This window comes from Mercurialis annua, linkage group LG2, assembly GCF_937616625.2.
Source record: "Mercurialis annua linkage group LG2, ddMerAnnu1.2, whole genome shotgun sequence".
Lineage (NCBI taxonomy): Eukaryota > Viridiplantae > Streptophyta > Magnoliopsida > Malpighiales > Euphorbiaceae > Mercurialis > Mercurialis annua.
This window is the reverse complement of record NC_065571.1, coordinates 56,834,735-56,964,769: the sequence shown is the minus strand read 5'-3', so window position 1 is coordinate 56,964,769 and position 130,035 is coordinate 56,834,735. Positions and strand designations below refer to the sequence as shown.

At 31.2% G+C, this 130,035-nt stretch overlaps 11 protein-coding genes across 20 annotated transcripts; 5 read left to right on the top strand and 6 right to left on the bottom strand.

Annotated features, from left to right (window-relative positions):
* The first annotated feature begins 1,261 nt into the window (after positions 1-1,261).
* On the top strand, positions 1,262-9,983 carry LOC126669536 (uncharacterized). Of its 3 annotated transcripts, XM_050363025.2 has the most exons (8): positions 1,267-1,418; positions 1,582-1,658; positions 1,756-2,795; positions 5,060-5,120; positions 5,214-5,332; positions 8,007-8,097; positions 9,041-9,088; positions 9,700-9,983. In XM_050363025.2, exons 2-8 carry the CDS (start codon positions 1,611-1,613, stop codon positions 9,805-9,807), a joined length of 1,515 nt encoding a protein of 504 aa, XP_050218982.1. In that variant the 5' UTR covers positions 1,267-1,418; positions 1,582-1,610; the 3' UTR covers positions 9,808-9,983. The 3 variants fall into 3 exon arrangements, with proteins under 3 accessions (XP_055960501.1, XP_050218983.1, XP_050218982.1); XM_056104526.1 differs by lacking the exons at positions 5,060-5,120; positions 5,214-5,332 and having other exon boundaries at positions 1,262-1,418; XM_050363026.2 differs by lacking the exons at positions 9,041-9,088; positions 9,700-9,983 and having other exon boundaries at positions 1,263-1,418; positions 5,214-5,342.
* A 6,464-nt stretch (positions 9,984-16,447) lies between these two features.
* Positions 16,448-22,367, top strand: LOC126667638 (subtilisin-like protease SBT2.5). 3 transcript variants are annotated; one of them, XM_050360650.1, is made up of 11 exons: positions 16,448-16,642; positions 16,977-17,205; positions 17,666-17,810; positions 17,902-18,296; positions 18,721-18,816; positions 18,908-18,980; positions 19,199-19,484; positions 19,559-19,884; positions 20,329-20,596; positions 21,162-21,443; positions 21,798-22,367. In XM_050360650.1, exons 2-11 carry the CDS (start codon positions 17,021-17,023, stop codon positions 22,202-22,204), a joined length of 2,463 nt encoding a protein of 820 aa, XP_050216607.1. In that variant the 5' UTR covers positions 16,448-16,642; positions 16,977-17,020; the 3' UTR covers positions 22,205-22,367. The 3 variants fall into 3 exon arrangements, with proteins under 3 accessions (XP_050216607.1, XP_050216609.1, XP_050216610.1); XM_050360652.2 differs by having other exon boundaries at positions 16,974-17,205; XM_050360653.2 differs by lacking the exon at positions 16,448-16,642 and adding an exon at positions 16,767-16,857.
* Positions 22,368-22,615: 248 nt separating this feature from the next.
* On the bottom strand, positions 22,616-24,536 carry LOC126667639 (uncharacterized). Its single transcript, XM_050360654.2, has 3 exons — positions 24,358-24,536; positions 23,501-23,701; positions 22,616-22,867 (listed from the first exon to the last, which is right to left on the bottom strand). The coding sequence occupies exons 1-3, from the start codon at positions 24,466-24,468 to the stop codon at positions 22,832-22,834; spliced, it is 348 nt and encodes a 115-aa protein (XP_050216611.1). The 5' UTR covers positions 24,469-24,536; the 3' UTR covers positions 22,616-22,831.
* Positions 24,537-25,971: 1,435 nt separating this feature from the next.
* Positions 25,972-42,977, top strand: LOC126667644 (DNA ligase 4). The gene is made up of 27 exons (XM_050360661.2): positions 25,972-26,411; positions 26,547-26,638; positions 26,926-27,011; positions 27,102-27,238; positions 27,867-27,941; positions 29,104-29,195; positions 30,993-31,064; positions 31,327-31,406; positions 31,515-31,552; positions 31,638-31,644; positions 31,777-31,932; positions 32,747-32,822; positions 33,480-33,604; positions 33,698-33,732; positions 34,012-34,070; positions 34,914-34,997; positions 35,896-35,991; positions 36,080-36,128; positions 36,332-36,419; positions 36,526-36,729; positions 37,187-37,312; positions 37,425-37,524; positions 37,633-37,738; positions 38,736-38,872; positions 39,065-39,226; positions 40,555-40,710; positions 42,076-42,977. Exons 1-27 carry the CDS (start codon positions 26,079-26,081, stop codon positions 42,812-42,814), a joined length of 3,510 nt encoding a protein of 1,169 aa, XP_050216618.1. The 5' UTR covers positions 25,972-26,078; the 3' UTR covers positions 42,815-42,977.
* Positions 42,978-43,584: 607 nt separating this feature from the next.
* On the bottom strand, positions 43,585-46,250 carry LOC126670106 (uncharacterized). The gene is made up of 2 exons (XM_050363763.2): positions 45,246-46,250; positions 43,585-43,950 (listed from the first exon to the last, which is right to left on the bottom strand). The coding sequence occupies exons 1-2, from the start codon at positions 46,167-46,169 to the stop codon at positions 43,792-43,794; spliced, it is 1,083 nt and encodes a 360-aa protein (XP_050219720.1). The 5' UTR covers positions 46,170-46,250; the 3' UTR covers positions 43,585-43,791.
* Positions 46,251-49,532: 3,282 nt separating this feature from the next.
* LOC126670590 (transcription factor bHLH35) lies at positions 49,533-54,265 on the bottom strand. Of its 2 annotated transcripts, none has more exons than XM_050364357.2 (5): positions 54,058-54,265; positions 53,806-53,965; positions 53,487-53,723; positions 52,793-52,963; positions 49,533-49,666 (listed from the first exon to the last, which is right to left on the bottom strand). In XM_050364357.2, exons 1-5 carry the CDS (start codon positions 54,252-54,254, stop codon positions 49,574-49,576), a joined length of 858 nt encoding a protein of 285 aa, XP_050220314.1. In that variant the 5' UTR covers positions 54,255-54,265; the 3' UTR covers positions 49,533-49,573. The 2 variants fall into 2 exon arrangements, with proteins under 2 accessions (XP_050220314.1, XP_050220315.1); XM_050364358.2 differs by having other exon boundaries at positions 49,533-49,663.
* Positions 54,266-65,140: 10,875 nt separating this feature from the next.
* Positions 65,141-73,467, bottom strand: LOC126669651 (uncharacterized). Its single transcript, XM_050363174.2, has 14 exons — positions 73,361-73,467; positions 72,898-73,276; positions 72,525-72,602; positions 71,705-71,862; positions 71,125-71,200; positions 70,138-70,205; positions 69,755-69,974; positions 68,710-68,844; positions 68,473-68,579; positions 68,300-68,353; positions 67,974-68,057; positions 66,686-66,849; positions 66,017-66,166; positions 65,141-65,585 (listed from the first exon to the last, which is right to left on the bottom strand). Exons 2-13 carry the CDS (start codon positions 73,205-73,207, stop codon positions 66,019-66,021), a joined length of 1,602 nt encoding a protein of 533 aa, XP_050219131.1. The 5' UTR covers positions 73,208-73,276; positions 73,361-73,467; the 3' UTR covers positions 65,141-65,585; positions 66,017-66,018.
* Positions 73,468-74,265: 798 nt separating this feature from the next.
* On the bottom strand, positions 74,266-79,732 carry LOC126669309 (probable inactive purple acid phosphatase 28). Of its 3 annotated transcripts, none has more exons than XR_008790085.1 (4): positions 79,329-79,732; positions 78,483-78,892; positions 76,627-78,012; positions 74,266-74,939 (listed from the first exon to the last, which is right to left on the bottom strand). XR_008790085.1 is itself a non-coding variant. In XM_050362751.2 (4 exons), the coding sequence occupies exons 1-3, from the start codon at positions 79,654-79,656 to the stop codon at positions 77,554-77,556; spliced, it is 1,197 nt and encodes a 398-aa protein (XP_050218708.1). In that variant the 5' UTR covers positions 79,657-79,732; the 3' UTR covers positions 76,206-76,783; positions 77,536-77,553. The 3 variants fall into 3 exon arrangements, 2 of the variants coding, with proteins under 2 accessions (XP_050218708.1, XP_055960500.1); XM_050362751.2 differs by lacking the exon at positions 74,266-74,939 and having other exon boundaries at positions 76,206-76,783; positions 77,536-78,012; XM_056104525.1 differs by lacking the exon at positions 74,266-74,939 and having other exon boundaries at positions 76,206-78,012.
* A 1,463-nt stretch (positions 79,733-81,195) lies between these two features.
* LOC126669026 (mannosyl-oligosaccharide 1,2-alpha-mannosidase MNS1-like) lies at positions 81,196-88,897 on the top strand. 2 transcript variants are annotated; one of them, XM_050362303.2, is made up of 13 exons: positions 81,211-81,478; positions 81,551-81,754; positions 82,291-82,403; positions 82,621-82,686; positions 82,799-82,970; positions 83,421-83,510; positions 83,712-83,836; positions 84,210-84,275; positions 85,157-85,265; positions 85,345-85,431; positions 86,903-86,983; positions 87,072-87,242; positions 88,337-88,897. In XM_050362303.2, the coding sequence occupies exons 1-13, from the start codon at positions 81,326-81,328 to the stop codon at positions 88,571-88,573; spliced, it is 1,674 nt and encodes a 557-aa protein (XP_050218260.1). In that variant the 5' UTR covers positions 81,211-81,325; the 3' UTR covers positions 88,574-88,897. The 2 variants fall into 2 exon arrangements, 1 of the variants encoding a protein (XP_050218260.1); XR_007638409.2 differs by lacking the exons at positions 87,072-87,242; positions 88,337-88,897 and adding an exon at positions 86,456-86,624 and having other exon boundaries at positions 81,196-81,478; positions 86,903-86,985.
* Positions 88,898-105,803: 16,906 nt separating this feature from the next.
* LOC126669417 (protein SMAX1-LIKE 4-like) lies at positions 105,804-110,515 on the top strand. The gene is made up of 3 exons (XM_050362877.1): positions 105,804-107,367; positions 108,731-108,950; positions 109,036-110,515. The coding sequence occupies exons 1-3, from the start codon at positions 106,040-106,042 to the stop codon at positions 110,431-110,433; spliced, it is 2,946 nt and encodes a 981-aa protein (XP_050218834.1). The 5' UTR covers positions 105,804-106,039; the 3' UTR covers positions 110,434-110,515.
* Positions 110,516-114,408: 3,893 nt separating this feature from the next.
* LOC126667723 (protein TRANSPARENT TESTA 9-like) lies at positions 114,409-129,492 on the bottom strand. 2 transcript variants are annotated; one of them, XM_050360776.2, is made up of 21 exons: positions 129,200-129,492; positions 127,764-127,815; positions 127,576-127,652; positions 127,361-127,494; positions 127,149-127,245; positions 126,983-127,040; positions 125,919-126,027; positions 125,721-125,844; positions 125,449-125,635; positions 124,979-125,307; positions 124,046-124,134; positions 123,896-123,966; positions 120,957-121,067; positions 119,496-119,561; positions 119,190-119,327; positions 117,830-117,935; positions 117,666-117,737; positions 117,488-117,546; positions 115,691-115,850; positions 115,244-115,410; positions 114,409-115,073 (listed from the first exon to the last, which is right to left on the bottom strand). In XM_050360776.2, exons 1-21 carry the CDS (start codon positions 129,250-129,252, stop codon positions 114,750-114,752), a joined length of 2,583 nt encoding a protein of 860 aa, XP_050216733.1. In that variant the 5' UTR covers positions 129,253-129,492; the 3' UTR covers positions 114,409-114,749. The 2 variants fall into 2 exon arrangements, with proteins under 2 accessions (XP_050216733.1, XP_050216734.1); XM_050360777.2 differs by having other exon boundaries at positions 114,930-115,125.
* Between the last annotated feature and the right edge of the window lie 543 nt (positions 129,493-130,035).

The window sequence follows — 130,035 nt, the reverse complement described above, 5'->3', positions numbered from 1 at the left end:
ATAAGAATGAAGAAAATAAGTACCAAAGGACATATTACTAACATGATTATATGGGGGCACATATAGAGTGAAAATAGATAGAGTAGTGTGTTCATAGTTTAAGGATCATCCGAATCGAAAAAAATACCAATAAATAAGCTTGTTTACGAATAAAAAACCATAAAAGTTATGAGTGTTTGTCGATTTAAGGATTATGCATAACCGTATAATGTCATGTGATAAATCATGATATGTGGATCGGTGACATGGAACTATCTCAACCTTCGATATATGTTAACGCGATCAATTTAAAATGAACAGTTTAGATGTTATTGGTTTACATGAATTTCATATTATTAAATTGTTATAAATAGTAGATGTTAGTATTGATGTTAGTTATGTTAAATATGAATATAAATGTTGATCTTTTTTTTGAATTTTTACTTCTTTTCTATGAATCCCTTCTTATCTCAGTTTTTATTGTTCTCATAATTCTATAGCATCATATAACATTAAATTGTAAATTCAGAAGTGAGTTGAGAATCTCATATCGTCCAAAAGAGATTTACCATACTATAAAATAACTTGCATACATGAACTATTATTTAATAAATTTTTGGTTAAAAAATGCGGATGTAGGCACCGAAAAAAATTATTCCGACGTCCATATTAGCATTTTGTACAACGACCCAATAATAGATTAGTCATGTGAAATATTTAATAATAAAAAATAAACAATAATTAATTTTTTTTATCGAGTATATTCATTGACTTGTTGGAAAATGACATGGCGCACCAGATGTATTAGATAAAACACTAGTCTAACATGAAAAATTATACAATACAACCGTTACGCCATGTCATTCGTGCAACAAACCGATAATACATTAGTCATGTTGAATTTATATTGATTAAAAAAATAAATAATAATTAAAAAATTCTTTATCGTTATTACTCAGTGGCCATGTTTGGTTCATGGAATAGAATAACATGGAATAGAATAGTTATTCCATAAAAAATGGAATAACCATTTTTCAGTTTTTAAGAGGAGTGTTTATTCCACAAAATCATGGAATAGCAATTCTTTGGAATACTTATTCTATGAACCAAAGCAAAGACTTGCTATTCTATACAGAATAGTTATTTCATTCCGCATCTATTCCACGAACCAAGCATGGCCAGTGACTTGTTAAAAATGACATGGCGCAACGATTATATGAGATAAACATAGGTCGACATTAAGTTTGTGTTAAAAAATAAAAAGAGTAAGTTAAAAAATAAAGGAAAAAAGAAAATAAAAAAAAATATTTCTCGTCCGTCCAACTCCACCACACCAGAGCATTCTCGTGCTGTTCCTCCTCCTCCTCCTCCAGATATTAGGGTTTCTGACGGAAATTCGGATACTTCTCCGTCCTGCTCGCCTGATTCCATCTTCTTAGGTATTACAATTTTATTATTTTGAATTCTTTTTTTTTAATTCATTGTATTGGTCTATACAGTTATAATTTTGAAAATAATTAAGGGCTAATGTGTTAGGTCAATATGTTGCCCAGTTTTCATTATGTATACTGAAATTTTCATAAATGTATATTGATTCTGCAGTAAAATGATTGGGTTTTGCTGCCAATTGAATGTTTGAATCTTGGATTGGATACATATTGTCGAAAACAATTACGCAGGTGAAATGTTTTATGGAGTTTTCTATTTGGTTCAATTGAATTTTGTATTCTTTAGGTTTGTGATTGGAATTGGATGTCTCATATTGAAATTTGGCAGATGTGTCGAAAATGTCATGCATTCTCTCATATCGGTTTTGGTGAGGAAAAGAACGATGATTATTCATGCCCGTCGAGTTTTGTAACGAGTCTTCAGCTATCAACAGTCGGTACAATGCCTGAAAGTTCGGGAATAAATTTTGTATATAGTCGAAGGAGACGAGGAAATACTGGTTCTAAAGCTGTTTATTCAGCACATGCCCTTGCGAGGGAAAAGAGAAGCGGAGAGGAGTGTGTCTCTGTTGTCAGTTCTTATGCTCCTTCAGTTAAGGATCAGCGTGTGGTTTCTCAAGGTCGGCATATTGTTGAGGACCCTGTAATTCCTTTAATACCACAGAAAGTTGAGTCTCGTATCTTCAAATCGGAGTCTATTAATGGATGTTTACTGGTAGAAGAACGGGTTTTCGATCAAGCTTCTAAAAATACTAGGCAGAAAATAATTGAGGTTGAAAGTATAAATGACAGTTGCTCATCATCAAGGTCAGATGTGGAACTTGCTTCAACTTCTATGCATACTGAAGTGGAAGATACTAGCGAGTGCTCCTCATCTAGTGCAATGGTTATAGAGGCTTTGGGAGAAGATTTATCAGAAAAGGATTTATGTGTCTTTACACATGGCCGCCAGGGAGTTTGGCCTGGTCGGACACATGGTTCAGTTGCAGTTAATTGTGATAGTGGTGCTACCAGAAACTGTAGGCCCTGCAAAATTTGTGCACGGCCTGAGTCTCCAATTAAAATGCTAATTTGTGATAATTGTGAGGAGGCATTTCATTTATTCTGCTGTAATCCCCGTGTCAAGAAAATACCACAAGATGAATGGTATTGTCATTCTTGTTCAAAGAAGCGTAAAATTCTTGTAGACACAATTTCTAGAAGATTTTCAAATATGGTTGGTGAAAATGGAAGATTTGGAAGTTCTTGTACAGGTGAATCTAATCCTATAGCATTGATGTTAAGTGATGCTGGGCCATATACAACTGGTGTTCGAATTGGAAAAGGTTTTCAAGCAGAAGTTCCGGACTGGTCAGGTTCAATCATAAAGTATGTGTTTCTTTAATCCCCATAGACCCATATTTTTTTAAAGCAATAGATCAACTATCATTCACTGCACAAGATACCAAGAATCTGGACTTGCAAATCTTCTATGAGGTTCATACTGATAGTTATAGGAGGTCCTTATCTGCTCCCCATTATATTGCTTGAGAGCCAATTAGTTTCTTGAAAGTCTTTGTGTGCAATTCCTTTCTTTTGTGACATTCTTTTATCATGTTGCTATGATCATTTAGGGGGGAGAAGTACTACTGATTGAGTAGAATAGTAGATTATAAATTTAATTCCGGACTGGTCAGGGGCAATCACTCCTTTGTTCCTCTGTGCACTTTAGTTGCGAAGGACACTGGTAGCTCGCTAATGCGAACGAAGCATGTCTTTCTGTATGCCATTTAGAGATCTTTTGGCATTTTATTATAGCTACTATCAAAGGAAACATAATTTTGAATTTCTTAATCCAAATTAATAAAATTGGTTTTTAGGTACATTTATGATGTCTAGACTCTAGCAATTGAATCTTAAAACCTTAATGCTCAAAAGCAATTAGAAATTGCTGTTGGGAAGGCATCTGTGATGATACGTTTTGATAGCAGTTGGAAACACGGTGATAATAGTTCTTTAGTATGCTAAATTGAGTTTTAGACTCTCTCCTAGGATGTTTATATGACAATGTGCAATGTCATTTTTAAGTTTTAGTTGATACCTAGTATGCGTGTTGAGAGGAAAGAAGCATCAAAATTATGCCTATATTGCTGGTAAAAACCTTCTGGAGCACAATTTATTTTGTTTGTTGGAAGCTGAGATGTATTGTTTTATTGGATGCTTGTTGCATTTTCCTTTTCCTTTTCCATGTATTAAGCATTTATGTGTGTGATTTTATGTGCTGATTTAAGAACAATGAAGCTTGTAATTATAATTGGTAAGAATAAGATAATAAAAGCTAAGGGAACACGAGACTAGCAAATCGAATGGAGCCTAGGGTTGGATGATTCTGTTGATGCTACATAAGTATAGTTGGATATATATTCTTGGAATACAGTTACAATGTAAGCGGCTTTGGAGTTTGGAGAGGCTTGAAATTGTAGCTCTGCTGGTTCTCCCCGAAATGCTTTGAGGTGTAACAATTGACTTCAAAAGATACATAAAATAACTTTTAATTGGTTGATAATTATATCAAGCAGAAAATCTTTTAGCCACTTACATTAAGCTCAAACTTTCTTCTTGCATGCATGCTCTTCCAACTAACATACACATATAGACTTAGCTAACATATAGATATAGATTTTATAGTCTGTACAAATAATTCTTTGTAGATGGATCAGCTGATTCTTGCTTGAGCCAGATGATGTGTGATCATAGGTAAGCTGCTTTACCTACTATGGCTCTGCATTATGCTTCTTTATATTAGTAAATTATCTCTCTATGAGGTGAAATTATGATAAGAAAGCAATGGAGTGAGATATCTATATTAGGTCAAAGACATAAGCCAAGTTGAGGCCCTTCACCGAGATGTCAAGTGATCTGATTAGACACGTGCCTTGTTTGTAATTGTTTGAAAGAATTTGGACCAGTAGAGTTATGGAACTTCTTGAGGAAATCTAAAGCTTACTAAGATTGGGATACTTTGTGAAAGATAAGCATTTGTTATGTTTGACTATTTTGGACCTTAAAGTATTTATAAGCCCAAGCTCCTTACTATTAGAACTTAGAAGGAGGATTTTGGCAACTAGATGGGCTTTGGAGTAAATTATTTCATGGAGTGACTCCTTTTAGTTATTGTAAAATCAGAAACGAATTTAAGCCATGTTCTCTCTTAAAGCAGATATCATAATGAGGTTATTTGATGTATGACCATGTGCACAGTGAGGTAGATTACCTCAGTACGACTCACTTAAATTGGTGTTATTGTTTAAAATTTGGGGTCAGAGTCTGCCTCTTGCAAGGGACCTACACTACTCGGGTGGGGATTAGTCTTAATGTGGAAGGCTTAAGATGTCATCTTATAGTTGAGACCGTTCAGGAAACCTCATGGACCCTGTACCCAAAAACAATTGGTGTTATTTATGAATCTCATCTCCAGTAGTATGCTCTTAACATGCTTTTTGGTGCTTTTTAAAATGAAGCTTCTACCGTTTATGTCCCTTTTAGAGTATTTCATATATTAGATCATAGAATTGGACATAAGCTACGTTGTACTTTTCACATTTTCATCTGCAATTTACCATCTTATGATTAGTTTCCTCAATTTGGTGTAGTGATACAGATTTAATGGGCGAGGCTTTAGAATTGGATTCATCAGATCTTGTTAATTCAACTGTAAGGCCGCAACTGTGTTTTAATATGTATTATCTGTTTCTCTACAACGGAAGACTTTAGGGTCTAAAGTGAACTAAATTTCTTTTTTTGTAGGAGTTTGAGCCCTATAAGACACCTATTTTTAGCTCTATTGGTAATTGGCTTCAATGTAGAGAGGTTGTAGATGGCGCAGAAGACACTGCTAATGGAAGTATATGTGGAAAGTGGCGCAGGTAAAATCAAGTAATAATTTTCTCTTGTATATATTTTCTTTTGGGTATATGATAAATATGCATCTAATACAAATCTGTAGAAGTTGCATATATTATTGTTAGAATGTCCTAACATTGCTGGTAAGATGACTATGCAAACAAATATATATGTATAAATGTTTTGGAACATGCTTCCATAAATCCTGCATGCTGCACGTAAGTTTCTGACTCGTTACTCTCTATTATTTCTAATAAGTTTTCATATTTTATAGGTAGTAACAACTATATCCACGATACAAGCATAATGCTGTTAGGATCTATTTTTATTGAGCTATGGTTGAATTTTTTATGCTAATATGGCTTGGCTAGTTAGTTGATAATTGTTAGAGATAGTAACAATACTATCATTGGAGTCTCAGCTAATAGATGATTTGGTTAGATGACATGATACTAGAACCTCTATAATCCATAGATCGAGTGTTCGATTTTTTGACAACTCCCATTTGATTAATTAAAATGTATAAGGTAAAGTGGGTTTGTGCTTCACGCTTCAAGTCCAATGAGCATTCTCGTGCAGGTGTGTGTTAGAGATAATAATAATACATGTTGGAGTCTCACCTAATGGTTTGAACTTTTAGGTGAATTGATTGATTGACAATAAAAATATGAACTGTTGTTTCTTGGAGCTGAATTAGAGTTCTATAGCTCTATTCAAGCTCTGAACAATTTGGTGGATTCAGACAAATTTTGGTGGAATCTTATAAAGTAAATTAATATTATAAAATTGCTGCGTAATCATCCAGGTAGCATAAAGTTTTGTGGGAATGCAGTGTTATACATTTTTCTAGAATGAATCTTATCATGGTATGTTTGCTAGCAGTTATGGATCATATGATAAGATTTACAAAATTGCATGGATTATATGGACTTGCATTTTTTGCTTACGATTAGTTGTTTATGAGATTTTTAATCAGGGTTTGGAATAACAAAATTAGAATAATCAAACTGAACTGGGTTTGTTGTCCACAAGTTTTTGTACAAAACTAGCAAGTTTGATTTCTTTTAAATAAGCTCAACTTTAACGTAAATTGACACTGAAATTACTCAAATGAAACTTTATCTTGCACATTAACAGATATAGTTCAAAAATTGCTAGTTAAAGAAAAGTCTTAGGGCGTATATCTTGTTTTGTTCAATGAAATCCAAAAGCTATTTATCATGCTGGTTTTGCAAATCAGAAAAATGTTCTCCTTTTCCTTATCACTGTCTTTAATTTATTTTTTTCTAAGAAACTGAATTGTCAACTCATCCATTATCAACTGCTGATCCATTCCATTACTGTAATGTCAATCTATTGTCTCACATTTCTCTCCATTGTCTACGTCTTCTGCCGAACATGTAATTGAAATACTTATCTGTGGCATCGATAACATGTTTTAGGCCAGGAAAGGGTTCATTTGAGAGGAGCATCGATCTGTGGGGTCCTTGTAGCCCGGGAGGTGTGGAAAGGGGGTTCCTGGAGGTTGAAGTGATGAAACATTTATTAGATCTGATACACATTTTTTGGTTCCTTGGAACATCTATTATGGGCATGTTGACAACGTTGATGATTCTAAAATCGTAGAAATGACATGGAGAAAATGGAATTGCACTTCTAAGTTATCATTGAAAACTATTGAGGTTTTGAATAGAACTTGAGAAGCCCTTTTCTTTTCTTGATGTGTCTTTGTGGGGCTTTGTATGTATGATTGTCATGTGTGAAGCACGAGAATAGAGTCACCATGCAGAATGAATATGGGATGCCTATTATACATCTATACTGGAAGTCACAATAATTTAGCTAGGAAAATGTACAAGCTTCCAAGCTACGAAAACTTCTCCGTTTGTTTACAAATTTCACATCTTAATCATCCATATATGCTTTAGAACTACATGCCCTGTGGAGACAATTTCATTTAATTTGATATGACTTTTGAGTTGGGGTATAGATATATTTTGCTTACAGATTAAGGTGTCTGCCTCTCGTGTTTTAACTTTTCTCAGTGGTGTGAAGTGCCAAATTGTTATACCAAATGTAGGTGACTATTTTACATGTGTAATTTAGGGTAAAATATAGAGTTGATCACCCTGAATGCTTACATGTAGTTGACTTTAAGGATCAAGTAACAACTTCCTTAAATTAAAACATCGAGAGACCTGCCTTTTAGAGTTTCGATACACACTTGTATTTTAGTCAGATTTCCTTTTATGACCTTGCAAGAAACATACATAAGGCCTTGTTTAGTACTGTAATGCTTATCATCTACTTTTCAGTCGATAATAAATGCCACTGCTGCGGTTTTGCTTCAGAAATTGTGTTACAATTCAACCTTTAGGCTGATGCCTAGAACCTTTTACGTCTTTCCCTTGTTTTCTTTGCTTTCGAGTCTGATTGTTTGCAATCAATGAAATCTGTTTCTTCATTCCTCTCTTTTACCCTCCAACTGCAATTATCAAGTATTAACGTATCTTTTGTTTGTGTAGTTTACATAGCATTCCCTGATTAAAATTCCAATCTAATTAACAATTCCTCTTGATGTCGTATCTCAGTGATCTTTGCTTTTGTATTGGTGTGCATGTGAGATGAAATTTTCCACTCTTGGAAGCGCCTTTTGTTTACTATGGCTAGAGTTTTGACTTTGGTCTTTTTTAACAGGGCTCCTCTATTTGAAGTCCAAACTGATGATTGGGATTGCTTCTGCTCTGTTCTTTGGGACCCATTTCATGCTGATTGTGCTGTGCCTCAGGTGAAAGCTCGCAGACTTTGAAGCTCTCCATCTTTAAATGCTTGACCTTCTATGGATAGAAAATAATTCTGTTAGGGGTGACCACGATTCGGTCAAAACCGATCAGTCGACCAAATTGAACCAATTTAATCAGACTGAATTGTTCTACTAGCATTTTGATTAGACTTCAGTTTCTGCAAAAAACATTTGGTTGAGACTGAAGTGGCTGAATAATAAATATATATAAGATATGTTGAAAATAGCCAAAGTTCAGTACTTGGTTAAATGGTATAAAATCTTTCTTCTTATTTAAAATGTCATGGTTTAGATTCCTGGGGTGTATATATATCATTTTTGGTCAATTTTTATACTATTTATAGTTTTTGAAAAAATAATAATTGAGTAATAGTCTTATTGATATTTTGAACATCCATTGGTTTTAACTAAAGTGACCGAACCAAAAAGGGTACGATTTTCTTTCCAAGAAAAACCTATCAGTTAAGGGTGAGAGTGTGTTGAATGACCAAAATAACTGCTGCTTACTGCTAAGTCTGGCTGATATTTTGCTGGTAGTCTACACAATACATATCGTGGTTCTACCGATGGACTTGTGCGGGTGCTTTGTTGCAAGTATTTGTTTCTTATTCTTGGAAGAAGTTGTGCTGAACTTCATTTGTTAATTAAAGCCAAAAACATTTATCACTCGACTTCATGCATGAGTTAAAAGTTATATGTCGGCATCTCTAGCTAACTGAAAATTCTCAGTTTTGATTGCTCTTGCTAACAAAATTACTCGGGTTGATGTTCCTTTGACAAGTCTACTGCAGAACTGTGTAATCTATTTCTTTTTGAACTGCTTAATCTAGTTCAGTAACCATCTCATTATACAATTTCTTATTCCATGTAATGATGATATGTGCTTTATATGTCGATAACCAAGTTTTCTTCTGTGCATTTGCTGTAGGAGCTGGACACAGATCAAGTTGTGAAGCAATTGAAGTATATTCAGATGGTATGATACAGATTGTTTTTGCTTTATCGTTGTTTTCATCATTTGTAATTACAGAAGCTGTTTAGCATGAGTGCATTTGCATAAATGGTGTCGCTTGCAGAGTCTTTTCGAGTCATCAAGTCCCCAGATGAACAGGGAGTAAATTAATGTAAGGGTAAATTAATATCACATCCGAGTAGGTCAAAATTATTATTTATTCCTGAATCTTTGATATTTTAATGTCATTTAACTGAAACTCTTATGAGAGGGATTTCATTTATACATAATACCTAAAAGTTGGTGGTAAATCGTTAAATTTATAATATTTAGGTAGAAAATAGTAATTTGACCTAATATGAGGGGTGCTAGTAACTATCCCCTAATGCAAGCATCAACCTTGTGTAAATTTGGTTCTCTTCTTGTATGCTCTGTAGCAAGAGATATCAAATCTCATCGTTGATCGCTTGAATAAATTACTATGTTCATTCGAGTAGACTTGCAATTTTCCGTGAGTGTTTGGCGTATTAACATGTCAATTGTTAACATATCGAGTTTGTTTTTTTGGATCAAAGATGCACTTGTATTTTTCATTTTTCATTGGTATGGTTAATTTGAAATTTTATGTTATGCAGCTGAAGCCTCGATTATCTACTAGGCGACGGAAATTGGATCAGAAGACGAATGACAACGATTCACGGGAGAATTTAGAGAATGAGAGAAATGTAAGAACTCGGCAATGAGTAGTGAATAGCGATTTTGTTAAAATTGTTCATACGGCTCGCCTTTTGTAAATTGTTATAGAAATCAATAGCCATGAATTCTGGATTCAGATAACTGATTATGGAATGTAATGAAATTTGATGGATAGAGTAGAATCAGAGTATGATACGTTCTTGAGTGAGATTCATTTACACAATCCTTTGCTTTAATTTTATTTTTTCTTTAAAAATTATCCGATTTGAAATATTTGCATAATTTATGGAGAATTTTCAGCCAATTGAATTCTATCACAATGATGGTGTAATGCATTCATCAGACCATCATCGTTGGATGAACAATTTAGCCTCTTTATGTATTGTAGGTATGCGCATGATTTCTGGTTTCAATCACATAGTTTTCTATACGAGCAATTTTTTTAAAAAATATTTTTATAATAGAGGTAGTTATTTAAATTTAGAATTTGAGGTTTTCTTTAGTTTAAAAAAGATTAGTGGAAATGGTTCGGTTTTGTAAATAGCTAAATATGTGATAGGGAAATACAAAACTTTCCACCACATTAATTAGAATTAAAATAAAAATATAGTGAAAATGATTATACTTTCAGGTCACATGTGTTGTACAATAAAATAGACAAAATTTGGTGGGGGCACGGCAGCCATCATCACATGATCATATACTATTTCAGTAACTTCCAAAGTCCCTCATCAAATATATTCTTATAATTAATCTAATTTATTTCTATTAATTTATTTCTATCATTCTCGAATACACCGGTAACCAGAAGTAATTCATATATAGCTCCAAATTTATTTTATAATCACTGATATTGAAGAAAAGGTGTTTGCATAAAATTAAAAGTTAATGTTATAAAAATTCACTAATTTTATATGTTTTCTTAATTTAATCACGTTTTTTTAAATTTCTCATAAAAATATACTAACTTTCATTTTTTTCAAAACTCGTTAGAACTGTGTATGAATTTGGAAAAAAATGAAAGCTGGTGTATTTTTATGAGAAGTTGTAAAGAACGTGATTAAATTGAGAAAACGTGTAAAATTGGTGAAGTTTTATGACATTATCCGTAAAATTAATATATGTAAAAAATCTCATAAAAAAATAGACACCGCTTAACTCAATTTAATTTTTTTATTTTTTTCTCTTAAAGTAAAAGTACAAGTGGGAATATGAGCTAAATTTAGTAAAATAAATTGGCTTGGTAAACTATAATTACATGTTTCTCTTTTTCTTTTATAATAGGTTTGTAAGCATGATTTAGTTTCTTTTTGGTCAATTATTTGTAAAGCACATTATAACATTTAAACGCGTAAACTTTCCTTTATCACCTTTTTGCTAGTTCTTCAATAAAATAAGGCCTAAAGGACATAAAAAAAGTCCAAACATTTGTTAATTTTATATTGTTCATGTCAAACCTTCTATTTTTCTCAATTAACGTCCAATTTGAAGGATGTTATTCAATTATAGACAAGTTCTCTCAATTATATCAAATGGGTTTGATTTTTCTCATGAAATAGTCATTCAATTATTGCATTTTCTCGTATTTTTGGATTAATATATTTTAAGGTTTCTGAATTTTACATTTTTAGTTTATTTGTTTCCTGAATTTCTATTTGAGCTTATTTGATTCCTGAACTTCTATTTAGTCTTATCTGCTCCCTGAATTGTATTTCTTTTACTTCCTCGGATCCTCAAATAGATGGAAATTCAGGAATCAGATGAACTAAAAAATATAAAATTCATGGACCAAATAAGACGAAATAAAAGTTTAAGAACCGAATAAACTAAAAACGTAAAATTGAGGACCAAATAAGACCAAATAAAAATTTAAGGACTAGATAAACTAAAAATGTAAAATCCAGAGATCTTAAAATGTGTTAATCCTATATTCTTTTTATTCAATTGAATAAATTTGTATTTAATATACCACCATTCAATGCCCGAAATGAGAGCAAAATCATGTTAAATTTATTCACTTAAGAAAAATTAACTAAACTTAAAATAAAATCCTTCAAAAGAAACGATAATTGATAAAATTAAAATATTTGATTAGAATCTATAAAAGCCTCAAAATATATTTATTATGCGGCAATTTTTTACTTAGTTCGAGTCTTTCACAAACACAGTTAACAGTGTTTCATTGTTTCTCAAGTATAAAATTTATTCATATGAGAGTGATCCATGATAAATTTCATATATTATAATTTTTAGGCAAATTATTCTGACCATGTCATTTATGGACTAAACTACTAAATTTTACTATATCATAAAATAATGGTTTTAAAATTACTTATTACAGTTGAGAAAAAAAATTTATCGCGTTTTGAGACATCCGTTTCAAGATCTTGAAAGAATTTTAGCCAACTCATATACCTCTTGAGATAAAGTTCATTACTATTAAATGTTGTATCAATGTAGACGAAGAAAATTTGTATAAAAGAGGACTAATCTATTTTGAGGTCCCTCGACTTTACATTTTCAATTTATTTGGTCCTTAAACCTCCATTTGAACTTATTTAGTCCCTGAACTTTATATTATTTTAGTTTATATGGTCCATGAACTTTCATCCATTTAAGGATCCAAGGAAGCAAAAAAATCAAAATACAGGGATCAAATAAGACCAAATGAAAGTTGAGGGACCAAATAAACTAAAAATATAAAATTCAAGGATCAAAAATGAAAATTCAGGGACCAGATAAACTAAAAGCATGAAATTTAGAAAGCTTAAACTGGGTTAATTCTAAAAAAAAATCTTACAATAAGTATCAATGAGTAATTATTAATAATTAATCTTTCGACTTTCTGATACTGAAAAATGCTACTGTCCAAACTGTTTTTTTTTTCATTTATATGTTTTAAATTATAAAAGTTTTTTGAATTGTAATTATAACTTATATTTATCAATTGTTAGAAATATAGGTTAATTTAGACAAGTATCATTAATTAAAATTATTTATTTATTATATGTTAATTATTTTTAAAATTTTAACATTGATTATCTGAGATACTGCAATAAATATCTAAATAATTAATTTAAAAAGTCATATCCTTATTAAGTTATTATTTTCTTGGGCAGGAAGTAATAAATTATTAGTACAATTTATATAGGATTAAACATAAAATTACTTTTTCATACCTTAAAAGATACATTTCTGATATATTTTTGATACGCTTTCGATGTGGAAATTTACAAAGCAAAATTTTCTAGACATTTAGTGAAAAAAATTAGATGCTAAATGAAAACTTTTTGAAAAGTGCATTTTTAATTATTTTTTTTACTGTTTTAAAGATTTTTTTTGTAATTTTTTCATTTATAAATGTTTATATTCATTAAATGTTTTGATTAAATTTCTCAAAAAATGTTTTGACTAAAACATTAAAAAATATCAATAATCTTTCACTTAATACTTAAAAACTCGTTCATTATTAATTGCTTTTTAGCATTGTGATTAAAAGATTTTATGCTTGATCCTCTCCACGGAAGAATAATGTTTTGAATTCTTAATTAAAAATGTATATGGTCCATAACAAACAAACAAATGCTAATTGAAGCAAAAAAAAATAGTTTTTAAATCTAAAAGCTTGTTTTGCATGCGCCAATCAAGGCAATCTAATCATATGATGAGTTTTCAATACGAGTCCTTTTTCTAGATTTGATTCGGCAATCACAAACATAGACATTTATTTAGATTTCAATGACAATTATTTGCAAAACGCAAATGAGTTGATAAGACGTTTTTCGGATTTAAATAAAATCACAGATCTAAAGCCTATTTATATATACATCCGTTTAAAACTTAAAATTAGAGTTTTACCTCTCATAAGAGACATATTCGACTCGAATAGAAAATAGTTTGAAATCGAAAAGTTTATAGATGTCATCTCATAGTTAAACTTATTTCGGAACACCTCATATACTAATATCAAAAAAATGACAATTAAATGGTGTTTTATTTTAATTTTCTAATTCAAATATATATATTAAAAAAAAATATAACAAGTAATAAATAATTTTAATAAAAATTACCTATATCTATATAAACATTTGACTAAAATTAACTTAATTATCTAAAACAAATTAAGAGGTATTGGAAAAATAAATCCCAACATTTCATGTCGGTAGTGATCTAATCCTAATGCTCAAAATGTCATAAAACAAATTCTAATATTTTTCTTTTGAAAAATGTCTAAATTTGTAAATATTTTGCTAAATTAATCCTTATTAAAACTTGTCCAACATTAATTATTATGATTTTAATTTGTATTATTATATTCTTTTAATAAATCAATGAGGCATGTATGTGAAAAAATAGCAATAAATATTTTTTTGATATTTAAAATGACAAGTATTATGCCCCCTCCCTCCCCCCCAAAATAAAAAAACCCGATAATTATTTCAAAATAGAGAGTACAGTATAGTATAGTATAAATTATAAAAAAAAAAATTAAATAATGTATTGTTTTTAAAATCTCTTTAGAGTAACATGGTATACATAAATAAATAATTATGAAAATACTCCCTCCTTCCCACTCTAATTGACAAAATAACTAAATTACAATAACCAATACAAACTAATAAATGACATAGATAGTTACTTATATACCCCTTTATTGATAATGGAGCTAATTAATGCTATTAGTATATTAGTTAAATTCTCATTAAATATTCACCATTTTCCCGTAAAAAGTTTAAATTTAAATGAGGTTAAAGATGGAAAGTTAAAGGAAAAAATTATAGTTATGTTAGTTTTGTCAATTAGAATAGGACACCAAAAACTCCATATTTTGTTAATTAGAGTGGAACGGAGGGAGTATAATCATCTGAATAAAATATACTAATAAAGAAGAAGTACATCACTACTCTGGTCCACTATATTTGGTTCCCTGTCTCATGTCTGTTACACTTCCTCCATTAAATTTTTCATATTTTATTTTTGATAAAAGGTACACAGAAACACAATATTTCTTAAGAAGGAATGAATATCACCCAATAAAAATTATTGGACATATTTCACCATGTATTTTTTTTGTTGAAACAATTAAGCTCACACTTTTATCTGCTTTAGTTTTAAAGTAAAAAGTATTTATTTTTTGGACAATTATGTCCATAAATTGATAAAGACATATATATCAGTCATAACAAAAGCTAATAGATATTATATAATTATTTAAATTTATATACTTATTTAAATATATAAATATCTTTAGTTAATCATATTATATATATTATTTAAAATATTAATATATATCAAAATATTATATGTATGTATGTATACTTTTAAAATTATAATATCTATTAAGAATTATTTTAAAAAATATCATAACTTTATATATAACCCGTTTTTAGTATACATTATTATTACATTAATAATTATTTTAATAGAAATATAAAATATTTTATTATATATATATGATCAATTTCTTAATCTATAATATTTTTATTAAATCTTAGTATTTCTATCCATATATATAATAATTTAGTATATATATTAAAAAAATTTAAAATTTCAAAATTTGATAATTTATAATTAACATGATTGATTAATATATATTTTTAAATTTAAATATATATATATATATATATATATATATATATTAAAATTATAATGGTTATATGCATTTATTACGGTGTGGGTATAATTATTGAAAGAAATATAAAGTTAAAATATGTTTATTCTTTTAAAGAGTGATATTTGTTCTTTTTTAAAAATATCTTGTACATTTTGCTTTAAAATGATAATAGATATATAACTTCGTTTATGTGTGAAATTAATTGTCTAAAAGAATAAGTATAAGGTGGAATAGGTTCAATTTATTTTACAGGATGACTCTTGCTCCTTCCTCAAAATGTCATGGTTTCTTTGAACCTTTTGCCTTTTTTTTTATTATCAATAATCATACCAATCTTATTACAAAAGATTACTAATATTATTACAAAAAAACTAGTAGTAGTAATAAACAATTAAGGCTTAATTCCTTAAAAAACCCCCACCTTGCACTTTTTCTTCGTTTATACCCTGACCTTGTAAAAACACCATTTGTACCCAATTTTGGATTTTTATGTTTCATCTCTACCCAAAAGCATTAAATTGTACTTTTTTTATTTGGAAAAGAGTTTAAAACATACTTTTTTCTATTTTAAAATATACAAATAAATCCTTAAACTTAAAAAATAATCAAATACATCCAAATAATTAATTAATTTTTTTAATTTGATAAAATAATAAAAAATTAAAAAAATTATTATTATTTTTAATTTTTTTTGTCGGAAATATTTTTAAAAAAGTTGAAAAAATTAAAAAAAATTCGAAATATTTTTTAAAAAAACTAAAAAAAATTATTATTATTTTTAATTTTTTGAAAAAGATGGTATTTTTGTACTATTAATAACATTAATATCTAATTCGTATATAAGTTAAAAATGAAGGATTGTTTTAAACTTTTTTTCAAATGAAAAGAGTACAATTTAATGCTTTTGGGTAGAGATGAAACATAAAAACTCAAAATTGGGTACAAATGGTGTTTTTACAAGGTCAGGGTATAAACGAAAAAAAAATGCAAGGTGGGGGTTTTTTTAAGAAATTAAGCCAACAATTAAAGAACCCTAACAACCCTCCCACACTTCACTTAAATTCTCCACTAAATCAACAGTCAAAACCAAAAAATAAAATAAAAACTATCACTTTCCTTTTATTACTCACTATCAAATAAATACTATGTCTTGTTCTTGATCTCCATCACACACTCACACACCTACACACTATGCTTACTTAATCTTCTTCTTCATTACCACATTATCTCAATGCATTGACTTGCTTTCATTTTCTTGATCCCATTCTGTAAGTGCAAATTTATAACTACCCTTTTCTTGGTTTCTTGATTTGTAATCTTTTCTTTTTTGGTTTTTTTTACTAAAGTAAACTGTATTTGCATTCATTTATTCTTTGCTTGGTTGGTGGCTAATTAATACATGTGACTGCCTTTTTCTTTTTCTAAGTTAACTATAGCTTAAATCTAAGTACTTGCATTTTAATCTTGATCTCTCTATGTCAAAGTGAGATTCTTTTAACTTATTGTTTTGTGTAATCAATTATAAATCTTGAAGTGTTAATATTTAGTTTGCTATGATTATAGAAAAAAGCTGATTACTTTGCTGGTTTTTTGATGGATTAGATCTTGTGGGCTGGCTGGAAGTGGATAAAAGAAACTGATAAGTGATGAAGATGGTAGTTTTTAACTGGTTAGTTCAATTGAGTTTGCTGGCCTTATTGGCTACTTTGAAAGCTGAGATTTATATAGTGACAATGGAAGGAGATCCTGTAATAAGTTATAGAGGAGGTGTTCCTGGCTTCGAAGCTACTGCTGTAGATTCGGATGAGGATGAGAAGATTGACACCACTAGGTAAATTTTAATTTACTTTTTTTACTGATCATTGCTTAGCTGAATGTATAGAGATATATACTTGCATTGTCTGTTCCGTTTTTGGTGAAATTGACAGTTCATCTATGTAGCACGGACACAGGGAAATGGGACACTTGGAATGGGTAGGGCGAAACAGTGTTATTTTAAGGTTTCCTATGTGAAAAATGAAATCTTGTGTCCGAAATGTTTCAGAAACGGGATACCTTGATTGAATGAAGTGTCCGTGCTATCTAGCAGTTCATTGTAGCTAAGTAGTTCTATGTTTATGTTATTCTTGTGGTGCTAAAAATTGTCATCTTTTTTGTTTATTTTTCAATTATTGTTCGCTGGCATGTTCTCTCCGCGCATATCTTTCTTTGTTTGATTGTGGGTGAATTTGAGTAATTAAATTGCTTAATGGTGTTTGTTCTTATTATGCTTTCTCGGACCTACATTTCAGTCAATTGGTCACATCCTATGCTGAGCATCTTGAGCAGACACACGACATGCTTCTTGGCTCATTGTTTGAACATGGAAGTTATAAAAAAGTCTACAGCTATAGACATCTTATAAATGGTTTTGCAGTTCATGTATCTCCTGAACAGGTGAAATTTTAGTTGTTCTCTGTGGTCTTATCACGTTGTAGTTCTCTTAGTTTGGTTGATACTATCTTACATTATTCCCACATATTAGTAGGCAGAAACACTAAGGCGTGCCTCTGGTGTAAAATTTGTGGAGAGAGATTGGAAGGTGAGGAGACTTACAACACACACTCCACAGTTTCTGGGATTACCAACTGGAGTATGGCCAACAGGAGGTGGCTTTGACAGGGCGGGAGAGGATATTGTGATTGGATTTGTTGACTCCGGAATTTTTCCTCATCATCCGAGCTTTGCATCACATCTCAGCGATCCATACGGGCCTCTTCCCAAATACAGAGGAAAATGTGAAGTTGACCCCGATACCAAGAGAAAATTTTGCAACGGAAAGATTATTGGAGCTCAGCATTTTGCTGAAGCTGCTATTGCAGCTGGTGCATTCAACCCTTCCATTGATTTTGCTTCACCCTTGGATGGTGATGGACATGGAAGGTCAGGTTCTATACCCACTGCCAGTTTCAGTGCACAAACCTGTTCTACCCTTCAATTATTTTTTATCTTATTTTTAATTCTGACACAAATGTTGATGCGTCCTAGTGTTGCATGACATCAGCAGAAACTTTAACTCGTCTATCCTGCCTTTATTGGAAAAATTTGAGGCGGAATTAAGGCAGCACTGATTAAGAAAAAGAAAAACTAAATGCATATAGTTTATCATATGTTGGCATAAATAATTTACAAATGTACCATCCAAAGCAAATATACACAAGTATATTGTTACTTGAGATATAAAGATGAAAGTTTTGTCTCCTTTGTATAAGAAATTAGATTTTAGAGTGAAGCACTTCTAATAGACTTCAAGACGTCATCTGCCTGACTCTCATACCCTTTCTCTTGTCTTTCTATTTGTTACCAGCCATACAGCTGCTATAGCAGCTGGAAATAATGGAATTCCTGTGAGAATGCATGGCTATGAGTTTGGTAAAGCGAGTGGGATGGCTCCTCGTGCCAGGTGAGGATAATATGTTTCACTAGTTTTATCCAATTTGAAATGATTAACACTTCATGTATTTGACATGGCAAGTGATATTATTCTCTCTCAGGATTGCAGTGTACAAGGCACTCTACAGGCTTTTTGGAGGCTTCGTTGCTGATGTAGTAGCTGCCATTGATCAGGTGCGCCTAACATAAAAAAAATGGAGAATTTCCATAATTGCTAGACTTCATGTTCTTGTTTCCATTACAACTAACAATCTATCTACTAGAATTTGTCTCTTCATTGTTGTTGTCTTAGTTAATAGTTTATTAGTAACCTACATCTTTCTCATCCTTAATGTCAAATGGGTTTGCAAATGTTCTTATATTTTGTTACTTTAATTTTTGTCTTGTAACAGGCAGTTCATGATGGAGTGGATATGCTCAGCCTCTCAGTGGGTCCTAATAGTCCTCAAGCAACTACCAAGACAACATTTCTTAACCCCTTTGATGCTACCCTTCTTGCAGCTGTCAAAGCGGGTGTATTTGTTGCACAAGCAGCTGGTAATGGAGGTCCTTTCCCTAAAACCTTGATTTCTTATAGTCCCTGGATAACATCTGTAGCTGCCGCAATTGATGATCGGAGATATAAGAACCATCTGACTCTGGGAAATGGGAAAATCTTGGCTGGACTGGGTTTATCACGTAAGTTTTGCGTACTTTTATGTGTCACACTTTGGAAAGAGATGTTGGTTAATGAAATTCAACTTTAAATGCAGCCTCTACCCATCCAAATGGAACATATACCTTGGTTTCAGCAAATGATGTGTTGCTAGATTCTTCTGTGATGAAGTACAGTCCTTCAGACTGCCAGAGACCTGAAGTGTTGAACAAAAACTTGGTTGAGGGGAATATACTTCTTTGTGGTTATTCCTTCAATTTTGTTGTTGGTACTGCATCAATCAAGAAGGTTTCAGAAACAGCCAAGAGTCTTGGTGCTGTTGGCTTTGTTCTTGCTGTGGAAAATGTTTCTCCAGGAACAAAGTTTGATCCCGTCCCTTCTGCTATTCCTGGGATTCTCATCACGGATGTCAAGAAATCCATGGTATTCTTCTTGAATCCTCATCTCTTTATCTTCCAAAGTTCATAGTATTTTTTTTCATAATATACTTGTAAATCATGATCAAATTTTTTGAAATTGTTAATTTGATAGTTTAGATTGTCTCATAATTTTTGGGTTTCTTAGTTTGCAGAGTGACTTTAGTCTATTATATTATTACTCTAAAATGGCTGATGATTATTGTCATGCCTAAACTTTGGTTAACTGGTAGATAAAACGTTAACACTTTTGCTTTTTATGCTATGTTTCACATTTACTTCCGTACTTCTTGGATATTGTTTTGCAAATTTACATTAGGTTTTTGATAAATGCAGTACTTTAGCACTGCTGAGTTTGTTCTTTAATCTTGCTCTAACTGACTACATATGGTTTTTGATTGCTGATTCTTATACCTTACGATTTGGTTCTTGGGAATCACTGTTATTTCAGGATCTTATAGACTATTACAACATTTCCACACCAAGAGATTGGACCGGACGTGTGACGAAATTCAATGGTAAAGGGAGCATTGGCGATGGCTTGATGCCTATACTCCATAAATCAGCACCACAGGTGGCATTATTCTCTGCTCGAGGGCCCAACATTAGAGATTTCAGCTTCCAAGATGCAGATCTTCTTAAACCGGATATCTTGGCTCCTGGTTCTCTTATTTGGGCTGCTTGGTCTCCAAATGGAACGGATGAGGCAAATTATGTTGGTACATACACTATAAATCCAGTCTGTATTTATGTGTTTTAACCCTTTAGCTTATTTAAAAATTGCCGGTTCAAAAGTGGAAAAATGGAAGAGACTTTAAGGCCTTTGAGAAGGAAATGGTGATAGGATGGGTTCTATAAAGTTTAATGTTTCTTAGTTCAATGTCATAGTCAAGCAAGTCATCATGAAAGGAGGTTATAAACTCTTGCGGCTAGAGGTAGTAGTTTGAGACTTGACTTGGAGAAATATTGTCAAAACTTTGCTGAACTCAAAAATTGACCTGAAAATTTTGAACATACTGCAAAATTAATTTGAGTAATCTGAATGACCTGAAATATATTAGCGCGGGTTGCCTTTTTAGACGATCCTAATCTGGTGAACCTTGCATTGACCGACCCAGTTGCTACGACTGCTTGCAGCATTTCATACTCCTTGTGCTGGGTAAAGGGGACGGGTATTAGCATCCATGTGCCTGGTATCAAATGTAAACTTTCAAAGTGCATGCATTTGCTTATATTAAGAAAAAGTTATTTCTGCATAGTGTGATTTAATTTCTTGTGGAGCAGGAGAAGGATTTGCCATGATATCGGGAACTAGCATGGCGGCCCCACATATAACAGGGATAGCGGCTCTTGTGAAGCAGAAGCACCCTCATTGGAGTCCTGCTGCCATCAAATCAGCCTTAATGACAACATCAGCAAAGCTAGATAGAGCGGGAAGACCTCTTCAAGCGCAACAGTACTCTGACACGGAATCTTTGAAGCTGGTCACGGCTACTCCTTTTGATTACGGGAGTGGTCATGTTAATCCAAGGGCTGCTCTGGATCCCGGACTCATCTTTGATGCAGGTGCTTATGCTTCTCCTTATTCCATATTCTTCTACTTATTTTTATCATTGGTCTGATGGTTAGCAGGTTCATGCCCAAATACCTTTATATTATGTTATAGGTTGATGGCATTGCAAGATTGATATTTCAATTGTAACGTTTTCAATGATATGTAAACTTTTTACTTTTTATAGTTCTTGTAGAGCAAAAATCTTCCTTTACCCCTAGGTTGGGCACGTATTCTTTCTATCCTTATAAAATTCACTGTATATTTGCTAGATCTCTATTTTGATTTTATTCCCTTGTAATATCTTGTGCTATCTATTTGATGCATAAGCAGCATAACTAGACATGTTTTTTTTTTCTTCCTGGTAGGTTATGAGGATTACTTGGGATTCTTATGTACAACGCCGGGTGTTGACGTCCACGAGATTAGGAATTACACGAACAGACCTTGCAACTTCACCATGGGCCACCCATCTAATTTCAACACCCCATCAATCACTCTATCCCATCTAGTGAAAACTCAAACAGTTACTCGAACTGTAACGAATGTCGCGGAGGAAGAAACGTATGTGATCTCTACCAGAATGCAACCTGCCGTTAAAATTGAAGTTAACCCTTCAGCAATGACTCTAAAAGCCGGTGCATCACGGAAGTTTTCTGTGAGTCTCACTGTTAGATCAGTGACCGGAACATACAGTTTCGGTGAAATATTTATGAAAGGCAGCCGAGGGCACAAAGTAAAGATCCCAGTGGTAGCTATGGGATACTGGCGATAAATTATAAGTTGGTTGATAATAATATTCTTTGTAACATGTGGTAATAAGCTATAAGGGTTTATTTGAGAATATATATATGTGGAATAGTTGTAAAGATGACTTATGTAAGGGAGATACTCCCTAGTTTCTTCCAATAGTAAGTTTTGCTAATTGTTTTGCTAAATTGCCCATTCACTGTGGTAGACTCGGCCATGATTCAGGAACCAGTAGTTTTGCTAATTGGGACCAGTAGTTCCGGTTCAGAAAAAGAGAACCAGCCCGGAACCGATGTGCCCTGATTTTGGGTGAGTTTGAGTCTGCTTCTTGGTTTGACTAGTTTTGAGCTGCTTTTGACCGGACTGGTTCTGATTCGAATTCATGCCTGTTACACTGTGGTTCCAAAAATGTTATTGTAATGCCATTGTGACGGTATCAAAAGGCATATAAATACCTTAATTCTCAGAACATGAATAACATTTAGTAGCATTAATTCAGAGTTACAATAGAACTTGTAGTGAAACTGAAACTACTAATAAAAAGGGCATGCATGCCCACAAGGTAACAACATTTGGATCATAAGCTTCAATGTGCAGCATCTTCTGAACTGGCGCATTTTACAGGATTGTATTACTTTACAACTGAAGCTGATCAGAAAGTCGAGCCGTTGAAGCCAAAGAACGAGCGCTGCACCCAAAAGTAGATGAAAAAAATGATCAAGATAGAAGCATAGCTGCAATATATATAATATTCAAACCTTTCTAAGGAATCGAATAGTTAGAAATCAAGCTCGACTTGACCGATATGGAATCAATTTTGAGTATTTTCGAATCAATTCCGAGTAGCTAGCGAGGTGGCTCGACTTGCTTACACCCTACTTGAACCCAAGTAACTTAATCCAGACTTAGTTGAGTATGCATTCTAAGCAATATTATACCAACCAAACAGAACTCAGTTTTAGCACTTCATATCTAAAACATTCCACCCATATGCATTTTTTTCCTAGTTGCAACTACAATCTGTTGCGTACCATATTGTGTTTGCACGACTTAAAGAATAACGTCATATATGAAATATGTTCAAATTACATTTCTTAACGGAATTCATAAGATTCGGAATCCTTAAACCTTTTGAGCAAGTCATATTAATTAAGTTTTCTTCAAAAAAGAGAACTTATATATTTCTCTAGAGAAATTCTTACCTAAACCGAAAAATACTGACATAATACTGAAACTCAGGTGAGTGTAATTCAAATGAATCGGGTCTAGCCAAGAACAGATTATAAGCACGAACTTATCATATAGTAGGAGATTAGCATACCTGAACATCATAAAATTTAATGTAAAAGCGGGAGCTATCAATGAAAAGCTTAGTTTGAAGAATATCAGCAATAGTTGAACTCAATTTTCCATTAACACTAGGTCCAAGACCGCCAATGGATATCAATTCTCCATATGCAGCCGGTTCTTCAGTGCCCGCAAATGCCATAGGCACTCCTCCATTCAACAAAATCATCACATACTACACAAACATAGCCAAAAAAACATATATCAGTACTTATTTTAGTGTGCTTATACAGTTTTAGTCTACTCTAACATAACCATATGCAGGCAATGCTAATGAATCTTCTTACTTTTAAATCAGTGTTAAAAAAGTTTGCGGATACCGAACTATAAGCCTTTTAAACTTAGTAACCAATGTTTCATCAGTTATATTTTGGTAATTTAATTTTTATTTCCATTACAATGGAAGGTTACTAATCCATTTCACGCAAAATTTTAATTACGTGGCAGCACAAATTTATTTACTAACCCTACTTTGTCACGTAACAACGTCACATAAGCAAAACGATAATAAAAAAAGGACACACGGAGGATCGTATCAATTAAAAAACGACACACGGGTGATCATATCATTGAAAAAATAACACACATTGCCATGTAAGCAAATTTTCATCAGAAATAAACGAGTAACCTCTTGTTATAAAAAAAATAAAAGTTGGGTTATCAAAGTAAAGCAAATAAAACGTTGGTTACCGAAATAACCGCCAAAAAGTTTAACCCATGACAGAAAAAATATAAGATGTAGAAAGTTAGTTCACATAGTAATTTCATCGAACACCATATAGTCATATATATAGATGACACAGTAATAAGAAGAAGCTAATGAAAACAAACGGATTCCGGCTTGCCGATGATTTTAGCAACAGCTTTAGTGGCATCTCTGAGAATATCGGAGGTTGTGACTGTATCTACTGGTATGTTTGTGTACAAATTCAAGGTTGGCATTTTACTTTACTTCCTTTTGCTCTGTTCTGAATTTTGAATAAGTGGTTTCAGTTGTCAAGTTTGTAGATAACGGTTATAGACACAAATTACTCCGAAGCCCCTACATATGTCATTATTTACATTTTGGTCTTTCTTATTTGAAAATTTAACAATTTGGTATTTACTTTTATTTCCGTCAATGATTAATCCTTCCGTTTGTTTTTGGTGTTAGTCAACCGAGTCCAATGACTAAATCAAAAGACGTTTAAACGAGAGGGATCAAAGTGTAAATTATGATAAATGTGATGAGTTTTAAAGTAATTTGCTATTTTCTTTGACTTAGGCATTTGAAATCTGGATAATTTTGAAAGACGTTCTTCAGTTTTCTTCTCTATCGTATTTTTGTTTCTAGTTTTTTTTTTGTAACTAGAAACATTCTAATCAGAAAAATTAAATGGTGTTTTTTCTCCTTTTAAAAAGAGAAAGTTTGATTTTTTTTTCAATTTCGAGTACATAAAACAGTGATCTTTGCCTTTTAGCTGGAAATCGTCATCTCTTAACTCATTTATTTCTATGTTTATATTATTTTTTTAGCAAATTGGTATGTTTGTTAGAGATGTGTTTTTTAAGTGTTTTTTTGTTAGAATTGCAGCTTGTTTGTCTATATGACTTAGAAACTATGTTATATGACTTATAAACTTCTCAAATCTTAGTAAGCTTTTTCATTTGGAAGGTGGTGTTTAACCATTTTTGGCTAAAAATCACCTCGCAATCTCTCAAATTCAAATTTTTAATTTTTTTCATATAATTTTTATCTTTATTTTTGAATAATTGACTCTTTGGCAATTTTGATATAGAATTAGAAACCATGTTATACTCTAATGTCTTAATTGGATTAGATCTATTAAATTTATTTTAAAATAGTTTAAATTTTATCTGCATAAATGAAAAAAAATTGATTTTTACAGTGCAAATGACTTGAATATCTATAACAATTAAAGTCATTATCTTATGACAGAGTTCACTAAATAGAAGTGTGTTTTATCAATATCGATGTTGATTTCAATGTAACGATGAAGTTATAATTGTTAATTGTAACGGTCTTGCGATTAAAAGCTTGTATTATTATGGCAATCGAAACTAATCCAATTCCTTTAGTTCAAACGTTTCTTCAACAACTTTTGATTTTATAATATTATTAGTTTGATCGCATATAACCACTTTAATTTAATACATATGCATAAATATTTTTATTATTTTTATAGGATTCTCATTTAATAACATAAGATTGTTTCAGTTTCTCGAGATAAATATGGCTTTAATTGATCAATAAACTTTGGTAAAAGTTCTTTTTCTGTTTTAAAAGAATTGAATCATTATTACCGATCCTGAATTTATTCATATTGCATAAATTTATCTTTAATTGATATAAAAATTAAAAGTTTTGTCTTTAATTTATCAAAATAGTTAATACTGAGTTAATTTGACCCAAAATGATAAGTTTAAGGACCTGATTAACCCTTTGCTAAAAAAACTGATTTGTCTTCCAGTGGAAGACAAACTGCAACGGTGGAAGAGCTTTTATACTGAGTTCCTCCTGCAACCGGAATTAATCCAAACACCGGAACACAATGACCGGCGAAACAAAATTCAGTGTATTGGTAAGTCTCTTCGAATGGATTCAAAAGACTAAAAACTCGGCCAAGAAACGCTCCAAGTTCCGCAAATTTCTCGACACTTTCTGCAAGTCCGATGACTATTTCAGCGCAATCCGACTCATACTTCCGAGCCTTGATCGGGAGAGAGGATCCTACGGACTCAAAGAGTCAGTCCTCGCCACTTCGCTCGTCGATGCTCTCAGCATGTCTCGCGAATCACCTGACGCTGTTCGCCTCTTCAATTGGCGTAAAGGCGGCCCTAAAACTGGCTCTAACGCCGGTAATTTTCCTCTCGTCGCCTTTGAAGTAAGTTAACGGCATTTTATGAAAGTAGCTAAGGACTAAGGTTTTAGTGTAACTGGAATTTCAATTAAATGTTGTTTAATGAATTTTAAGCTAGTTAATTTAGATGTTAATTAGGTTGTTGTTGCTGCCAAACAGGTGCTACAGCGTAGGCAAGGATTGTCATCAGGTGGACTAACTATTAAGGAATTAAATGAATTGCTTGATAGCTTGGCTTCTAGTGAGAACAGGTATAGATTTTTCACCAGTTATTGTCTTTTGGTAATATTGAATGTCCTGGCATTTGTGACCTGTGAATTAAGCTACACGAATCCGTTTATCTAAGATTTTATGCCATTAATTTTATAGTTTTCGAATAAGAGGTGCCAGATTGGTCAGACATGACTAACTTGTTGATCTGTAGTTGATTCCTTAACAACTATTATTAGTTTAAACTCTTGATACGGCGTCTGAAATTTCTTGAACTTTATTGACTTTAACTCTTTGTTTTTATGACATTGAATAACCATGAGAACAGGGCAGAAAAAGTTTCGGTTCTTTCTACTCTGATAAATAAGACAAATGCTCAGGAAATGAAGTGGATAATTATGATTATTCTGAAAGGTATTTTCTAGCCATATCCAGGTGATGTTATGTTTTACTATTGCTGCTTTTGAAGCAATTTTTTAAACTGTATTTGTAAATGGCTTCCAGATTTGAAATTGGGGATTAGTGAGAAAAGTATATTTAAGGAGTTTCATCCTGATGCTGAAGACTTGTTTAATGTTACATGTGACTTGAAATTGGTTTGTGAGAAGCTAAAGGATCGAAGCCAGAGGCATAAACGACAGGTATGCTATATTTATTAAAGGAATATCTTTCTTCGCATTTGTATTTGAGAGAGAGTTATGCGTGTGAATTGAATTATTCAAGGCCAGGGGAGCAGTTTACGATATCAAATGAGAATGTATCATCCTTCTGGGGTACATTCTCAATTACTTAATATTCAATTTGAGTACACTCACGAGTCTTGGTAGCATTACCAAGAATTTCTTGTACTCTAGTTGCTTAAGAATTTGATTTGAAGATCATCAACATTTTTGGTGAGCCAGCATCTTTAAGCACTGAATGTATTATGCTCTGTTTAGTTAACTTCCTATTGTTAGTTTATGTATTTTTCTTATTGTAAACAGAAATTTTGGTTGCACAGAAATCACTTATATTAGTAAAAAAAACACACGCGATACTTACTGTTTTTGAAATGCACTTTGCTCTAATGAAGACAAAATTCATATGCATGGCAAGTGGCAACTATACCTTTATTGTATTATTGTAGCCTTATGTCAAAATCAAAAATTGTTAGTAGTATCTAGAGAGCATAAATATACCTTAATTGTTTGTTCATTTTCAGCTAGCAAATATGTTACGCATGTTGTTCATCCTACCTGTGATAATTTTATTTGCATGAATTATTTTCAGGACATTGAGGTGGGAAAGGCTGTGCGCCCTCAGCTAGCAATGCGAGTTAGTGATGCAAATTCTGCATGGAAAAAGGTTCTAATTTGGCATTGGATTTCTTTTAGTATTTCACGTGTATTTTCTTTTATGTTCTTATGAGGCATGGATTAACAAGTAATTTATTGTTTTTAATCGCACCCTAGATTATAAGTTATGATCTTTGTGGTGTTGCCTGTTGTGCCCAAAGAGTGAACAACCAATAGTTATATAGGTCAACCCAACACAAATGTACATACCGAGGGGACGGAAGAATCTATAAAAAAGTAGGCACTATCTGACATATGTATCAAAAGTTTCAAGCCATTTTTTTGGGGGGGAACATCAAAAATAGAAAATGAATCCGACATACAATAGTACAAGAAAGTAAAATTTTACGTAAGTAAAGATGCTTCTCCAATAGATATTGAGGTTACAATGATGGTTTATGTAGTTTAAGATGATTATTTTCAGAACATACATTGCTTGCTCATTTTGAGCAAAGGACCATTTTATTGTCCATAACCAATGAAGGAAAACATATGCTAACACTTAGATGCCTTCTAGGAACATTTTTTTTTCTTACATGTTATCTTGTCAATGTTATCTTCTTTCATTTTCTTCAACCACCATTATGTCCTTTCTTTCCCTTTTTTTTTCTCACTATTTTTTTTATTTGGTTTCATTTAATTTAATTTTTTTATTTGGTTTCAACCATAAAGAATAAATTAGGTCTCTCTTAGACTTCCAGTGTAAACTCTCCTGCCAGGTACCTTATGAACTCCCGAAGTTTACACCATTTGTGCAAAGTACAGTGGACTTGGATTAATGCTCATGGTTCCAAATGGCTATAGTACCAGTAGGTTCTAAGAAAACATATAGAAATGTAAATCGTGGAAAGTCTTTTCTGTCACGTTACATAATATATAGTCACTCATTTTTTTATTTAAAATAAATATTCATACATGCTCATGCATATGTATATCTACAAGTGTGGGTGGGTGCTGATATGCATGCATTTAATACATTATTTGGATGATTTTTCTACAATTTGAGTTTTAATCTGTAGTTAAAATGATCGTACAAAACACATAAACATGAAAAGATATATGTTTACATACACACACTATGTGAATTTTTGTAGCATATATTGACATTTCTATATTATTTTTATGTTTCCTTTAATTCTCTCTAATGAGTAGTCTTATGAACTTTCACATAGCTTCACGGCAAGGAAGTAGTCGTAGAATGTAAATTTGATGGAGATCGCATTCAAATACATAAGAATGGGGCGGACGTGCATTACTTTTCAAGGTAGATACATTTTCCTTATAAAATTGTACTTTTTTCGTCAAGTTATCTACAAAAAGAAAGAACAATTTGTTTGTTTTTTCTTCTGAAATGCACTTTTTTTAAGCTTTAAAATTAATTATTTTAGCCCCTAAGATTTTTTGAGTTAGAACATTAATCTTTGATTTTAGAATAATTAAGAGTAAGGATAGATGATAATTTTTCCGGTTGCAATGAAAAAAGTCATTTATTGATATTACAATACAAATTGTCCCTTGATAAAGTGTCAATTTTTCTTTTCTTTTTTTATTAATCATGCAATCCCCTCTCAGGCTGATCTCTCTGCGAGCTATATATCTAAGTTAAACCATTAATACAAACTAGACCCCAGAATGTGATGTTTGATGAATGTGGCTTTTATCGAGTAATGGCAATATTAAAATTTCCATGACATTTGAAGAGACTGAAAAAGTTGGCAACTTTGGTTTGAGTTTAAAGATAAAGAGGGAGAGAATTGAGGTTTGATATCTTTATGATAATTGTGGTTTTGCGAGATTTGATTATGCAAGTACATGAGGCTAGTCAACATTGTAATGTTTAAATTTTTCTTAAAATAAGCTCAATAATTTATCTAAACGAAGAAAAAGCGCAAAGCATACTCTTTTGCATTAAAGAAAGAACCTGGAAGTTCGAAATTATTTTATGACTTTTAATGCCATGGCAAGTAATAGGTTTGGCATATGCATGAACTAGCATAATTAGTTTTGAGTTGGAGGCAGAGCTGATGCAAAGGATGGCAGGTGAAAGAGCAGAGCCTCAATGGTCAAGGGTATTTTGAAAATAAAGTAAAATCATAGCTACTATGAACAATAAGTATTATAATAAAATTTTGAAGCAACAATGATTAATTACTAATTATGAGCAACTCTTGGAAGAGGAGGTTGGGGCGGGGCGTTGGGATGGGTTGGGTGAGGCAGTTAATATAAAATAATGCCTTCTAAATCTGTTTACAATTCAGTCCTTCTGTTGCAGTGTAAAGTTTGATTTGCTTTGTAGAAACAGTAAATGAATAGAAATTTGGATTATACATATTATTAGGAAAACCGTGATTATTTTCATAGTAGATTGAATTAAGAGATAACGGGATGAAAAACCAATACCACTTTTAAATTTGTTCAAATTTCAATAATTGACGTTGTTGTTAATCCTGTTGGTTTTGTTGGTCATTGTTCAATCAGAAGTAACCTTTAACTGAGCCAGTAGTGAGAAGGGAACTAGACTTGAGAGAGCTTGGTTGGTGCTGATCTGTAGACCTCGTAAGCAGATTGTTGTTGCAATAACAGTGGAGGTAATTGACATGTCAGAGAATTAGTAGCAGAATTTATGGAAGGAAGAGTCCTGGAGAAGAGCAAAATGAAAGATCTATTGATCAATTGAATAAGAGAGCGAGAAAGAACAATCAGGACTTTGTTCCTGTGATAGTTGAAAAAGAATCAGATTTAGTAAGGATAGGTAGTTAAAGAAAGTAAAAATTGGATGTCAACTAAGTAGTGGGAAAAGTAGTTTTTATGTGGAAATTTCCTTGACTCTTGGATTATAGATTTGTTCATACTTTATAGTCTCACTACAGGTGAATATAGTTTTCTATGTGTTTGTTGAACTCTGAACCAATCAAGTTTGTTGCCTAACAACCTTCAACTGCATGATTATAGAGCATGGTTACAGTCGACTTAGAATTTGTTAAATTTTAATTACTCTAAAAACTAGTAAATACTAATGATTTAGCTCTTTGTGCTCCATGGTCTTGCAATATTAATGCAGGAACTTTCTTGATCACTCTGAATATGGACATGGAATGTCAGACATTATAATTCAAAGTGTTCTTGCTGATAAGTGAGTTTCAATCAGATCTTCATAATTGAATATGTGTTATTTTTTAAGGTTTTTCAATCCTTTTGACGTTTCTTTTAAAAGTTTTAGCATCCATATTTGCATACTACATTCTTGATGAATATATATGTAAAGCGATCCCTTATAAAGCCAGAACAGGTCCAGCCAGCTGCATTTGTATATGTTTTATGTATTTCAATGTTTTAGAAGATATGAAGCTTCCTTTCTACTCTGCTCTAATTTCTTTTTCACTGATGCTGAATAGGTGTATACTTGATGGTGAAATGTTGGTCTGGGATCCTTCTTTGAATCGTTTTGCCGAATTTGGGTCAAATCAGGAAATAGGTTACTATATAATATGATTTGGAAGTTTCCTTTTGTTTTATTATGGCTGTTTTAGTTTTTTATTTTCTCATTCTTCCTACTTTTGTCCCCATATTATTCATGTTGCAGCAAAGGCAGCAAAAGATGGACTTGACAGCGGAAGACAGGTGTTGTTTCATTTGACTGTCTGCATCTCCTTGCTGGTAGATTCAAGACCAATGTTTGACGTTTAGTTTATATGTTCTTTTGCAGCTGTGCTGTATCCTTTATGTGTCAGTCAACTTATAGTTGAGGAAGGCTCTAACTTGTCAAGTGTAGGGTTTGAAAGTAATAAATTGAATCCAGAATTGAAGCTGAATTGGCGTTGTGTGACCTTCATTTTATCTCGTAGATGTTGCTTTTGATATCCTTTATGTTGGAGATACCAGTGTCATTCATCAAAGCTTAAGGGAAAGACAAGATCTTCTCAGGAAATTTGTGAGGCCTATTAAGGGACGTTTAGAGATTCTGGTACCTGATGGGGGTCTCAATGACCACCGCCTTCCTGGTAAAGTAAATTGCAAGCATATTAAAAATTTGTTTATGTACTATATCTGCTGCTGTCTTTTATGTAATTTTATCATAAGCTGGTTGCATAATGTGAATTATATTTGTGGAGTGGATTATGTTGGTATTACCATTTTAATTGAGTTGTCTCCTCAGTAGCGGTATCATGATGATGATGTCGACTGTTCTTACATTAATTTCAACAGAAAAAGAACAAGCTGTTTGAAGTGTTAAGCTGTAGTGGTGTACTAAAGTCACTATGGTGCATAATATCTTGGACTTTTTTGGAATCCAAACCAAAGCAGTTGTGTCATTTTAGTCTTGTAATTTGCTCGGGCTGGTTTAAGTTGGATGGACGCATGGTGTGCTCTCTGCTGTGTACTTTATTAGTTAATATATATTTGGAACTCCCATTCTCCGCAGAAGTTCAGCATAGTTTTTCTTTCATGTTTGTTTGAAAATAAGAATTAGTATTTCACAGAGTTCACGAGTTCATGAATTTACTTGTCTCTACTGTCTCATTCTTCTGATTTTCGTTTCCTTGTTAGCGTCCTTAGGTGATATTGAACTAAACCAAATGTGTGTTCAAGCAACAAGGAAAATTGGCAAGCTTTGTTATTGTTTGAGTTTTGGTTTAGTGGTGTTGTTTGGGGAATTTTGCTTTGCCTTAGGTTTTCAGCTTGTTGTAGAATAATATCTCTACTACTTGTGGTCCTACTACGTTAACTATTTAATTTTCATATGCAAAATTGTATAATTTTGAGGGTATCTATTTTTGTGGAAATCCATTAATCATGACCTTGCTGATTATACAGGGGAACCGCCTTGTTCGCTGGTTGCTTATAATGTGAATGACGTTAAGAGATTTTTTGAGGAAACTGTAAAGAACAGGTTGGTGTTAGTTGGTTTCTTGGTGTTTAAAATCTATGGAAGTCTTTAACTTTCCCAACTTTATGATCTTTTGTGCCTATCTATCAACAATTTCGAACTATCAAATATCACTGACTTGTGACCTGTTTTAATTGCTTTCTCGTATTTATGGTGTTTCCTACGATTACCTGTTTTGGAAATTTACAAGAAATTAATATGAATTTTATAGGAACGACACCTTTTTATGTATTTTCTGTTAATCTTTTTCATTGTCTGTTAAAAAACAAATTAGCAATTTTGTGAAGTTCATATAATTATTATTAAATTATAAAACAAAGTATACTTCAAAATAAACAAATAAACCCCAGAAACACCTCTGATTAATGATTTTTGTGTGTGTCAGACTTGCAACTCATTTCAATCGATATAGGAATTCTAGATATGGTTAACTAGTAGCATTGATTTATTTATATATTTTGCCTAACTGTGCTACATGCTTTTTGTATAAATTGGCATCTGAATCTAATATTTCAGTGTGCAAATAACTTCATTAGAAATTGTTATATTCTTAGTATTAGACTATCATCCTCAATCATATTTGAGATTATCATTTGTTTTGCCATTTTAGATGTTTTGTGACCCATAGTCTTACAAGAAAATAATTTACTGAGCTTTTAGGGATGAAGGGATCATTCTAAAGGACCTTGCATCAAAGTGGGACCCAAGTGATCGAAGTGGAAAGTGGTTGAAACTGAAGCCTGAGTATATCCAGGCTGCTTCGGACTTGGATGTTCTTATCATTGGTTACAACTTGTTTCTCCTAAATGTTCTTTTTTTCTAATAGATCTTTTTGTTTCTTAAAAATCGTTTTCTAACTTTCCTTTGCTTGCTTATAGGAGGATACTATGGCTCTGGACGTCGTGGAGGAGAGGTTTGGTTGATTGTCTTCATAACTTTTTATTGTCATTTTTTTGTCATCTCCTAGTTATGCATCAGATGGTAAAATTTTGTACTTTTTTTACCACTTCTATTGAACTGTCAAAAAAATTTAGACTTCCTTTTTTTGTATTCTTTTACTCTCTTTTTACTTGGAGCTGTTTTTGCTAAATTTGACGAAATTTGGTGTTTGTTTATCCGATCTTAAGAGAGAAGTGAAATGTGAGTATCCTCATATATTAGTTGTGAAAATAATGTTCCTTTCAAATTTTAGGTGGCTCAGTTCTTGGTTGGTCTAGCAGAGCGTCCAGCCCCAGATACATACCCTAAGCGGTGAGTATTTAATACCTGTTTAGACAACTGAGCTTTTGACCTTCCTTGTAAATGTCACGTTGCTATCAAATTTGTGTATTTGACACCCATGGAAAAACTCTTGGTTCCATTTTTAATATCTTAAATGATTGTTATTGATAAAAAAAATCTAGTAATGTGCTAAAATGCAATGAAATGATGAGAATACTTCTGGTGAACTTCCACGCAAGCTATGAATATCCTTAAATGATTGGTTTATGTCTTACATCTGGTTCGAAGCCTACCAGGATCTGATCAGAGTGTCAATTGTGAGATGAATTTAAAGTTGAATTGCTGAATTGCAACAAAATGGTTTTAATAGATTGAAACGGAATGGAATTAAGGGACCATTCTTAAAACTACCTTCAATTCTAATGATGATAATAATTCAAATCATATTGAAAAGATAGTAGATCAAGTCTCGTAGTACTGTAGTTAAATATAATATTTTTTTGACCTATTATTGCCAAACCACTAAATGTTGGACTTATTCATAATTTAATTCATTAAACAAGGGAAAATGAAATACAAGAGACAAGAAGTAGGGTTTCTCCTGAAGATGCATATACAAAAAAACAAGAAATAAAGCTACATTTGACTGTCTAATAATCTTGCTGAATAAAGTTGCATAATGCTGAAGATGCAGGTAAGCATGAAGAGAAATGCTGTACTTATTTCCTACCAGCTTAACAGATGTAGACGGGCGACCTTGTATCACACGGATTGTGTTATGCAATATCATTGCATGATACGTTTAGATATTGGGATTCAGGTTGTTTGGTTATATTTTTAATTCGGTGGACTAATACCAAAATCCTTCTGCAGATTCATCTCTTTTTGCAGAGTGGGTACTGGACTAACTGATGATGAGCTAGCTGCTGTTGTGTCCAAATTGAAGCCTTATTTTAGGTATTCCTACACGTAGGGTTATCAAGTTTTGATAGATTCATTTATTGTTACTCAATAGTTTTTTTGTGATGTATACATTAATTTTATAATCACAATTTCTAGCCAAGTGCTTAGATCCCATACCTATTTTGCTCAGATGGGAACGTTTTTGGTCGCAATATTAAATACACCAAAGAGAAAATGTTTCACACTATAGAAAATGTTATTTGTATGATCACGTCCAAATTTTTAGAACTAGGCTTTGGCCATAATTGCAATTGACATATAGTCCCTTCGTCCCAACAGAGTTGTCCACTTTCTCATTATCATACCGTTTAATAAAATATCAATATTATGAATTTCTACATATTTCTCTATTTTTTCTACTATACTCTTATTTAATATAGTCACTAATTCTCATTTCCTTACATGTTTCAATAGATTGCAATAAATACTAGCTCATTAGTTGATTTTAAATAAGGGTTGTATAGAAAAATTAATTGTAAAATTGTTATGTATTAAAAATGGGCAAGAGTTTTTTTTTTAAAAAAAAAAGAAAGAAGAGAAAGTGAACAATTCTATTGGGAAAAAGGGAGTGTTATATAGGTCGTGTCATTGCATTTTGAATGATGTATTTTAAAATTAATATCTATACTAAGCTAATTCTTTTGTGCAGTTCCACTTCATACACAAAAGCAATTGTAAGTAGATAATATGTTGGAAGAAGCAATTATGACATTTGATCTTTTAGAACAGTGTTTATTCTACTCTTCTTATTTTTGTCTAAATGAACAAATAGAATTTTATGCGAATCAGTTTTTTCCACATGCTATGCAAGAAATCCATCAATTAAATGTAAATTCTTTTTTTTGTCTTGATATCCACCAGTATTTTGTTTCTTGTTTTTTTTTTCTGTCAGGAAATATGAATACCCGAAAATGGCACCGCCAAGTTTCTATCAAGTTACGAATAACTCAAAAGAGAGACCAGATGTGTGGATTGAAAGCCCTGACAAGTAAAATTTCCATTGATGCTATTTTTAATTAGTTCTTTAATGTGAAAGATTAATATTAAATTTTTGTCATTATTGTTCCTCTCTGCAGATCTATTATAGTATCCATTACCAGTGATATTCGAACTATAAGTTCTGAGGTGTGTTTCTGCAACTACACGACATCTATTATTTTATCAGCTAATAGAATCCGTTATTTTATGTTTGAATCTGTGGCATTTAGATTGTGATGAAGTTGCCTACTATTGTACCTAGGCCATGTATGCTTGTCTTGATCTTGTTGGACCGTTCATGTTATTTTCTTCAAGCTGTCTGTTTGACCAAATTTTTTATGTTCTTCCAGGTATTTGCTGCACCATATAGCCTTAGATTTCCTCGTATTGACAGAGTGAGATATGACAAGCCCTGGCATGAGTGCCTGGATGTACAGTGTAAGATGATTATAATATGTCCCTGCTTCTATCTTCAGCACAGAATTTGACTTGGGGTTGTTTTCTGTCTTCAATTTGTTGGGGTAACTGTTTCCGCCATCTGCAGCATTCGTTGAACTTGTACTCACAAGTAATGGTACCACGCAAAAGACGAAAGATAACGAAGTTTTGCAAGACCGCAAACTAGCAAGTGTGAAATCGTCCAGAAAAGGAGGAAGAAAGAATCTCTCTGCTGTTCCTTCTCATTTCATTGAGACTGATGTCTCCAATGTTAAGGGAGATACTTTGATATTTTCAAAACTGATGTTCTGTATCCTTTTATCAAATTTCCGAGTTGATTGCTTCATTTTCCTACCTCTCATGAATGGAACTGTACTTATCATGCTATCAGCCCATCACAACTGTACCTTGTATGATAACCATTAACCTCTTTTTATCTGTGCATGGCTTGTCATTTTGGTTTCAATCTCATCTGACAGTACATATAGCTCATAGCTCATCTCTTAAATCAGCCAACTTTTTCTATGGCACTTCCAAAATTTTCTTTACTAGACTGATCTATATTTTGTTGATTATGAAAGTTGTTTATTTGCTAGTTCTATATGCTATAACACTCTTTTTGTGTGTTAATGCTGGTGTCCTTCATGTGCTAATTTATTAGTTTTTGTGTCCCATTAGAATAGGAGTTTGTGGATTTGGCTATTGATTGTCATTTTTCTTTCTTTTCTTTCTCTTGGGTGCGTATATGATTTCCTTATCAAGGTCAGATTTTGTTAACGTGCCTCCAACCCAGTCTCTTGAGTCCTTCCATAAAATGGTTGCTGAGAATGGGGGAACCTTTTCAATGAATCTAAATAAATCAGTTACCCACTGTGTAGCAGCTGAAAGCAAGGGTCTCTCTCTTCCTGATGCATTCTCGCATGAATGCCTGCCTTACTACTTGCACACATGCACACACATATTTTGGTGGTGGAATAACATATTAAAAAATGAATTTCTTTTCAGGGATAAAATATCAGGCAGCAAAGCTTCATGGAGATATCATTCATTTTTCTTGGGTTTTGGATTGTTGTTCACAAAGAAAACTTCTCCCTTTACAGCCGAAGTTAGTTTGCGTTCATTTATTTTTCTGCTGAGCTTGAAATTTTTAAACACACATTCCTACCCTGAATTTAAATTATAATACGTCTAATCAAGTGTTGATATTTTGAAGGTACTTCCTTTTTCTTTCTGACTCTACAAAGAGGAAGTTACAGGAAGAAATTGATGAATATTCCGATTCTTATTATTGGGATATCGATCTTGCAGACATGAAACAGGTACGTTTACACTTGCTTTAGCTTTTTTTATCTTAGTATTTGAAAAGTTTTTGTCTGGTCTTCTTGATTATCTACTAGCTATGATGCATGGAAACCTTGAGGAAGGTGCGTTTTCCTGTTTTGAAAACGAACGTTTTCGAAACTCTGTTTTGAAAATGAACGTTTTCGAAACTCTCGGAAACGTAAATACCAAGAGTTAGATACCCGTTTCCTAATTTTTTTTAAAGAATTACCTATAATTTTTTTTTAAAAGAGTTACTTATATATACAAACGCACATATATATAATTATTCACCTACAAACTTTATTATTCACACTAATCACAATAGTCTGCTAGTATTTGGAAACCCATACCAGATAGTCTGCTAGTTTCCGTGTCTGCGTTTCCGTTTCCGTGCAACATAGTCTGCTAGTATTTGGGAACCCATACCAAATGAAATAGCACATTTAAGGGCTGCCATGTCCTGTCCTTGGCTACTTTTTACCATGTCTTTGATGCCGTGTATTTCCATTCATTATAGGAAAGGAATAGTGATTTATTTCCATTTAATCAGATTTACAAATGTCTTAAACATAGTAGCACCTACTGCAACAGAGGACTGGACATATAAATATTGCTTAAGCTATTTTCATATCTAGGTGGAGTTAGATATCAGGAATTTAATAAGAAATTCAAAACAGTAGATTAGGGATGAGTGATTGAAGTTGAGTCGTGCTGAAAATAGTTTGAGGCTGAGGGAAGTTTTGGGCTGCTAGATAGAACAATCTGGGAGCCTAAACTGAGCAAGAAGAATTACATAATCATTAACGAGAACTGAAGCTGATTCCATCAGTTTGGTTAACTTGTTTCTGGTGTTTGTATTTTTATGGACGCATCACATAAAACATCACTTTTATCATGTCATTTTTCTACAAGTGGTAGTGAAACTGTTGATGGTATACATTTAGTAAATTTTGAGGAAACACATTTAAACTTAACTCATTTTTTTCTTTCCAGCTTTTGGAAAGCATAAATATTTCAGAAAATTCTCACAGCATTGCCTACTTGAAGAGAAAGTATGTTTCAGAAGATAAATGGTCTCTTTTTTATGGCTGCTCTGTGTACTTCTACCTTTCAGCAGAATCAGTTTTAAGGTTTTTATTCCATCATGGCTCCAAATCATCATTATTTTTATTGTTTGAATTTACTAACTTTATGTGGTTAGTAATACTGATTTATCATTACTGTAATTTTTGTTTATCTATTATCCTCTGAATGGGCTAATTTTATGTGGGTTTATTGAGTACTTTAAGAATTGTTTTGCTTACTTTCACTATTTTGTTTAGATCTTCTGATTGGCAATCCTTATTCGGGATCAAACTTAAGAGATTTAAGCTTGAAGTCATGATGGGCGGTGGCCAAGTGACCAATAATCTTGTTAATGCTACCCATTTGGTGGTCCTGACTGTTCCAGGAGCCAATGTGGATTTTGACTATCTTACAAAGAGGTACTATTGAGATTGCTTTAAGTTCTGCTGTATGATCAAATTTATTTATTTAGCGCTTTTCTTCATATTTTTTTCACTTTTGAATGTAAGGTTACCTCAAAAATTAAAAGAATTGAACTTTGTTAGTTTCCAGGCTGCTTTTAGGTCTTCTATTTTGTCACAGTACCAAAATTATGCCCATGAACTTTACCATTTAGTTAGTTGCATGTCTTCAACTTTACCCAATCTTGCTCTTGTATATTTAATTGTCAGTAAGCACTTATCGAGCCCATGTTATGCGCATGTTATCATTCCTGCTATTATGGTGTACAAGAAATAATATGGCAGTAAATTTAACCAATAGGTGACTTATTTCACGTCAGTTAAAGAATTTTTACTTCTTCCTTGATTCTCCCTGTCCTTGTCAGTTGTTTTTCTACGCTAAATGACTCATTTCAATTTATTCCCTTTTCCTCTTTGCCTTTCTCATTCAAATGACAATCACTCTTCCTCATTTTCCTTTCTTTGCTAAAACCAGATCATAAGCCACTCTTGCAGGGGTGAGTTTGGATGGAATTTTAAAAGAACTAAAATGAGAAACAAATAATGTCTAAAGTGGAGGGCAAGTATGGTGTTTCATCTGTTATTTAGAGCAATAATAAGGCCAAAACTAAGGCCGTCGGTCTGAAGAAGAAATGTGCAGTGCAAATATGGCTGTGGTATAATTGATCGTTAATGGAGTATATTTTTTCATGATTTTTCAATTTTCTTTCTGTTCTGTTTACTTGTAACTGGTTTTTCTTTTGAGCAGAGGTGGAATTGATGTTTTAATAAATTAAGTTTTGGTTTCCATAGTGAGTTTTCCACTAAAAGTTGTTTTTAGTGTATAGCAACAGAAAGGTAAAAGACTTGGCTTGAATGGAACGCAGAAATTGGTTAAGAATAAAGGAATTGAAATAATTTGTAGTACTACTTAGAAATACATGGAAAGACGGCTAGTGCTGTTTCATTTTTACTTTCTTGTGCTTGTCAATTGAATGCTGCTGAAGAGGTTCCTGGTTTCGAGCAAGAAAAAGGTTGAGGAAGGAAAAAATATTCATTTGGTGAAGATAGTAAGGAAAAAAAATGTGAGAGGAAAAAACTACTAACTTATTAAATAATAGCAAGATACCATTTTCATGCATGAAGTGCTGATTAGGACAAAAATGTTTATTGTAATGATACATATATATTGATAAATTAATTTAGAATCTAGTATCTTACTCTTCAATTTATGCATCTCTTATTCCTCCATTGACAAAAATAATCCGAGTCTTAAAATTTTTTTCTTAATGCTACTATATTTGCAGTTTCACAGTTTCAGAGAAACATCTACTCCGAAATAAGAAGTTACATGTAATTGGATACCGATGGTTGGAGGATTCTTTGGAGAAGCAGAAAAAGTTGCAAGAGGATGCATTTAGCTTGAAGCCCTTTGGATTGCAAGAGTCAAATATTGAAGATTGGTTAGTATAAAATGTATTTTTTGTTTGAAAGAACAATGCATGTCGGTACCTGTTTGAAGCTTTGAAAATCACCTTCATTCAACTCATTGGCACTGAAATTAGAAACATTTAACCATCCGTATTCTCTATTATATTCACTGGTAGCAAATTTAGATTGACATGTCATCAATACCACAACTTGCAAAGTATAAGAGGCTCAAGTAGTGATGTTAATGTTAACAAAAATGATTAATTTTGCTCAAATGTGTTTAAGCATAACTCTTATGTTAAGGCACCTCATTTTAGCTTTTTTTTTTATATAATTTATTTTGATATGAAATTAAAGAATTAGCTATAGCATTCAGTCATATATTGCAAAATACACATCATTCACTACACATCTTTTTCTGTGTATTTATTTTCTTGACATTCTAGGCTTTGCATGTACCATTTTAGTGCCTTTGAAAATGAACCCAAAAGAATATTTTGTGCTTTGAAAAACGCACAAGACATTATCCACAATTGATTTCAGATTGTCCTAGAAGTAACAAGTCGGCATAGTGGAGGTTTAATGAGTGTACAATGAAATTCTTGAGAAGATGTCCTTGGAATAAGAATTGGTTTTGGGTGCCTGTTGATATTATGTGGCCGTAGCATGTTTTTTGTTTCAAAAGAATATGCAATTTCTGGTATACTGTTGGATTTGACTGTTTGATATTTGTCTGAGTAAATGGAAATGTAGGAAGGTTCTGCTCCCTTTACCGGCACCATTGCATATCCTAGCTTGGTTACATCTGTTGGATTAACCCATTAGTTGTGGCGGCTAATTCAGATCCAGTCTCTAGAATACTATTCGACTATCTCAAATATCACTTCAGTTTAAGCACCAAACATGGAAACCAGATAATGGATACTGCCTAGTTATGCATTTTGTAACCTTTCTCCCATTGGTCAGACTAACGTTTTTTTCTAAATCTGTGCCCTATCAAAATGGCTATGTGCTTCTGTCGATTCCCGTATGGTCAATATGCCCGTAGACTAGTTTGCATAATTCTTATATTGTGAGACTACTTGTAACATGTAAATTTTAGCTACTTTAAGAATGTCTTGAGCTCGGTTGGAAAAGTGAATGAGTGTACATTTTTTATCATAGTGTAAACTGCACTGCTATAATGTGCCGGTAGAGATGGAATATATCTTTTTGAGCATATTTACCATCACCTCTGATGTTAGGTCGAAATTACAATTTTTTCCTGAAAGTCTGCTTTTCTTGGTCATTTGGGTAATATCCGATATTTTGACCTAACCTCAGGTGATAGTGATTATGCCTATATTTGTCCTTATGGTGATCAATAAATTGGTTTTACCGTATTATTCCTTTCCTAGGAAATGCAACCTGGACATGGAAGATGCCTCTGGAAATGTTCATGTAATAGGAAACCAGGAACATTCACCATCTAGTGGCAGCAAGAAGAAAGACACGGGAGACAGAAGTGTTGAACAAGATACAATATTGTCTTCTCCAAAGAGAGATGCAAAAAGGAAAAGAGGGAGACCTGCCAGCAAGAATACGAAGAAAGCGAAAGTAGGCCCTAGCAGAGCTCGAAGAACACAGGCACGTGTGCGAAAGCCAGTTAAAATCTGTGACGACGTATCAGACGGAAGTAGTTCATCTGACAACAAGGAAAATGAAGAAATCCATATAGAAAAGGGAAGATCCGACATTAAAGAGAGTGGAGTAGAATGTTTCGGTTCATCGCCCATACACAATATAGCCGAAGAAGAGGCGATTGAAGGTAATAAGCAGGAAGAGTGTATTGATAAAGCTTCATGTTCTGAAACTGTCGAGAGGCATCAAGAAAGAGATGATCGATCAGGTAAAACTCCTTACAGTGAAACAGGTGGAAGGTATGATGTAGAGGATAAATTAGAGGTTATGGTGGATCCAGTTCAGGCAATGTTGATAGACATGATTCCGAGCCTGTCAATGAAGAAGAATGTGGAAATCTCAAGTCAAATTTTGAATAGTGAAAAGCCGTCTGAAGAACCTAATATGCAGTCTCAGTCTGTGAAGAAAAAGAAAGTCAGCTACAAGGATCTTGCTAATCAACTTCTCAAGGAGTGATATAATTTAGTTGACATCAATTATAACTATGATAGTATTGGCTTTGTTCATGAATGGCGTGATGTATTAGTAAAATAACCAATAATTCGGGTTTCGACAAAAAAAAAATTTGGTAAATTTATATTATATAATATTAATTGGATGAATATGTAACAAAGATAAATTTACGGGGATAATTGGTAAGAAGTATATAAAAAATTAAAATTAAAAATGAATAAAATATTAAAGATAAAAAAGTACATTTTGGTGTTGGATCTGATGACTGTTGTTGTCTTGTTGGAGTGAGTGATGGTTTTCATCAAATTAATATCTAATTTTGATGCTTGTCAATGAAAATGGCCTTATTATAGAGAAATTACATACGTTTCTTTTTTTGTATGAATAGTTTCGTTGTTACCATTTCTTTTACAGGGTTATAGATCCAGCGAGCAAGCGTTGTAAATTGATCTTTGGATTTGTTCAATTTGGAATGATTTAGAATAATGAAAAATAAATTATCTTTGGATTCGTTCAATTTTGAGAATAATTTTTTTTTTAAATAAACCAAATCCAAATTAAAAAAAACAAACAGAACTTACAAATGAACCGAAATGACTTATTTGGTTTAATTTGGTTTAAAAGTTACAGAGTTCTCATAAAATTGTTCGGTTTGATTTAGAAAACTAATAATCAAAAGTTCAATTCAGTTCAAACTGTATATACACACACGTAAGGCCTAAACATCTTTGCCAAGTGAATTATCAGAGAATTTGGAGAGCACGTATTGTAAATTATGGAAACTGGAAATAAATAGCACTTAACAGAGATGGGGAGGAACAACAGAGCACATACCGAAGGCATCAGTTATCCTAAGAATTTCTCCATAAGCAAAGAGCAAAATATCCAGAAATTAGACTTGCCATTTTTGCTTGCATTTGAGATTAAGAGACACATTTGATATTATATTGTACACAAAATATAAAGAAATGCTCACAATATCACCATCCATATTTTGCTTGTGTTTGTGCTTTAGTAAGATAGCCTTTGGAGCGGCGCTCTGTCAATTCCATCTCTTTCTGCCTCATATCAAAATACAGTGAGCCGATTTGATGCTTCCTTTTGTGAAGCTTTAGAGGCTTCCCCTTTGTAGAAGCAGGCTGCACAATAAGTAACAAACAATCAAATTATGCTAACGAACTCCAGGAGCTGCATAATAAGTCGTATACGCAGAATGTTCAAAAGAAATTCGTAAAATGCAGACAGTTTCAGATGCAGTAAGTCACCCTGTAAGTTCAACAATAACATAAACTGCAATTTCCCATTTCTGACAAAAAAATATCTCGACTGCACATTCTTCAAATTAACCTTTACAACATGTTGCATGAAAATTTATGGAATCCAACATTTTGAGGTTCTTTTTACCCGAAAAATGCTTCTAAAACTCCAAAACATTATATTGTTTCGCCATTTTCCTTTTCAACATTGTCCAGGCATTTCCATTTTCATACAACACAACAAAGAATTGGCAACAAACTCGTGATTGGTGGATGATCTAATTCCGTAGTAGACAGAAATGAAATAGTTAACAGATCCAAACAACATTTGGCTCTTTTCACTTTCTAAATCCTGACAGATAACAAACCCTTGTAAAGATGGCATCATAATTTCTTCTTCCTTTACATTTTCAATTTTACTATTATGGGTCAAAAAACATTGCATGCTTTGTCTAGCTATGTCCTGCCAGTATCTCACTCGAGAACTTAGACAGCAAAAAAATCCTATCAATCCAACTGAAAACTGAACCAAAAACATAATTCTCGCCAAATACCAAGACCTATGTTGCACATAAACTTCTTCAGTCTTATATTTCGGTATTCCGTTTCCGGAAAAGAACTTTTGAAACTCTCAAACTCAATATTATTTTGATGTTTTCTATTTCAATGTTTCCCGTTTCAACATTTCCCTTTCCGTGCTATATAAATAACACAATTATCTTCATGGAGTTGAGAGAAAAACAAGACGTGCAAGAGTAAATATTCTAAAATTAATGCAACAACTACAAACATAAACAGAATAACAGATGGATAACATACATGCAAAAAGAAAAAGGATTACAGATAGATTACATTACACATCCATTCATGTCCATTCGACGAGCATCTACATAAGGAACCCATTATTAATTTAGAAAACATATCTTATTAATTATAGAACCTATCAACATATTAAGATACAAGCCAATGTGATATCTTGATAGCTACATTGCACAGAAACTCGACGAATCCTACATTTCAGGGTTCAGTTTGCATTTACTTTCCAAAATCACTTCTAAAAACTTTGATTTCCAATCTATTCTAGTCAAAAACATTGAGTTCATCATTTCTCGATTCAGTAAGCAACATAGCTTGATATGATAAAAATTAAACAGGGAGTATCAGCAAGTAAAAATTACCTGATAGGCAGGCCCAAAAGCAATTCCAGTCGACTTGACTTGATCCTCTCTCGGACGATTCTTCGTCAACTCGTCCTGAGTCACCTCAATAACCTCAGTAGGTATCTCATACTTCCCTTTCTTCTTTCTCAAAACCCTAAACTGATCACTTTCACTTTGAAACATTGCTGTCTCAGGCACAGCTACAGCTTCTGATCCTCCTCCTAACCCATCACCACCATAATAATCCCCATACCCACCATAACTATTCGACCCATCTTGACCCATCTCATACCCACCACCATAACTATTTGACCCATCATGACCCATCTCATACCCACCACCATAACTATTTGACCCATCATGACCCATCTCATACCCAACAAAACCCACATAATTCCCATCACTTTGATCGTAACCCACTTCATTATTCACTGTAATTTGTTCATTAACCGTCTCTGTAACATTTGTTGGTTCAACATCAAGAATTGATCTTCTTCCAGACCCAGAAGCGGACCCAAGAGAACCGAATTGAGATGAGTTTATGGGGGTGGGCAGGATAAATGGATATGAATTTTTAGACGAAGATTTCAGAACGAAATCGGATTCCTTTCGCCGCTTTCTGTCCTTTTCTTTCTCATCTTCGTCGTCGTCGGAAGAACTGGCGGGCTTTGGGATTATGGGAGGCCTAAACTGAACAACCCTTTTGGCTGGCTTTGAATAAGATTGGGAATTAGGTTTAGGCATTGAAGAAAAAACGGAGGACGAGGGTTTTAGGTGTTCGTCGTCGATTGTTGTGGGTTCGGATTTAGGGTTTGGAAGAATAGAGAAGGAAGAAGAGGAAGAGATTAGGGGTTTAGATGGAATAGAATTTTGAAAATGAATAGGTTTTGGGTCTTCTTCTTCATCGTCTGAAGAGGCGTAGGTGGCTAGCAGAGACTCCATTGCTGACGAATTGGAATGACAAAAACTTGAAAAATTTGCAATAGTAGATCCTGTGAATGAAATTTGCTCATATCGGGGTCGGCCACATCCTAATTCTAATATTAAAAATATGAGATTTTCACATAAATGCCATATTTTAAAGAAATAAATAACAAAAGCAAGGGTTTATTTTTTTGTAAAAATAAAAAATTGGCTTAAAACTTTGTAGAAAAATATTTATAGAAATATAGTATAAATTTAGTAATTGTGTAATTTAAATATACTTTATTTTACCATTAATAAAATTTTAATGTATTTTGATGTATATGAATTCAGCATACTATTAATTTAATTATAGTATTGTTTATTAGTTATCATAATATTGATATTATTGTAATAATAATAATGTATATATAGTATGTTTAAGATTTATTATATTTTTAACAGTTGTGATAAATGGAAAAAAAAAGAGTGCCAAAGTGATGATTTAATATAAACTCTTTTTAATAATATAAAATTACTTTTAAAATACCTGATTTTAAAATTTATTTTCAATATTGAAATCGTTGCTCTTTTAACAAATATATTTACAAAAATAATATTATATATATAAGGCTTAGAGTAAGACTCATTTTAGGTCATTTTCCACAAACAAACCATGTAACCGCACCTCCTCTCTCTCTCTCTCTATAGTTTCTTTCTCAAAATTCTCTTTTTTTCTTCTTTTTTTTCGTTTTTCTACTTCTCTTAATTTTTTCTTCCGTTCGTCTACTTCTACCACAAATCGCTTTCTTCCCTTTCATTGCCGCGCGTCTTTTACTAGATTTCTCGTCGTGTCTTTTGCTGTTGCGTATTTTTCGGTGGATATCTTATCATTACGGTTCTTCTATTGATTTTCTCGTCACCACGTTTCTTCCGATGGATTATTCGATATCGTTTTTAAATTTTTTATAATTTTTTTTATATAATTTAGATATTTATAAAGACATTATTGTAGATCTATTATTTTTTTTGTTTATAAAATTCTTCTATTGTTCATATAATTATTTTATTTTTCTCTTGTTCATAAATTTATTTTATTATCTTGATACTGCTGATTTTGTAAAAATGAATTGACTTATGATGCATTTGCAGTGTATTTATGTTATAGTATATATTTTTTGTGTATCTATAGCGTATTTGCAATGTTTATGGTGTAGTGTTTTTATGGTATATATTATAAAAAAAACTATAGATACACCATACATATACTATTAAAACATTATAATTATACTAAAAAAATATCATGGATACACTGTAAAAACACTATAATTACATTAAAATGGACACGATTAGAAAAAACACTAAAAAAATCTATAAAAAAATATAAATTAATAAAAAGTGAAAATAGTGTACTCTAAAAAATTTCCTCTAATAATATTAGGAACCATTTTCAAACAAAAATTCATTGAAATCCAAGAACTATTTAAAGTGTTTTAACTTTTAATCAATTTTCCATCAAATACTACTGGTTTCAAAATCTATGGTTTAAAACCCAATTTTCTTTAAATGTAATTTTTCATGAAATTATTGTTTTCTTCTAGAAATCTTGGATTCAGTCTCAAAATGAATATTTACCATTTATTAAACTGTATCATACTCTTAATCCTGATGTAACTAATGATTTACTTGATGTGCCTAACCCTTTTGATGTTTCTAATTCACCATGTAGCTCTATGTTTACTCTTTCAAATGCACCTACGTGCTAAACCTATTCATATTCTTAGAAGGTCCATGACCTCAATCAGTGGCGGAACGAGAACCCAAATTTAGAAGGGTCGAAATTTTCACTTTCGGCTATTTAAAAAAATAAAACGGCAGTAACACGGTTTAAATATGGTAATTTGTACTTGTATAGGCGGTTATAACCGCCCCTATAAGGGAAAAACCGTCCTTATCAATAGGGACGGTTATAACCGCCCCTGCAAAAAAAAACTTTTAATCTGTTTTTTTTTTCCGACGTGGAGGGTCGGCCGACCCTCCCCTGGTTCCGCCCATGACCTCAATCACTACCTCTCATTCTTTTAATAATGTTTTTTTCTACCATTTTTTAAAAGCAAAACATCAAGCCTGTTTTCTTCAAATCTCTACCATCACTGAACCACCTTCTTGTAAAAAAGTCATTAATCACTCTTGTTGAAGAGATGCTATGGAAACTGATCAATTGGATGTTTTGCATGTTAATAAAACATGGACTTTAACTAACCTTTCAGCAAATAAAAGACCAATCGGTTGCAAATGGATTTATAAGGTGAAATACCTCCCATATGGTTATATTCAAAGGTTACATGAATTTATAACTCGTCTGCATTACATATTACACACAACCCTGATTTCCTTGAACGCATTAAACACATTGAAATCGACTGCCATGTGGTTCGTGAGAATGTTCAAGCTAATGTTCGTCATCTTTTACATGTTACTTATGTTAATCAGTTAGCTAATTTTCTAACTAAACCTCTTGATTTTTCATTGTTCTGTGTGTTTTCTTTTTAACAAATTGAACGTACAATATTTGTATGATTTAGCTTGAAGGAGGCTATTAGAGATAATTTTATCTTATTTTTCAGTTTTAAACCAAATGGTGATGTTATGGTGTGTAGGATTGTGCTTAGTCTATGTATTAGCAGTGTTCTCAAGCTATAGACATTTCAAAAGATCGACATTTTCAGTAACTTGTCTAAGTGGCAATCTTCTCTTATTTGATTGGAGCAATAATTATAGATAAAATCTATATGAAGACCCCTCTATTATTTTACCAGTTTTGTTCGAGAGACTCCTACTGTAAAGTTGTTTACGTTTGGGTTCTGTACTTAGCAAAATTTCGAATTTCAGATCCTTTTAAGGGACTGGAAGAACAAAAAAATTGTACATATGGAGAAGACTAAAAAAGAACCCAAAATTCTAAAATTATGTAAATAGAGGGACCGGTAGAAGAAAAAAAATAGTATAAAAACTTCTTGAACAAAAATAATATGTATAAGGAATTCTAGATGGTCCTAATTATGTGATGATGAGTTAGTTGTTAGATTAGTGTCATGACATATGAGTTAGTTATTAATTGTGGTTGAACTTGTAAAAGCTACTTAGTATAAAAAGGATACTTTATTATCAATTAATGAGAAAACTACTATTAATTCTTCAAAGTTCAATACATTTGATACAAAAAAAAGCCAAAATTATGAACATAACAAAAAAATTAAAATTATTTCTAACAAGTGATAGATTTGGACTATGGTATTTTCTTTTTGACAAGTAACAAAGAACTAGACACATCATAAAATGAACACATCCAAGAATTATGGAAGCCAAAACTAAAGAAAATAAAACTAAAAAAACTCAAGATGACCAAAATAATCCAATTTCATAGGAAAATATTTTTTAGTTTACATGCTCATAGGACTATGTGGATCATTAAGTGCTGCAATTGCTGTTTCAATTTTTATCTTCAAGTCATCCTTTTCATCTTCATCTGCCTGCTAGGAGATTATGTTTAAAAAAATTAAACCATTATTAGCTTCACATTTAACATACTAATACATTTATGAATTTAAAATTAACATTAAAAATACAAAATGAATTTACATATCCAGAAATATGCTCAATTTGGTAGAAATATTTTAAAAATTAACTTAACAGTATCATCAGTTAATTTTTTACCATTTAAAATTCTCTAATAGAATATTTTAATATTATATATCTATTTTATGGTTTAAAAAAAACCCGGGCCATCCAACTCATCAATTTGAAAAGTTTTGGTTTTTTGTTTTTAATAAGTTCATGGATATTTTTAATTGATAAAAGTTAAAGTCCTGGAGGGCCTATTCAACTATAACTACACTTTGATAATATAATAACTAATGATGTTTTTGGAGTTTAGTACCCATTGTAATAGTTCAATTGTATTTCTCTCTAATAAAAATAGTTATATAGTATTAAATTAGACATCATATTAATGCTGATTTTGATATCTCCCTACAATCAAAAACCCTTTTAGCTTATTTTATTTATGGTAAGACAAAATCCTGAAAAAAATAGATATTGTAATCTAAGTTGATAATGATTTCTTACCAAAAACAAAATGATTGTAACTAAAAAATAGATATTGTAATCTAAAATTCATGATCATATATATAGACTTAATATTTTTAAAATATTAGTAATATTTTATAGATGGTTAATTCTAACCAATACTTTTAAAATTATCCAATTTAATTGAATTTCAGTTTATCGTGTTAAGTATGACACATTTTCAAAAATAATCACCATATCAATGTTTACTAAACACATTTTAATCACAATACTTGAACAGGAACATTAATTTTAAATCAAAAATAAAATTAACCAACTGATTTTAGACGATTAATAATTCAATTTGATTTTAAACGACATTTGAAAATTTATAATCAAATATATTAATTCTGTAGTGACATGGATGACATAAAATCAAAATTAATTTGAAAAGTATCCATAATTAACACAACAAATACAAAATTAGGTTATATAGTGAGATTTTAAAAGTATTGGTTATAATTTATCTTATTTTGATATTTTTTTAAGACATTACACTTTTTATAGGATCAACTTTTTTTTTTCAATTGTGTCTTTACTGTTTACTTTAGTTCTATAGTTATATTAAAAAGATATTCAAATTTAATAGTAACATTAAAGTAAATATAGTGTTTTTTTAATATATATTGATGACTAAAAATAGTTAACAATACTACTATTTAGACAAAAGGTACAAAAAAATCTTCGATTTTTTTTAAAAAGTACATATCAGCCCTTTTATTTTTTTGGTACAATTAAGCCCTCATATTTTTTAAATTGAACAATTAAACTCTCGGTGTTTTAAAATCGAACAAATAAACCCTTTTACTTTACTTTTGGTACACTTACCTCCTCAAATATTCGGTAAATATTTTAAACATTAAAATTATTTTTGAACTTTTTTCCTATATGCTTATGAGAGATATGTCAGTTATTAACGAGTGTTTCTAATAGTGTTGGACGAAAGGGTTATTTGTTCTATTTAAAAATAAAGAGGGCTTAATTACACCTAAAAGAAGTAAAAGGATTGATCTGTACTTTTGTAAAAATTACGAGAGTTTTTCTGTACCTTTTGCCTTTTAAAAAAATGCCTAAATTTAAACATGGGGAATACTATATAACAGCTGCGGTCCTCAATGATTCCTATTCATTTACACGTTGGATTGTGACTTGTTCCAGAAACAAAATCTTGACACCTTAACAAATTTGACTGTCTTGCCTTTTTTGTTGGGCTACAATGGATATTATTTCTTTATTATAAATAATATTCAATATAAATTTTTTAAATGTTGACGACGTGTTTTTATTATTAGATGGAATAAGCTTTTTAGTATTCATTATAAATATAAAACTTTATCTGGTATGAAATGAATAATTTGAATTTAGAATAAATATAAATTTCTTCATTAATTGAGGTGGTCAAGCCTCTAAACATAGAAGAAAATTAATTTACACATATAGTGAGAGAGAAAAATCAAATTTACAACTATTCATTTTCTTTTATGAATAACTATCCATTTTTATATAGCATTAATATTTTAATAAGATTGTGCTTATAAGAATAACGACTTAATTAATTAATTTAATAATAATTTATCCTCCTTCTCCTTGAAGTCTTTCTCTCTCAAAAAAAAACAATGATTCTACTTGCAACGTCTGCTATGGAAATGAATTTTGGCTAGATGTTGAGTAAAATTCATCTCCTCGGTTTCTAAATTCTCAAACAACCTGATTTCTTATAATTTTTTAACTCGAACTTGTATAATGAGTGGACTTGTATTCTATAGATAAAACTATTTTATGCTAAACAAATATTTATAATAATTTTGATATATCGCATCAATTATTACAATGATACTTTTTTTTTTATTAGTTAAATTATTTTTGTTGTTATTTAAATATTATATGCTTTTATAGTAATTTTATTGATAGCTTTAATTTGAATGCTCAAATAATTTTAGAAAGGGAGAGGTGTATTTATCACTCCATCACAAAATAATCAACATTGTTATAATCTAAAAGCGGAAAATGTGGTGGGGTCATGTCTTTAATTTTATGGTGAGACTGGGCGTATGATTGGAACACGTGGGTTAGATTTTTTTATCAAGTTGCTCTTAAATTGAAAATTAATATCATCATAATTTTACACTTTATTAAAGTTGTCTATTCTTTATATACATTACATTACCAATCTGTGGATCCTACTTCTAAATTCTAATACCTTCCTTCACCCTTTGTTTCTCTTTTATGCTAGAGTAATTAAAAAAAAAAAAATATTACAGGTAAAGTTTGTAATGATATGCTTCAGACTGGCTCGCGTTAGCATTTAAAAAAAAGACAAGTAAAGTTTGTAATGAATTCAAATTAAAAGAAGGTTAATTTCAGACTTTTAACTAGAGATTAAACCCGACTAAAATGAAATCCGAGATCCTCCGGTGATAACACTATTTATTAGACTTAATATAATATCTATACATTCACACATTTTAGTTAAATTTCAATTTATTGATTACACTAAAAAATTATGAGATTGAAATGGAGTGAATAATACTGACCTCAATAAAAACAGTCTTCAAAAGCCTTCCAGAAACAGTAGTTATATTTGCAGTAATTATTTTGAGCTTCAAATTTTCAAATACTTCACACAGTTTCACCATTGTATCTGTTCTTTTACTGCATGTCAAACTCACCAACAAAGTCTTCTCTCCCATGTAAGCAACACTCAACTACCCAAAATAAAAAATAAAATAAATCATTAAATGTATAAGAATTTACCCTACAAATAAAATATGTTTAAATTGAAATTGAGACTATAACCAAAATTTGGATAATTATAATTAATTAGGTGCAGTTCAAGACTTTATACAATATTAAATATACCTCTATAATCTATTGTCATGTTTGATTAAGATGTTGGAAGAGACTGAACTAATCAAACAATAAAAAATGAAAATTTAAAATTTAAAATTATTTTTTAAAAAGAAATGTAGTTGTCTCCAACACTTTACAACAATAACATGAACGATGGTGAATTATTGTTTAGGGTTAGAGCTTCAACAACATAATAATTGATCTAAAAATAAAAAATATTATCTTCAATTAATCAAAATGATCGAGAGTGAATTCTTTTATCTCAAATCACAAATTTAAAAACCGAATTGACCTTTTATCAAAAATTTAATCATGCTCGGTTAAACTTACATAATAAGTCGAATCAAATTTTACTTAAAAAATAAAATAAAGAATTACCTCAAGCACTTCAATTGGACAAGTTCTGGAGCCAGTAGAATCATAAAATTGATCAATTTTCTTTTTCTTGGATCTTAATAAAACAGGCAATTCTTGCTCAAAATCATAACCGCCGCTATGATTCTTTTTCAACGGTCCAGATTCAAGCTCCATTATCTCAGCTTGAATTCTCCTTTCTTGTTCATGTAATTCTTGAATATAATCAATTGCATCTTTTATAATTGAAGCCTTATCCATCTAATTAAAACAAATTAAAAATTTAAATCTTTTAATTAAATGTATTTAAGATATAATTAAAAATGTGATAATGGATCATCACCTTGCTAATGTTGGGGACCACAGCTCTGAGAGCAAAGAGTCTCTCATTAAGTTTCTTCCTTCTATTTCTCTCCGAAACTATATTCTTCGAAGCGGCCGACGAAGCCGCTCCGTCCGGGGAGCTCGAATCGTAGTAAGAAAAAGCTTCATCCATAGCCCAACTATGCATAAAACATAAATTCAACTTCAAATTTAAATACAAAAAAAAAATTTGATAAACAAACCAAAAATCAAATTAAATTAAATTAAGTACCTATCAAGTTCTTCATTATGGAGAAACATTTTAGTTTCCCAGTAATTTTGGTACTCGTCGCCAATATTTTCAATTGGTAATTCCATGAAAGGTGGAGATTTTGCAGAAGAAAAAAGACAGAGATGATGATGATGATGACGTGTTTTTTTTTGATTGGTTGATATTTTTTTTTTGAAATGAAATAAAAACAGTGTCATGTGTGTCAGTGTGTTGGCTTGGGTTTCCATTTATAGACAAGAGATTGAGAAAAAGCTCAAATAATTGGGATTTTTAAGGTTTAAAGCACGTGGAAATTGTGATTTACTGTTTGTGTCTTTGGCTTAGTTCCTTCGTAGAAGGAACTTAAACCGTCCACGTATTAAAGTTTACAGTTATAGTTGGAACAGAGTACTATCTTAATTAAACCTTAATAAGTTAAAACCGAATCGACAATTACTTAACCGAATTAACCGCTCGTCTGAATAGCCAACCAACCGACCGAACATGGAGAGGTTAAACGTTTTCTAGAATGTTTCAAGTGTTAAGTGGATGCGGAGGGGTTAAATGTTTACTTATTTTATCAATTTCAGGGATTAAGTAGGATTGTTTTACAAGCTCATAGGTTCAATAAGTGAGACGTTAAATTTAACAGTTGAATGTAAAAAGTATAAGTTCAGGAGTCAAACTATATATTAAGCCTATTTTTATTTGATAGTCAATAAGATCTTAAAAGAGTCCAATTTTTATAAGGACATTAACAAAACAAATTATAACATTTCAACTTTATATCGATTTAAATTTCATTATTCAAAACGTCACAAAACAAACACTGAATTTTCCATTTTTTATATTTTGTAGTTCAAATTTGTTTTCCGGTAAATTTGTGCATATGTGGACCGGATTGCCAGATTAGATAAGTGTATTGACATATTTAATCCCAACATTTTAAAATTGTTACAAATAGAAGCTCAATTTTTTGCGGTTTTGTATTATGTAGCCTAAAAAGGAGGTAAAATTGCTGGAAACGAATTTGGGCTACAAAATGAAAAAAATAAAAAGATTAGGATTTGATTTGTAATGTTTGGCAAAACAAGTTAAATCGTTATAAAATTAAAATATTAATTGTTTTGCTAATATCCCATTTTTATATGGCTTATCCCCTTTAAAAAAAACCCCACCTTTTACCCCCAATTCGTTTGCACACTCACGTTGCAAAATCACCAAATATACCCAAATTACGACCTTTCACTTTCAATTGCACCCTCAAGCATTAAAGTGACCTCTTTTTACTTGAAAAATGTTCAAATCAATATTTTAAATTTTAGCATATATTTTAAATAGGGTTTAATATTTTATTTAAAATAAAAATAAAACTATTCTTTCAAAAATTATAAAACTTAACAATATTCTTTCATATCTGCAACCATGCAGCCTATACTTTACAAAATTAATTAACGGAATTCCGATATTTGAATGATTTTGTTGCTACTATCCGGCCCGCTAAAAAATTTATATTTATTGTTTTTTTAAAAATATTATACAGTTAGTCTAAATACAAACTATTTTTAATTTTTTAAATTAAAAATTAAAATTTCGCTCGTCGTCGTCTTCCATGGAGGAAGAGAGTTTGTCTTCCTCTGTTCTGAGGAAGACAAAGACGACTGGTTTGTCTTCCTCAACAGGTTTATGTCGGATTTTTTTTAAATTTAAAAGAATTATTTAATTTATATTTGTAAATATTTATTAATATATTTAATTGATTTATGTTTAATAAATTATTATTATTATTTTTTAAAAATTTAAGTAAGATGGTGGTTTTGTCCTAATTATAACTATGAAGACCATTTTGAATATTTATCAAAATTTGAAGTATTGGAAAATGTTTAAGGGTGTAATTGAAACTAAAAGTTGAGAATTTTAATATTTAAGGGCGCAATTGAAAGTGAAAAATTATAATTTAGATATATTTGTTGGTTTTACAAGGTGAGGGTTTAAACGAATTGGCGGTAAAAGGTGAGGGATTTTTAAGGGGATAAGTCTTTTTATTAAAAAAGTTAGGGAGACAGTAGTGAGATATATTAGGTTGATCAAGTTTAAAAAAGGCTTAATCACCAAAAAATACCAAATCTATACGTCTTGTGTCAGATTTAGCCAAACCTTTAAAAACCACCAAATTTAGCCAAACCTTATATGTTGTGTTTATTTTTCAGCCATTTTCGAATCGAACCGGATTTATTGTCTATGTGTCATCCATGTTACTTCCAACTCAGCGAAATTAATTGACATGGCAATATTTCAAACCACTAACCCAATCAAATCAAACCATATAATAAACCAAATCCAAATAAATCAAATCTATTAAATAATTAAAAAGTTTAAAACCATATTAATTTTTAAATAAAAAAACAAAAACCATTTATAACTTTAACCCGTTAAAATTACGAGAAACCCAACCGTCGACGTCCGACCAACCACCGCTCAAAAAAATTGCGGCCACCTATATCAGAGCAGACCCATGGGTCTGCTTCTCCTATAGTGTGAAACAATGCAGGTTCAAGAAGAGCAATTATAAATGGTTTTGAAATCTTGGGACATGGTTGGAGCTTCAATGTCCATAAAATTAACATCCAAATAGACCCAGTAAAGAGCTGAAAAGACGCAAGAAACCATGGATCTGGAAAAACATTCAAAGCTTTCTTGTAAAAAATGTCGAACACAATGTTTTGGAAATACCATAGACCAAACACAAGTGCGAGCTTTGAAGTTTTATTCTCAGGCTTTGAAACATCACTACCCTTTTCTTCTGGGGTTGAACCAGAACCAGCTGCTGCTGATTTAGTGAGAAAAGATCTGGGCTTTGAGCAAAACCCAGATGGGTATTCATGGAATCTGCTTGTAGAAGAAAGACCAAGTGGGTAGCCATAGATTTGGGTAAAGATTGAGACTTTATTAGCTGATGCACCAATTTGAGAGATGGGTTTAATGAGGGAAGTGGTTTGCTTTTGTGTTCTGTTTTGAGGATTAGGATTTATAAAATTGACAGGAGACGCTTAGTTATATTCAAAGTAAGCATTTTTTTGCTACAAGTGAAGCAGACCCAGATTCTCCTTCTCCGGTGAAGGAGCAGACCCATGGGTCTGATCTGATAGAGGTGGCCGGAATTTTCTCGGACGGTGGTTGGTCGGACGGCGGCGGTTTTCGAAATTTTAACGGGTTAAAGTTATAAATGGTTTTTGTATTTTTAATAAATTCTTTTAATAAATTCATTTAGTCTTAATTTTAGAAATTAATTATTAATTAAATTGATTTGTTTTATTTTGTATGGTTTGATTTGGTTGGGTTAGTGTTTTGAAATATTGCCATGTCAACCAATTTTGGTGAGTTGGAAGTGAAATGGATGACACATAGGCAGTAAATCCGGTTCGATTCAAAAATGGCTGAAAAGAAACATAATATATAAGGTTTGGCTAAAATTGGTGGTTTTTAAAGGTTTGGCTAAATCTGACACAAGACGTATAGGTTTGGTATTTTTTGGTGATTAAGCCTTTAAAAAAGTATGTGATTTATTTGATATTGAAATTAAAACTTTTTTTTTTGTTTCTTGATGTGCCAACTAATTAAAATTCAACGTATCTAAATATTACGTACCGTATGCATTTATGAAAAGGCTTTTAGAAATATGTTGAATAAGAATTTGCATATAGGGAAGACTTGGATGCTAATGTCTTTAATTCTACATATTGAAAATATGTTAAGCAATTAGTGGTTATGTTAGAAAAATTTCATAAAATGAATTTTATATTCTACACAAAAATTAACAAAAGGCCGTATACTTTTGATTTCTTTTTTCATTTGAATTTCTTCAAATTATTTTTTTCAATAAATTATGTATTTTTTTTTTTCATTTTTATTATCTAATATCTCCTTCAACATGTCTGAGTTAGATGGAGATATAAATTTGGTCTCATACGCATTCCACAGTAAGAGTAATGCACACTGTTTCTGTCCAAAATAAATGTTTAGAAAAATAAAATTTTAAATTAAAATTTTAAAAAATATAAAAAAAATATTAAAGGGTTGTTTGGGTCGCCAAAAAAAAGAGAAATGAGAATGAGAATGGAAATGATTTTCATTGTTTGTGTTTATTTTGTCAAATAATACTAGGAAATGGGAATGTGATTACCCTTTTGATGGGAATCACTCATTCCCCCCTTACCTATGAGAATGGATTTTTGGAAAGGAGAATTAAAATTTAACAAAATATTTTAATAATAAATATATAATTATAAAAACTATTTTTAAATATTTATTATAAAAATATACTTAAAAAAATAAAAAAAATATTTTTTAAAAATAATTTCAAATAATAATAATTTTTTTATATAATCATATTTAAAAAATAATAAATATCTTTTTAATAAATAATAAATATTTTTTTTATTAAACTTTACCCATTTCCGTTCCTACACTAATTTTGAATCAAATAAAAAATGAAAATAATCATTTTCATTTCTATTTTTTTTATTTTAATTTTTATTCTGATTTCCAAACGGCCCCTAAAATGGTTTGTTCCCCCCGCATAATATGCAGATGGTGATGTGTAAATGAGTCATTTTAAGTGAAGAAGGTAGCCCAATGTGAAAAAGGCATAAAAAGGAGCCCCTACCCAAAATTTCTCATACCAACGTGCTTAATTACCAACCTAAATCAAGCTGTCCCTCCTAAGTAACACTGGCTGGACAATATAAAGACTTGAAAAACAATGGTACATTGACCTCAAGTAGGTCTTGAAGCAATAATGCATTTTGATTCAAATGGTAATCAAACATTTTATCTGTTTTTTTTCTTTCTAGTGAGAATGTTTAAAAAAGCTTAACAACTTAAAAAGTTACGAATTTTAATATAGTTTGTAAATTTAATATGAATTTTTAATTTTCGCCAATGAATGCATAATCTATTTTTTTCTATATAGTTTTAGACACCGAGTAAATTTCCGACAGGAAAATGCTGATGTGTACACCGACATAAATAATATGTCGATGTCCACATCAGCGCTTTTTTGACGGAAAATTGCTATGTGCTTAAAATTTTGAAAATTGGTTGGTATCCAAATTAAAAATTCATGTTAAATTTATAAAACACATTAAAGTTCGTGATCTTTTAAGCTATTCAGCTAAGAAAAAATAAAAATATTCCAGTTTGCAACTCAATTTGACATAGAATATCAATTAAGAACAAGTTCATGATTGTAGATAAAAACATAAAATATGACAATTTAAATTATAAAGTATGATGTTTGTAGTGATATAACCATAAAATTTAAAACGTTACACACTAAATTCTAACTTTTCGTGTTCTCGTATTTTGTAGTCTAAATGCATGTTTCAACAATTTTTTTTCAGATGTGTCACATCAGAGACGACTGAATGATCAAATAGTTATATGCCACGTGTGAAAAAGATTCTTGAAAAGAGCATTTTGGCTACAAAATGCAAAAACATGAAATGTTTGAATTTAATATGTAACGTTTTAAACCTTAGAATTAATCACTACAAATATCATACGTTGGAATTTAATATGTCAATACTCCTAAAAACATGTACAATTTGACTCAATTTGGCTCATTTTACCCCTTTAGTTGAGACGCCACAAAATGATTTGAGCAATTGGAGTTTGAGGTTGCAACAAATTATTGAACCATTTAGAGTTGAAAAGATAAAACGAGACTAAACTACTGTTTTATGGGTGTATATGTCCAAAACACATAAATTTATGGATGTTTTTGTTCAAACTCGTGAATTTAGCCTTATTTAATGTTTTGTTCCAGGTTCAAAAGGCAAAATGAACCTATGTTGATCTCAAAAATATCAAAATATAACTCTTCTAAATTTACAGTAAATTCACTTATAAAAATCTAAACATTTGCGTCTTTGATCAATGCAATCAAACTTTCTATTTTTTAAAAATATGTCTCAACTTGAAATTTTTGTTGCAATTGTGTTAAAATCTTTAAATGTCATTTTTAAATTTAAAATTTTACATTCTTTATTAATTATAATAAAATTTTATAAATATTGTCTAGTTTTTAAGAAAAGTTATCATAACAATACAATTGGAATTAATAAAAAATTCAAAAAGTTAGTTTAAAAAATGAAACTCCACATTAATATAAAAACTTTAGTAATTTGATCAAATATTAATAGAAAAAGAATGCAAAAGAATATTAGTAAATTTGATCAGAGATTAACAGAAAAAATCTATGTTCTTAAATTGTAATGACAAATTTATATAATTTGATCTTATCTAATGATTTTAATGGGTAATTTATCTTTATGAAATATATTCTATTATTAGAATACAGTACTAGAATATGATAAATTATTTTGTTGGTATTCATTTATTAAAAAAATACGAGTAGTGGGCCACCGTTGTATGTGAGTCAAGCAGCACTGCAGCAGCATACTAAAAGGAAGACGAGACTCACGCTTTTGCGGGCAAGAAATAAAAGCCAAGTTCGGATGGTTCGATTCGGGTTGGATCATGCCGAAACCGACTGATCAAAATTTATTAAAATTTTAAATTAAACTAAATTAAAAGTTTGGATTACACCGAATCAAATTGAAGAGTTTGGTTCGATTCACTTAATAAATCAAAATTTTATACCAAATCAAATTGAAGAGTTTGGTTCGGTTCGGTTCAGTTCAATAATTTTTGATTCATTTTATTTTAAAATTAATTTAAACATTTAAAAATTATTGTGTAATAATTTTTTAGATACAATTTTTAGTATATTTATCTATCGTACAAAATTTATTGATTTATGTATGAACATAATTAAAAAAACGAGACTAAAAACGAATAACTGTATGAATTTTTTTAATGGTTTATTTAATTAACTTTTCCTTTTTTTGTTCGTTTTTTCAAATATTTTAATTTTTCAAAATATTTCAACCGAACCAAAAAATCAAACATTAACTTTATACAAACTCAAACTGGACGAACCATATTCATTAAATAACCGAACTATACTTATAGTTTTGGCTCGGTTTATATTTCGATTCGGTTTGGTCACCCTTAAATAAATCATCGTACTAAGCCGCTATTTCAGCTAATCACCACCGTTTAATTCGGCCGCTATTTTGATACAATTGTTCATACGGAATTTGTCTTCCAACAATAAAATTTTATTTGTTTTCAAACAATTATTTTGACTTTGTGAAGGCTATGATGCTTTGTGATGTTTCATGTGACTAAAATTGGCCGAAGATATTATAATAATGTGAACTCTTTTGAATTTTTTTTCTTTGGATTAGAGTGGGAAATCTTTTGATGAAACAAAATTTTATAAATCTGTACTCACATAAATCTATTTTGTTATGTAGAATAAAAAGTCCATGTAAGTTTTGTTCATGAAGATTAAATGTTTAAAAGGTGTCAAGTTTGAATAGTTGTATTATATAAATTTATGTTTATATGATGTTTTATCATTTTTAAAATATGATATATGATCCAATCAATTGTAAATAGGAATGGACATAAATTCATGTAGTCCGGAAAAATTATTTGCACCTCTTTGGTAGATACTATTTTATATCAAAAATATTATTTTATCAATATTGATTCAAGTGATAAAAAAATCTAATATCGATTAAGTAAAGTTGTGAGCTCGAGTCTTTGAATTAAAATATAAATGCAAGGAGAAATTTATTCCCATTTTCATCTGTCACGACTTTCAAATTAAATCAATAAAGAATTCATGTGCCAAAAAATATATAATATTTTTTAGTGAAAAAAGTATTCCGGATGAAAATGACTCGTTTTCTCTTTAATATAAAGACCAATAAAATGAAGAAGGAAAACTGATCTTTAAGTTAGTGTATATATTAATTAAAGATTCATAAACTATTCATAAAAAATATTCATAAACTATAAATCATGATATTAATTTTAATGAGTAATTTAATAAATATGATTGGTGTCGATCATGATAAGTAGGGGTATAGTGCATTCGGAAAGAACACTATTAACTAACCGAATTAAATCAAATTTTTTTCGTTTGATTGGATTTTCTATTAATTTAGTTCAATTTTTTAGTTTGATTTAATAATTAATGCTAATAAAATTTGATTATTTGGTTCATTAAAATAGCCACTTGAATCAAAGATTGTTTTGGCTAGGATTCAATTCATTTTATATTTTTAATTCTGATTGAGTTAAATTTTATATATAATAATTAAAATATTTTTCTATTGAATGTAATTTATTAATTACATTTAGTTGAGCAATAAAGATTAATTTAAAATTATGAATATTGAATAATAAAAGAATTGTAAATATTTACCTATTAATTTTTTTTGGATAATACTAATTTATTTATATTTCATAAATTATTAATTTATAAATTTATAAATTGACTTTTATGATTAAAATATCAATTAATACATATTTTAAATATAAATGATGCTCTATCTAAAAAAGATCAAACTTACTATAAGTAAATTGGGTTAATTACAAAAAGAAATGCATAACTTTAACGGTTTTAGCACTTTAATCATGCATCTTTATATCTTTATAATTATATGCATGATATTTTCTGTTTTTACATTTCAATGCATATGATTAATTGTTCACACCAGAATTATTAAGTCATGAAATGTAAGCGCATATTGAAACTCAACCTTTTATTTAATTATTAAATAATGTATAACCTTTGATATATTTTTTGCATTAATTTCGACCTTTTCATATAAAGTAAATAAATCATACTTGAAAATTTAATTAATTACTACCAATTTAATATATGATTGTATTCTTGAACTAAGGCCAAATGAAGGGGAAAAAGTCATATATTTGGTTAAAGTCTCCAACATGTTATAACGTTTAAAACGTCCCAATTTTAGTCTCAATGACATTTTCTTTTCTTAATAATCATGTCCATTAATTAAAAAGTATGAGCCTTTGCTGAATTGGCACTAATGTAGCCTAACATTGCTTATCACACATTAAAAAAGGGGTAAAAGATGAAGATAGTTATTAATTGTTTTCCTAAGAGTTTATATACTCTTGAACTCTAAAGTAATCAACCCAATTTTTAAAGGCTTAATGCCTTAAAAAATACCGATCTTATAGCGCAGTTTCGATCCTACTCTGACGTTGAAAAGTTATCAATTTTATCCTATTTTGCATTTTATCGTTTCAATTGTATCAAACTTTTTAATTTTTATCAATTTCTTTTATTTAAATGATGAAATAATTCAATTAACCATGTTTAAAGATAAAATTAAATATATTTCCATTCAAAAAAATATAAATAAAACTAACTAAAAATCATAATCAAATTAAAGCTAATTTAAATTCTTAATTTATTTAACTAAATCTAAATAATTTTTAATTAAACATGTACAATTAGTATATGCTATATAAGGAGAACGTTTTTTATTTTTTTTTAAATGAAAAAAAACGTCAATTTAATATTTCATTAATCATGCATATGGAGGTTTGAGTGTGTCAGCTGTGACAACCTTTCATGTGGTAACTTGTATTGGAAATATTTGAGGTGCATGTATCCTTGGGGATAATGTGATCCATGTATGAAGAATGAAGCATTTATGAGTGTCTTTTCTACAGGTAACCGTTTTTTCAGATTTTTAGCTTGACTCTTATTTATTATTTGTAAGTCTTAATTTTAGCTTAAACTGTCATTTATGGATTTCTTGTTTAGCAGGCTATCCCTAAGTTTTACCTTAGTTTCCTTTTCAAGTTTTTAATTTAGGGGAAAATTTCTGTTTGCCTATTTTTGGTTGTTTTTTAGAATTTGTTTTTATTGATTTGTGGTTGTCATAATCTTGTAGGATTTGTGGATGATACTAAACATACCTCTTTGTCTATTTTTGTGTTGGAGTTGTATTGACAATCAGGCAAGTTATCGAGAAAAGGTCTAATTTATGCTGATGAGAACTCGATTATCATGTATTATGCATGTTCGTGATATGTAGAGGCTAGTTCAACACGTGTTATATCCACAGAGACAAATACTCAGAGACAATTGATATAGTTGCAGCTTTCCAATTCAGACACGAGTTCAGAGGTTGATTTTTAAATTTTTTGGTATTGCTCTTAGCATCAACAAGGGATGCTAATACCAATGTGCATGCATAATCTTTTGGTTTAAATGCACCAAAAATCACCAACTTTCGCGTGTTTTTAATATTTAACATAATTTTTTAATTTTAGCAAAAAATTACATGAACTTTTAAAATTTTTCAATTAAAGACATCGGCACCGTTTTTGACGTAAAACAGCACCATTTTATATTAAAACGACACCGTTTTGGATGTAAAATTACACTACTTTTCAAAGGAAAACACTTGTGGTCTTAATTGCAAAAAATTGTAAAGTTCATGTTAAATATGCCAAAATTAAAAGATTATGTTAAATACCAAAAACACGCGAAAGTTGGTGATTTTTGGTGCAGCCTAATCTTTTTTAGCATGGTAAATCAAACAAGTTGTATTTTCTTAGATAAAAAATTAATTTACATTTCAATTGTTTTTGCGATATCCTACTAGTCTCAGTTAATATTATGTTAGTTGTATAAACATTTGAATTTACCATAAAAAAAAACCTCCACATTACCAGTGAGACTTCAAATATGTCCCATAAGAGATAAATCTTTTAAAGTGTAAGTGTGGAGTTTTGAACCCGAAACCTCCACCCACATGGAGAGCTCCCACCACTGACAAAAACTAGTTCATTAGATCCATTTGATGCATACCCTTTTAATATAAAATCTAAAGTTAAATCTTAACATGGTATGAAGTACTTTTTTGTGTATATGATCAGTGATTCTTTGAAGGCAATAATTTTGAAAATTCGAAAACCCTAACTGTAATTTATATTTATTGTTAGCTAGTATTATACTTTTAACAATTCAAAAGAATTACATTTTTGTAATTGTTAAATATTTTGATATGCATAAAACAAACAAAAAACAAAAAACAGGCAAAAAAATAAACGTTCCACTAATCTGCAAAATCTAGGAAGAGAAAAGTTTGATAAAAATACTCAAAAAGTAATCTAGCTTTACCTATAATATATTGCAATCTAAGGAAAACCTCTGTTGAAGCATTTGAAAAAAGAGAAAATTGTGTGCATATGACAGCATTCATCACACTTATCAACTTACAAAGTCACATTTTCCTCTCGAAAAATCTTATCGACACTGAAAGCGCTAAGCTCTCAGACTTCCGAACTTTACTAATCCGCTCCACATCTTTTGTTTACTATGCCCTTTACACCCCCCAAAAATGTTAATGCAATTTTAAAGAAGCGAAAATCTGAGTCAGGTATTCACATGCCACTCTAAAGGGAAAGATGACTCAATTTTACTTGATCTACATTTGCACATTTTCTTTCTCGTCTTCCCTTCGTACGAACTAAGGGTTCATTTGCAGAACAGTGGAGCTATCACCTCTGCTTGGTTCTCTTCCCATGATAACAAATTGTGAATCCAGTAATGCTCGATAGGATTTTCCTATCAGCTCCTTTACCTACAATTAAATCACAAATAAGACAACTATCCACGAAATGATCACTAAATGAATATACTACGAGGGGTGTGCAAAGACCGAATCAAATCTATTAATTGAATCAACTGCACATTGATACAACTACTGGTAAATGCTAAATTAAACAGAAACATACTGCTTAGAGCTATGAATAACCTATTTTATACCACGATCAGAACAAATGTGGACACTTCACAGGTCAAGAATTTCCACTTCACAATGCGAAACGTATTAGTTGGACTCTTGTCACTCTTCTAATAAGCGATTCAATATAAAAGCTCAAATTCCTACCACAAAATCGTCAGAATCTAACTAAAATCTTCAAAATTGATTTCTAGAGAGAATTTTAGCAGTGTCCCAGGAGTAGCTTACTGTCGATGACAATTAATCTCATAAAAAAAATTTATTAATACCTTCAAGTACGAACCCACAGAGGTTCCAAAGAGAAAAACTTCTCATCTCGGGAATTGGCAGCTGGAGCACCAAGTGGAGGTGCATGCACAGTGATTGGCAGAACCCACTCACTCTTGTCTCTACTCTCTACCAGAAGGGGGTGCTCATATCTGAATTCAAACATCATGAGTTTCAAATTATCAATACAAAAAAGGTGGTATATATATAAATTATTGCAAATTGCCGAGAATCAACTAATCATGTAAAAGGTTGAAGAATTGAACTGCAATGTTAATTTTAATTTTCTCCCAGACTCCCAGTATACATTACAAAGAACAACTCCAACCCTGCAGAAGGACGAAATATCAGGGGAGTAGATGATTGGGGTTGGGTTGTTGCAAAAAAGGATGGAAATCGGGTAACCACCAAGTAGCAAAGTAGTTAGGAAAAAAAATGCCAAACACCCTGACAACAAATATACTTGCCCGCTCAATGATGCCAAATGGATTATAAATCCATACTTTTAATAAGCATTTAACATTAACATTCAAATTCCCCGACAATTGTTAACCAGCTACAACCCTCTCTAGTAGTGTAGTCTATTCTAGAACAGGACAAAGTAATTCACATCATGTGCAACATCTAATGAACCCTGGAAAAATATCTCGTGGAATGCTATACGGAAATACCTGCTCCAGTCCACATTCTTTGGAGTGGTAAAAAATTCAAATCGTAGAGCCCATTGCACAGAGACATGCGGAGTGGAAAAGGACATGGGGCCATCCATGGGAATCGAAAAAAGAAAGCTGGTTTGCACCAAATCTACAACGACCTCATGATGATCACTCTGAACCTGCAAGGATGACATGATCTGTAAAATGAAATCTGTGTGTATCACTATGCAAATAAAAGTTCTAGTCCTTTACCCTAAATGCCTGAAGTTCACAACACAAAATTCATATTAGCCAGAAGGAAGGGGAGAAGATACATCCTCCAGTTTGCAAAATCAGATTAGAATAGCACATTGAATATTGATGGTAATAAATCAACATGACATACTAATTTATCTTTTTGATGGACCAAAGCAAACATTTTGAGCAGATAAACAGAAGCATGCTTGAATAAAATTATGCACACTAAGATGATTTAAATCAAGGGACAGTTTCTTGTTGAAATAGAATTACATTTTACGAACATTGTAGGAGTTCTGCATGATGTACAAAACTCCAAAGGAGTGGAACACAAGAAGATTTGAACAGTAAATAGTTGCTTCTTTTACAGCACATGCGACTGATATCTAGCTCTTTCTAGAACTGATTGCCCTTTCTAGACAGTATCAAGCTCTTTCTAGACAGTATCATAGATTTATCATCTAATTTCTAGAACTGATTGCCCTCATTATAAATACAGAATTTCAGATTCAGATAATCAAGATATTTTAAATCTCATGGTATAAGGTAATGATCAGCCAGAAGGCCCAGAATTACTGCCAAGTACAGGGTTTTCTGAATACCCTCTCTATTTCAGCATGGAATATCTAAAAGAAGCTAGAGATTGAAGTTATGGATCAAAAAAATTCGGACATATGATGGAAGGCTCCACATACAAATTAAATTACAACCAGACATGCATGGAATAAACCAATCTCCATCAACTACACAGACTGCAACAACCAAGCAGTCAATGCATGTTACTTGACCTTTAGAGTTGTCAAGACACTGGACAAAGTGATTTCGCATCTGACTAAGAAAGCAGACTGATATATAACACTTTCCATAATCTCAATATTGATATGATACGTTAATAAAGTAAAAATGAAAACCGGCGGACTATGAAAAAAACAGTAATGATCATCCCACATAACAGATACATTTTAAAAGTTCTCATAATCTATATTTTCTTTCATAAACCTTTTGTGCAACATTATACATCTACCAAAGTAGATCTGAAAACCTCTACAAATATGAGACACTATACCTTCGTAATTGTTGGAGCATTCCGGCGAGAAGGATGAACGAAACTCCGATTTATAGTCTCTGAAGTTTCCAAGGTTATTACGACCTACAAGATACCATCCTTCAAGTCAACTTCAAAACTTTAGTACTCATAATTTTGACAACAAAAATATCCAATTTAACATCTTTACATAGCACTGGATGCAACGCAACACTTGAGAGAATAGAAGTGTTGATTGATGGAACAGCCTATAGAGAATCAAACTCACTCTAGAGAGATATTTCTAGTTTCATAATTCATTCAACTATAGCTGCAAGAGCATTATTTTGCTTGTCAATTGTAGTTACCTCAAGGCATCTCCTAGATCCTTCTTCATGAAAGAAAGTAAGAGTTCCGCCAATCTGTTATTAACACAGGAAAGCAAAACAAGAAGAAAAAGATCAAGAAAATAGGAATATTGTAAATGCATATAAAATTAAAAAGGAAAAAACGTAAGTAGCAACATGAAGACGGCCAATACCATGTCACTGAAGTAATAAGTAGAGTCAGAATTCTTTGGGGAAAATCGCAGCAGAACTTGATCATCCATTCTGATGTTGTAAGACCTTCCACGAATAAAGCCTTCTGCTGCAGAAAATATTCGCAACAATAAGTTTACCAGCATTATGCATCTTTAAATGTTACTCGATCTAGACTCTAGAGCATGTTAGAGGTATTAATAATCTTAAAAGAAGACGGGAAGGGTTCGATAATTTACATGCTGGAGGATCCCTGTTCCTTATTCCATGTGTAGAGGATTCCCCGACAACATCATCCTCAGATTGCGTTTTCACAATCTTCTGCTGCTGGCTTGAAGAGATAACGGGCGATGACTTATCAACTGATGAAATATCTGTTTCAAAATACAATCTAAGGTTCAGAAGGCTGTTTTGACAATCAAAATACGTAGCATATGAAGTGGAGCTTTCGAAGCAGCAGTGTCAAGGCTAGTAATCTATTTCACTGAGGTCATTAACTGAAAACATAAACTTGATGATTGAAAATTGTATTTTGTCAGTGAGTGAAAAAAAAAAAAAGAACTCCCCATGTAAGATGAAATACTACTTTTGCAATTTCTAATCACAGCTAAAGTACGTAACAAACTAATAAACTATACAAATAAGATATAATTAACCTCGTGTAACAATTTCAGAACGAACCAATGACCTATGAAAATTAGAAAATTATCATTCTCATTTATCATGGTCGTATAAGGCTAAAGCGGCTGGATTAAGGGCAGCACATTTTGGGAACAAGAATAGCATATAATAGAAAGTTCCCAAATCAGCATCTGAAATGATAAGCACGCAACTTCATCTTATCTGGTGCTCATATAGTTAATAGTCAATTAATCAAATAGAGGTTACAAGGATTGAACTCTAGACTTAACGATAATAGACTCTCATATCATATAAAATAACCAATTCATTTAAAAACTCAAGTTGTTAGGTGAGGCCCCAACTATGATTTTAATTATCTCTAACAAGCTAGATTGAAACGCTGGAATGCTCACATATCAACAATTTCCTTTGAATTTATAAGAAAATATAATAGTTTTAATAACGATGTCATGGGTACTATTTTAGCATATTTAGAACAACTCTTTCTGTCACAAGATAGAAGAGTTCTTCCACATTGATATCTGAATGTCTTCTTTAGCTTAAATAGAATGGATCTTTTCCCGCCAATTTTAGTCAAATCCCATGCACTGGCTTCTTTAATTTAAAAATCAAAGATAAAAATTACAGCAGATATTTACTTACCTGCATTTGGATCATATAAAACCTCAGTGGCGGATAGTTGAGGAAGTGCCACAGGTGATGATAAACTCGTACGTGCGGCAAATGATTGCAAGGACAAAGAACTTCCAAATGTCTTGTGTAGGTTTTCTTTAGTAGGGTTATAGGAGGAAACAGACGAGATTTCATCTCTGGAACTGTCGTAACCTTCCTCAACTCCGTCATCTACATCATTCGCTCTACCCTGTTAGAGGAGATCAAATCTTTTCAAATTGCCAGCAGACAGCATTTTATTCATGACAACAAGGGTAAAATGACTCCTAAATACTTCAGTAGATTAAACCACATGCTACACATCATATCTATAAACAGTTCATCTATGGTAGACTGTGTGTTGAGCTGCCTACCCATTCAGAATCTCCATCCATTTCTTTCCAGTATACATCCAGTTGGAGGGTTGTAGCAGGAACAATCCCTGATGATATTGAATAAAACAAACAAATGTAGACCTAACATCAATTATCTCATTTCGTACAGAATTCCAAAGCAATATGAAGAAACATAATTAGAATACACCATGAAAAATTATCTTAGGCAGAGAACATTGAAAAATTTGGAAACAGGAACTTGGTACACTAACAACTTTATGGTGCGATTGGGCATTGTCAAATATATCATTTACGTTCTCTTCAAGGTCTAAGATTAACAACTTTTTAGTGGAAAAACTTATAACTTTGTTTCAGTCAAGAATTATCAAGAAGGAAAAGAACTAAAAGAACAGGAAAGAGATTGTAAGTCATATGGTATGTTGACACAGTATCTCTAGCTAGTTCATCTTCTTTTTCTTTCGCTTTCTCTTAAGAAGTTAAAGATTTTCAACTCCACAACCTTTTGAAAAAAGAACGCGTCCGTATTTTCTTATGAACAGCAATTGAAAGGCAAAGTAATATTATGTAATCACGCAACAAAAGCTCTATAAACTCCACACTTCATTTGAAGACCAAGATTTCCCTAACCAAACCATTAAAGAATGATGCTGAAAGAAACAAAATTAGTAGGTATATGCCACATTAAGTTGCTAAAAGTCATCTTAAAAGTTCTAAACTTTCTAGTGAATAGTCTTCAACAAGAAAAGAGGCCTGCCTCTTCAAGTCTTTCGCAATACAAGTTTCTGATTCTATACAATATAATAATAGCAAGTATTCTCTTCATAACCAACAGAACCCTACACTGCATTTACTATTCCACAAAGCCTTTGCAAATTGATTAAGAGTCAAATATGAAGATATAATTTTCAGCAACCCAAAATGTTAAAAGACCTCTCTCAGATCCAAAATAACAAACAAATACACAACTTCAGCTCTGGAAGTAAGTGAGACTCAAATGCTACTCACCGTCACTTTGATAGTCTTCCATTAGCAGGCCATTGCTATTCTGAGTCACCCATATAGTCAATGGAACACGAGCTTCCTACCAAAAATTGAATTACTCCATATGAAACATTTAGTCAAAATGAAGCACGGCAGTAGAAATTACAGAACAATGGAATTCTATTAAACTTCATATAGACAGGTGAGCATTAATAAGATTGTGACTATTTCTAATGACAAGAAATATCAAAAAGAAAATGCATGTGTCTATGTAACTGTAAGCACAAATTTATTCTACATTATTGGTCAAAATAAACTCACCATTGTTAAGAGCATAAATGACAACTTGATATCAAAAGGACCAAAATTATTTTAAGCTCACAAACTATAGAGAAATGTCATGCATATCCAAAATGTGAGATATCAGACCAAGTAAACTATCATATATTAGCAGTAAATTGGAACGGCATGCAGTAGCTTTGATGGCTTAATAGCGGAAGATTGATAGACACAATGAATGATCCTCACGCATACAAGCCGGAAGGAAATAAAAACAAAATAATCCGTAAAGCGCAAAGTATTTGGAAGAGTTGAGCAGACTAACCAGTTCAATGAGATCTTTAGACGACTCACTGTGAGCATGGCCGTTCTCCAATATCAGCCATCGTCCGGACAATGTAGCCTTGACATAGTAAAGGTAGCGAATAGTAGAACCTCGATAAGATGGTGGTACAATGCCAGGAAGCTCAGTCCGCACCATATCTACAAATAGCATAAAGTGATTTAAATGAATTGATTAACCATAAAATACCTTTAATGCATTACATAACCTGAAAGATGTGATACAAACATGACCCATTTATTTTAAACATAAATGCATAAAATCAGAAACCAACCACAAAAGAAGATTTATTTGTTGCAAACTGATTATCAAGAAATTTTCAAAGAATGAAGTAGCATGTTAGCTGCACCTACTAAGATAAAAAAATAACAATCACAGAGAATTTCTGATGCCCTATTTAGCATGACAACTTAATTTCAATTAGAAATTATATTTAACTACTTAAAGAAGGCTATAAAATATAGCAAACACCGAACTGGCAATCACATAAAATAATAACAGAAACATAACTATCAACTATTCATTTATTCAATTGAATCATTTGATTCACTATGAATGGTTGCATTATATTTAAAATAATTTTAACATTGCAAGTCACTAGTGATCCATAATCAAGACTCGGCCATCTTTAAAGAAAATAAAATCAAAAAACAAATCACTAGGGCTGCAATATCTTTATCATACTCGGTACACATATTTACATGCGGTTCAACATATTAAAAATTCCAAATTTTAAATATATACAAACATATCAGATTATCAAAATCTACTTAAAGATTATAAATACGAGATATAAGCTTACATGATTTTGTAGAACCAGAAGACAAGATTTGATTAGAAATAAGTGATGGTATTGAAGACACCATGAAAACATGTTCACCTGAAAAGTAATTATAAAAAATATATACATAAAGCACATTAAACTAAAAATAAAAAACAGCAATATCCAGATAAATAAAACACTAGGTAGCACAACGGACACTGAAAAACGGAACACTCGGACATGGACACGGCAACTTTAATTTGAAGTTTCCTATGTATGTAATGAAGTTTCCTGCCCGACACATTTCTGAAACGGGAAACATTAATCGAATGAAGTGTCCGAAAACATCGAGTGTCCGTGCTACCTAGATAAAAATTGAGAGACAAAAGGAAACAGCATTAACAAAACTAACCTCTAGGGTGTCTAGATCCAGGCAAAGGTTTCTGAGTAGAAAACCATTGAGTATCCAACTTCTCGACGCCTTTAATTTCGAAACCGAGCTTTTCAATCAATAGACTGTGATCCCATCTGCTATTACTATCACTAAAATTACTTAAGGAAATTTCAATAGTAACAAATATGGAATCACCAGGTCTGTAAACTTCTTTATCTAAATTAACTTTAATCCTTGGTTTAACCTCATTGTTGTTGCTATTACTAGAAATCTTGTTTGAAGACGAAACCCTACCACTCCCAAATATCGAAAACTTCGAAGTTAACATAGTAATTCTAAATTATAATTCTGTTTTGATTAATTACATGAATTAATTAACAATTTTGATAAAATGTACCTGCAAAATAAAATTGAAGAATATTAGGTTATACACAGAATAAAGGAAAATTAGAGGCGTTGAAGAAGAGAGGGCAGAGCTTACTGGAATCGGAGATCCGGATGTTCACAGTTGAGCAGAGTTGATGAAGATAGTTAAAATATTTATTTATTGTTTTTCAAATTAAAAAATTTGTGAAAAAACAATTAAATATTTTTACCCAATTGGTATAAATGTGGTATATTAAAATTAGATCTAGGAAAAAAAAAATCCTAGATGCAATGCCAATCTTTATAATAATTTTTATAAAAACGGTCTAATAATCTAGAAAAGACAAACATTTAACGATAATTGTGTTGAAATTTTAAAATATTTCGATAATCATCATTTTAAATTTAAAATTTCAACTCGAAAAGAAATATGTTGATGTTAATGTTAATGCGTCATTTACGTAAACTGCCACCTATTTACAATGTATGAAAAATATTAAGCGAAAGATAGAGATAATAATCCAGAAAGGCCATCATCTAGCCAAAAAAATTAATTCTGTCTAAATTTTAAGAATATGACAAATATGTGGCAGAACACATTAGCGTCCACACATTTCTTTTTCGAGTTGAGATATTTTTAAAATAATATAATACGATTTTAGATATTATCTAGAGACGTCTTAAATGGTTGGACTAAACAAAAACTCTCGGTAAACATTTACTTTTTGTTATCACTAGGTCTTAGAAAAACTTCATCCGTCTTAAATTGATAGTCAAACTTATTGTTTTTAGGGTTTTAAACTATGAATTATTTAAAAATTGAAAATTTATTTATTTTTAATAAACATGTATAAAAAATGGCCCTTTTGATGAAGACAGTTTTCTTGGCAGATAATCCATGACAATCTCAATTAGAAGCATACATAAATTGCATCAAATTTTGAAGCTAATTAATCCTCAAATGAAAATATACGACAAGAATTAGCATTAATGATTGATTTGCATATGAAGAATAACATGTATAGTAAAATCATATGCTTAAACATATTTGTATGTGTATATAAACAAAAACAGCTCAATCAATTGAATTTTATTACAACTCTTAACACAATAATGATTAAAGGAAATTATTTCTAGATCGTAACAATATGTAATGGCTCATCATCTCAACCTTGAGGCATGAACCACCTCCAGTACCAATGATTCTTCAAAACCCGAGACATTTCTTCGATAGGGGCGTTATGCAAGAAGAAATAAATGAAATCCGTCATCAAAAAAACGAATACAGCGCGAAGATGAATACCCAAATTTCATGGTGCATAGCATGGTTAGGAACAGCCGAGCCACCAAGAATGCGAAGATCATGTTCACTGCCACCACAACGCTTTGTCCGGTTGATCGAGTCTCCAATGAGAATATTTCACTCGGCACTAACCATCCTAATGGCCCCCATGACCATGCGAATCCTGCTACGATGATGTAGATACATATCACTACCACGAACACGTACTATGTTAGTAAATCCATCACTTGCCCCGCAGATCCGAATTTCACTCCGATTAGTACTGCTAGCAAAACCTGAAAGATGACCATTTGAATTCCACCCTCAAGAAACAAAAACCTTCAGCCCCATTTATCAGTTCCATAGATGGTTATGGAAGTAGCAACCAAATTAACACCACTCGTAAGCAATGCTGAAAGGAGAGAAGCGTTATCCCATATATGTGAATGGTAGTTTTAGAAAAATAATTCTTTTTATAATAGAAATCAAGTAATTTAAAAATAAATCCTTTTATAATAACAAAATAACAAAATAGAAATTATTGAGTAGGTTATACAAATTGTAAACTCATAATAATATAAATTATTTTTAAATTTAATGTTTTTTAAAATAAAAATCAGATTAGCAATTTATTTCAATTAAACATTAGAATAACCAGGAAACTATCCAAAAAAAAAAACTTAATTGTCAAAAATATGCTCTAACCTCAAAAAATTATCTTTATCTAAAAAATAAAAATCCTTTTACTTTTTACGTTTTATTTTTGCCTAAAAAAATATACATTAGTATCTCCGATACAGAGTGGATAAAGAGAAAACTTTTAGGTGATGAGTGAAATTCTCCTAGGTGCGAACAAAAAACTTTAAAAAAACATATTTTCAATAATTCGACTGATTTTCAATAATATTTTTAGAGAAAATAATTTTCATAATAAAAAATAAAAATAAACTATTAATGATAGTTTTTATAATAAAATATATATTAAATAAATTGTTTATATAAATTGAAAAGTAATAAAAATTATATATCAATAATAGCTTTTAAAAATTAAATAAACATTTTATTTAAGTTGGAAAACTAAAGATTGATAATAACTTTTAAAAATTACATAAATGTTTTATTTAAATTTAAAACTTATGAGAATATTCATTTGGTATAAGTATTTTTTATTCAAATTGGAAGACTAATAAGAATTATCTATTAACAAAAACTTTTAAAAATTAATTAAGTGTTTTATTTATGTTGGAAATTAATGAGATTTGTGTTCTAGATTGGCAATAAATGCCACCTTGTGAAATGCGGAGAGATTTCATCTCCGGTTGCCTGTATTGCTATGCAACCGTCTATTATATAGGTTCTTCTCGTACAAACTATGTTGAGCAGAAACGAACATGTTAAAAGGAAAATAACAAAAAAAAAGGGAAAATGACCTATGCTATTGTTGGACTATTTATAGAGCTATGCATTCTTTTACAAGAATATGTTATCAATATAAAATCATGGATTTTCAAAAGCGCTTTTCGAAGCGAAAAAAACATCAAAATGTAGAACTCGATAAGTTTATTGCACATAGACGAGAACAATAACAATGAAGACCATGTCAAAGAAAATACTAAAAGCACAGTGACTCAGTGAGGCTGTAAAGTTGTATGAGCAATCACAGGTAAGCCCCAAGAAAGAAAGCAATATAAGCAATCATGGCAATGCAGGATTAACCTTGGAGGTCCCAAATGCCATTGGCAAGTCACACACTTTTCGCAAGAACTATACATGAGAGCATCGCATATGCAAAAGAGAGAGCTTACCACGAATTATATCCTTCGTGTATTTTTTTTATAATTATTGTTATATTTTTCATCTTACAACGAATCGGAGTTTAATGCTTCCAATGTTGGTAGCTAGCAAAAAAGTTTCTTCATTTAACAACCGACATGCTTTATTTTGTTCTCCACTCTTTAAATTTTTGTTCTCAACAAGAAAAAATGGCAACGTGGAGTTGTAAATTCATGTGAGTAAATGTCAAGGATTCAACACCCAAACCTCAACATAGAAGAACACAGAAACCTAGCTGAGGCAATTCAAACATGTAATGCCATTACCTTCACAGTGTCGATAAACTGTGATCTCAATAACTGGCAGATTCACAAACTCGAAACCTCTTCGCCTTCTTTTTTGTAAGCCAAAACAAATAGTTGATTCCAGATAAAACATGCTGCTAACAATTCTTAACATTTGAATTTCACAAAAATTTCAAATCTGCATGACAACAGTCAGAACATCATAAAACACCCTATAGTTTATGTTCTTAGGAAGAGCAAAATGCCAATAAAGGATCAAAATATCAAATTTTAGCTAAAGATACATGGCATGCTGCAGTTCTACAAGTAGCAAACAGAAATAAAAAGAAATGGGAAAATGAAAATAAATGTCAAATATGAAAGTTTTAATAGAACAAGATATGGCTGACTACCAAACAAATCAAACCTAGTAGAAAATTTCTATTGAATCTGATGCTTTTGACTTTGTCAATAAAAGCTTAACTGTAGCTTACTCGCTATAATGAGTCCTCATTCTAGGATTTTGTGTTTTCTATCTTCCCATAGAAAAGGTTGTTTATTAGAGGTTGTTGATAGAGATGAAAATGCAGATCAGTGCTCAAACCAACTTCTTTTGGGTATTTTCTTAAAACTGCAACTACAATAAAGATTATAGAGGAGTGCCAACGTGATATGCTTTTCTGTCTAGTTCCTTGTATAAGAAGAGTCGACGATACTATCGGATATGAACTCTGAAATTTTATGATATTCTAATTTACATCGATTAAATGGTTTCACAACCTTGAGTTCCAATTGAAAGTGTGACCAAAAAAATTGCTTGGCTTCTCGTTCCTAGCAGCACACCTAAGTCTTATGTTTCAACTCTTATGGTACAACACAGGTGCAATTTACCAAAATATATCACATGCAGGGTGTAAGAGGAAGAAAACAAAAAAGATGGTACAATGTTACCTGCAACATATGTCATCTTCACTTCTCCAGCTCCCATAAAGTTTGTTCATCAATCTTGGTCAGCTTCTCATCATCAAGACGCTTCCAGGTCCTAATCCTCTCCACTCCCATCCATGAGTTAGCACCCTTCCCAAGTTCTGCCACTATAACCCTCGCTCTTCGTGACCACCCCGCCTTTCCATAACCATGGTATCCAAAGCCTCCACCATAACAAAACCATATACCATTTAAATTTCCACAAAAGTCATTTTTGTGATCATGCCCCATAAATACAGCTTTCACATCCCCCATATTTACAAAGCTCTGTAAGACTCTTGAATTCACTGATGAACAGGCCACAGCTTCCTGAAAATTCCCTACAATTTTTTGATAGTATAGCTGTGGAATTTCTGGAATCGGGATATGGAAAAAAGCCAGCGCTGTAGGCGCAGCTGAGACTGAAGCCTCTGCCAAGTGATTAGACTCATGCTTCTGGCCCTGTTAGTTCGTGACCTGCAACATGTTAATGAAATCTAAATCTGGAAGACCTCCCTATTGGGATTCAGAATAATATTGAAATAAAAAAGAAAGACAGACTGAATAATCAAATATGAATTCTAACTGTTTTAAGGTGACTGTAAAGAACAACTCTGGCACCAGAAAAACATAACCTTTCATGTTCATTCCAAGCTAGCGAATGTCATTAAATTTGGTATTATTGTATTGGATAATAAATTACCAATATATTTCCATTTTACTAGCTAGTCGGAGATTGAATTGAAGCAAAGTGTAATTAAATACTGTGAGTTCAAGTGACACCTATCCTCACGAGAGAAAAAAATCTGAGTGGCAAACATTAGCACTCGGTTATTAGTTAGAAGAGATGCAGAAAATTCAAAAAACGGACTAACCGGTGAGCTAAATACAACAATCAAAGTTTTATTTTGTCAATTTTTTTAATTTGCTACCTGATATCTTTTGGATACACCACGAAGCCAACGGAGTTGAGATTCCTTAATCCATCCATAAGTTCGAATTCCTTCAACAACTTCCCTGCTTCCACTATCAAGAAAGTAAAGATTGAGCACACTTTGGTTTGCTAAGAGAGAACCTGGAGATCCATAAACTCTATGATCATAATTTCCAAATCCATCGATGTTTGATATCATGCTTCCTTTACCAGCTGATGGATTGATTTCTGAGACTGAATAATCCATTAAAGATATGAAAGTCATCAATTCCTCACGAGTCATTGTAGATTCATGGTCATGATTCCCTAAGACTGCTGCCCATGGAATTTTAGACTCCATAGCTGGACCAAATGCACGAATTAGAGACTCGGCAGCATCAGGAGTGCTCGTCCCAAAAATGTTATCGCCTAGTTACATGAATTACACACAAATTAGTATATCTATGCTAACACGAAATAGCCATACAAAATGCAAAAATGTTTTCCCAATCTCAAAGATGAACACAATTAATTAAATATTCTGCACCAGAACGAGAATATATAATAAGGTATGATCCACATTACACAATTAAATTGTTCGAGAAAAAACAATGAGAGGTTATCTCAGACAACCGTTGCGCCATGTCATATTAACAGAAAGCCAATAAGCATTAATTTTTTAACTATTATGAATGACATGGCCCAACGGTTGTGTTGTATAACTATTACAAATATGGCTACCCTAAGGTTAAGAAATTAAATTCGTACAAAATCAATTTATATAAGTAAACTTTGCCAAAATTTCATTTCTCACAATTAAATAATTTAATTCACGCAATAACTGACATATTCAAATAAGCTATACCAGTGAAAGCAATAAAATCAGGCTTCTCAGATTGAATCATCCTTTGAAGAAAGCGAGTAGTGTTAAGATCGGAGCAAAAATCAAACTCAGACGGCAAAACATCGCGACACCGAGTGACACTTCCAATACCAAAATGCATATCAGCCACCTGAAGGATTTTGAAGGTGCCATCGTCGCGGAATCGGAGAGGAAGATCGGAAGTTCGCTTCAGGCGAGGCTTGTGGTGGCCGACTGTTAATTTCACGGCGATTTGAGTGTGGAAAGCCAAGAGAATTGAGATGATTATGGATAGATATAAAAGCGACCATTTTATTTTTGGAGAATCCATTCTTGTTATTTACTCAAATAATTCCTCCAACATTACAGGACAGATAAATAACACACAGTGGCTCAGATATTTGGGATGATTGGAACATTTTTTTTTTTATATAAACTTTTAATTTAGTTTCAATATTTTTTTTTCAATTTACAGCTTCTATTTTATTTTAGAAAATAATTTTTTGTATTTTTGTATTGTTTTATATTTTTGTATTTTTAATATTAATTAATTAAATAAATTATCAAAAAGATAATGATTCAATTGAACTATCATTGATGAAATATAAAATGGAGAAACTATCAACTATTTTACCTTATTTTCATTCGTCATTTCTGACATTTGTGTCTATTATCATTGACGTCTTTAATCTCTATTTTCGACCTATAAAATTTGTGAATTTTAAATTATTGGCCAATAAATTTTTTTCCGTCCAATTTTCGACTAATGTTATTAATGTTCAGTGACGTGGCACCTATATTTTTTTAATACACTTCACGTCATCAAAATATTCTAAATATACAAGTTATCCAAAAACTTTAAAATTAATTACCTAGCGGCCACGATCCTAACCCCAGCTGTCACCGTCCACACTTTCCATTATCCGCCTCTATTTTAACTGTCGTTGTCGCTCTCCAGCTGCAAACCACTTGAGGCATTCGTTTGAAAACGAACAAAACTATTCGTCTTCAAATAACCTATACGGGTTTGCCCGAAGACGAACAATTTCGACTAACTAAAATTATTTAAATACTATTTTTGGGATTGATTAAATTCAAATTCTATTTTAAAAAATTTAAAAATAACTATATTAATGCACCACTTCAATGTTAGTTCTAATTTAGGTGGGTTGAATGAACACAAATTATAAAAAATAAAGAATTATCTAATGAAAGACTGAAATGGAAACAATATAAAAGGTTCAGATTTTTAATAAACAAAAAAGGCCTAATCACTCAAAAACCCCTCACCTTTAAATTTTTTTTCAATTCCACCCCGACGTTGAAAATTTATCAATTTTACCCACTTTTTAATTTTCTGTTATCAATTGTACCCCAATATTTTAATTTTTGTTAATTTTTTTACTTAAATGATGAAATCATTCAATTAATTAAGTCTAAACATGAAATTAAATTCTTTTTTATTCAAAAAAGTACAAATAAGTCCTTTATTTTTAAAAACTAACTAAAAGCCATAATCAAATTAACACTAATTTAAATTCTTAATTAATTTAACTAAATTTAAATAAATTTTAAAAATATACAATTAATATATGCGAGACATGGAGAATGTTTTAAACAAATTTACAAACGCAAAAGACGTTAATTTAATTTTTTAGGGTACAATTGAAACACAAAAATGCAAAATAGGGTAAAATTGACAAATTTTCAACGTCAGGGTATATTTGAAAAGGGGCTAAAAGGTCGGGGTTTTTTAAGACATTAGGCCAACAAAAAAAGGTTCAGATTTTTAAACAAAAAAAGAAGGTTCAGATTAATCCAATCGAAAAATACAGAAGAAAAGTCCAAACATTAGAATATCATGGACGTAAATTGCAAAGACTTTTACTATTGACTTCAAAGTTTCTTTTTAATCCTTCCAAAACTTTAAAATTCAGATTATACACAAAATAATATAAATTCATTTACATTCAATGCATTTCCATTTCAATTTCTAAATAATGGCGAAAAAATCACAATCTTCTGCTTTACTTTCTCATCACAAGAACAAAAATGTCTGGATCAGACCACAGCGACTCGTTCTTCTAATCTTCGGATTCGTTTCCCTCGCTTTTCTATTTCTAGATCGCAAATCACTCGCCAGAGAACACCAGGTAATCATCTTTTTAATCGATTTAACGTGTTTTTGTTCGCTGTTATTGATTAATTTTGACTGATTTTGTCAGGTGGAGGTTTCGAAATTGAATGAAGAATTGGATGAGTTACGCAGACAGCTCGAGGATTTAAGTAATTTGAAATCAGGAGTTAAGAACATTGATAAGTTTGAAGATGATTCGGTTAGTGTTGAGAGACGAGAGAAAGTTAAGGAGGCAATGGTTCATGCTTGGAGTTGCTATGAGAAATATGCTTGGGGTCATGATGAGCTTCAGGTTTAGTTATTTTAATGTTTAATTGCTGTATATAAAGCATTTTTGATTTTGTTTTTTGCAGTTTTGCTAAATTAATTAGAAACTAGGTTTTAAATTTTGAGCTATTAGGTTTTATTTGTTTAATTGCTATGTTTCTAGCATTTTTACCTGTCTAGCTGGTAATGTATCTAAACTCTGTAACCTTAAGTGAACTCTGCATTGTAATTTGTAAAAACAGCAACAAATACGTAACGCCATTAACAGCTTTGTTGTTAATTTATAATTTTGCCTAATGTTATTGAAAAGCTGTTAGATGTAATTCATATTTGAAATCTGTCATGTTGGATGAGAGCACGAAGTATTTTTCGTGAAATCGTGGTTGCTTTGTTTGTCGCCGTGCATGACCATGAGCATGTGCATGATTTCCTTTCTGAATTGGCAGTTTCTGCCGTGCTTCACGACATTGTAATCATTCTCTTGTAGTTTTTTAGAAATGTTTGTTTTTTCATTTGGCATTGATATGTTACTAATATGTCATTTCTCTGATTCCTTAACAGCCACAGACACGGAATGGTATTGATAGCTTTGGTGGACTTGGTGCAACTCTAATTGATTCTCTTGATACATTATTCATAATGGGTCTTCATGAACAATTCCAAAGAGCTAGAGAGTGAGTTTTGAACTCCACATGATTAATTCATATTGTTCACATTTATCTGTTACATTACTTTTTTTCTTCCTAAGCTGTATGCATGGTATTTAATGGTGCTTGTATAATATTTTTCAGAAGCAGCAATTGCAAAGGTTTTTCATATGATATTGTCTACTGTTTTTTTTTCTTTTTATACTACAGAGTGATTAATTAGCTCAAAAATACATTACTGCAGTTGGGTAGCAACCTCATTGGATTTCAACAAGAACTATGAGGCTAGTGTCTTTGAAACAACCATAAGGTGGCATCATAAGGTTTTAAAATCTTTATGTTAGTTGTTCTCATGATCAATTGAGGCAGGCAGGAATACATGTGATGTAATCTGCTTTATAACTTTTTTTTTTTGAATTCAGAGTTGTAGGAGGGCTTCTTAGTGCGTATGATCTCTCTGGTGACAAAGTTTTTCTTGAAAAGTCTAGAGATATTGCAGATAGGTTACTGCCTGCATGGAGTACACCTTCCGGAATTCCTTATAATACAATTAATTTAGCACATGGCAATGCACATAACCCTAGGTGGACAGGGGTGAGTTTTAAGCTTCCGTTATTCATTCACTTTCAGAATTGGAGTTCTTTTCTGCAAGGCACATTATCAAATGCATTGTCAATCATTTTTTATTTCATTCTTAGGTGAGATAAATGTGCTGGAAAGCTTATCATAATAAAACGATGGCCAATATGATTTAACATTCATTTATAGTGTCTGAACCATGATCTTTTGCTTCTAATGCCTTTTAGGCCTTATTCATGATTGTCTGAACAGTTTAAGATCGAAAGTGGTCACATAAAATTAATAACAGCAATCAGATATTTCATGACTTACGTGATGAAAAATCTGCATATTCTGCATCGGTACTTTGACAGTGCTTAATGTTTTTGGATCTCTATGTTCAGATACGTTAGCATCTTGTAGAAAATTATCTCTTTCTCTTTGTTTACTTTACATTTTAACTTTAGGAAAAGTTTCTGCTTTCAGGAAAATAGTATCCTTGCAGATTCCGGAACAGAGCAGCTTGAATTTATCGCTTTGTCTCAAAGGACAAAAGATCCGAAGTACCAGCAGAAGGTATCTGTTTTATCATGAGATTCATGATTATTGTGGCGGTAATGCTACCCAGCAATGCTCTTATCAGTTTGTAATTTTTCATCTGCTATAGATGACTCATTTAAAAAACATTGTGATAATATATCTGGAATCCAAGATTTGTCATGTGCTTTCTGCAGGTTGTCTGTTCTTTCTTTGACTTGCCTGTGCATGCTATTTCAGGCAGAGAATGTCATCACAGAGCTTCGGAAAACCTTTCCTGCTGATGGTTTGCTTCCCATATATATTAATCCTCACACAGGATTGTCTTCGTATTCAGTCATCACATTCGGCGCCATGGGCGATAGGTATCAATACTGAAACCGAGCAACATGTTGGACAATTCCTTAGCTGTAGCTAAAATGATATTGCTGACTGTAGCTAGAGGACATGAAGGGGACAGGTTGTCCGAGTGCAAATTGCTGAACAATAGACTATTTTTTTTTTGTGTTTTTTTAACTTGTGGAAAAGTAATAATTTCTCAACATAAAGAAATTCAATTTTATTTGGACACTTTAGAAATAACAAAGTAAATAAAACATTAAAATTCACAGGAGTCCTAGCATATTGTCATTTTTCTCAATTTCTTGCAATGTCTTTCCCTTAGATAAATGAGTACTACATAGGGGGCTGTTTCATGTATTGCCTGCTTGCCAATGTTAGATCTTGTTGTTCTTGCAGCTTTTATGAGTATTTACTCAAAGTTTGGGTACAAGGGAACAAAACAGAAGCTGTAAAACATTACAGGTAATATTTTCATTTAAATAATTTACATGATAAGCATGGCCATATCTCAATTTCTTCAAAAATTATTCCATATTCGTAAAGCTGTTTCACTGTGCGCTAGATGCATGAGTCATCCCTTATCAAGTAGCATAGTTGCTAGTCTCATCATTCTTGCTGCATCTCAAAGATCATAAATTGACGTGAATAAATGCATTAGTTGCCTCCTACCGTGTGAAAAGGGGGTGAATAGGAAGTTGGAAACTAAGAGACAGAAGGAAAAATAAGTATCCAGCATCCTGTCAAGCCATTCTCCGACCCACTAGCTTATTTGTTTCTTTGAAAAAGAAATGATTTGGATAAATCTCGATTTCTCATTAAAAAAATTAATGGGAGATTACTAAAAGAGAAGCGGTGGGTACACTCTCACAGTCGCACTGTCCGCACATGCTAGATATTGGCATCTCATCCTGCTGCTGTATGATAATATTTTTATCCAGCAATATTGCTGTTTTGCATATCACCATTTATATCCGTTACATCAGAAGCCATAATCTTATTTTTAGTCATTTAGGGCTTCGTTTAAAACTGTATTGATGCTATGGATTTCATTCTGTTGAATAACATAGTAGATATAAGATGACATATGATATACTCAGATAACACGATTGCAACTATGCTGTATAGATCTTACTGCATGAACCTTCTACCCCTAAAAGTTCATGTCGAAAGTTAAATTTAGGATGAAGATGTTGGTTTTATCTAATTTGTAATAACTAGAATAACTTATCCTCGGTATCATTTTCATCATCAAAATTCTTGGCTCTTCACTCTAAAACTAGACTTTAAAAATCTTAAATGAATCTCAAAGCTGATAAAATTGGGTCAACGAGTATTGCAAACAGAGAAATGTGGGAGACATCAATGAAGGGGCTACAGAGCTTGGTTAGAAGAACAACGCCTTCATCCTTTACATACTTGTGTGAGAAGAATGGGAATTCTATGTCTGATAAGGTATATATTTGGATCATTTTATTTTAGTTTAATTTGATAGCTGAATTATTATGAATGCTTAATCCTATTTTGAATGCAGATGGATGAGTTGGCCTGTTTTGTACCTGGCATGTTGGCATTAGGATCTTCTGGCAACGATGAAAAATTGTTCTCTCTTGCAGAGGAGGTATATATGTGGGTTAAATGTATTTGTTGGTAAATTTTTTCTGCTTATTTATATTTATTATCTTCTCACTTAGCACAGAAATGAAATTTAGGCTCAGGGAAGTGTACAAATTGAAGCTTTTTGGATTTGTAAATTCCAGTTTTATCAATTTCATTATTAATTCCTTTCCTTATGTTAAGCCGTCATCTCATCTTTGCTCTTTCTTGAGCTTGATTCAATGCAGTCTCTCTATCAATTTTCAATTCCTTAAAACTCGTAAAGGGATCTCCAGAAATATGTCAAAAATATAACTAGAAGATCCGGATACAACTGTTTTAAAGTCTCTATGGGCACACTTGAACCTAGAAGCCTTAAACATAGGCACAAATGAATGTTATGTAGCTGTAGCTTAGGTAGAAAAGGTGCCAGCCTGTGCTTGAAGCTGAACAAAAGAACAATAATGTCTTTTAGTTTTCCCCCTTAAATAGATACTATTTATTTGGTCACTAGTTTATAATGAAGTGAGCCAACATTAGCACTTTGTTATAACATCTAGCAAACGTTATCAGTTTGTAGGTTGTACTAATTGTAATGGTTTTCCCAGATTGCATACAGAAGAATGTCTTAGTTGACAGTTATCCTGGGTTTATGTGATGCATATAAAGTGTCGAAGAAAGATACAGGACCAAATGCTACTTTTGTTTCCTCAAACGGACATAGAGATTTGGTTGAAGTTACATTGAAGATGGACATGCATTATTCCCTTGCTATTCATAATTCCTTAAGTGTGCATGAGACTTTAAGGTTACAGCTGTGTCAAAGTTATGATAGTCTATTTTAAAATTTGAATATTTCTGGATAAGGCAATACTTAAAAAGTTTAAAGCTTCACACTTAAACAGAGTCTAGTTACTTTTTCACCATCTGTAGATCTCCAAGCCTAACCGATGATCCAAGACATTAAAATTCTAGAGGAGTTGGTGTTTGAATTTTAAGAGGAGCTGGAATATTGGTTTCATTAATGTGGAATTGTAAATGTTCTGTAGGTTTTCAGAAACAAAAAGAAGAATTAAAATATAACCAATACAGTTGACATGCTCGAGGTTGTCGTCATTGTTGTTAATCTGATAACATCACTTAAGAGTTACAGACCTTGCCTACCAAGTCAGAGTGGGAGCAACCTCTTGTATGACTGGACTACCTGTACAAAACAAAGTAACTTTCATTTAGCTACTTTTTTCTTTTGAACTATAAAGCTACATTTCATCAATCAGACATGCTGTTTCTAAGGCAGTAAACAGATCACTCTTAGTAGCTGAGCATTATTTTCTGCTGTTAAATCATGGCTACCCAATCCACAAGGTTGACTAGTCCATAATGTTGATTTGTCATTTGTTTCTGTGTACATCTCTTTCTAAAAGATATATCCTTTTGAATTAGATTCTTATATCAGTTTCGCCTTATACTGGATTCTTTCTGATTGTCATGTATAGCTCGCTTGGACTTGTTATAATTTCTACCAGTCAACATCTACAAAATTGGCTGGAGAGAACTATTTTTTTCATCCTGAACAGGTTCGGAACTCTTTCCTCAATCTGGATACTGGAGATCGGAAATGATTTAAATGCTGTGTCCTTAATGTATAAAGACTATTAATTGTAGGACATGACAGTTGGTACTTCATGGAACATTTTGAGGCCGGAGACTGTTGAGTCTCTCTTTTACCTTTGGCGTTTGACCGGCAATAAGACTTACCAAGACTGGGGTTGGGATATATTCCAGGCCTTTGAAAGGAACTCTCGTGTAGAGTCAGGATATGTTGGACTCAAAGATGTAAGACATTTTAAACTTATAGATCTTAATGAACATGCATGCTCACAGACACACATATGTAAATCCTATTCTGTGTGCGTTGGTTTTTTAACTTCTTTTGTTTTTATTTTAATACTAAACTGAGAAAGAGTGTTAAGTCTTGACTTTAATACTTCTGACAAAACGAGTCAGGTCTCAACTACGAAATGCAATTGCTCCCCATGTTTTATAGTGCTATTGTTCTGTCATGTTCCTAGTTGTAATTGATAAAAGATGCAAAAGGTTTGGAGTTAAAAAATACTTTGGCCTTTGCAATATGATTCTACTTAGCAGCAAATTATTTACATTCTTGTTCAGGATAGTTGACATGAAATTTCCTGTATTTTACTGGAATTCGTCGGTGTTTCACAAGTAAAATTGAGCATACGTTTTATCTAACCTACCAGCGGATTTGGTTGGAGACCTTTTTAGAGTAACTTTTGCTGGGTTTGTTTATTTGTTTTTGGAAATTTTTGAATTCAAATCTGAGTTGATTGTTACTTGATCATAATATACTCTTTCCATGACAATGAAGATCAGTAATCAGTTCCCCATACTTTTGAAATTATAGTTTAAGATAGATCAGGTATTTAATGTAGATGCATCTACAATTAGACGGATTTACATGGAGGAAAACTTTGTCTTTTTCATACCATATTGTGACTTTTTTATACAATTTGCTTTCACTAAATATGATATCTTTGCATGTTGTCCACGTCGAATTTCAAGATAACCCAGTACTATTAAGGTTAATCTTATGTCCTTTTGTTGTATTGCATTAACATATGGTGACAGCTTCACTCATAGTTTTATAATTGTTAATTAAATTTGTGAAGTAGCCATATATATATATATATATATATATATATATGTATATACATGTCTGTTATCGTTAGGTGATTACATAAAAAATACGCATTTTATTGTGAATGTGTACTTATTTTTTCTAATGAAAAAATAATATTGGCGCAATGAAATGATTGTATAGTTTCTGTTACGTCAACGGCTTCTGATATGAATCCTAGTGATGCAGTTTGCTGAAACTCGGTCTAATATTATATTGCCCCTGGACTCAGGTGAACACAGGTGTCAAAGACAACATGATGCAGAGTTTCTTCCTCGCTGAGACACTTAAATATTTATACCTCCTGTTTTCGCCTCCTTCCGTCATCTCTCTAGATGAATGGGTGTTCAATACAGAAGCCCACCCATTGAGAATTGTCACTCGACACGAGAATGCCGAAGTTAGCGGCGGACAGAATTTGCCAGTTCGGTTTCGCGGTAGGAAGGAGGGTCGTTCAGGACAGGATTAATCTACGCAGACTTAGAGACTTAAATTCTGGATTGCCCAAATTTCCCATTCTCCAGGAGTATCGGTATTGGGTTAAAGTCGGCGCTAATTTAAACAAGGAATGCTGCTGACTGCCTGATTCTGCTTCAAACTGAAACTGGTGAGGGCGCAATTTTTATTCCAACACAAATAAGCACGTAGCTTAGTATAGATTTGTTACTCGCAGATTTGTTCATGTAATGGTTTTGACACTGCAAACATGAAATATGTGGGGATGGTTTTGTAAGATTTATAGTTAAATCGAATTCATATATATGGTGCTTAAAGAGAGAAACATATTATTCTACTGGCAGAGTGTCGCGTTCTTGGTTTTGAAGGGATGCAGAACTTAAGTTCCCAACTCTAACGCTTTCACCTTGCAATTTCTACTGCACAGGTTTAAAATTTTAATGCTCTATGCAAATGATTGATGGCTTGAATATTGGCTTAATATATAGTTCGACTCTTGAATTTGTACCTTTATACCCATCTAACCTCTAAACTTAATGTCTCACCTATCGAACCTTTGAGATTTGATCTCTAAATTTAATACGTAAACATTTAATACTCCGTGTCAATTTGACACTTAAAACATTTTAAAAAAATTTGTGTAAGGAAGAGATTTGTTAAAATGACCGACTCTAGAATATGGGTAAAATTAAAGTTGGTCATCTGATCTATATGATGATTGCCTTCTCCGTAGACATTTGCCTTCTCCGTAGACATTTAAAATGGAAGAGATTTGTTAAAATATAAGTAGAAAGGAGAAAATTGTCTCCACTTTAATTACTAGTGCAAAACATTCATTATAGATTTATCTTCCACTATTTTCTACAATTTTTTTTAAAAAGTGAAATTGGCATAGAGATAAAAGTTGATCACTAATGTTGTTAATGCCTTGAATGTTCCTTACACACAATTAAACATAAACACACACTACAAAAAAGTGTAAATCCATTCTAGTCCCAAGGCTAGTGGAGGCACAAAGATTGATAAAAAAGAAGAAAATTACAAGCTCAAGCAAAGAGACATTCCCTTAACCCTACCCTAATTTTTTTGTAAAGTATTTAAGCAAAAGGAACCCATCATCCCCACCACCACCTCAGCTGCAATCATGACATTAAGAGTGGGAGTAGGGTAACCAAAAAGTAAATTTTATTATAAATTATTATTACAAATCTGCCCTTTATTCTATATTATCTCTTAAAAGCTATTTTGATATAGTTTATAGTCACAAATACTTTATTAAAATTTAGTGGAAATAGCTTATAAAGTTATTATACAATTAATATTTCATTACAAAAATAAATTATAATAATACAATTAAATAAAGTACATTTTTTTTTCTCTAATGCATTGTATATGCATTGAGTGTGATCTTTAAAAAAGATACAAACTAATTTTTGTTATATATATTTACTATAAAATCATAAATTCCCATTTAAATAGATAAATACAATTGCGTCAATCAATAGATTTAATTTATTATAAAAATGAAAATATCAATCGAACTACATTCTCATTGAAATTAATATATTCTCACTATGAATGAGTTATATGTATCTATTTTTTTCCTTGTGATCAAGCAACTTTACTAATGATCATATTATATATATTACCATGCGAAATAAAAAAAGGTTCGATACATTATAACTCCATTATACTTTAATTTTTTCTATTTATCCTTTCCTTCTTTAAAGTTTATTATATTTTCTTTATGGGCGGAAGCGGTAAACGTGTGTGGCTCAGTCGCAACTAAGTGATTAACAATTTCCAATCAAAAATGACAAGAACTCTCTGTACTTTCAATTTTTTATTTATCTAATTCCTTCTTCAATTTTTCTTTATATTTAATGGTTCATCAATTTATAAATTTTTGTTTATCCGGTCCGTCTCCAAGTTTAGTGATGTGACTTATTTTACCAACATGTCGATTAGGTAGACATTTAAATTCGCTCTCATGCGTGTTTAACGGCAAACGTAATGCAAACTCCTTCTCCATCCAAAAAAGGACCTGCAAATTCAAAGTAAATTAAGTACATAGACTAGATTAACACAGAAGTTCAAAAAGGACCATATAAAGAAATTCTAAAAATACACGGGACCTAAACACGAGTTTGGCCAAAAAAATAATAATATTATGAATACAACGCACAAAACATATTTGTTCTTTTGCAATATAAAAGAAGAAATAAAAAAAGATGATGAAAGAAGAAAAAGTGTGAAAATAGAATCTAGTACTATCTCTTGAGAGCAGTGATGGGTTTTACAGTGGCAAAGAGAATCCATGTTGGCTCCTTCAAAACCAAATTTATTATTCTCTCTGTGTCAGCTTCAAACCCCATGCGCTGCTTCCTTATATTGTTAACATTCATTCAAATTTCATACCTATTTTTTCTTTGTTTTTGCATCTTTAGCTTTTTTCCTTTTGGATTATTCCCACATTCTCTATCTTCTTATATTCCAACATTTCTCATCCGATGGACGTTAGGGTGTAATCGAGTCGAATCGAATCGAGTCGGAATATTTACTAAATTCGATCTCGATATATGACTTTGAAATTTTGAACTCGTATAATAAATGACACTCGAGATAGACACAATTCGATTATCTGTATAAGTACTAAATAAAAATATTGTTAAAAGTATACATAATTCTAAAGGGTAAGAAAGTAAGTTAACTAAAGTTCGATTAATTTTGCTAGTCTTATATCGAGTTGAGTGATGTTCGAACTCTATTCGATAATTAAATTGAGTTGCTTGAGCTCGAACTCAAATCGGTATTAATGGAGTCAATTTCGAATCAATTTTAAATAGTTTGCGAATTGACTCGACTTGGTTACACTCCTAAGCCGTGGTAGAGTCATTCACATGCGGGGTCGTGCGCCCGTCCTGGTAGGAGACACAAGTTTTTTTAGAGAAAAAGTTTTGATTCTGAATTCCGCCCTGATTCATACGAAAACATCGTTGATTAGGATTTCTTTTCTTACAATTCGCTCCCGATTAAATTTTCTTACTCCGCTAGTGTTCCTAAAGTAGATATATGTATCAGATTTATCAGAGACACATAGGTCAGGTTTATATATTCTCCAATTCATACATATTTGCATATTTCTTCTAGTTATAGTCATTTTTAAGGCATAAACTCTTAATCAATGAATAAGAAAATTTAAACTTTTTTGTTTGTTTGTTCCTTTGTCCTGTTTGTTGCCTTAGTGCCAAAAGAAATTCTTGTTTTCAAGAGAGAAAAGAGAGAATTAACATGGCAATGAGAGCCCATTAAATAATTATATAGGTCCTCATCAAAGGCATAAATTTTAGATACGAAAGCAACTTTTATTGATTCGATCCTCAATCCAATGATTTAAACAAATATAATTTTCTTTAACTGCTGGGTAATAAAAAGTATACATAAAAGGTTGATGAGACAAACTTTTGACCAAAATAGTGGTATGTATATGGTAATTTGTACATATATTGGTTTAACCATTTCTATTCGGTCATTCCGAATAATATGAATTTGAGTCGGATACATTTTGATTAAATTTTAATGCTTTTGTAATCAATTTGACTTCGAAGTTTTAAAATTAAAATAATTTTGTACCAATAATTCTAAATTTTGCTTGGTGGTTGAATTATATGCAATACGTATATTTGGATCCATACCAAGTGCCCGCCACGTTTAGCGACGGATTCCGTTTAATCCATCGGTGATTTAGCAATGGATTATTCCATCACTAAATCTGTCGCTAAATTTTAAATTACCGACGGATTTTAGTGATGATTGTTTTTATTTGTTTTATACTTTAACTTTATTAAAATTTAGTTCCTACACTTTTATTTTTCTTGATATTAAGTTTATAGTGAATTTTATATATTAATTAGTTGTTCAATCTTTTTTAAAAATTTGAATGATTTATGTATAGATAAAAGGATTGATAATATATTTTTTATGTTCATAAAATAAATTATAATCAAAATTTAAAACTAGATTAATAATAAATCATGTTAAATTTAAGAAACATTAAATAAACAATTTAAAATTTAAATTTAATATGTATTTAATTCAGTTATTTAAAGATAGAAAGATTCAATATTTTTTTTAAATATAATTGTCTAATTTTATAATAAAAAATAAAAAATTTAGTTTCACTTTTATTATAATTTTTTCCTTCTAAATTTGTTATAAAAGATTACATATATTTAATAACAAGAAAAGTATTCAAAATTACACTTTTATGTTTTACTATTTAAAAATAGATAAAAATAATTTTTGGTTTGAATTACAAATTTATTAAAGTTTGACGTTGATTCCAAAACAATTTAATGATTTTTTTTATAAATTTGTTTGAATTATTGATTTTTTGATGATTAATAATTAAATTTAATTACTTAACTTTTAATAGTTCAATAAGCTGAGCTGTATTTTTAATTAATTTTAAGATATAATAATTGACAAAATAAAAAATAAAAATAAAAGTATAGTAATTATTTAAAAGTCAAAGTTGGGAAAAAATTATTTGATTTTTAGATCTGAATTGACATTGTTAAAGGACTCAATATATACAAAATTAAAAGTTTAGGAGTTCAATGTAGACAAATTAAAGTTGAGATATCTAAAGCCAAAAATAAGATGAATTTAAGGATTCAAATATACATTTTGCCTTTTTTTTTATGAATCACATTTTCTAAATTATATGTATATTGTATGTAATACTTGTACACTTATTATGATCTTTGATTATTTTTCTTCTGTCTTCATGCTTTTCTGTTGCCTCAAAGTTACTGCAAAATGTAGCATCACACTGGCTAGTAACCCTAAATCTCCAAGTATGTAATCACATGAAAGGTTCTTCGAAAATTAGTTTAGTATGTGATTTAGTTTACTAATATGATTTATATATATATATATATATATATATATATATATATATATATAGTAAATCCTGTAATGAAAAGAGGAAAATGATAAAACTAGTTGCTTAATAAGCACAAAACAAAGGATAAAAGGCTTAATATGATAAAACTTTTATTTTAATCAATTTAATCTCTCAACATTGTAATTACTTAACTTTTAATCTTATTTTGTCTAGCGTGGTTAAACGCATGCACATGAACGCTCCGAAGCGTGTAAAATAAATTTTGCACGCATATATGAAATTTTAAAAATTTATAATTTAACTCATATCCCACTTTGACCTATAACCGCTTTTTATTAAATTTTTTCCGATTGCCCATTTAAATTTTTATTTATTGACAATTTAAACTCCCAACATTGCACTTAACGTCCAACCAAGCTATGTCCGGGGTGGTTAGACACATGCAACTAAACGATCAGAAGTACGCAAAACGAATTTGTGCATGCTGATATGAAATTTAGGAGAAATAAAATTATTTGCATCAAACTTTGATTGGAGTTCAAATAAAATGATATTTTTATAATTATTGACTTTGGTAAAATGAGAAAGAAAAATGGTAAAATAAATAGAAAATAATCTAAATTAATCAAGTAGTTTCACAAATGATTACGTTTTATACATGTAAACATATTTTTTTATCTCAATAATGAGAAACCTAGTTTATCTCTTTATAACGTTGTTCAGAAAAGAGGTAAATTTAATTCATTTTGATGACATTAAAGAAATTTTTGTATGAAAAATATATAAAGGGCATATTTGATTTTCAATATAAATATGAGAGATGTATTTGAATTTTGGGTTAATTGTAAATTAATGTACGAACTTTATTCGAATTTATAATTACAACATAAATTTAGGAATTTAGGAATTACCACACCAACTTTCAGTTTTTCGGCAAATTGGTACACCGACCAATCTTGCAACAACACATGGCTGTATATTACAATATCCACGTTAGTGTTTTCTTACTTTGTCAATTTGCCAAAAAATAAAAAATGGTGTGGTAATTACTAAATTTTAAAGTTCTTGTTGTAATCGCAAATTAAGATAAAATTAGTGTATTAATTTATAACTAACCCTTGTTTCGTTGGATGTTAATTTCAATAGGTCCCATAACTGAAACAAAAGAATTAACATGATTAAAGTTAGGTATTTGTTTCATTTTTCTCTTGTTTTTTTACCTTTAAAAATCTTGAATATTTTAGTTAAGGGTTGAAGTGTAATTTACATTTAAGTAGAGGTGGATTATGAGCACCTTTTGCCAAAGGTAAACGGACAATTATTTTGGAGGAGAAAGTGAAATAGAAATGAAAAGAGGGAATAGATTGTACGGTGGATTGCAATGAAAACAAAAGAATTGTAAATCCCTATGGGAAAAGGCTATGGAATGTAATGTATGAGATAAAGTGAAAATGCACCAAAGTAAGAGCAAGACCGCATGACATGATTTTGATTTTGAGCCTCATTTATTGTATAAAGTTGAGTCCTTTCTATGTTTTCTTTTTAAAAATTATTTACATATATATTTTTTCATTATCCTAAAAAATCATCTAAAACCTAGCATTTCTTTGTCTCTCTGTATTTTTTTCAATTATTCAAGTGCTATATTTATTGTTGCTCCAAAGACAAGGATAAGTTCTCAATAATATAGTCAATTTTGGAACATCATATATGAACATTATTATTGATGAAAATCGAATTCCACCATAAGTATAATGAAATCAAGTCGTATAATATCCGCTCAACCGAGTGAATTCTAGGACTCGCCTAAGGCGAAAGTCCAGTTATAATAACACCCGAGTCCAAGAGACCTCGCCGTGCCTAGAAACTAAAAAATAGGATTCACATGCATAAATTCTCAGTAAGGCCGAATTCCTTTGTATTCCGTAAGATACGAGATCAAGTCCAAAACGCGTCGCCGTAGACATGATCGCTTAGAAATGGAATAATGTCTAGAAAACCAGTAACGTCAAATGTTTATGCGTTGTTGAGATATAGAACATGCAAGGTATGATGTGAAGCACACACGGCGTTAATATATTTACGTTTTTTTAATAATATTATAAGGTAGACACTATCTATATAAAAATTTAAAGTTTACAAGTATCACATCATTTACGTTCTACATATCATTTATAAATCTCATTATTATTGACGGAACAGTGCCACAACTGACTCTTGCAACATTTCTTTTTTTAGATGAGTCATCAATCTTCTAGTCCCAACTTTCTTTCTTCATAAATATTCAAGTATATCAATTTTTTACTTCCATCAAGCTTTGTAAGAATCGTGGACCTCAATCCTTACCATCAGGGACGAATCCAGGGTGGTCGAGGAGGGTCGACTGACCCTCCTCGCCGGAGAAAATTCAAGGACTATTAATGCTGCATTGCAACAAAATGCAGAAATAAGGGTGGTTTTTTTAGGAGCGGTTATAGTTGCATTTTCTGAAACCACACTTAAATCGTAGTCGTTAGCTGTCGTTTGATTTTTCTAAATATACGAAAGCTGAAATTTCGACCCTACTAAATTAAAATTCTAGTTTCCCCCCTGCTTACTATTAAGGTTAAGAGGTCATTCGTACTAATACATTTACGATTGACACATAATTTGGATTTAGCTTGAAAGAAGGTATAGAAACTTTCTCCTTACTATTCATAAAAAAAAACGTTCTCCTTGCTTATAAAATAGAAATTCAATATCTAAATTAAAATAAAAAAAAGTTTATGATGAAAATACAATACAATAAAAATTTAGCAATTTTGAAAATTTAATAGCCCTCACAAATATATAGCTCATCTCATTCTCGGACTACCCCAACTCAAAAAAAGGTTGTATCATAAGCAAATTGAAGCTTTAAATGAATAAGAAAAGAAGAATTGTTTGTAAATGATGTGGGCCTTGATGTCTCTTTTAGTTTTAACGTAGTCGTTAGAGATTTATATCCCTTTTGTTGATTTGTTGAAAATTTGTATGCAAAATTGAAAACCAAATCATTAGATTTGAGAAGAATTTACAATGAAAATTGACCAAACTCAATTACCCAATAAAGGGATACTTTTCTTCGGATCGGAGGAAGCCCTTATTCATTCAACTTTGTTATATTATGTTCTAATGATTTGGGCAATTTAAGTTTCATTATGTCTTTAGCTTAAAGGGCACTTGATAGCTCAACAATGTATCAACCTTATCATTGTAGTACAAGTTGTAGAGTCCTACATTAGTTTTCTAATTAATTTAAATGTGTGCCCGTATTTCTTTTTGTTTCTTTTTTATAACAAAAGGAAATTTACTAGGCGATTTTCGACCATTCTTTCGTAACAAAGTTTGAGTAAATTATATTCATCATAATTCCGATAGTTGATTATGAATGTATCTAAACTTATCGTTTTATTGTAGTTTGGTGATTGAACCTTAAATCGTTTTATTTGAATTACTAAATTTTAATTTTTTTTCAGCCAAATTTCATAGGTAACAGATACATTTTTGCCACATGACAATCATTTTTTGAGTGTATTTTTCTGAAAGATTAGCAATTATGTATAATTTCATCATAATATGGAGTGTTTAAGCTAAAATTATGCATATATGATAAGTTTTCAGGCAAAAAATGGTAAAATTGAGATGCCAAATATGCATATTTTGCTGGAAAAAAATTCCGTTGAAACAACATTTAAATATAGCGACTAAATTAAAAAGAAATTAAGCTTTAATATTCAAATTACAACAAATCAATATCTAGTCACTAAAATGCAAAAATGCAATATTTTGAGCATTCCTAGAATCGATTACCCTCAAAATTCATATCGTTAATTTAAGTTTTCAATATCAATTTTTAGAAACACCTTGACTATCATATCAACAATCAAAATCATAATCCATACGGGTATCAACTTGAATATAATTATTATATAATTCTGACTGATAATTCAAAAAAAGTTTTAGAAACAACTTTGAATATGAGGATTTTGTCCTTTAAAAAAACTATCTTTTAATGTGAGAAGATCAAAGATCGTTTACATGGAAAGAACAAAGTATCTCAACTTAGACGATATGTATGACTTTGTGTTTGAATGCTTGTGATTCACTACTTTTTTGACTTCCACAAATAAAAAAGTTACTAATAAACATATTATTAGCCATAGTCCAAATAATCATCAATTAAATATATGTAATTTGCAGCATGTGTTACATACTTGCACAATACTAAGTTAAATAACTATCATTTCTGAAATTAAATAAATATTTTAGATATTTTCAATACTTTTTAACTAACAACTGCATGGAATCCTTGATATTTAGTTTTATTTAATTATTACTTAAATATTTTAGTTTAAATAAAATATTTTAAATTTTAAATTATATTACTATAAAAGAGATTTGAAATTTATGAATTTTGAAATATGAAAATTTCAAGTTGTAGGATTTGAAATTGTTACAATTTTTTCGTATCTTTTTATTAAAACACTAAGTGCTTACTTAGTTTACGTACCAAATGTGGAAAAACATCTTTGAACCATTTTCTGAGTGAAAAAAAATGGGTACAGTTGAACTGAAAATTTAAAATTGGGATAAAATTAATGATTTTAAAAACTTAATATATAATTAAAGAATGTCAAAACGGTGGAATATTTTTGGATGAAAAAGTCCAAAACAATATTTCTAAGAAATTATTGTACTTTTTTTATTAAATGAAATTAATTTCTTAAAAAATATATTGTTTAAACTAAATATTAATTTATTGATAAAAATATAAGAGATTATGATACCTTGTGGCTTTTTCATAAAATATAGATTTATCAAAGAAAATATAAAAGATTAGATGGTAAATAAATTGATTTTATTTTTCCATTCTTATGTTCTTTTTTTAATTTGAATATGTATTTGGTGTCCTTTAACCAAAATCTTGATTTGGTGGTGGCTTTAGTAAAGTCTTTTTGGCTTCTTTTAATGCAGTAAACATACTTGGGAAAATAACCCTTTGAATTGAATTTATGTACATTTTTCAAGTCCTTGTATATGTAGGTGATATAATGTTGATATATAATATTGAAAGGTACACTTAGTAATGCTTTTTCAATAATATTTGGTGTAAAAGAGGTCCAATTTCACCTTGTATGATCTTTTCAGAAAGAAAAAGAAAAGCTAGAATAAGGTCTAATCATTGGATAGTAATAGATGATGATAATATAATATCGACCATATAATTTATTTGAAGGAATTACTTAATAATATAAAAGCTATATTTTACATATATAATTTTTTTATGAATTATGAGCATAAATAAGATGTGTTGACATGGAATGTGCTTTCTGTACAAACCGAACCAAAAATTTAATTTTTTTAAAATAAAACCGTGTTAAATTTATAAAAAAATTAAAGTAATTTTAAATAAAACCAATCAAATTTGTCGGTTTAGTTAGTTTTTTTGGTTTGATTCGGTTTTTTAATTTGAGTTGTATAAAAAACTGATTTTTTTTACATTTAAAACCGAACAAAAATAAAAAAAAATTGAAAATTTTATATTATAAAACCAATCCAAACCGGAGTAGTCGATTCGCTTAGGTTCATTTTTGCACAACCCCAGTGTTAGATAAGCTTATGAGAGATAATTCTAAAATTGGCAGCTTATTATTAAGGCTTAACTCATTTTTAGATTCTTGTACTTTTTTTTATTTACTTGATTTTTAGTCTACTTTTCTTCTTTAGTTAGCTCCTGTATTTTTCACCTTTTTTTATTTAATCCGTATATTTCTGGTTTTGTTTATTTAACCCATATACAAATAGAAAGAAAATATTTACTCAGTCCTTTCTAAAGTTTCATCTTTTGTTTTACTTCATCTCTAATCTATCCTTTAAGGACTAAATTACTGTTAAATTTGATTATAGACGGACCAAGTAAATAAAAAGTAAAAAATACAATGACTAACTAAATCGTCATAGGTTTTGTTAGTTTTTTTTTTTTTTATAACTATTTTACAGTGATTGTCTTTTTTTTTAGAAGTTTTGTTGTTCTTTCTATATGAAAGATTTGTTGTTTTTTATGAAGAGTTTGTGAGTCTTCTATTAGACAGAAAATGATTGGATCTTATTGTGTTAGAGCGGTTATGTAATTTTGATTTTGTTTTGTAAGGCGATCTGCGAATCATGGTTTATATCTTGTTCCATGTCAGGTCATTAGAAACGGTTATACCCTTTCTGAATTCTTATTCCTGTAACTGCTCTTTATTATTAATGAAAGATAATTCGATTGTTAAAAAAAAAAAATTGAAGGAAGAAAGTAGATTAGGGACCAAATAAACAAAAAGTGAAAAATACAAGAATCTGAGGATGATTAAGCCTATTATTAACTTGTATTTTAATTATTTCTAATAGTTTCTTCTATGTTTATGTCAATTATAATAACTTTGCTCAAAGATGAAAAGAACACTCAGCAAGAAAACAAAAGATGATAAAAGCTTTTTCACTCAGTAAGATCAGACTACTGACTAATCTTTTCATGTAAAATCTAATAAAAACAACACAAGAAAAGAAATTGGGCAGATGAAAGTGATAAAAAAAAAGTTGGCATGCAATAAAATAGTAGTAATGTGGGATTTAAAACAGTAGTTTTTTGTTTAAATGGCTTAATTTGGTAAACAAAAGACATAATAAAAGTGGGTTGTTGGAAATGAGATGAGGATTAAGACAAAAGTTTATTGCAGTTTGCAGAAGAGAGAGCTGAAAAAGAGGCCAATAATGCTATGTAGGATAGCAGACAGAGAGTTGCTTTTTTAGTACTTTGGGAATAATAAAATTCTGTCTCTCTACGAGGATTGGCATGAAGATATTATAAAGAGAGTGATCTACTCTCTTTGTTTTCATGTAAAACATATTATACCCATTTTATACATGATATTTAGACGTTCACTCCAACGATCAAATAAATATAAATACAAAAAAAAAGAGTAACCAACGAGCTGTAACTTAAATGGTATAAATGCTGAACACAAAGTATTAAGGTCGTGGATTCAATTCCTCTCACAAGCGCTCCTCCCTCCCCAATTATCAAAAAAAAAAACAAAGAGTATAAGGATATAGAGAAAAATATATATTAGGAGTTAGAGTTTTATCTGGAGACGTGTATTTTTAAAGAATTTGTAATGTGTAATCTCTCTCTCCAATTCCAATGTTTATATGGTGAGTTGTACTTTTCTGGTATTCTTTTTTAAAAAAATGTGCTAGGAACGTCGAATGCTGGAAAGATATACTAGAAGATCCTTGTGGTTCTTTTTGTTGCTTATTGTTTGTTTGTTCGAGTTGTTACTTGGTCGATCACATTATTTTTGTCGTCAAATGGGGTTAGTTATGTGCCTTTGATTCGGGTTTTTTTTTGTATTTTTGTGTCTCGGTTGGTACTAAAAGTCTAAGTCACTCGTAAAGGAAAAAAATATAAATTTTTCTTCTGATGATCAAGTAAGTTGAAATGAAGAAAAAAAATAAAAAATATAGAAATATCCTCTTAAAAAAACGGTAGAAATACAAAAAAATTACCTTAAGAAGTGTATTTATAAAGAATTTGTAACGTGCGATTTCTCTTACAAATTGTTGAGAAGATACAACAAGCATACGGTAATCATAAAGTAATATAAACTCAGAAATTTGAATTATCAGTCCCACAAAGATAATATTCCCTCCATTCCAATAGAGTTGTCCACTATGAGAAATATTTTTGTCCCAAAACTCTTGTCCACTTTAAAAAAGTAACTAACTTTTACATTCAATTTTTCTATATTACCTCTATTTAAAATTCACTAATGAATAAAGTGAAAGCAAATTGCATGTGAACCCTATATTAAATAGGGGTATTATAAGAAAAGTAAGTAAAATTATATAAAAACTATACACAATAATTGCTTTTTTTAAACTGTGTGATAAAGGTAAAGTGGACAACTCTATAAGGACGGGGGAGTACGATTCAAGCACCAAATTAATTTATTTAACAATCGTTTAACATAAAAACAGAATACTTACGCTTAATTAATTTAAGATTTAAACAAATGCATTAAAGATTCAAGAGTTAATATTACGTTGTATGGTTTCTACAATCATGAATTATGAATATTCAAACAATTTAATTGAGATTCAATTTATTTGAAAATATCAATTCCGCTCTTTCATGTCTAAGATTGAAAAACTATAAATTTGTAAACACCTAACTCACTCTCGTGTTATTAAGCATGCAATTAATCAATTAAACTATAATTATGAAGCAAACTCTTATGAACTCTTAAATTTTTAATTATCGGTTTATAACTCTTTCATGTCAAAAATCCAACACAAATCAATAATTTAGGTGATTAAGCTAAATTAAGCATTAAGAATAATAATTAAAATACAATAAATTACTGAAGGACCAAAATCCAATCTATTAAAAACACAGTACTCAAATATTACCATTGAAAGGGGAATTTAGCTACTCATAGTAATTTCAACAACAATCATACAAAAAGATGAAATGGTTAAATAATAAACTCGTAATCTCTCGATGTCCATACCGTCGTTCTTCGTCTTGAATTCTATCTTCAAAATATGCTTGTTGTCCGTCCTGAAATACTTACACACAAAATAAGGTACAAAACACCTAAAATGCATGATAAAAATGCGATAATGAAAATAAAATAAATCTGAAACTCGGAGTAATTTTATTCCTATCATCAATCCCAATGTTTTATTTTTTTAAAGTGTACTTTTTTGTTATTCTTTTTAGAAGAATGTGGCAGGTGCGCGGAGTGCGGGAAAATATTTTATTGTGTTAGACGTTTCACTATGTTATAAAAGCTCCTTATAGTCCCTTATGTTTCTTGTTGTTTGTCAACCTGAGCTACATCTTGTCAGTCGGATTATTTTTATCGTCGGATGATGTTATTTGTGTTCCTTAGAACCGGTTTCTTTGTATCATTATGTCTCGGTCGGTATCAAGAGTCAGTCACTAATTGCCATATGACTATTTTAGGTCTTTTCGAATTTGGATTTGTCTTTTGGGCTGACTGTGTTGGTCTTTTAATGATTTACAGATGTTTTTCATGTATCGTGTTATCACTAGCTCCCCGTTATATCAGATATTTATGTCAGGACACGTTTATCCGAGTTTTAAGTTTGAATTGTTCTTAAGTATTTTTTTTATCTCTACTTTTATTTGTCTGCATGATGTGACATGAATGTTATTTGAGTTTTTGAGTTAAGGTTTTTATCTTTCTTTTGTTTCGTTTAGATTTTGCTCTATGTTTTCAATTTTCGAAGAATTTTGGCAATTTACAAGTCTTTTTTCTAGGTTTTGTAATTTTTATGTTTTGAGTTTATTGTATTCTTTTTTTTTTTTTGTAACGTTTTGAAATTCGATAATTAAACTGCAAATAACAAAAAGTATGGCAACCCCATAGCTAATAATCCTAAAAAAACATTAGGGAGTTCATTGTAATTAACATAAATATATCATAGTAACGGTATTTACCAAAGTTATTGGGAAACAAATGAAGAATAAAAATGATGAGAATTGGAGAAAAGAAAAAGGAAAAAAGAAAAGAAAAGCACACAGTCTAGTCTGGCTTCTTTCTACCTTTATTACTTTACTTGAATTTCTGATGCCTTTGTCTGTCTATTCAAAGACGCTGACGTGGATAAAGAGAACGCAGCTCTTTTAGTCTTTGAGTTAAATTTTGAAATGTGGGACCCCCTTTTTAGAGAAATTCTTTTGTGGACCCTTTATTATTATCATATTACTATTATTGTCTTTTATTTCATTAAATTTTGTTACAGAAATATGAAAAAATACGGGTTAATATTATAAAATTTACCATCTTTTCACGTTTTTTATAACTTCTCATAAAAGAACATCAACATTTATTTTTTTCCCAAATTCATATACAGTTATGACGTGTCACTCATTCATTGGTTAAAAATGACTTACACCTCAGCAAATTGCAACAAGTGTCACGTCAGCACTGTTTAAGGATTTAGAAAAAAAAATAAAAGTTTGTATTTTTATGAGAATTTTTAAAGAACGTGATTAAATTGAAAAAAAATGTAAAGTTGGTAAATTTTTATAACATTACTCCGAAAAAAATAAACTGTTATAATTCATCACTATTTCATAAAATTATGTTTAATCCGAAAATATTACTATATACATATTTAATAAATTGCTGATGTTAATAAACTAATGAATTTTTGAGATTTAATTTAATTTTATATAATATAATTAATATATTTATTATTCAATAATTAATAAATTATTGTAAATTATTTTTATAACTGTAGAAACTATAATAAAAAAATTATAAACAAATAAATTTAAATAAATTAACTACCACTTATACAAATATTTTAATAAGAGTACCTGTAATTTATGATTTTTATTTAAACAAAAGATATCATTGTTTGTAGTACAATTTTAGTAGTTCATTGGTAATAAACATTTACATAAATTAAATTTATTCTAAATAAATTTAGTTTTATATTTACATTTATCAATTTATAAATTAATAACTATATATTTAATAATTTCTCAACCAGATATAAACTAATTTAAAGAAATTTGATTGTACTTATTAAATTCTGGAGTATTATTTTCTAAGATTTTTAAATATAGCAATTGTGAAAAAAAAAATTAAATTTACAATTTTAACAGAGTTTTATCCACCATAACGTACTATATTTTTATGTTTTTTTTTGATGAATTACTATATTTTTATGTTAGCACTATAATATCTTTATGTATAACACCTACTGTGAAAGTATAAAAATAACTATTTAAAAACAGCCATAAATTGGAAAGATAATTTTAATTAATTGCAAATATAGCTCATAAGAAAAAATGAATTTAATAAATTATAGTCATTGGTTGTTGTACTTATACAATTATATAAATCAATAAAATAATTGGTAGTAAATTGAAATCTTCTTTTGCAGCTTTTAATGATCTTGAGACAAAAATTTATATGTTGAGTGCATAATGCATTGCATGCCATTCAATTATTTATACATTTATACATGGATAATACCAATATCTTTTTTATATGTTTGATACTCCCCAAAATATAAAAGGAGAATGATTATCAAAAGCAATTCTTTTTGCTTTACCCTAATTATAACCAAAACAAAAATCTAAATGACTTAATATTGTACACTTTATTGAAACATTGAGAGAGAGATCATATGTAAAAAGATGGTGCAGTCTAACTGTAAACTCATGACTAAGATCAAAAGTAAAAGTAAGTGATCAAACCAAAAAGTTAAAATAAACAAAAAAGAACGGAAAAAAAATCAAATAAAGGAAAAGAATAAGAAAAAGCTTATCACTATAATACATTAGGCATTAAACTGGTGAGATCATTAAATTTTCATTTAATTTTAACTTGGTCACTATACTTTGATTTGTTTTATTTTGGTGACGTAATTTCACTTTTATATAATGAGAAGTCGCTTTCTCACTTCCAACCAAATTTTTCATATATTCAGATAAAATATTAATAAATTGTCACATTTATATTATAGACACATCAAATCTACATCATAGTCACGAACACATTCTTCATTGATTGTCACGTAAGTAAAATTGAGTTTGAATTGAATAATTTCCCAATTGAAGAGAAATTGAAGTTTAATTAACTAGCAAAACAAATTAATTGAGTTTAGGTATTCATTTGAATTCGGTAATCGATTCCGGAGATTACCATTCCTTTTCCTTTCTATATATAGTTTGGTTAATGAATTCTAAAACGTTAGAAATTGGATACAATACTTTGTTTTTAATGACTACGACATGGTTTTAATAAAATTTGGCCGAGTTTTTTTTTGAAATAAATGATGGGTATTAGCATAATCATAAAGACGTGATTGGAAAAAACTTTACAAAAGGCTAACAATTGTCTGAAAATTTGGCCGTTTTGTTCTTCAATTTTCCTTCATCTATATATCCGTCACACAAACATAAGACACTCACACTTTTTTATCATGTTATCTTTTCCATTCTCCCAAATTAAAAAATTTAGAGTGAAATATGACTGCAACATCGCCTAAATTATCCGGATTTCATTTAAAAATCTGCCAGTAACCAACTTGTAACATTTTGAAGTTCGATAACCAAACTGCAAAAAGAGAAAAATATGGTAACCCCTATAATGAATTACCCTTTGAACTCATATGAAAGCTTAGAAACATTTAAAACCCTAATATAATATAATATGAAAAGAAAAAGGAAAAAGGAAAAAGAAGAGATGAACAAGAAGTATAAAGAAGGTGGCATGGTCTAGTCTAGTTTCTCTAAAACACTATACCACTAAACATCTCTCTCTAGCTTCACTTACAAATAATTCCATTCCAGCCCTCATTATTCTCAGGTGGTTTGCTTTAAAAAGTTCAAGAAATACAGGGTGGGGGTGTAGTGTATGGTGGGTGGTGAAATATAAGAGAAACATAACTAAGTTTTAGGTCAGTGGGTAGCAAAAAGAAAACCGGGGGGTGGTGTGGGGGGTGGTTTCGGGTCAAGGAATGCGCTCAGGTGGTTGCACAGTTCAGCAGACGCTCACAGCGGAGGCTGCTTCAGTTCTGAAGCATTCTCTCAGCTTAGCACGGCGGAGAGGCCATGCACAGGTGACTCCTCTTCATGTAGCCGCTACTTTACTCAGCTCAAGAGCTAGTCTTCTAAAAAGGGCTTGTCTCAAATCTCAGTTATCTCCACCTAATCATCATCTTCATCATCCTCTTCAATGTAGAGCTCTCGAGCTTTGCTTCAATGTCTCACTTAATAGACTCCCAACTTCTCCTTCTCCTCTTCTTCTTCATCACCATGCTCAGCCTTCTTTATCCAACGCGTTGATCGCCGCGCTTAAACGAGCTCAAGCTCATCAACGAAGAGGCTGCATTGAACAGCAGCAGCACCAGCAACAGCAGCCGCTTTTAAGCGTAAAAGTTGAGCTTGAACAGCTTATTATATCAATTCTTGATGATCCTAGTGTTAGTAGGGTTATGAGAGAAGCTGGCTTCTCCAGTATTTCTGTTAAAAACAATATAGAGGAGTATTCTTCTTCTGCTGCTTCTGTTTTTCAGTGTTATAGTAACTCTTCCGGCGGCGGCGGCGGTAACGGTGGAGTTTTCTCTTCACCCTCTTCACCTGGTGAAACTAACAGAGATCATCATCATCACATCATAAACCCTACAACTTTCTGGCAAACTCATTTCTTAACTTACTCATCCGAGAAAAATCCAAGTCTGTTCTCTCCACAAAAAAAGCTCTCACACACTAATTTTCTTACAGAAATTTCAGTTAAGGAAGATGCCAAGTTAGTGTTTGAGGTTTTCTTGAGAAACAAGAAGAGAAACAACACAGTCATAGTTGGTGATTCAGTCTCCATAATTGAATCTCTCGTCACTGAGATTATGACAAGAGTTGAACGAGGAGATGTTCCTGTCCAACTTAAGGATATTCAGATTCTCAAATTTGAATTTGCGCCAGTTTCTTTAAAGTTGATGAAGAAACAAGACGTTGAGATGAACATCTCACAGCTTAAAAGGAAAATAGATTATGTCGGAGACGGCGGAGCTGTGATTATATACACTGGTGACTTGAAATGGAGCGTTGAAGAGAGTGTTGTTAATGGAGATGAATACAGTTCAGTTGATCATCTTGTTGGAGAAATTGGGAAGTTATTGTCTGAATATAATAGCTGTTCGAACATTAGGGTTTGGTTAATGGGTACTGCAAGTTATCAGACGTATATGAGGTGTCAGATGAGACAGCCTTCTCTTGAGATTCAATGGTCTCTTCAAGCTGTCTCTGTTCCTTCTGGTGGACTTGGCTTAAGCCTCCATGGTTCCAGGTAATTCTTGTCTTATTAAGTTAAATATTTTTTAGGTCACTGAACTATAGCGTTTTTACGAAATGGTGCATGCAGTTTCACTTTCCCATATAATATGAAATCAAGTATATGATTTGTGTAATCTACCAAATTTCTGGTTGTCCTTAGTGGCGGATTCTAGATTTTTTTCAGTCCGGTTTTAACTTTTAGTTTACCTCTAATTTTCCGGTAGTTCAAGTTTAATCTCTCTCTAACTCCAAATTCTTACCTTTATTTTTTAAAACAATTAACCCTAGTCCGAGCTAGAGCCTAGTACTCTAGTATAATAGTAGTTCCCGCCCGGGTTGTCCTAGCAATCACCATATGATATGACACTCTATACAACAACTTAATTTTAAAATATAGCGCGACTAATAGCTACATAAATTTATTTTTAAGGCGGAAAACACTAATTCAAAATCTAAGCTCACGAGGATAAATAGTAAGAGTCTTTAAATTAAAATTTTAGTACCAAATGGAGACATAAAACAAAAGATTTGATAGCGTTTACACTTTTATTTAAATCTTTCATTTTGGTCACTTATTAAAGCTTGAAAGACACATGTCATTTATTAAAGATTTTAGTTTGGTTTTGTACTTATGCTGTAATAGTATGTTTGTGTTTCTTTATGGTCTGTAAGGATGAAAAAGAAAAAAGTGTGTATGGTTTGGTAAGACAAGAATGAATCACTGTCTTCATGCTTTTGCTTAGTTTTTGTCATGACTCATGATATAGCAACTGCATGTTGCAGAATTTGTAATAAAATTATATCAAATGAAAATGAGAGTTTTTCATAAAAAAATGTTTTTTTAAGGAATATGAATTATTATCATTCACTTTGTTGAAACTTGACAAAGTTTGTCTGCTTCCAACTTTTGTTTTTCCTTCTTTTTTTGACATCTCAATATGGTATGACTTAGAGGATTAGGACTGCATGAGACACTCCAATAAGTTACTATATTCTTTGTAAATGGGGCCTATGTTGCAAACTGCATTCAAGTTTACGAGTAAAGGGTTAATCAAGTCCCTGAATTTATGATTCGGGTTCAAATAACTCATTTTTATTCATTTTGATCAATTAAGGATGATACTCTCTGTTATTAAGAATAAAATTGTATATATGAACAAGTCAGGGACCATGATAACCTAATTGTGTTCTTAATTGATATAAAAATAGAGAGTATCGTTGCAATTGATCAAAATAATTAAAAGAGAGTTATTTGATCCTTAATCGTAAGTATAAGGACCTGAATGGCCATTTAATCTAAAGTTTTCTAACTAACTTGTTTGTGTAAGATTAAGTCTAATTGTTTCTTTAACTTATAATTTTTTTACTTGATGCAGTATCCATGACTCAAGGACAAGCTTCACTCAAACTTCACCACAATTACAAGAAACAAAACCCTTCATCAGTAATGGCAAGGATGAACAAGAAAATAAGCTAAGTTGCTGTTCAGAATGCACTTCAAGTTATGAAAAAGAAGCCCAACTCTTCACATCATCAGGCCACAACAAAAATTTGCCTCCTTGGCTTCATCCACAAGGCACCAACATCAATCAAAGGGTACCTAAGTTTGATAAGTTTCTTGCATGACATTTTAGTTTCTATTAGACTATTACCATTATCTAACAAACTATTAATTTGTCAGGATGATTTGGCTGAATTGAGAAGAAAATGGAATGGATTATGCCATGGCTTACACCAACAAGGAAGGAATATTATTACTCACAACAATCAAGGCCTAGCTGGAAAGAACTCTTCATATGCTTCATCTTATCCATGGTGGCCAAGCCAAACCAAGATCTTTTCGGATTCGAATTCGATCTCTGTTGCAGATTCAACGAATCAAAACTCGAGTTTCATCCCGAAGTTTAGATGTCAGCAGCCAAATTTGGATTCTCTCAAGAACAGTCAAGGAAAGGAAGTGAAAATCACTCTTGCTCTTGGAAATTCTGACACAGGAATATTGGAGAATGGGCAGAGTAGAGATTTTCGCAAGGAATTGCTAGAGAATGTTCCTTGGCAGTCTGAAACAGTTGAGTCAATATCTGAAGCATTGATTGAATCCAAATCAACTAGAAATGGGAGTTGGTTACTTATCCAAGGCAATGACATTGTAGGAAAAAGAAGACTAGCCCTTGCAATTGCAGAGTTTGTTTCAGGGTCAGCTGATCATCTTCTGCACATGAACATGAGGAAAACTAAGGATTCATATTCAGAAACAATCGTGCAAATGTTAAGAAATCAAGAAAAGGTTGTTGTATTGGTGGAGGAGGTGGATTCTGCTGACACACAATTCTTGAAATTTCTTGCTGATGGATTTGAAAATGGCAAATTTGGACAAGCAATTTTCATTCTGACAAAGGGAAATCATGAATCCATGGGATATGAAGATGACTATGGAAGGATTATAAATCAAGATTCTGTCATCAGAATGAGTCTGAAAGTGAATGAAATTAGAAAACCTGATGGCAAGAGAAAATCTGATTGGGACATTTCACCAAGCAATAAAAAGAAAGAGTGTTTCTCAAGGCAGTCAAGTTTCAATAATCTTGACCTAAACATCAAAGCCACTGAAGAAGAAGATGAAAATCAAGGAAAAGCTTCAGAAGTCAGCCCAATTTCAAGTGATTTAACAACTTCTGATCATCATCCTGTTAGCCCAACAGGGTTTCTTGATATGATCAAGAACCGATTCGTTTTCGACCGAAACGAAGAACACGAAAGAGAGATGCAACAGGCATTGTCAAGCAGAATCAAGAGGTATATAGAGGAGGTTTTGGGGTATCAAAATGGGGTTAGTTTTAGCATTGGAGATAGGGTGATAGAGGAAATGGTATATGGATATGGTTCTTTTGTGAATAGTGTGCTTGAAAGATGGCTAAAAGACATCTTTCAAAAAACTTTGGAAACAATTAAAATTGGAGGTAAAGAGGGTATTTTTGGGATTAGGCTTTGTTTTGAGGGTAGAAATGACAAAGTTTTGGAGGATGGGTTTATGGGTACATGTCTTCCTAAGAAAATCCAAGTTTCTTTCATGGACTGACTTTCTAGGCAAGTCTTTTTTTTTCTTTGTAAAATCCACCACAATGTTCTTTTTATGTGACTTAATTTGCTAATTTTCATAATAGGATGTGGTTTGTTTTCTTTGTTTTAGCAAGAATGTTTCTAGTTACTCACTTAGTACTTCTAGCATCACCTTCCCATATTCAAAGAGCTAAACATGTGCATTCGTCGGTTCGTTTCGATATGAAATCGACCAAAATCGAATAGATGTAAATATTTTAATATTCAAAATAAACCAAACTTAAATATTCATAAATTATTATATAGACTTAGTCTATCACGTCATCATATCATGGTAGACTAAGTCTGTGTAATAATTTCTCTTCATATCAACCTATAACCAAACCAATTTATATTTTTTTTCAATAACTGAATCACTCTTATAATTTTGATTTGAATTTCTCTTTCCCCTACAAAGAGCAATGAAGTTATATCCGACAATTAATATTGCCCTAGAATTGAGTAAAAGGTTTTATGGTTCTTGAACTTATCCATAGCTCACATAAATCAAATTTAATCCATGTTGATAATTTAGTATATAATCTTTTAAAATAAGGTCAATGATGTTTTTTCTTATCTTTTCAAGTGCATGAAAAACATATGTGAAGATAGTTTCATTTAACACCTTATACCGATTTATATATTTATACTTTTCGTTTAATATTTTGTGTTAATTTTGATATATTTATGTTTAATATCTTCACATTTTCTTTTCACACGCTCTTAAAATATAAAGTTCAATATAATTAGTAGATATTATATTTCTCAGTCATATTATATCAGTGTCTATTCAGATAAAAATAATTATTTTAAAGATTCAATATCAATAAAAATACATGTGGACTAAATTTAAATAAAATTAAAATACAAAAAAAGTATCTAGTCGCACAAACATCGCGTGAATACATGCATTTCATTTTCGTAATAGAGGAACCTAATATTTATAAAATTAAAATTGTAGAAACTCCATAATAACAAATAAAATTTGAGGAATTCTATTAAAATTAGACAAGTACAAGGACTCAAATATGCTTTTTGCCTTTTGTTTATGATATGAATAGAAGGTAGGTACTCTTGTCGATTGTTATCTTCTTACAAGATAATTAGAAGGTCACGCATTCAAATTTATATCAACATCTATTTAACCATATAATATACAACATAATCATCATGACACATTTATTAATCATAATTAGTTAATAATGGAGCAAAGCAAATGCATAACCAAAAGAGTGGCTATTTTGTCCAAGTAATGATGACCTTCATAATCTGATAGTTCGACATTTTTAAATTCGACTAATATGGTATTAGTATATAAATATAGATTATATACTTTGTGGAAAAAAATTACAAAATAAATGATGAATTACATCACGTCCTATAATAATACAAATTTTTAAATTTGACAATTCAAAATATGTACTACTAATTTCTTACAATAATAAGAATACCATTTTTTTAATAGGTAATATTGATATGAATTTTTTTTAACATGCCAATATTACGATATCCATATGAATATCTTTTATAAAAACAATTATTTCATTTTTAAAGATAGAATAAGATAGATAGTAATAAGTTTTTACAACATAGTTATTGGATTACAGAATTATGAAAGCTGTGTCTTTGATTCATGTGCTCATGTATGAGCTTTTTTATTATCATGTCTACTAACATAATTAAAAATATCATTTTTAAAAAAGCAATTTAGACTGTCAAATATCTTAATAGATATCCCAGTTAGATGTTAACAACCATGTTCTTATAATTATTGATTGGATTATTTTTATAATTATATATATATATATATATATATTAATTTTTGTATTTGTTAATAATTAATACTAATTAAAAAAATTAATTATTCAATTAACTGAATAATTGACGGAAGTAAACAAATAGCTTCAATTTAATTATAATCTTATTCATCAAAAAAGTTTATTATTTTATATATACATTTCGGTCATAATTGATTTAAAAAAATAAATAACTCATTTTTGATTAATTATTTTTAGTTTGATTCAATGATCAAACCGACTCATCTATGATGCACAACCCTAATTCTTCTATTCACATTATACTTTATAAAGAAAAATTTAAAATGTTAGAGAATACAAATAAATTTGATGTAGATGAGAATTTATAAAAAAATATTTTATAATTTACTCTTTTAATCTATTTTCTATAACCTTTCTATGTGGTTAGATTTTATTGTTTAATTTAAAAAAAGATCAACAAATTTTGTAATCTATTCAGAAAATAGATGGATTATAATGCATTATTCTAATTTTTATAATAGGAATTCATAAGTTGAGTGCCCAATCATATAAATTAGTCATGATTACAAACAATCTTACTAGCTAGATGTTAGATTGTCATTATTGAAATTAAAAACCACTTTTTATCTCCTTTTCTTCTAAGCATCCACTACAAGCCAATTGCACTTTTCTACTTACAATTTTTCTTTTTTCCTTTAAAATTGATTAGCATCATTATGTTGACCAAAAGGTCTCATAAGTTTGTATTAATAACTAAGGTCATGATTGCATTAAACGGCGGAAATCGGGTCTGTCTTCTATCATACAACATGTAATTATTTCATGTGTATACCTTTATCTTCTATTTTATAATTATAGTAATACTATGTTAGTTCTCTAAATCTTCAAAAAATATCAGTAATATAAATAAAAATAATTTTTATTATTTATATTTAGTTAAAACAACTCCATAAACTAAGTAAAAGTTACTCATCAATATAAGAATGGTCCTTTAAGAGTTAACAATTATTAGTTTTCATTTTTTATATAATTATTTTTTTCCTATTTTTAATTGTTCTAAAAGCAAGCAAAACATAAAGTTAATTATTTTTGTTTCATTTTACTCCCTCTTTGTTTCTCCTTTATGCTGAATTTTTGTTTTAATGTATTTTACGATTTCAATTAGGAATGCATTTTAGTTATTTTACATTCATTTACTATTTTTAAAAATGTATAAAGCTAATAATTGATTAAGTAACACTTAAACTATAGTTTTAAATTTTTATATAGGGAAAATATCTATACCACAACTTTAACTAGTTTTTTTAATATATCGTGTTTTTAGTCATCGTTTTTTTGATATGACCAAGGAAAATGAATAGATTGTTTGGCGGCAAATTTGGATAAGTGTTCGGCCTTAATGGCTGAGCTGTAAGAGTTTGGTACTCTCTTAATTTAGCATGGGACATATGCATTGGAAAATCTATCATGGAAATTGATAGTTTTGGGGTGGTTCAACTTATTAAGCAGAATGAAATTTAGGCCGATGAATAGTTCTTCAACTTGGTGAGAGATATTTGAAGGTTGTGTAGTGGGCATGAACGGCAAATCCAAATAAAACATGTTCATCGAGAAGGATATAGATTTCGTATTTGTTAGCGAATGGTGGTATCAATCTTAACCTTGACTTCCATAGATACATTGCTCGTTCTGAAGGTGTTCGTGATACAATGATGTAGGGTATTATAGGGGGGTTTTTTCCCCTTGAAACTGTGGGTATTGAGTTTTGGGTTTTGAAATTCATGTTTTAATAAAGGATTTAAATTCTCAAACATTATAAAAACATCTTAAGCATACTTTGTTCTAATCTTTAGATACCTCACAACAAGCATTTTTAGAAGAGGTAAGTATTTTATTTTCAACCCCCAAAAATAATTTAATTTTTTAATTTTTTTAAAACTATGGACTAAACTGTTAAATAATTAAATTTCAATCAATTTGACCATTTATTATAACTTTAGAAAGCAAATGTGACTTTTCCCTAACCTTGTTTGAAATAAAGGCTGGCTGATTCAAAACATTTTTTAAACATTAGAGTTCATTTTATAGCAAAGAGGTACACGAAAAACACCTACTTCATGCTACCCAACCATCAACGAAAAACAAGTATAAACTCGTCAATTTGGGAAGAAAAAACCTACCAGAAGGTGCATCATATTATGTAAAATGGTGTACAAAAATCTTTTACTATGAACTTGGCTTAAATATACATTAATGTTACACATTACAATAATAGAAAATTAGATCAAAAGGTGGAACCTAGGATTAGAACAGCTAAAGAATGAAAAGATGGCTAAACTAACATATCACAGAAAAATAACCTATAGTACAAAGAATGGCGCTAAGCTGGGGTGCTAATATACATTTTCGACATACCTCATATCGCCTTATAGATATATACATAGGGTGACCGGATAAAACATTTCCACCCGAAGCATATAGCAAACTATTATTGGAAAACTGAAAACCAATTGCAAACTTACAATGAATCGGAAGGGATTGAGCTTGAAGACACAGCATCAGAACGACATAGAGGAGATTGGTTTGAAATATCAACAGCTCCTTCAACATCAAGCAATGGTTTTAATCTTCTCTCAACCTCGTTGTTTTGCAGATTTATCTCCTCAATGGTCATACAGAAAGCAATCTTGCAAGATTCCTCATTCCGGAATGCTAAAGTCCATCTCCCATCAACTAATGGTTTGGTCTTTTTGGAGGCTACAGATTTTTTAAGGTCGGTATAGGGTAGAAAGGATGGACGGATGCGCAAGTGTAACCAAGGATGTGTGTCGTCAACTCTAGGCTTCAGGCAGAAAACAACACTTGATTAGTGCATAAAAATAATCTCTGCCAAGCTGCAAGAACAAAAAATGTGAATACCGATAAGAATCGCAATAATGCGTTCAATGCTTTAAATTATATTTAAAATATGCAACCTGATATCACAGAAAGAGCAAAATACAGATAACGTACATCAGAACCAGCCAAAGGAGCAATAAGACGGACAACCCCATATTGATGCTTCAGAGGTAGTTCTTCTGCAAGGAGGATCCAGCCGGATGTGCCCGAAGATATTGCTAGGAAGCAAAAGTGTCGTTCTTTACCCCTCTCAAATGCAATCCGACAAGGCACGGCATCAACTGCATATGGCAACAAGAGATTTTGACCCTTTAATCACATGACTGTCATGATGATATTACCTCCAAGACAATCAAATCAAACTTTAAGAAAACAAAATCACCCACTCTAAGAAAATAAAATAGTATTCTAAGAGGTTGAAAAGGGATATGCTATCGAAGTAGTGTTACAATTCACCATTTTAAAAATAGAAGACCAGAAAACCACACATGCAGGTTCAAGCCCACAGATATACACATTATTATCATTATGTGATGTATAAAGCACCAGTTAAGAACTAACCAAGTTTCAATTCAACTCCTGGTTTAGGACATGAAATATCAAGGCCAGCAGTTCTAGCACGGGAGTTTTCAGGGGCATCAGTTGGAGGATATATAGGAGGCTGCTCGGGCAACACCCTGCCAAGGGAGAACAGCTGAACCTGATGAAGAAGTACAAACACCTAAGGCGGAAAAGGTGAAATATTAGAATCTATAGGAATGCTTAGGAAATGAAAAGATACAATGCATATCATGTATGTATGCAATTTCTTAAACTACGTAGTATAGAGTTTCATCATTTCTTGTTTATTCCTTTTTTAAAATATATATAATAAAACCTTGACCTCTCGAAGACAGTCACTATTGTTTTGCATTTTCAGATTTAGTACTTATACTATTAAGGGTTGATTACAAAAAAGCATGAACGTCTTTTGCAATTACAACATGAACTTTAGAACTTGGCAAGATCTGTCATCGATGCTCATTTTTTGGCAAACTGAAACACCGACCTTTTCTGTTGAAAAAATGCTGATGTAGCTGCCAGAATAGTGTAAATTCTGATGTTCACATCGGCAGTTTTTCAACAAAGCCCGGTGTTCCGATTTTCCAAAGTATGAAAGTTGGTGATTAATTTTGCCAACTTTTAAAAAGTTCGTGATTTAATTTGTATTTAGCCCAAAAATTAATTACCTATGAAAACCATACAATTTTGATGGACTAAAGTGGTAATATTACAATGTCTTACTCGACATTTTAATGAAAACTCTAATTTAATGATCTAAAGCATGTAGCATGGAGGAGTTGTAAGCGATCCTAACACACTGAAGGCCTAGTTTAGCATAGCTCTCCAAAATCACCATTTGATTTTCATATATCGTATTTTTTTTATTAAATTTCTCTAGGATGCACGGAAACCTTATGTAGGGAGAGTTTCCCCGTTTCAGACACGTTTCCGTTTCGGAAACTCTCAGAAACTCTTCAGAAACGTTTCGGACCCGTTTCCGTAAATACTAAAAGTTGGAAACTCGTTTACTAAAAGGAAACATGTTTCCTATATAAACAAATTCTTAAATAGTTAAAAAAATCTTAAAAAAATTACTATAAATAAAAGGATATAATCAATTACTCATATATTTTATAGTTATGGAATTTATTGATATGTTATATTTGTTATATATAGAAAGTTTAGACTTTATAATTATGGAATTTATTAATATGTTATATATTCAAATAACTTATCTTATTAATTGTTATACTAGTTTATTTATATGAAAATAATTTTATATATATATATATATATATATTATAACTTTATATATTTATAAATATACCCCTATATTTTTATTATTTACACGTTTCCCCCACGTTTCCGTTTCCTATATGTTGAAAAAATCCGTTTTGGCGTTTCCGTTTCCGTGCAACTTAGAAATTTCTTAAAATTTGCTTTCTCAAAACCAGTGATTGGGACTGGGAGAAGCTAAAAAAATCCAGCTTCTTTCAAAACCATTTCCCAGAAAAGTTCAAAAAAAAAAAAGTGAAAGTTCACAAAAATTCAAAATCTATATCCTGAAAGTTTCGCCAAACGCAGCCTAAAGCTAGTTTTTGAAAGAGTATCAACTTCGAAAGAAATTTAATGTCCAACTTTTGGAGGTAATTTGAAATTAACCTTATTTCTTCAAAGTGGTAATATACTAGCAATTCAACCAGCACAAATAGTCTATTCCAAGACTCAAACATGCTGCAGCGTTGACAAGAATCTGATCTACTGTAACTTCTTTTAGCTAGGAGTGAATTTTTTTCTAAAAGAATAGGTACGCACCTTCACCAATTCACACATTCTTTCAGCGGCCTTTATTGATGACTCATTATGAAGAGAATCTGTAAGGAAAACAATCATAAACAACAAAAGACTACCAAATCACACTCCATTGTTCTGCTCAGTGAAAACCAGGGTACATAATGCATTTCAAATTTATTCAATTTACAAGTTGCTTTACCATTACAAAAAGCCTTCTGTGAGGGCAAGAGTATGTATTTTGGCTCTTTGCGAGGGGGTGAAGCTTCAATGGCTACAAGAACATTATTTGTTATTCAAATTAATAAGCAATTGGACAAAATGGTTCAATAGGTCATTGATGACATAAGAAGTTTCATCACATACCTCTTTTGCATTTTTTCCATTCATCACATAGGACTGTCAGAAGAAGATCAGGCCACATACCTCTGGTCTCCTTTACAATAGCACTAGTACAATTGATGTATGAATCCTGCAAGACATTTTTTCACAAAATATTAATCGATAACTGCCAGCTCGTCCAAAAAAAAATGAGAAAACAAATCACATAAAATGATGTATAATGAAGTCCTCAAACATGACATAAACCCTGATGTAAGATTGTCTAACTAGACCACATGTAGACAATTGTATAGTTTGCTGGGTCTTCAATGAATAATTTTTTGGCATCAAGGAACCTGGAACATACAGAACACATGCAATATGTGTCTAAGACAGAATACAAATGCCCCAATGTCACTTTTCAAAAAAACTGCAATTATGTAAAAGGGTGAACATTAATTATCAAAAAATGTGATACTATCAACATACAATCATATCCCTAGTTTACACCTTGCAAAAAAAAAATTAGTATAAGGAGGACTTCCAATTTTAAATTGCCAATAAATTGTTGACAATATATTCAAAATACAACTTCAAATCAGACATACAAAATTATTCAATATATTTCTCATATCAAGAAAGTCCTAGTTCCTATTCGTAGGTAATTGACCATTTCATTTACACTTTTTCAACAATTTTACAAGTGCAATATCAGATAAAGAACAAGAATAAACTTAGTACTAGATGAGTGCCCCACTTGGCACTATCTCCAGGATCCAGCATGCATACACACTACAGTAACAACTGTCCACCTTTTACTGTCCCTTGGCCCGTGTCAGAAAAGAGTTATAATTTCATTAACTAGTCTTCCCCAAGAAAAGGATAAAAAGCTTATTACTTATGCCACAAGCCAGAAACTTGGCAATTGGCATTGAATTATTTTGTTTTAATTTGTTTTTACATGTTTATCAAATACTTAGTTACTAACACTAAAAATTCTGTTAAAAAAATGTCAGAGACAATAGCAAGCTTCCTATAGAATTCAGCTACCAGAACGCTAGGCTCTCTAAATTTGGATATAATTTCTTCAAAATTGTCAATTTCAAGATTTATTGATCCGAATATATTTATTACTAAATAAAAAAAAGAAATGGAAACTACACTGCAATTGAGTGTTGTGTTGATAACTAACAAATTAAGAAAAATGGCATTAAAATGTTTGCTAGCATACAAATTAAGCAATCTATGTTCCAGTACTTCATAAAATATCAACTCCGTCTACAAAACTTTGGTAAATAAAGAGATGGTTAAAGTACAGCAAGCTAATTTGAAAGAAATAGGTTAAACCAACGCAATATTCATTTATAAACCAGAAAGATAGCACTTGATATAGAACATAATTTACCTTCAGCAATTTCACATGCTGGTTATTGAACTCAGCTTCACTATATGGAAGTAGTTGACGCAAGAGCCAACCACCATCCCACAATGTCTCTGCAGATATATCGGACCGGCAAAAGAGACTGACCAGTGCATCAAGCACCTAGAAAACAAATTTCATTCAAGGAGACAGGGAAAAGCACATGCATAAAACAAAAACCCAACAGTTCAAAAGCTAAGTGAATTTTGTGCATCAAAGCCAAGAACAAGGCTTGCGTGGCAAAAGAAAACAATTTAGAAGGCCCTGTTTGACTCCAAGTAGACAATATACCTGAAATCTATGTACACGAGGGCTTGTTCCCACCTCTGGGTAATAGCATACTCCTCCATGCAGCTCCTGTTGGAAACAATTAAATGCAAAATGGAGCATAAATTCGATCATCACGCCAACAGCTTCTCACAAAATAAGGTACGAACATGCTATGAAAATTAATGCACTTCTGTTTTCCATGCAACTTTAGTTTAAAATCAAAGAGTGCTTTGCCTTTGGTAACATCCAGAAGTATTTGAAGAACTGATTTTAATGTATATAAACTTAATCTTACGAATGAATTCAAAAATTAAGTGGATTTTGGTCTTAGTAAAAAATTTGAATTTTAGTGGTGAACAACTTTTAGAACATAAATATCAGTTATTCAGTTATAGATTTTACATATTAGATATAAGTATAACTAATCTATACTTATTCACATATGTCACCCAATCAGTAAAGCCTATAAATATAGACAGAAACATTCCCAAGATCAAAGTGCTACATTAACCAACAGACAGGAGGATTACAAGCATTTTTTGTTATGATAAATGGTTAGAATATAGCCAGAAGTATTTCGAGCAAAGTTACTTAAAAAACGGGTAATAGACACTGGGGGTACCCAAACTATCTCTATATTTCAATTTGGTCACCAAACTTTGATTTTTCTTCATTTTGGTTACTAAACTTGAAAATAATTTCAACAGGGGTTTGTAGGCTAAAATGATGACATGGCAGATGGATTTTAACACTTGGCAATCGTTTTTTGCTTGTATTATCATGAAAACTTGTCACTTATTTCTATTCAACAAGGAGTTTTTCGGCCAAATTAAGCAAAAAAGAAGAAAAATTCGGCTGGCAATTAAAGTCTGATAACCAAATTGAAAAAAAAAAAAATTGGTAACCAAATTGAAAAAAATTAAAGTTCAGTAACCAAAAAAACAATCAAAGTTTAGTCACCAAAATGATATATTCTGATACTTTGGGTACCCCCGGTGTTTATTACACTAGAAAAATAATAACGCTTACAGAACGACAACAGCATGCATAAAATCGTTAACTAAGTGGTATGGGTCTGGCACGTTGGAAATTGGATAGGCTTCCTCAAACTGTATAGTGGGAACAAAACATATGATATACCATATATTATACACTGTTGCAAAGTGCTGATATAATGAAAAAAAAAAACATATGCAATCAATATATATTTCTAACATCTCATAAGCATAATACCTTAAACTCAGTATTAAATAATCAATCCAAAGAAGAAGTTTGTTATATGACAATGGTAATGACATTTATATAACTACTTGTTGTTTGACTCTTATTTCATACTAGTTTACACACCAGACTACTAATAGTAACAACCCTTCTAATTGATGGATAAATATAACAATGAATACCAATTGCAAATTGCCAAAGCTGTAGCAATTACTAGCAACACTTTCATAAGGGAAAAAGAGGCATCAATGCAAACATTACCTTCAGTTTTTGTAGATAGCCATCAAGCTCATTACTGAAAGAATCTCTAGAAAAACCAAGCTCTGAAGCAAAAAGTTGATCTTCACCAGAGCCTTCACCAACCAATGCTTGCTTTAAAGAAGAGGAAAGCATTTTAGCTTCATCTCCTTAAGACAAATAATAGGTAATAACTGTCCTCAAACATATATACTAAAATCCTTTACCATGAAGCAATGTTTTCAAATGCTACATTGTCGATAAAAATGTTTACAAATTAAGTATAGAAATTGACAAAAGAAAAATTTGGAATTTTGGCTATTATTAAATAAGACGCTAATGAACAGAAACACTCTATACCTAGGCTTAAAGTTGGCAAATTTGTATAAACTTTGGATTCAATACAAGATCATAGAAAAGAAAACTGTTACATATAATAAAACTATAATTGGACCCTCACCTACCATCTTAATTTTTAGGTGGATTGATAATTTGATATGTTATCGAAGCCTTTATGATCGAAAGGTGTAAAGTTCGATCTTTGGCAGCCACATTTTGTTAATTATAAATTTGAGCACAAGGTGAGGTGGATCTGCACTTGTTCACGCTTTAAGTCCAATGAGCATTCGCATGCGGGAGTGCGTTAAAATAATAAAACTATAATTGAATTCTCACTTAAGAACTAAACTTTTGATTGATTGATTGTTTGATAATGACATTAAGACCCATTCCAAAATCATCGCTAAACTACAGAGTTGGATACTAAGTAATAAATATATTCAAGTATTATTTTATAAAAAAAAAAAAATTGCAAGTTGGAAATCATCGAAGTTCAGAAATGATTTTGTGTAAGACAATTATGACTAGAAATTCCTTTGATGTTTTACACTGATTAAATTTGTAGATAACACACATACAAGTACACACAAGCAAGTAAAGCTTAATACAAACATGTTTTCACTTTTGGTTTTCCTTCAAACCGTGAAACCAATATCACCAAAATGCAAAAGGCACGCACTATGACCGCACTAAAATGAATTACAAACTGCAAATTGCAACCAGGAGGAGCATAATAAGACACTTGAAAATCATCAAGAAATTAATTTTATTAAATTTATATACTACATACCCTATGTTACCCGGACTTGGATACAAGTGTCCGAGTCGGACACATATCCGCATGCGACTCGTTAATATTCTAATTTCAAAATACGGGGATACGGATCTGAAATAGGACACAGGTGCGGGGATCCGTCAAATTAGAGAAAATAGAATAAATATCGTAAAAGAAATATGCATACCTTCGTTGGATAATGGATTTATATGATTCTTTTGCTAGTTAATAATTCAATAGTTCAGATTTTATTTTATGGACTTAAAATTATTTTTAATGTATAATTAGAAGGCTAAATTGGCCCTTTTTGCTAAAAAAGACTGTCATTTGAAAAGTTAACGCTTTATGATATTAAGAAAAACCGTTTATTATAGAATAAAACCTTAAATGTATAATGCCGTTGGTTTTGGGCTGGCAAAAAGAGGCACATTAAGATAATAAGAGAATCTTTATTCTCTTTCCCTAACCTATCCATGTTTTTAACCCTAGATAGAGCAATGCCGCCACTTGTTAATCTTTCTTCACTTCTTCTTTCTGCATCTGATTTTTCGTCTGATTTTTCTTGAAGAGTCTGATTGCACACTTCCATGTCCGACCAAGATCTTGTGTCGTGTCCCGTGTCATGTCAAGTCGACACAGGTAAGGCGACCTAAAATAGCGAGTCCGGGTATCAGAGTATATACCCATTCCTAAACTTAAAAAAGTTAAGAAGGCCAGGCTAAGTTTGATAACACCCAAATCAAGGCCATGGATGGAAGAATATGGACAATACTGGAACAATAAACACATAAAATATCAGCAGAAATTGACACTTGAGGTGCAACAGAAAGGAACTAATTAAGAAAAAGATAAATCTAAGGAAATCTCAAATGCAATTTTCTTGTGCAGATAAATTTAAATGGCAAAGCTTGCGACTAAGATAAAAAAAAAACAAGTGGCAGAAGCATTGAAAATTCTAATTCAGCATCAAGAAAAATGTATTCCCAAATTAGAAGACATAATGACTACTACTTAAACCTCCTTTCACACCCCACCCCGTTCCCCAGGTCTTCCATTGAGATGCCCTTTTTCACTCTTCTTATTATGCAGATCTTCTTGGGGCTAGTTATATTTTTTAACTCTGGTCAATAAATTTTTAAAATTATCGCTTCGAGCTACAAATATACACTTGACAAGAACTCTTTAATCCTTCCACTAAACTCTCGAATACAATCAATCATTCAAAACAAGCTTATGCAGCCCAAAATTCATACTGATTGGACAAATTGTGTTATTAACAATTCAATATAACTTTTCTTCTCCTCTCTAATTTCTAATCAGAATAATTGAACAGCTAAATCAAAAAAGTAACCTTCGGCCCTTTTGAAGTTAAAATAGAAACAAAAAGTGCACTAGATATAAGCTATATCAATTTAAGCACATGTTCATGTCTTAAAGCTCATCAACTACATAACTCTCCACCCAAAATTCCAAACGCAAAGTTGAAGAAACAGAAAATAAATTCATGCTTATTGTTAGATTGTGCAACGAAGGATCACAGGCAGGAATCAAGAGCATGGGTAACGCTGAATTAATAACTGAAAATGGGGTTTCTTCTCTCGTTAGCTTTCGAAATCTCTTCCCTCTCAACAGGGTGTTTATATCTTAACTGAAAGAAACTAAACCATTTGATATTAACTTGGAAACTGAACATTTGGCTGAAGTATTGATCTTCTTTCTGAAGCATATTAGCAATTTGACTATGTCCTCTTAATTTCGAGAAGAATACTTGGTATATTCACGTGACAAAAGCAATATATACTCAGCAATACGGATGTAAGAGTTCATGAAATTTATTTCGATAACTTACCAGTAAAAGTTTCTTATGTTGCTTGCGCTGTGGCAGAATGCCAAGAGCATCTAGCATCGTTTCATCCAATTCTGCAAATGAGGATGTTAAATGAGATGATGGAAACAGATATCAATATAGAAAGAGAAGCATAAGCAGATAAGTCAATACCTTTTGTTTGCAATAGTGTAGCCAGCACACTCAAAGAACCCAGAACTTGTAAATCATCACCATTAGTAATGAAAGAAAGCAATGCGTCCCTACAAATGTCATAACATCACAATAAGAAACAAAAAGGCAAAAACCAAACTTGAAAATATATTCCTCAACAATAAAGTGGATAGAGACAAACCAAAATTGTAATATATTCCCCAACAATAAACTGGACAAAGAAAAGATCCAAGTTACCCAAGTGAACTCTACGACTTATGCTTGTGAATTCGGTCCAAACCAAACCGAAGTAAATTTTTTACTTTTTTAACTAAACCGAATAGATTTTATAATAATCAGAAATGCTTCATACCAAATTGAACCGAACCAGTTGGATTCTATTGATTTTTGGTTTGGTTTGATTTGTACCAAAATTAAATTGAAAGTTTTTTTACATCAAAATCTAATTCAAAAACTAGTTTGTACCATGACTATAGTTGTATCTCCTTATCATCAATATTAATGTGTGTTTTTGAGACAGAACTATTTATAGCAACTCTAGCAAAACCAACCAGTAGCATACTTATACAGGTCTCTCAGATTAGAGACATTGGTTATGCAACAAGGACAATTAAAAGGGCCGTACTAAACACCAGCCAAAATGTCAACAGGATGGCAAAAAAAACTATAGCACACATCCTAGAAACAAAGAAATGAAGAATAATAATAAAACATTTTTCTAAATTTGCATGACCATTCACAAAAGCATAATGATTGGATGAGTTTGCAGACAGGATGTTATGGCACAAGGAGAAAAGAACTCAGTTTGAAATCAAATACATTGTCACAGTTATGACATTACAGGCAAAGACAGGTCTTGTTGAGAGAAGTACACAAAAAAAATGTTTCGTCTATTAAACACAACCACAATACTGTGAAAAGGATTTTTCTTACCTCAAAGACCCGTATGAACTACTACATTCATTTTGCAACACAATTTCTTCTGGATTAACTTGTGAAGAACTAGCGGCATTTGGCAAAGTAACTTTCAGACAGCCATCAAACTCTTCGATATTACCATTATTTGACTGGTCAGCTTCACTTGTATAACGATGATCAGACACATGACCATTGAGCTTAGCTTCAGATTTTGGAATAAAAACTTCTGGTGGACAAAAGAAAGCAGCAGCAATGGCATTCGCCAAATCCTTTATTTTAACTATGCGTAAGATGCAACAAAGTAAATACAGAGAAGTGATGGCATCAATCTGTGTTTCCTGGACCTGCATACACAAGCTACAAAAGTTAAATAAAGGGAAAAACATAATATATAGTCAAAAGAAACATCAAGAGACTGATATAACAGACTGTCAGGCCAGGAAAAATAAACAAATGAAAGCATGCAAACGGATATTTATTTTTACATTAACAGCATCCAATCTCAAGGATGGAAGTAGCAATGGAAGTATCAGAAATTCCAACATGTTGTCTGTTATTAACTTTCCAACATCAGGAATTCCAGCAGATATAACATCACTAAAATAATAAAGCTTATCCTCAATTTCATCCACAGCAGCAATCATTATGGCGTTTGCATCTGTATCTGGCTTTCTGTTGCAGAAATCAAAAGAACACAATTAGGAGTTAAAAGACTTTCAACCAACTGTTATAATAAGGTTAAATATGTCACTCTTACTTTGTAACTTCAGAGACCAATCCATTTAAATCAATGCACTGCTTCCGGAAAAATGTCACCAAGTTTGAAAAATAATTAGAATGAGGCTGCTTGGCAACAAATCTATTCACGGACTCATCTCCAACTGCGAACAAAAAGGCAGTAGAAATTTAAACTTGCCACATTTGTAGACATATACAAGAGCAGAAAGCAACTCACCATGATAAACATTTAATGTCAAAGCACGTACTGCAGTCCGAATCATACTTTCTTCATGGAAAGCAAACCGTATTGCCTCTACATACAGTGGAAAAGAAACCACATCGTCCTACATGCAGAGAAGAATAATAATTAATTTGTAGGGCTGTAGACAAAAATGGAATTAAAACCAGCATCTGCGTATTATTTGCATTTCAACAAGTGCAACATTGATAGAATATTATAGAATGATTGATGCCCTCATGATCACTATGTACACTTCCTAGTTGGAATACTCACAACGAGCCGTATAACTCATGATTACAATAATTTCCGCACAACAGCAAATGTTCAAAAGGAATTAATAGTGCCATTCATGCAGCTTCCTCGATGTGTCATTTAGTCAATTTATTGTCAACAATTTGAACAAAAAGCATGGCGGTTGGTTGGATTAGACCTATGATGCACGGAAACCTTTAGAAATGAATTTTTCCCGTTTCGGAAACGTTTCTTCTTTTGAAACTCTTAGAAAATGTTTTGGGGCTGTTTCTGCAATTAATAAGAGTTAGATACCCATTTTCTAATAAGAAACATATTTCCAGAAGAAAAAAAAAGGTTTTAAAGAGTTACCTACAAATATAATATATCAACACCCTCTAGTCATTTTAGTTTTGTTAGACTATATTATATTTTTATTATAATTGTAGAACTTTAAAATATTCATTTCAATTATAGTTGTGGAATTTATAGACAAGTTCTAATTAATTATGAACTTAGATTTTGATCGAATTCGACGATTTATTTTACTAATTGTCATAGTATTCTATTATGTATGAAAAATATTTTTTTATAAATAAAATTTAATATATGTAAAATTTTAGAACTTTTAATATTTATAAGTCTATCCCTATATTTTTATTATTTACACGTTTTTCCCAAGTTTCTGTTTCCTATATCTTGGAGAAAGCCGTTTCGCGGTATCTGTTTCCATTTCCATGCAACATATATACACTAGCAGAGAAAATAAGAAACAAATTTTCCATTTGCAAGGAGCAATCAAAACAATATAGATAAGTAAAACGTACATTTTGAGTCTTAACAAGCAGAGAAATCGTATTCTTGTTCAACTTTCCACTTATCGCTCTTCATGAACCAGAACATGCCATTAGAATTTCAGAATAACCCATCAATTATAAAGACATATAAAGAACATAACTGCAAGCAGGAGAACTCAAATTATAGAGAACACACCTTAAGAATGAAATGTAGTACGACAATAGCTCGTCATGATGGAAGTCAAATTTATAAGTAATTAAGAAATTAATATGTTCATTGCTAAACATGTAATCTGCAAATTTACCAAAGTTTCTTTAGAACTCCATATATGCTAAGCAATGAAATTAAAAACGAAAATGCTAAAGAGTTTCCTCAACAAGAATTTTTTTTTTCAAGAACCAACTTACAAATTGCATGTTCAGATTTAAGATTCTGAATCATAATGCTCATTGTCTGCAATAATTGAAGTGAAACGGACACTGCTCTACATATCTTTAGAATTCGTACAAACTCCCCCATGACTTGCTTCTCCATAAATAATCTTAGAGGGCATAGGAAACATAAATTAGTCATAACTCAGACTATAAAATTGAATAGAAAATATAGTAGTAAGAGGTCTCACTCGAAGAATTTAGTATCATGTTGATCCCCATAAGTTATCAATTCTGCTATGGATCTCAGTGCCTCAATAACAAAATCCTTCAAAATGGAAGATAAATTTGATAGCATTAGACAAAAAGGAGAGAGATGAGTCGTGATAGCATTCTGGCTATAAAGTAAATGAAGATGAAAAGATATGATATCATCCACCTTATTAACCTCATTTACAATTTGAGTTTTCTGGAGCTGATCAGTTAAATATCTGCACAAGACAAATGAAGAATTGATGTAAAATAAATTAAAGCTCTTATCATCAATGAGATCCATGATACAAATGCAAAACTCAAGAAAAAAATAAAAATTATATACTAAAGAAACTTGGAATATAGCCTACACTTTATATGGTTTAACTGGGACTTTACAAAGTATCTTATTCTCGCAATTATTCGAATTGATAAGCTACCATTTTAATGTCGTAAATCAGAAATTTGTCGCAATTTCCAGCCTTGCTAGAAAAACATTTAGGTGCTTTAAGTCTTAAAATTATTATTTCACTACCATACATTTGACACAGAGTATATTCCATAAAAACAATTCTATCCCGGGAGTCTAAGATATTTGCAAAGAAAATCAGAGGAGTCCAAATTCTTAGTGAAGTATACTTGTTTTCAGACCAATGATTCAAGGTTTACAACAGCATCACCCTGTATGTGGTACATTATGGTATACTGTACAGGGATGGGTACATGGTTCCATATTTTTTCATGGTATGCAGATCAAGAGGGTAGTTTTAGTTGGACCACTATTTAGGATTGCATTTCATTGTTTGCTTCAGAGAAATTCCTTTACATATATGATATATCTACCTAATAATAAGTTAATTGCTTCAATAAATTAATTTAAAAAAGTTTTATCCTCCATATGTATAAGAGGCACCATTCAACAATTCTGTTCTTTTAAAATCAAATATCTTATATCAGATTTGTTAATTAAATACTTACCAATCCAAAAAGTTCAACTTAGAAACAAATTCCTGTTTTTCCAACAAAATTAGCGTGTAAGATTTAAGTTTTATTTATCTGTTTCTAATCCTATAATCTGTATTTAGGATTGCAACATCTTATGTTTCAAGGCACAAATGTACCACATTTTGGGAACACGAGATCCGGACTGCAGTTCCATGACAGGCAGGAGATCCTGATGACCCTGGTTTAGGATCAATTAGAGCCTAAATCTAGAGTCAATGCTTGCAGTAATTCTATTTATATTTTCAAATTCTTTCAGAAATTGAACATAAGGTGCAACTATGAAGGGAACCTTGAGCGTGCTGCTTAAGGACTTCTAAAAGTATGTTTGCACTTCAAATGAGGATACTGCTTAGGAAAGTGCCTTCTTAAATATGCAAATGCAAGGCTAGAAAAAACTGTACCCCGAAGGCAAATGAGTAATCTCCAGGATTTTAACAGTGACCTAACCAGTTCGAGATTCTCATACACCTATCCTAGTAACCTAACCAGTTCGAGATTTTCATAACTACAAAAGTAAAATAATCAGCTAACACACCTGCATCCTATAATACAAAAATCAACAAACTATTCAATTACGCATTAATAAAAGCAATCTCAAATCAAAAGTAAAATATTAACCTGAGTTCATCCAAAGAGAAGCGATCTCTGGATCTCCAAAAAGAAAACCACATGATTGTGCGATCAAATCGTCCTCTTCCTCGGCATCGATTACTAACATAAAATCATCTTCCTGCAGAAATTGCAATTTTTGATCGGAAAAAAAAGGACACTCACACTGATTGTTTTTCAATTAGGATCAAGAATTGTGGATTTGATTAGATAATAATTATAGTTATTAATTAAAAATTAAAATTCGTAATACAATTCTCGAAGATTTTTTATTTTGATTGTGATTATGAATCTATGATTGTGAAGTATAGAAACAAAAACATGATGTCCAGTGATGGAGTGGAGGTCGGTCTGTTATTTTTAGTATGGCTGGGCTCATCAGGCCCATTACGCCATGTTGGGTTTGTATGTAACCTTCCGACAAGGCCATCTGAGCCCGTCTAACTTCTGGGATATTATTTTTTAATGAAAAATTTAATTAGTTGTTTATAAATTTTCATAAAAAATAAAAATTGATTATTAGTCCTGGGGTTCTTACACTAATAAAAAAATTACAGAAACATTATTGAAAGGCTGAAATTTTATAACTAGCCTGGCAAATGAAAATAATTGATCAGAAAAATTTACTACTAGATAAAAGTTTTATAGTCATTAACTAGTTAATTATTTAATTAATCACTATTTTAATTAAAGTCCTAATTAGATAGGTAGCTAAATTATCTCCAATTTAATTTTTAGTATGTAAAAAATAACTAAACTGTCACCAAATTAGTAGGAATACCTATCTTTTAATTTGATTGAACTACAACATTAAAATACTGTATTTGGTCAATATATTATTATTT

Bases quoted from the DNA above. Each gene is read 5' to 3' on its own strand.
- LOC126669026 (XM_050362303.2), top strand. From the start codon at position 81,326: ATGGCGAAAAAATCACAATCTTCTGCTTTACTTTCTCATCACAAGAAC. The intron at 82,971-83,420 runs GTGAGTTTTAAG...TTCTGCTTTCAG, and splicing joins ATAACCCTAGGTGGACAGGG to GAAAATAGTATCCTTGCAGA. The intron at 83,837-84,209 runs GTATCAATACTG...TTGTTCTTGCAG, and splicing joins TTCGGCGCCATGGGCGATAG to CTTTTATGAGTATTTACTCA.
- LOC126669536 (XM_050363025.2), top strand. From the start codon at position 1,611: ATGTTTGAATCTTGGATTGGATACATATTGTCGAAAACAATTACGCAG. The intron at 1,659-1,755 runs GTGAAATGTTTT...GAAATTTGGCAG, and splicing joins TGTCGAAAACAATTACGCAG to ATGTGTCGAAAATGTCATGC. The intron at 2,796-5,059 runs GTATGTGTTTCT...AATTTGGTGTAG, and splicing joins TGGTCAGGTTCAATCATAAA to TGATACAGATTTAATGGGCG.
- LOC126670106 (XM_050363763.2), bottom strand. From the start codon at position 46,169: ATGGAGTCTCTGCTAGCCACCTACGCCTCTTCAGACGATGAAGAAGAA. The intron at 43,951-45,245 runs GTAATTTTTACT...CTTATTGTGCAG, and splicing joins CTTTTGGGCCTGCCTATCAG to CCTGCTTCTACAAAGGGGAA.
- LOC126669309 (XM_056104525.1), bottom strand. From the start codon at position 79,656: ATGGATTCTCCAAAAATAAAATGGTCGCTTTTATATCTATCCATAATC. The intron at 78,893-79,328 runs GTATAGCTTATT...TCATGTAACTAG, and splicing joins TGATTTTATTGCTTTCACTG to GCGATAACATTTTTGGGACG. The intron at 78,013-78,482 runs GTAGCAAATTAA...ACGAACTAACAG, and splicing joins GTGTATCCAAAAGATATCAG to GGCCAGAAGCATGAGTCTAA.
- LOC126670590 (XM_050364357.2), bottom strand. From the start codon at position 54,254: ATGACACTGTTTTTATTTCATTTCAAAAAAAAAATATCAACCAATCAA. The intron at 53,966-54,057 runs GTACTTAATTTA...TTTTATGCATAG, and splicing joins CATAATGAAGAACTTGATAG to TTGGGCTATGGATGAAGCTT. The intron at 49,667-52,792 runs GTCAGTATTATT...ATAATCTCCTAG, and splicing joins TGAAGACTGTTTTTATTGAG to CAGGCAGATGAAGATGAAAA.
- LOC126669417 (XM_050362877.1), top strand. From the start codon at position 106,040: ATGCGCTCAGGTGGTTGCACAGTTCAGCAGACGCTCACAGCGGAGGCT. The intron at 107,368-108,730 runs GTAATTCTTGTC...TACTTGATGCAG, and splicing joins TTAAGCCTCCATGGTTCCAG to TATCCATGACTCAAGGACAA. The intron at 108,951-109,035 runs GTACCTAAGTTT...TTAATTTGTCAG, and splicing joins GCACCAACATCAATCAAAGG to GATGATTTGGCTGAATTGAG.
- LOC126667639 (XM_050360654.2), bottom strand. From the start codon at position 24,468: ATGCCAACCTTGAATTTGTACACAAACATACCAGTAGATACAGTCACA. The intron at 23,702-24,357 runs GTTTGTTTTCAT...ATGTTTGTGTAG, and splicing joins TCATCGGCAAGCCGGAATCC to TATGTGATGATTTTGTTGAA. The intron at 22,868-23,500 runs GTATGCTAATCT...TTTTGGGTGCAG, and splicing joins TTAAATTTTATGATGTTCAG to CGCTCGTTCTTTGGCTTCAA.
- LOC126669651 (XM_050363174.2), bottom strand. From the start codon at position 73,207: ATGTTAACTTCGAAGTTTTCGATATTTGGGAGTGGTAGGGTTTCGTCT. The intron at 71,201-71,704 runs GTTAGTCTGCTC...AATTTTTGGTAG, and splicing joins CTAAAGATCTCATTGAACTG to GAAGCTCGTGTTCCATTGAC. The intron at 68,580-68,709 runs GTAAATTATCGA...TATTTTCTGCAG, and splicing joins GAACAGGGATCCTCCAGCAT to CAGAAGGCTTTATTCGTGGA.
- LOC126667638 (XM_050360650.1), top strand. From the start codon at position 17,021: ATGAAGATGGTAGTTTTTAACTGGTTAGTTCAATTGAGTTTGCTGGCC. The intron at 18,817-18,907 runs GTGAGGATAATA...ATTCTCTCTCAG, and splicing joins GGGATGGCTCCTCGTGCCAG to GATTGCAGTGTACAAGGCAC. The intron at 19,485-19,558 runs GTAAGTTTTGCG...CTTTAAATGCAG, and splicing joins GGCTGGACTGGGTTTATCAC to CCTCTACCCATCCAAATGGA.
- LOC126667723 (XM_050360776.2), bottom strand. From the start codon at position 129,252: ATGTGGTTTTCTTTTTGGAGATCCAGAGATCGCTTCTCTTTGGATGAA. The intron at 125,845-125,918 runs GTGAGTTGCTTT...TTTTGTTCGCAG, and splicing joins GACATTAAATGTTTATCATG to TTGGAGATGAGTCCGTGAAT. The intron at 115,074-115,243 runs GTACGTTATCTG...TTCTGCCTGAAG, and splicing joins CTCCTTTGGCTGGTTCTGAT to CCTAGAGTTGACGACACACA.
- LOC126667644 (XM_050360661.2), top strand. From the start codon at position 26,079: ATGACCGGCGAAACAAAATTCAGTGTATTGGTAAGTCTCTTCGAATGG. The intron at 27,012-27,101 runs GTATTTTCTAGC...AATGGCTTCCAG, and splicing joins AATTATGATTATTCTGAAAG to ATTTGAAATTGGGGATTAGT. The intron at 32,823-33,479 runs GTTGGTGTTAGT...CTGAGCTTTTAG, and splicing joins GAGGAAACTGTAAAGAACAG to GGATGAAGGGATCATTCTAA.